Raw genomic sequence first — 139562 nt, forward strand, 5'->3', positions numbered from 1 at the left:
AAAAAAAAAATGTACGGGTAGCAAGTGGACCTAACTGCTTCCCCTCAAACTACTACCAGTTCATCCAGGAGAAGCCGTTGCTGTTCCTGTCTGATTCGAGAGGCATCCTTGTCACGAACTAAACTCACGCAGGTTTCAAAACAACACATCTTCCCAGCCCGCAGCCCTTGATCAGACTCTTCATCACCTGAGAGCCGGCGGCATCGGCACCCCTGGGGCAGGAGGCGGTGAAAAGCCCAGCGCCCACCCCGGCTCTGCAGTGCGCCTGGCGGTACCCACCTCAGTGGGAGAAGCACTGAGGACCAGGCCCTCCCCTACCCCGAGATGCCACCTGCAGAGATGGGGGCGGGGTCTCGTGGGGTGTCACTCACTGCCTCCATCTCCGTCTCCATCTCGCTGTGTCTGGTCGGCAGTGTTGATCATAGATTTTGTAGGAAGATGATACACAGGTGCTGGGGTGGGAAGCCACAGTATTGCTCCCTCCCTGGGAGCCCCCAGCGCTCTGCTGGGAGAGGAGAAGCTCGGGGCACACACAGCTGGGGTGCAGAGACACTGGCTGTTCTGGGGGCCTTGAGGCCGACAGGTGGGCCCAGTTGCTTCTGGGAGGCTGATGCCTGCTGCTCTCGGGGCAAGGTGGGGAGGGCTTGCTGCAGAGACGGGAACCTAATCTGAGACTGCCCACTTGCTTGCTTGCCGGCTGCAAGGGGAGCCGGCTTCCAAATGTGATGCCTCAGCCTGGTTTCAAAGAGGGGGCCTCTGGGCCAGGTTCCAGGCCTGCGTGGGCAGCAAGACTATGCCACACCAGGGAAGTGGGGGTATGGAACTCCAGGATGCCACCACAGGGTTCCAGTAGACCGGGGATTCTCCAATAGATGGCCGGGGCAGGGGGCAGGCATGCAACGCAGCGCTTCAAATAGCACTCGAGATGTCTGCACTGGGTCCAAACCACTCTGCTTCCCATCCACTTCATCCACTTCCTGTTAACACACACCCTGGGAGCCAGCAGCAGGTGGCTCCATGCTTGGATCCCTGCCACCCACATGGGAGACCCAGGTTGAGTTTCCAGCTCTTGGCCCAGCTGCTGCAAACAGATGAGGAGTAAACCAGTAGCTGAACATGGCCCTCTGTCTCTTGGCCTTTCAAATAAAATGAAAGTAAGTTTTTTTATATATTAAAGATTTATTTATTTTACTTGAAAGGCAGAGTTATGGGGAGGTTCAGTCCCCAAAGCTGGGCTTTCTGAAGCCAGGAGCCAGGAGCTTCTTCTGGGTCTCCCACCTGGGCACAGGGGCCCAAGGACTTGGGTCATCTTCCACTGTTTTCCTAGGCGCATTAGAAGAGAGCTGGATCAGAGTGGAGGTGCCGGGACTTGAACCGGAGCCCATATGGGATGCCGGCGCAGCAAGTGGCAGCTTTACCTGCTAGAGCACAGCTCTGGCACCAAGTTAAAATTAAAGTACAGATTGGCTGGTTCCTCCTGTGGCAATCTGGCTGGCAGGGGGAATGGGAGGTTGGACCTGAGACCTGGGCATGACAGATGCCCCTGTGACCCCCTCCCAGCCAAGAGCGAGCCCTGACCACCGGCTCCACCCCCGGTTTGAGGGAACACTGGCTGGGCTGGTTGCGAGGGACTCTGAGGTCGTGAGTGCCAAGCCCTCCTGGACTTGATGACCCCGCCTTTGGTCCCCTCCCTCCCTGGTGACTCAGAGGAGCTTTCTTGCTCCCTACCATTTCTGGGGCCCCGCCCTGGGTGACAGGGGTCACAGCAAGGCTACCACACCTACTTTCTTAGGCAGGCTTTGTCTTCCGGGCTCGGGGCAAGGTCACCTGGACCAGCAAGACTGGAGGTGGGCGGCAGCCCCCTGCGGACCCCCTGGGAGGGCACGTGCCAGCCGACCGCGGAGGCTTCCAGAAACCGGGCAGACGCAGCTGACGGAGTTTGCTAGAAAGAGTTTTCCTGGGGCTGGGGCGGGCCCGCGCTCCGAACACGTGCGTGAGTCACTGGGAGAAAATACTTCTGCAAAGCTTTTATTTCCTGCCGGTGTCCGAAGGTGGCCAGGGAGGCGGCGCCTCCAGCCTCTCAGGGCGGGCTGGCGGGCGGGCAGGGGCAAGCCGCACCCCGGCCGCCTCGGCAGCCTGGGCCCCGCCGCCCGCGCCCGCGGCCTGGGCCCGGCGGCCAGCTGGGGGCGCCTGCGGTCGCTCCCGCCCGCTCACCCACCCACCCACCCACCCGCAGCGCCGGGCCCGCCCGCGGACACTCGGGCGGCGGCGGCGGCGGAGCGGAGCGGAGCCGCAAGGCAGGTGAGAGCGCTCGGGCCGCGGTTGGGGGCGCAGGGGCCGGAGACCCGCGACTCGGGCCCGCGCCCGCGCGGGGCGAGTGTGAGCTCCGGGCGCCTCCAGCCGGTCCCCTTTCTCGATCCCGAGGCGTGGGAGTGAGGGGATGAGGGGTCGCGGGCCTGTGCGGGACTGCCCGGGGAAGCCCCCCCAGCGTGTGTGTGCCAGCTGCTGCTGAGGCTTGGTTGGGTCTTCTCCGATGCCCGCTCGCTTGGCTCCCAAGCCTGCTGCCTTCCCGCAGGAAGAGGCTCCGTGGACAGTGCCCCAACCCCACTTCCCTGATGGCAAGACTGAGACTGGAGTGATGCGCAGGGCCCCGGGTGCCCTGGCGCTGTCCCCCTCGGGGCTCCTGGGTATGCTTGCTGACCGAGGATGGCAGAGTCGCCCTGCTGGCTCTGTCCCGCTGGTCAGGGCCCAGCTACAATCTCTGTGAATACAGCACCAGGGAGAGAGGCTGGGTGAGGGCCTGGATGAGCCCCAGCAGGGGTGAGGTGGTGACAGGCGGTAAACCCCAACCCTCCCCACAGGAAGGGGAGGGCACAGGTGCCCGCGACCCTGATGGGCAGAACCCTGCTGGAGCCTGTCACGCGTGATGTGGGCTCTTCTCCCTCCTCTTGTCCATCCCGGGTCTCCTCTCTCAAAAGCTCAGGACTCGGAGTGAAAGCTGAGGGTGAGCCCCTGGCGCTTTGCTGCGCAGGGCATTGGAGGCCGTGGTCTCGGGGCCTGTGGTGAGGGACTCTGGACTCCGCTGTGGCTTTCAGAGGTGGGCCAGGTGCCCTTGTGGGAGAGGGGCTTGCTTGGGGGAGGGATGAGAACCCAGGTCTGGCGAGCAGGGTCCAGGTGCAGACCGAAGTGCTGTGCGCAGGATTTGTACTGGCCATGGTGCCCGCGCACTGGTGAGAGGGGCTGCCCACCCCCCGGCGGGTTCTAGAGGAGGGTGGGGAGAAGGGGAAGGCGAGGAAGTCCTCCAGTCCACAGCCGCTGCCCCTCCCTTGTTTCATTCGAGGTGAATTAGGCTGGGCTGGGAGCAGTGGCCCCTTTTACAGGTGGGGGAAGCTGAGACCCTCACAAACCTCACCAAGTTAGGCCAGGAGCTGGAAGTGGGGCCGGTCTTGCCGTGCGCTCAGATGTGGTTCTGGGGGGGGGTCCGTTTGAGTACAGGTCAGGCCCTGTGTGCCCATGCAGGCAGAGCTCAGAGGTTCTCTTAAGTTCCCCACCAAGGGCAAAACCCTTCAGCTCCCCGCCCACCCCACTCCTACCCCTCAGCTGACCCTGTGCTCTGGACCCCCCCCCCCACCTGCTCATTAGCTGGTGCAGGTACTGTGCATGGGGACACGTGGCTGGGTTGGCTCCTGGCTGAATCGGTGGGCCTGCCTGTGTCTGGGCAGGAGGCAGAGAGCTGAGTTCTGAGCCCCTTGGCCAGGGGTGGGGACAGGGTGGCCACACTTTGGCCCCGGACGCTCACCCAGCAGGCAGGCCGAGCCAAGCCGTGCATCATGCGTGGATGCCGGGGCAAGGCCCTGTGTGTGTGCGCGCGTGTGTGTGGGGGGATCTTTGGGGTTGCTTTGTCCGCAGGTCATTTTCTTTTATTCATGCTTTCCGTAGTCTCAGGGTTATCTGTGATGAGGAAGAAGCAGGACACTTTTCGTGTCTGTCTGGGCTGGTGCATTTCCAGAGCGGTTCCCCTGCCTCAGACTTGGAGTTGGTTTGCAGGTGAGCGCTGGAAGCTGCTGCAGACTTTTCAGCCCCCTGGGGGTCCAGGGACGCGGCCCCAGGATTCCGTCTCACGGCCCGGACAGAACGGGTGGGAGGCAGCAAAGGCCCAGTGGGGGGCCTGTCCCTGTCCCCTGGGCGTCTGCTGGCGTCTGTGGCTCAGGCCATTGGGCAGCTGTCTGATGAGCCCTCCCTGGAGGGAACCAGGCATGCTGGTGGCCCCTCTCGGCCCTGAGCCGCCGTCCCCTCCCCAAATTTGGGAGTCAAAGGCAGTGATTTTCTTTCTTTTTTTTTTTTTTTATAAAGATTTATTTATTTCAAAGAGTTACACAGAGAGAGAAGAAGAGGCAAAGAGAGAGAGAGAGAGAGAGAGAGAGGTCTTCCATCCATTGGTTCACTCCCCAGATGGCCACAACAGCCGGAGCTGCGCCGATCCGAAGCCAGGAGCCAGGCTGTCCCACATGGGTGCAGGGTCCCAAGGACTTGGGCCATCTTCTACTGCTTCCCCAGGCCATAGCAGAGAGCTAGATCCGAAGTGGAGCAGCCGGGTCTCGAACTGGCACCCATATGGGATGCCAGCACACAGGTGGCGGCTTTAACCCGCTATGCCACAGCGCCAGCCCCAGGAAGTGATTTTCTAGGGTGATGTTGCCAGTCCTGGGTTAGAATTGTAGGGCGGGAGTTCTGGGCCCTGTGGGGAGTGGACACTGCACCCACATCCCTGTGGGCTGGGCCCCGGGCAGTGACCCGAGGACCCTTGCCGAGGAGGCTGAGTTCGTGTGGTCCGCCTGCAGGCGGCAGGCCCTGCCGTGGCTCCCTTGGGTGCTGTCTGCTCTGTGCTGTAGGAACTTGCAGCTCCCGGCCTCCCAGCCTCGCTCCAGCTCTTCTTCCTGGCGCCTTCTCTCCAGCGCAGTCGCATCCTGTGGCTGCGACAGAGCGCACATCCCTCCTGGTGCCAGGAGCCCCCTCCAGCCTGGTCGGGCTCTGTGGCAGGGCTGTGGTCTGGGGACCCTGAGGACTTCCGGCTGTGCCTCTGGGGCTCCACCTTCCTCTGCCTTTTGGATGGACGTGGGCACTTGGGCCTGGGTGTTGCTATAAAAGGAGAGAAACGCGGGCCCAGTCCTCCAGACCTGAGCGCATTCTTTACCTGGAAATGTCTCGGTGCGGCCCCACGGGGGTGGGGGTGGGCATTCAGCCAGGGCCATGGCCAGGTGCAGGGAGCTGGTGACAGGAAGCCGAGTGTGTGCACAGGAGGCTACTCCTTCAGTTCATGGCCACCTGCCCGGCGAGGTGGCCTGAGCAGCCATCTAGCTGTTTGCAGAGGGAGCTGCTGCTGTGTTCTGTTAGAGACAACAAAGGCTATTTGCTAACTCTTAGGTCCGGAGGACCAGAGCCAGGCTCTTGAGGCTGGAGCCCCTGGGCCCGAGGCCCAGCTGAGAGTCTAGGTGAGCACTTTCGCCTCTCATAGGCTCAGTTGCCCATATGTAAAATGGGGACGATAAGAGAACCCCCCTCAGAGGTTAGGGGAGACCAAAGAGATGTGACAAATGCAGTGTGTGAGCCCAGGCTGCAAAGAAGGGTGCAGAGGGCATCATTGGGACAGCTGCGAAGGCTGTGGGTTCTGTGGCACATGAGCGTGCAGAGAGCAGCCCTCGGTCGTGGGAACCATGCACCATTTAGGAATAAAGCAACAGTCACTCTCAAAAGAAGCCAGTACATCTGGGGGCACCTGGAAGAGTTGGTGGGAGTGGAATGAAGATGTTGGTGCGGTTTGGCCTTGGTGGGTTTTGTGTAGGTGCACAGTCTTTTCTTTCCTGCTTGCCTCTGCTTCTCCGGGGTTCAGGGTTGGGGGGACCTCGCTACCTTCCTGGAGGGCGGTGGGAGGGATCTGGCTGCGGCTGGTCAGCCGTGAGCAGGCTGAGCTCTGCACGCTTGTGGCTCTGGTGCGGGCTCCCCAGCAGCAGGTGCAGGTCAGTGGGAGGGTTGAGCACAGGCGGGGAAGGGGTATGCCTGTTTGTGGGGAGGGCAGTGGTGGGGCCGGCGTTGCTTGCATGACCTTGTCAGTGGGCCCTGAGGTCCCTCTGACAGAGGAGGAAGCAGGCTCAGTGCAGGTGTCGGGGGAGCTCACTGGAGAGTTTAGTGTGTGAATACTGGGGAAACTAAGGCCCAGGGTCCCCCAAATGGGCAGCCGCAATGTCTGGTTGGAAGCCAGCGTTCCTGCTTCTTGGACTGAAGCTACGAGCTGCAATCCCAGGAGGAGGAGAAAGTCAGCTCATTTCTCATGTTTAAATGGCTCTGATTTTTATAAAATGTATTTGAGACAGAGGCAGAGAGAGAGAGAGAGAGAGAGAGGCAGACAGAAGGTACAGGTGGAAGGGAGAGACGGACAGAGGCAGACACACGGAAACATAGAGGCAGACACCAAGATGAAGAGACTGGGAGAGAGCTCCTATCCGCTGGTTCAGTCCCCACATGCCTGCGACAGCCTGGCGGAAGCTGGCGCTGGGAACTCCCTCCAGGTCTCTCCTGTTGGTGCCAGCCGCTGCCTCTCAGGGTGTGCATTAGCAGGAGCTGGAGTCGGGACTCGAACCCAGGCACTCTAATGTGGGATGCAGCCATCTTAACTGCTAGGCTTCAAGGAACTTTAACTTTTAATTAAAGGAATAATGCACATTTAATTATTGAAAAATCATAAAATATAAGCAAGAAGTGGGAGAAACCTTAGAACCTGTTGTCTTTGCAGTAACTCCTTCCAGCTGACTTTGTAACCAATACTAAGAAAGCGAACTTGAGGTGCACGGTGCTCCCCACGGTCCTCTGCCGACAGCCCTATGCCTGCGGGGCTGTGTGTGTGCTGAGTTAGGCGGGGGAAGAGGCCATGTCTCTGATCCACCCCCTGGGCTGGATTCAGGCTGTTTCTGAGGGCTCTACTGAGCGGCTGGCGGCTGTGCCCTTGTTCGTGGATTCCCTTTTTTTCAGAGTGAAACGGGTCTGTTCTTCAACCTGGTGGCGTCTGCAGGTAGGGTGCGGCAGCGCCATGTCTTGGGACGTGGATGTCCCCAGCGCCAAGGGCCTCCTGTTCCCCAGGTCAACTCCTTTGTGGAGGATGAGACAGGGAGCAGTTCCCAGGAGAGCGCTAAGATGCTGCCCATAGGCTGCTGTGGAAGCCTGGGGGGGGGGGGGACGGCTGGGTGGTCTCGGGGAGCTGGCACCTGTGGCCTCCTGCGCTTCCTCCCGGAGGGCTCAGGGAGGCTGTGGGGAGGGCTGCACCTGTCCCTGTTTCTCTCTCCCATAGTAGGGAGTGGGGTCACGTCCCTGGCTCTAAGATGTGGCCGAGTCACTTTGCTTTGATGTCCCCGTGGTCCTCCGCTGTGGGAAGGAGCTAAACTCGATCCCTCATTGTGTAACTCAAGGGAGAGCAGGGGCCCCAAGCTCAGGTGACGACAGCGTTTCCACATTTCCGGCCGGAAAGATGAAAGAAGGTGGAACAGCGTGCCTGCCCCTCAGCCAACCCTGGCCAAGCTCAGCCCCTCCCGACATGGGATCACGTCATCTGTCAAAATTGCCGTCCACAGCGCGGAACCATAAGGATTCTCTTACAAGCACACGGGTACCAAACGGCTGTTAGAACTAACCTACGAACACAGAACAGCTGCAGGGTGCCGGCCAGACGCGCAAAGGCGGCAGTGTTTCTGTGCCATTCACTTTCCAGAAACAAAACCAAGAAAACTGTCCTGTGTAGTGTAGCATCAAGAACAGCAAAATGCTTAGGAGTAAACAGTGCAAGGAAGGATTTGTACGCAGAAAACTAGGACGAGTTAATGAGACGCTGGAGACAGAAAGAAGTGGAAAGTGTTCGCAGATCGGAAGGATTAATCGTTAAAGTGATGGGCAGAGTCAATGCGGTGCCCATCAAAATTCCAAGGACCTGTTTTCACGGAAATGGAAAATGATTCTAAAATTCTTGTGACACTAAGACTCCCAGTGCCCAAAGCAGTTTTGAACAAAGCTGGAGATGTTACATTATCTGATTCCAAACTATATTACAAAGCTGTAGTAATTACGACAGCATGGCACCGGCATAAAGATAAACACATTGGGGGCCGGCGCCGTGGCTCACTTGGTTAATCCTCCACCTGCGGTGCTGGCATCCCATATGGGCACCAGTTCTGGTCTCGGTTACTCCTCTTCCAGTCCAGCTCTCTGCTGTGGCTCGGGAGTGCAATGGAGGATGGCCCAAGTGCTTGGGCCCTGCACCCGAATGGGAGACCAAGAGGAAGCACCTGGCTCCTGGCTTTGGATTAGCGCAGCACCAGCCATAGCGGCTATTTGTGGGGTGAACCAATGGAAGGAAGACCTTTCTCTCTGTCTTTCTCTCACCTCTCAAATAAAAAAAAAAAAGATAAACACATTGGCTAGTGGAGCAAAATGGAAAGCCTAGGCGTGAACCCATGCGCTTATGGTCAATTGGCATTTAACAGTGGCACTAAAAGCAAAGGGCGAAGGAAGTTTCTTCAATAGAGGGATTTGAGAAGACTGGATGTCCACATTCAGAAGAAGAACACTGAACCCTTATTTCAAACCATATGCAGAAATCAACTCAAAATGTATTAAAGACTTAATGTGAGGCTTGAACTTATACAACTACTAGGAGAAAACTTACATAACGTTGGTCTGGGCGGGGCTGGCATGGCATAGCAGGTGGGGCTGCTGCTTCCGATGTCATCGGCCTATACTGGGGAGCTCCGGTTCAAGTCCTGGCTGCTCCACTTCCAGTCTAGTTCTTTGATAATGCACCTGGGAAAGCAATGGATGATGACCCAAATACTCAGGCTCCTGCCACCCACGTGGGAGACCCGGATGGAGTTCCAGGCTCCTGGTCTGGGCCCAGGACTAGCCTCAGCCATTGTGGTCATTTGGAGAGTGAACGGCAGATGGAAACTTTCTCTCTTTCTCTTTCACCTTTCAAATAAAGAAAGAAAAATCTTAAAACAAGGGGCCAGTGCTATGGCGTAGTGGGTAAGGCCACTGCATGTAGTGCCGGCATCCCATGTGTGCACTAGTTCAGGTCCTGGCTGCTCCACTTCCAATCCAGCTCTCTGCTGTGGCCTGGGAAAGCAGTAGAAGATGGCCCAAGTCGGTGGGCTCCTGACCTGCATGGGAGACCCAGAGGAGGCTCCTGGCTTCGGATCAGCGTAGCTCCAGCTGTTGCAGCTATTTGGGGAATGAACCAGATGGAAGGCTTCTCTCTCTCTCTGCTTCTCTGTAACTCTGCCTTTCAACTAAATAAAAAAATTTTCAAAACAAAACATTGGCTTGGGCAATTTTTTTTATTTGATCTGAGGAGCTCAGGCAACAAAAGCAAAAATAGACAAATAAGGTTATATCAAATCAAAAAGTTTCTTTACAACAAAGGAAAGAACAGAGTGAAGAGGCAGCAAAATATTTGCAAGCCAGATATTTGACTAAAGTTTATTATTGGAGGTATATAAGGAACCCAACTCAATAGCAAGAAAACAAATATCCTGAATTAAAAAAATGGTCAATGACCTTAACTAGATACATTTTAGAAGGCATACAGATGGCCAGGAGATATATTTTTTAAAAAAATGTGGCATAGGTAAAGAAACTGCCTGCAGTGCCAGCATTGCATGTGGGTGCTGGTTCATGTCCCTGCTGCTCCACTTCTGATCCTGTCCCCTGCCAACATGCCTGGGAAGGCAGTGGAAGATGGCCCAACTTCTTGGGCCCCTGCCACCTATGTAGGAGACTCAGATGAAACTCCTGGTGCCAGCCTGGTCCTGTCATGGCTGTTGCAGCCATCTGGAGTGTGAACCCATGGATGGAAGATCTCTCTCTTTCTCTCTGTAACTCTTTCAAATCAAATAAATCCTTTTTTATTTTAAAAATATTTTTAAATATTTATTTATTTTTATTTGAAAGTCACAGTTACCTGGAGAGAGGAGAGGCAGAGAGAGAGAGAGGTCTTCCATCTGCTGGTTCACTCCCCAATTGGTTGCTATGACCAGAGCTGTGCCGATCCGAAGCCAGGAGCCAGGTGCTTCTCCTGGTCTCCCATTGGGTGCAGGGACCCAAGGGCTTGGGCCATCCTCCACTGCTTTCCCAGACCATAGCAGAGAGCTGTATGGAAAGTGGAGCAGCGGGGACTTGAACCAGTGCGCCCACATGGGATGCCAGCACTGCAGGCAGCTTTACCCACTACACCACAGCTTTGAAAGGCATAGTTACAGAGAGAGAAGGAAAGAAAGAGGGATCTTTTATCTGGTGGTTCACTCCCCAAATGGCCACAGTGACTAGGGCTGGGCCAAGCTGAAGCCAGGAACAAGGAGCTTCATCCAGGTCCCCCACATGGGTGCAGGGGCCCACACACTTGGGCCATCTTCTGCTGCTTTCCCAGGTGCATTAGCAGAGAACAGGATTGGAGCTGGAGCAACTAGGACTCAAACTGGCACTGCAGGCGACGGCTTAACCTGTGGTGTCACAGAGCCAGCCGCCTGCTATTCAGCTCCCTGCCAATGTGCCTGGGAAAGCAGCAGGTGATGGCCCAAGAACTTGAATCCCTGCCACCCAGGTGGGAGACCCCGATGGAGTTCCTGGCTCATGGCTTCAGCCTAGCCCAACCCCAACTCCCTAGCCATTTGGGGAGTGATCCAGCAGATGGAAGCTCTCTCTGTCTCTTTGTCACTCTGCCTTTCAGAAAAGTGAAACATAAAAGATAAAAAATATTAGCCAGGATGTGTAGGAAAAGGAAGTCTTGTTCACTGTTAGTGGAAATAGACATTGGACTATAGTGTGATCAGCAAGCCCACTCCTGGGTATTTATCCAAAGGAGCTGAAATTGCTGTGTTGGAGAGCTGGCTTCGTGCCATGGCCATTGCAGCACTGTTCCCAATAGCCAAGTGTCCGCCGCCACGCGAGTGGGTGAAGAGAGCGCAGTGGATAGCCTCAAAGGATGGAATTCTGTCCCTCTCGAAAACACGCGTGCGCCTGGAGGACACTCTTAGGTAAAATGAGCCAGGCACAGGGAAGAGTGCTGCGAGAGGTCCCTTGTGGGTGGAAACGGAAACAGTTGCACTCAGAAGCAGAGGTGGAGATTAGCAGAGGTCCATGTGGGGTAACGGAGGTGCTGGTCAAAGGTGTGAACTTTCCATTAGTGAGGGGAACACTTTTTTATAGTGTGGTCACTATAGTTAACAGTGCATGTTCTGACTGGCAGCGTGGCTCAATAGGCTAATCCTCCACCTGTGGCGCCGGCACCCCAGGTTCTAGTCCTGGTGGGGGCGCCGGATTCTGTCCCGGTTGCTCCTCCTCCAGTCCAGCTCTCTGCTGTGGCCCGGGAAGGCAGTGGAGGATGGCCCAAGCGCTTGGGCCCTACACCCACATGGGAGATCAGGAGGAAGCACCTGGCTCCTGGCTTCAGATCAGCGCAGTGCACTGGCCGTAGCAGCCATTTGGAGGGTGCACCAATGAAAGGAAGACCTTTCTCTCTGTCTCTCTCTCTCACTGTCTAACTCTGTCTGTCAAAAAACAAAACAAAACAAAATGCATGTTTCAAAATTGTTAAATTTCAAATGTCCTCATCACAAAAAAGTCCTTAAGATGTTGGAAATGTTAATTGGCTTGATGTAAACCAGATTATATGTATCATAACATCACGTTGTACCTCATTAATTATGCAATCACAATCGGTTGATTTATATATTAAAACAGTCAAATATATAATATCTGAAAACCAGCAATAATTCCTTAAGATCATAAGTATCCAGTGTTCAGATTTCCAATGCTTTGACAAGCATCGACAATATATACTTATTACTTTTTGTATTATTTTCTTGTTATTTGAAAGAGACAGAGCTCTTCCATCAGCTGGTTCACTCCCCAAATGCCAGCCATATCCAGGGCTGGGCCAGGCTGAAGCCAGGAGCCAGGAATTCAACCAAGGTCTCCCACGTGAGTGGCAGACATCCGAGTACTTGGGCCATCACCTGTTGCCTTGCAGGGTGTGGATTAGCAGGAAGCTGGGACTGGGAGTGGCGCCAGGACTCGAATCGGGCACCCCAATATGGGATGAGGCATTCCCAGCAATGTCCCAGCTGTCACGCCAGATGTCTGCCTGCTATTTGACTTTTTTAGAATCAGGCTCCCAGTGAGGTCCACACGATGAGGCAGCCTGTGTTTCGGCAGGGTTTCCCACGTGGGACTGACACGTGTTCTGTGCCTCTTCCAGTGGTTTTGTTACAGCTGGGTTCCCTCACCTGTCAGAGCCTCCTGTGATGTCTCAAGTGCTCCTGACCCCTGAGTGCTGTAAATTGTTACTGTTTCCAGAGGCCGGATCTCATCTGGTATTGTCGGTTTCATACAGCATGTGGAGGTGGTGCAAACCCTTTGTGGAAGGCTTGCATGGTCTGCTCGAGTCTCCTTTAGTGACACTGGCAGCTGATGTGTGATGGCTTTTATATATATATATATATATGTATACATATATACACATATATATATTTTGACAGGTAGAGTGGCTAGTGAGAGAGAGAGAGACAGGGAGAAAGGTCTTCCTTTCTGCTGTTGGTTCACCCTCCAATGGCCGCCATGGCCGGCGCATTTCGCTGATCCAAAGCCAGGAGGCAGGTGCTTCTCCTGGTCTCCCATGCGGGTGCAGGGCCCAAGCACTTGGACCATCCTCCACTGCCTTCCCGGTCACAGCAGAGAGCTGGCCTGGAAGAGGGGCAACTGGGACAGAATCCGGCACCCCAACCGGGACTAGAACCCGGGTTGCCGGCGCCACAGGCGGAGGATTAGCCTAGTGAGCCGTGGTGCCAGCCTGACTTTAAAATATTTTTAAGGATCACAAAAACTTTCAACTTTCACCTAGTTACAGGCACTGCTGATTTTGGCTGTGAGTGGAGAATTCCCAATCTTGTACTTGCCCTTTTTTTTTTTCCCATTGTAACTTCTTTCTCTCCTACTTTTTTTTTTTTTTTTTAGTATTATTACTTTTTATTTTATTGAGAGGCAATGAGAGAGACAGATAGTTCCCATCTGCTGGTTACTTCCCAAATGCCCACAACAACCAGTCTGCGCTGGGGTCAAAGCCAGAAGCTGGGAACTCAGTTCAGGTCTCCCGTGTGGGAGGCAGGAACCCAGGGACTTGAGCCATCATCGTTACCGCCTGCGGTCCGCATTGACAGGAAGCAGAGGTTGGGAGGTGGAGCCCGGTGCGGAACCCAGGTGGGACACAGACATTCTCACCGGGAGGCCCTGTGCCCGCTCTGCTGTTGTCTTCTATGTGGGGATTATGTTTTCATAGTGAAGAGTTGCAGACACAAACAAAAATGCAAATGTTAAATTACAAGTGGGCTAAACTCTTATCCCCTGGTAAAAACTCTTTAAGAATTGGAATGTATTCTTGTTTTTTTTTTTTTTCAAATGCAAAAAAACCACATAGGCACCCGTGTAACATAATCAGACCACAGAAAGCTCCCCCTGCCCCCCCCACTTTTAAGATTTATTTATTGGGGCCGGCGCTGTAATGTAGCAGGTAAAGACACTGCTTGCAGTGCTGGCATCCCATATGGACACCGGTTTGAGTCCCAACTGCTCCACTTCCCATCCAGCTCTCTGCTGTGGCCTGGGAAAGCAGTAGAAGATGGCCCAAGTCCTTGGGCCCCTGCACCCGCATGGGAGACCCGGAAGAAGCTCCTGGTTCCTGGTTTTGGTTTGGCCCAGCTCCAGCCGTTGCAGCCAATTGGGGAATGAACCATCGGATGGAGGACCTCTCTTTCTCTGCCTCTGCCTCTCTGTAACTCTGCCTTTCAAATAAATAAGTAAATCTTCAAAAAAAAGTTTTATTTATTTATCTGAAAGAGTTGCAGCATGAAGGAAAGACAGAGAAACCAAGAGAGACAGACAGATCTTCTAACTGCTCGTTTCACTTCCCAGATGGGAGCAATGGCCAGATCAAAGCCAGGAACTAGGAACTTCTTCCTGTCTCCCACATGGGTACAGGGGCCCAAGTAATTGCTATCTTCTGCTGCTTTTCCCAGACACATTAGCAGGGAGCTGGATAGGAAGTGGAGCAGCCGGGACTCGAACCGGTGCCCACATGGGATGCTTATGTTGCAGGTGGCAGCTTTACCTCCTACACCACAGTGCCTGGCCCAGGGCTCCCATTCCTGGGTGGTTCTGTGAGCTGCTCTTCTCAGCTCTGCCTTAGCCCCCTTCCCAGGGCCTGTCGGGAGGGGCGTGATCTTCCTCCCTGCCCTTCCCGGTCGGTCGTACTGGGCCGGGTGTGGGGAAGGACGGGCGGCTGCTGGTGTGGCCCAGCTGCCAAGTTTTTCAAAGGAAATCAGGCCTTTTGGTTGCCAGGGCAGTTGCTTTCACATCTGTTCTTTGAGGATTCACTGCTGTTACTCAACACCGTGTGGCCTCAGCCGCCCTTCCCTTCTCCTAAGCTCTGACCTCCAGGGCTGGCAAGGACTAGGGCCCAGGGCGGGGTGGGGGTGGGGAGGTCGTGACAGCCGGCCCCCTGCCCTCGGGCGGGCTGCACCACCCCCATGCCCTAGGCCCACCTGTGCTTGTCCTGCCACTGGAGCTGGGCTAAGCAGCAGCTATTTTGACGTCCACATGGGAGGGGCGATGGCTCTGGGGCTTGCCCCGGTGACCCCTCGGGACCACAGCTGGTCAGGGCTCAAAAGGCCCCGCTGGCTTCTGACGGGTAGGTGGCTGCAAGGCCTCAGTCGGCTCCTCTGGAAGCCACACTTCCAGCCCATGAAATGCAGGCAGAACCCGGGCGTTCCTTCAACTGCCAGCCTGGCGAGGCAAAGGATCCCCAACACGGCCCTGAGCCCGCAGCTGGGGAGAGCCGAGGGCGCAGCCGGAGGAGCTGAGTCGATGCGTTGGAATGCTCCCCAGCCTGCCTGTGACAAATCCATCTGGGGACGGCTGAGTGACAGAACCACAAGGCTGTGCCCGCCCCTGGCCAGGGCTGGGCTCTGTTGTCTTGGGCTGGGGAGCCGGCGAGGGGCTCACACTGTGTTGTGTTTCTGTCCTGTGTTCTCCAGGGCAGCATCTGCCTGGCAGCAATAGCACAAGGGCCACCGAGTGCCCAGTGCAGGGAAGAGGGGGTCTTGGCTCTCAGCAAGGCGGGTCTGACGGAAGAGAAGCTGGGACCCTGCTGGCACCCGAGCAGGCAGGTGCGCACGAGAGAGTGTGAGTCTGGGGAGCCCTACTGCAAGCAAAGGGAAGGGGAAGACAAGGAGACCTAATGACAGCCATAATCCCAGGGGGAGATTTTGTGTGCATTCAGGTATGGCTGGATCCAGGGGCTCATCCGGGATCATGAAGACTCTGCTTCTGTCTTGGCTTCATTTTTTGGCAAGTTCTCCTGCCTGGTGATCGTATTCAGGATCTATTACCCCACAATTTCCCTAGGCTGGGAATTTAGGGTTCTGGTTTAGTCTCTGAAGTTATAGTCACTAAAGGCTGGGCTGGGCTGAGGCTTTGCTCCCTAGCTGGAGGCTTGCTCGTGTGGGTGGAAGGTTGGTGCTGGCTCTTGGCAGGAGGTTGAGTTCCTCACCCCCCAGAGGGAGGGATCCAAGAGGGAGCTGGGGACCGCAGCGAGGCCTTCACGCCCTCAGAGGCCTTGTGTGGTTTCAGAAGCGTTTTAATGACCACTCTGGCGTGGGAGGGGCTTTCAGCGTGGGAACACCAGGAGGCAGGGGTCAAAAGTGGCACAGCCCTGGCCCGGTGACAGGAGGGCGCCTTTCCCAGACTCCCAGTGGCCCGGTCTGAGTCACGTGCCCACTCTGCCGTGAACACGGCCCAGGTTCCCTGGGGAAACGGGGCTGTTACCCATGGTGCGAATGGCGGTTGCAGTGGAGAGGAGGGCCAGTTATGTTTCTGTCTCGTGGGAGGCCTGTGGTGCTGTGGCCCAGCGGAGAGAGCAGCAGTGGGTGCAGTGTTGTGGTGGAATGGGGGGGGGGGCAGGGGGCAGCATTTGGATCCTTCCAGGAGGCAGCAGATGCCGCAGCGGGAAGGTGGGGTCAAGGAGGGGAAGGGAGGGTGGGTTGGGCCAGAGGAGGAGACAGGCCTTGACCTAGGAGGCCCAGGCAAGCTGTGGCACGCGGGCATGGAGGACAGCCGGGATGCAGGCTTTGGGGCTAAGAAGGTGCCTTCAGCCTGGGCTCCCTAGCCTGCCAGCTGTAATTAAGCCCTTACTGTATGCATCACACAGGTACCTATTAGCCGCCGCCGCCTCCCAGACAGCTGTGCGGTGTTGTTCTGACCACAGTCGGCCGCCTTGAGCTCCCGGCTCCCGTGGGCTGGGCTGGGCTGGGTTTCTCTGTGGAGCCCTCATGCCCCGGTACCCCTAGAGAGCTGGGAGTGAGTGGCCCACGGCTCAGATCCTGTCTCTGCCGGGCTCCTCTGCAGTTTGGTGAGATCCCGGTTTAGGGGAGGGGGGAGGGGTTGTTTTCTCTTCTTATACCCACTCCGCCCCTGCCCTCCCCCCATCCCCACCTGGGTTTGAATCCTACTGGGGGCCATGGGCTTCTTCCTGTGGGGGAGGGGCCACGCTCTTCGCTCAGCACTCGGTGCTACTTGTCCCTTGGCCAGCAGACAGCGCCGTCTGCCTTGTGTTTGCTGCATTTTGTTCCTTCCTTTGCGCTGTTTCACGGCCTCGGCTTGGGCCCCCTCCCCAGCGAGGCCCTGGTCCTTCCCAAGGCCGGACATCCCCGCTCTTCCTTGGGTGAGCAGGTCCTGGCCTCGGAAGTGGCACAGTGGGTGGCTGGTTCCAAGACACCCCTGGGTCTGTGCACTAGTGGGGGGGGAGTTGCTGAGTGGTGCAGGACGCAGTTGGGGCCATGCTGTGAGGTCTGGCCGCTTGAACAAGCAGAAGCAGTGTGCCCCGCGGGATGCCATGAGGCTGCCCTCCTCGGGTGGAGTTTGCTCACCAGCCTTGGGAGTGCCGGGCGTGAGGGGAGATCGGGCAAGGGCACCTACCGTGGGAGCCTAGTGGGACCAGGGGCACCGCATCTCTGAGAGCCCTTTATTTATTTTTATTTTAAGATTAATTTTAAGGCCGGCGCCGCGGCTCACTAGGCTAATCCTCCGCCTAGCGGCGCCGGCACACCGGGTTCTAGTCCCGGTTGGGGCGCTGGATTCTGTCCCGGTTGCCCCTCTTCCAGGCCAGCCCTCTGCTGTGGCCAGAGAGTGCAGTGGAGGATGGCCCAAGTGCTTGGGCCCTGCACCCCATGGGAGACCAGGAAAAGCACCTGGCTCCTGGCTCCTGCCATTGGATCAGCGCGGTGCGCTGGCTGCAGCGCGCCGGCCGCGGCGGCCATTGGAGGGTGAACCAACGGCAAAAGAAGACCTTTCTCTCTGTCTCTCTCTCTCTCACTGTCCACTCTGCCTGTCAAAAAAAAAAAAAAAAAAAAAAGATTAATTTTAGGGGCCAGTGTTGTGGTGCAGCAGGTTAAGCTGCCACCTGAGATGCCAGTGTTACTAATGAGTGCCAGTTTGTGGCCTGGCTTCTCTACCTCCCATCTGGCTCCCAGCTTATGCACCTGGGAGGCAGTGGAAGATGGCCCGAGTGCTTGGGCCCCTGCACCCACGTGGGAGACCCAGAAGAAGCTCCTGGCTTCAGCCTGGCCCAGCCTAGGCTGTTGTGGCCATTTGGGAAGTGAACCAATAGATAGAAGACCTTTCTCTCTCTCTCTCTCTCTCTCTCTCTCTCTCTCTCACCCTTTCTCTCTTTCTGTAACTCTGCCTTTCAAATAAATTAAAATTTTAAAAAATTTATTTAAAAGGCAGAGTTAGAGAAAGAGATTGGTCTTCCAGCTGCTGGTTCACTCCCCAAATGGCTGCATTGGCCAGGGTTGGGCCAGGCTGAAGCCAGGAGCCAGGAGCTTTTTCCAGGTCTCCCACATGGGTGCAGGGGCCCAAGGACTTGAACCATCTCCCGCTGCCCCCCAAGTGCATTAGCAGGGAGCTGGGTGGGCAGCAAAGCAGCTGGGACTCCAGCCAGCGCTCCAACAGGAAATGCGGGTGTCAGGTGGCAGCTTAGCTTCCTGTACCCGACGCCGGTCCCCAAGGAAGGCTTTGTACTGAGTTCCCGGGAGGGCCGGCTGTTGAGCTGCTATGATCATGGGCTGTGCAGTCAGGCGGACCTGAGTTTGAATCCCAGCGCTGCCTTTTCCCGGCTGACCTTGGGCTGGGATGTGGCCCCCGGCGCCTTGGGTCCCTCCTCTGGAGCAGGGGAGTCGTGGCGGGAGTTCCGGGAGTCGGTGCCCGTTGTCTGGGCATGCACCTGGCTGTGGTGCACACAGGTCCTGCCCCTGCGCCTCACTGGGTGGGCTCTCAGGTGCCTGTGGCTTGGGCTGGGGTGCAGCAGGAGAGTCTGAGCACTATGTCCTCCAAGGCCACAGCTGGAAGGAGGCCTGGGGCGGACAGGAGGCCTTGCTGGGTGGGACAGCAGCTTTTGTCATCGCGTGGTGGGTTTGTCTTCCAATGCCCCTGCTGGCAAGGCTGGGCCCCTCAGCTCACACTGAGAGCAGAGAGCGATCCTCGGGCTGCCATGGTGCCCCCTCCAGCCACCTGCCGTGCTGCAGCTGAGGCCTCTGGGAGTTATCAAGCAGGCAGGTGCCTCCTGACTCCGCCATCTCAAGGACTCCCAGCCCACCTGGACTTTCCCTATCCCCCCCTGGCCTCCCCTGTGGCCCTGCTCCTCTGCTCACCGCTGTACCTGTTGCACGCCCAGCTCCCTTCAAGGGTTGGCACCCAGGTATCACTGTGCATGCTGGTTCAAGTCAGGCCGTTGTATTTCCCAGGTGACTGAGCACCCAGCGCCCTGTCCTCTTGGATAAACCTGTCAAGAAATGGACGTGTAATGTACACACAGTCGGGTGCACGACCTTCAATGCGCAGAGCTGTGAGTTGCACTTGTGCACACACGAGTGTAGCCAGGTGGGATGTTTGCACCTCAGGGCAGGCGTTGTACTGCAGGGGGTTAGGCCACTGCGTGGGAAGCCCCCACCCCATCTCAGAGTGCTGGTTTGGGGAGTCCTAGCTCCTCTGCTTCCAATCCAGCTTCCTGCCAGTGTGCCTGGGAGTGCCTGGGAGGCAGCAGGTGCGCTGTGCCTGCCCCCAGTGTGGGAGACCTGGATGGAGTTCCAAGCTCCTGGCTCTGGCCCAGCCCAGCCCCGGCTGGTGTGGACATTTGGGGAGTGAGCCAGCAGATGGAGGATCTCTCTGACTCCCTATCTCTCCGCCACTCTGCCTTTCAAATAAATAACTATTAGGAGGAATAGAGAGAACCTTCTGGCTCCCCAGAGAGTCCCTTGTGCCCCTTCTCCATCTGCAGCTTCGCCAGGGACAACCCCCGCCCGGCTCTGAGCCGCGGCAGCTTCGCTCCGTCCCTCTTGAAACTTCGCGTCTGTGGATGCACACGAGGTGCTCTCCTACGTGTGCTTCATGCCTGGGGTGTGCATCAGGCATCTGTTCCTCTATTGCGGAGAAAGTTTCCATCGTGGGAGTCGGTGCACGCTTGCTTGTCCTGCCTGGCTGGGCTCTCGGGTGACTTCCTGTTTGACTGCGTGAGGACCCAGGTCTGTCTTGGTCGTCGGTGCCTGGATGGTCCCTGGGTCACTGCGTTCTTTTGGGTGCAGTCCGGGGTTAGCTTTGGGCCGGCCTGCCCGTTATCCTCCCTGGCTGTGCCAGTCTGTACGGTTCCTCCCGGCTGGAGTTGCTCCATGGCCCTGTGGACACTTGGTGGCCTCGGTTGGATTTCGGCCCTTCTGGTGGAGGAGTGCAAACTCCGTGCGGGTTTGTCGATGATTTCTCCGTGTGCCTACTGATCGTTCTTGGTATCCTGTTTCTCCAACGACCTGTTTAAGTCCTTTGCCCATCTTTAGTTGGGCCATTTCTTTGCCATGTTGGTTTGTGGGAGATTTTCTTCCATCCTGGGGCGGGGTCTCTTGTCAGTCCTGTGCATGGTGAGTATCTCCCCTAAGAATGTCTGTTCCTTCTCTGCTTGGAATGCCCAGGCCCAGGGGGTGTGTGCTTGAAGTGGGGGGAGGGGTGGGTGCTGTGCCCACGGCCAGGCTCCTGTGGGTTCTGGAACAGCCCAGAGCCCTGTGCACCTGCAGGGCTTTTCGGTCACCCGCTGGCCCCCGGCACAGGGCCTGGCGCAGAGGCAGCCCCATTTGGCCACATGCACGGGATGCCCGCCCTGGATGAGATGGCCATCCTCAGTACCCTCTCCAGGGAATTCTCTGCAGAGGACAGACCTGGTACAGACAGTCCCATCGCAGGGGTGCTATGGAGGGGACCGGGGAGGGCCTGGAGGGAGGCAGAGCTCCCAGGCTCGTTGGAGTGTCGAGATGTAAAGAAAATGAGCTTGGGACCCTGCCATGTGTGCTAGGGAGTGGGCCTTCCTAGTCTGCTGCTCGCCACTGGGCTTCCCCGACCCCAGTGGGGAAACTGAGGCTGGCAGAGCAGAATGGGAGCTGGGGTTTGATTCTTAGCCTCATGGTACCTGGGGCTGCTGGGGTTCTGCAGGGGCTCCAGCTGTTGGGGAGAAGACCCATGGCTGGGCCCGGGTCTCGTCCCCTGCCCTGCCCCTAGTGCAAGGCACGTGTGGAGTGCAGAGATGGGAGGCTCACCTGGATGACCTGTGGTGTCCCAGGCTCTCCAGGACCCTTCTTGGAGGTGGATAGGGCCACCTCCCTGCACAGACGGGGAAACTGAGGTCCAGGCGGGGCCGACTGTGACGGCCGAGCCAGGATGAGGCTCGGTGCCAAGCTACTGGTCTAATAGCTCGTTAAGACCGCGTCGACTCCCTGCATGGAACACACGACTTGCAGCTTCTAATGAAGGCTCTTGGTGCTTGTATTATTTTTTTTTTCAAAATTGTTCCAGTTTCAAGCTTCAAATTTCCATGAAGTCATTGGAGCCGGGAACCTGGCGGCTCCCCTCACTGCTGCAGAGGGCTGCGCTGCGGCTGGGAGGGCTCCCCGCCCCCGCCCGCACCCCGCTAGGCGCCCAGCTGAGGCCCCCGTGCTGCCACCACCGCCGCCGGAGCAGGAAGTGGCAGGTCCCCTATGTGACTCACTCGCAGTAGGTAGCTGGGGACGGAGCCTTCCCATGTGTGAGTCTGGACGCCATCCGAGGAAGCCCAGGCGTGAGCCAGACCACCTCCCTGCTGGTGGGGACCCCGGCCCGGCTGCAGAGGGGCCCCGGGACGACCAGGTAAAGCGGGCGTGGTGCTGGGGTGTCATCAGCCTGGGCGGCAGGCCGTGCAGCCCCAGGCAGACGGAGGCGGGCTCGGCCTGCGGGCCTGGCTGCGAGAGGACCGGGCAGGCTGGCCCGGGGAGGCCGTCTCCTGGAAGCTGGACAGACACAGCTCGTCACTGGCTCCCGGCCTGCTAAGGAAATGCTCTGTGAGCAACGTGCTGCGGGCTGGGCCCCTCCACTCGGAGTTCTGTGCGCCGCAGACTCTCAGACGTCCGTATGTCGTCTCAAGGTGGTGATTTTGTATTGTATTTTTTCCTTTTAAGATTTATGTATTTATTTGAAAGTCAGAGTTACAGAGAAGAGGGAGAGGGAGAGAGAGAGAGAGAGGGAGGAGAGATCTTCCATCCACTATTTCACTCCCCAGGGTGAAGCCAGGAACCAGGAGCTTCTTCCAGATCTCCCATGCAGGTGCAGGGGTCCAAGCACTTGGGCCATCTTCCACTGTGTTCCCAGGCCATAGCTGGGAGTTGGATCGGAAGTGGAGCAGCCGGGACTTGAACCGGCACCCATATGGGATGCTGGCGCTGGAGGTGGCGGCTTTTCCCGCCATGCCACAGCGCTGGTCCCATGATTTTGGATTTACAAGTGTGCTTCTTTTTTCTCAAAGAAAGTAAAAATTGGCGAGGGAAGGGCAGCTCAGCTTATTTTATGAAGCCAAATAACAAGTAACAGACAAAAAGCTCTCAAAGCGGCCGGTGGCTGAGACAGAGCCAGGATGGCCCCCGAGGGGAGCTCTTTGTTTTGTGGCTGTGGAATGGGCTTTCCCAGCTGCCCGTGTGCTCATCGCAACACTCGGTCCCGGGGAGCAGCTGCCTCTCGGTGCCAGCACGCTGGTTCAGGGCCAGGGAGGCAGAGGCTTGAAGGTGGCTGAACGTGTCTGTTTGGGACAAAAATGTCCATGAGGAGAATGCTGAGTCTGCGAGGTCATGAACGTGTGACAGGCTCGGACATGAAGAAGACGCCCAGGCGAGCAGATCTAGAGGAAGTCCCAAGAGACCGGCAGGAAGTGCTGCGTCTGGGACCTGCAGCCTGGGGTTGGTGCCTCCCCACCCCCCACCCCCACAGAGCCCTGGGGTTTCCTGTGGCTCCTGGTGCTGGGGCAGGGCAGGCTCTCCTTTGCTCCAGACCCCGTGGCCCTCAGAAAGGAAAGGGTTAGGTGGCTGGAGGCCCAGTCGCCAGGGGTGTTTTATGGAAAAGCAGGAGCCATGGGCAGCTGGGCTTGGGGTAGCAGGGCATATCTGGGAGGGGTTTGCTTGGGGGTTCTGGGGGATGGGTTTGTAGGCAGGGAGAGGTAGAATGGGGCAGGGGTGAGCCCTCTGTAGAGGCCAAAGGTGCTTCTCAGAAGGGCTGACCTGATGGCCCCTTCACAGTCTGTAGCTATTGGTTTACCCCCTACCCCGTCCTCCCCACAACCCCCACTTTATGGGAGGAGGGCAGAGACCCCCAGGACCCACTCATGTGCTCTTCAGGTGTGGTCAGCTGGAGCCCTGCCAGGATGCTGGGCCTCACCTGGGCAGGGCAACCCTGAGGAGGGGGCTCTGGGTGGTGCTCCCCGCTGCGGGAGGGTGGGGTCAGACCAAGCTTTGGTGGCTGGGTCAGGGAGCTGCGCCGTGTGCCCTGCGCGGGCTTGGGGGGTGGATTTCCCATGCCTCGCCATTCCACGTTACCAGGGAGTCTGCACGTGTGGCTGAGTGGTCCATCGCCCGGCACTGGGCTTCCCCTTGTCAGCTCGGCCTGGAGGAGGTGGACGTGGGGCTCGCCCACGCTGCAGCCGTTGCAGCCTTTGCCACGCTGTTGCGATGCTGTGTCTGGCTGCAGAGGGTCCTGGAGCCTCTGGGGGAGCAGGCAGCATGTGATCCAGGCTCCCAGCACACGGCCTTCCATGAGGTCGGGTCTCAGGGGTGGGAGGGAGAGGAACTTTGAGGCCGGGATCTGGGGGTCCATGGGCATCAGCAGCCTGAGAAGCCAGGGGCTTTGGAGGCCGGGGGCTGTGGTGCCTGCCTCTGCACACAGCAGGGCAGAGCTCGAGTCTGTCAGTCTGGGTTCGAGCCCCACTCTGCCCCCTCCCAGCTGCTGGTGTGCAGTGGTCAGCTGGTTGAGAGGATTAAGCAGTGATGGCTGTCCAGCACCGGACGCAAGGTGCTGCTACCCCAGTGGAAGTGTTTGTATAACTGGGGTCACAAGGTTCCCCCCTGCCTTGGGTGGGAGCCCAGATGCCCCTGGGGGAAGCAGAGAGGCGAGCTTGGGTGGAGCCGGGCTGAGGGACATCCTTTAGGTTAGCCTCTTGACCCGTCTCTCAGTTTTCCTATCTGTGAAATGGGGCAGATGGCAGTGCTCGGGGAGATTAGTAAGAGAGTAACAGGCGTGGAACATGTCCCTGAAGCATTGGAGACGCGGGAGCTCTGGCTGACAGGTGTGGGTGGGGGAATTCCTCCAGCCACCCCTTCTGTCCAGTGCCCCCCCAGAAGGGTGGCACATTGCCCCAGGCTAGCCCTGGGCATCCGGCTCGACCTGCCCCTGCCCACGGATTTCACAACCAGCACGTCATGGCTAGGCCATTGCCCAACCCTGGGCACAGACCTGCTGGGCTGCTGCAGCCCCACTCCCTGGCAGCCCTTCTCCAGGGGGCTGGTGGGGGGGGGGTGCCGAGCCTTGGACCGGGCTCACTTCTCTCAGGTGGCCCTGCTCCCCTGGACACCTGGGATCTTGCTCTCCTGCCACCACCTGCCGTCCTCCGTGACTGTGTCACAGGCATTGGCGGAGCCCCCCACTTGGGATAAAGCCGTTGTGCAGCTGGGGTGGGGCCGGCTGACCCTGGACCCCCAGAGTGGAGGCCAGGGCCCCAGGTTTTTCTGACACAGCCCTTGGGCCGGTTTCTCCTTGCCTGGTCAGGTGTCAATGTTTCTGGCTTCTGCGGCCTTCCTGGCCCTGGCCCTTTTTCCGGTTGCAGTCCCACCTCTGGTCCCCCTCCTGCCCCTCTCCCAACTCCATGCCTTGTATCCCTCAGGGAGGCGCCTCCTTTGGGAGACCTGGAGCTCTGGGGTTAGGGGTATGCTGGGTCCTTTCGGCTGGCCACGTCCCTCCCTGAGCTCCCTCCAGAGGGTCCCTTCGTCTCCCACTGTCGCAGCCAGGCCCCCTACTGGGCCTGGGGGACACAAGGAGCCAACTGAGGTCTTTATTGCGGGACCCCCACTCTCAGCCATGACTCCTGCCCCCCGGGTCCCACCTCTCTTCTCGCCTCCTCCTACATGCTGGGACTGGAGGCAGAAGGAATGACCATGACCATGGACACAGGAGGAGCTCATGGCCACGTGGGGTGTAGTGCCCGGGCTTGGCTTTGGGAAGCCTGAGGCCCCAGCGGAGGTGCATGTGTGGGTGGTGCCACCTCCTGCCTGCTGTGGTCACTGCATGCAGAGCCCAGATGGGGGCCTCCTTGTCTTCCCCCCCTGCAGGGGAATTCGCCTGCCCAGCCACCCTCTCTGAGTGGCTCCGTCGTAGCAGCCCAGGCCCGCTGACTTAAAGATCCATGGTTCCTAGAATTGCTGGCGTTGCTGGGAGAGGCACGGGTGGGGAAACTTGTCCAGGGAGCTCCCAGCCTCAGGCTGGCCTGGGTTTTCCTGGGTGGAGCTGTGTTGGGGGTGCTGACCCCTCCCTGTCTGCGTGCCTTCTACTGGGTCTCCCCCAGGGGGAAGGGTATGGATTTGGGGCCTGTCCTTTGGGCTGGTCCTGGCCCTTCCTGCTGTTCTCTAGGGGACCCTGGGGGCTATTCCTCTTCCCATTTTGTTCTCCCCACTCTGCAGTGGGCTGGCCGGGCTGGCGGGCCCTACCTCCTGCCTGTCCTGCTCCCGGCCTCCCACACTTGCCTCCCCAGGCCCATCTGCTGGAAGAGGAGGAGGAGGAGTCCTTTGAAGTGGAAGGGAGATGCCTGGGCTAATGGGGAAGTGGCCATCTTTGAAATGCGCAGACTCCCTGGAGCCACCGCCCTGGCCCCTGGGGAGGGGGTACAGGGATGGGGGGCGGGGCCAGCACTTTTGCACCCCTAGTCGCCAGGCCAGTGTGGGCAGGACAGTGAGGGTAGAGAGGAGATGGCAGGAAGTGGCCCCGAGTGCCAGGGTTGTAGTGTGTCCCAGGAGGTCTCAGAGCCGTCTCAGGCTGCCCTCCCTCGTGATGGGAGCCAGCTGGGAGGACCCTAGGTGGTGGCCCTCACTGTGTGCCAGCCGGCCGGCCTCTGGGTGAAGTCCCTGAGACAGCGAGGAAACAGGCCCGGAGAGCTTGTGGCCATGCCTGGATGCACACCCCATGTTTGGTCTCAGAGCGGCGCTGTGGAGCCCTCGCCTCGCCTGCTTCTCGCCTGCTTCGTCCGCTGTCCGCCTGGGGCTGCACCTTGGCCTGCCCTGGCATTTCTTCTCAGCCTTTCGCTCCTTTACTGTGCGTGCCTTCCTGCCCCCAGCATGTGCTCTGCGCACCCCCACCCCATCCGCCTTGCTGGCTGTGGCGTCAGCACCTCGCCCTGTGTTGATGCAGGGCAGGAGCCCAGTGAGTGCTTGCGGGGTGAGGGCCCAGGGAATGCCAAGCTGGGGTCTGCCTCCCCTTGCCACGTGTGGTTTGGGGGTTTATGAGGTTTCGGAGACATGAGGTCATTGCACTGCTAGCACAGGCCCGGGGGTGGGGGGGGGAGAGGGGAGGGAGGTTTTGATGTTGGCCTGTTTATTAATAACTTTCCATATTAATAACCTTGTGGGTTCTTGCCACATATTCAGAGACTTCTGAATGCTGGCTCAAATAGACCAGGCAACATGGTACGTTTCTACGGTTTCTATTCAGTGAGAGGAATACACAGGAGAGTGAGGGCTTTATTTAGGGGAGAGAGGTCTAGAAGCTACGTCTGGTCCGTACCAGGCAGAGAGCAGGCCAGGAGCGAGCCACGTGGAGCAAGCACACAGGCAGGAAATCCGAGAGCAGGCGGCCTGCAGGCCACGCCCATGGGGCCTTTTATTTACTCCCAAATGGGGCGTGGCTATGTAGTCTGACGGGCAGGTGGGCGTACAGGTGGGATCAGGTAGGGGCGTGGTCTCCCAGCTCACAAATCTAATCAAATCTATCCTCTCTGCCTGCCTCCATCAGTCTCATCCCAGTTGCTCAGGTGAGAAGCTGTCTTTAGAGGCAGGTGACTGCCTGACCTCATGCAGGTGGGGTGGGGGTGCCGCCATGGGGGCCCTGCCCCTGCAGGCTAGTTCCATACTAGATGTCTTTTTCTTTTTTTTTTTTTTTCAGGCAGAGTGGATAGTGAGAGAGACAGAGAGAAAGGTCTTCCTTTGCCATTGGTTCACCCTCCAATGGCCGCCGTGGCCGGTGCGCTGTAGCTGGTGCACCGTGCTGATCCGAAGGCAGGAGCTTCTCCTGGTCTCCCATGGGGTGCAGGGCCCAAGCACTTGGGCCATCCTCCACTGCACTCCCGGGCCACAGCAGAGAGCTGGCTTGGAAGAGGGGCAACCGGGACAGAATCTGGTGCCCCGACCGGGATTAGAACCTGGGGTGCTGGTGCCGCTAGGCAGAGGATTAGCCTATTGAGCCATGGCGCCGGCCTTCATACTGGCTGTCTTAGTGTGCAGAGGAAGGGGTTTGCATGGACCCTGCGTGCCCAACAGGGCGGGCGCAGATGGCTCAGCCTTGGAGGGGCCCAGGTGACATGGCCAGTGCATCCCTGGGAAGTGCAGGTGCCAGGGAAGCTAAGGCAGGCAGGGAGGCCTGATTGGGAAGGAATTAGGCAGCCTTCCTGGGGGAGGTGGCGGGGGAGGCTGGCTCTGAAGGGTGGGCAGGAGCTGCCCGGCAGAGGCCGTGTGTCTAGGTTGCCAGAGTCTGGCAATGAAAGGGTGGGGCTCGTTTGGGGAAGCGAAATAAGTCAGAGCACGCAGCAGTCAAGAAGGCTCTGGAGAAGTTTTTTTGGCTGGGGGTGAGCAAGGACTGGGTTGGGTATTTCGGGGTCCTGGACAGCTGTGGGGGCCCTGGTGGGCTACCCCACGGGGAGGCCTGGGCTCGGGACTGCAGGGGTTGCTGTGCGCTGCTACCTCCCCTGCGCAGCCTGGGGCTGGAAGGTGGGAGTTTGTGTGAGCCCCCGAGTGGGTGCAGTTCTGGAAGGCAGAAGGGGGAGGCCGGGCGGTCTTGCCCCCAACCCTCCGAGCACAGGGCCTCTTCCAGGCTCTCAGCTGGCTGCACGAGGCAGCGCCTTGCCCCTCACATGTCCCCTTGGCCTTGACCAGGGTCTCAGCCCCATGGGTTAGGCCTGGGCACTCTGGCTGCTGGGCCGGGCGGTGGCTTCGGGCCTGTTGGGATGGGGATGGGCCAGGCAGAGAGGACCCCGGCCTCCCGGGATGGGCTACTGGGCTCTGCGTGGTAGCTGCCTCTCCCCCTGGCCTCTCTGTTGGTCTGAGTGGGAAGGGACCTCGGAGACCCTGGGAGGAGTGAGGCCCAGAGGGGGGGAAGCGCTGTGGTCACACGGTGGTGAGAGGTGGCGCCGGGACTGTCCACCGTGTTCTCCCTATACTGCCTTGCGTGTGCCGGGGCTGGGGGGGGGGGGCATCTGGGCAGGTGCATGGGAGTGGCAGGAAGCCAACAGGAAGATGCCCTGGGGGCTCTCTGCCTGCTGACTCTCCCCCAGGCTGGTTTCTTCCCAGCTGGCCCGAAGACTGCCAGAGACTGCTCTCTCTGGTGTCTCCTCACCTCTGCCTGGTCCCCACCTGCTGTCAGCTCCCCCAGGCGCTCAGAGAAGGGGAGGAGAGAGGCTTCCGTGGGCCCCAGCTCCTAGGGGCTTTCGGAGACTCCAAAGGCAGCGCCTGCTCAAGGAGGTTCACTAGGGATTCTAGGGAAGAAGAGTCCGTGAACCAGAAAGGTGGGGACAGTTTTGCTGTGTTAATTCAGTGAGTCTGTTTGCTGCAGGACTTGTCAGAACCTTTGCTAGGAACACAGGGCATCTTGAAAGAGGGAAGGGAGACTGTCGAACCCAGCTCCACTTGTGAGCAGGCACTGCTGTGGGGGTGGGGATGGGGGTGGGGCGTGCCTCAGCAGTTGCAGGTACAGGGTTATGAGAGCCTGGGCCTTAGGTAGGGCGGGCCTGGCTTCAAATCCCAGCTGCATGTTTTCTTGGCCTGTGGGCTTTGGACAAATGGGCTAGGGTCCCACCGTCGGTTCCCCTGGACTCTCCCACACTCAGCTGTGGGGAGTCAGCCTGGGGGGTCCTTGTCCGGCGCCTCCCCGTGCTCTGCAGGCTGTCAGAGGCGGGAGGCCAGCCTGGGTGGTGCTCCGCCCTCTGTCTCTTTGCCACAGAGCACACGTCCAGGGCTGGATGTTATTCTTTCTCTTCCTGACTGCAGCCTGGGAGGTTTGCAGCAAGGATCTGGTGCTACCTAGGATGCCACCAGGTGGTCCCTGGGACCCAGACCAACATCCCCTCCCTCTGGCCTGACTCGGGCTGAGAGCCACTCCTTCAAGGCCCTGCACAGAGAGGTCAGCCTGTGTTGCTGCTCATGGTCCTGAGCACTGACCGCTGTTCCCTCCAGCCCCACAGGCCAGGCCATTTCCCTGCAGTGCTGTTGGGCTGTTGGCAGGGTTGGGGGTGGGGGAAGGAGCAGATTGCAGGCCTGTTCATCTCCGCACCCCACCCCGCCCTTCCTGCCGGCTTTGTAGTAGGTGTTGTGTGCCACACGTAGGCTCAGCTCTCTGCCCGTGTGGCCGCCGTGTAATTCTCAGAGCCCTGTGTGGCGCCTGCCCTGCCAAAAGAGGAAACCGAGGCACAGGGGAGGTCAGGCGGCTTGGCCCTGATGGACCTGGGATTTCCGTCGTTCTGCGCAGACTGTGCTTGGTCATGCACACGCAGTGAGCGTAGGAATAGAAAGTGAAAGTGAGACATGCACCTCATCCACGCTGTCAACGCAAGGCTGCGTTTCTGTCTCGGGCCGGCATCGCTGTACCCTGTGGGCTTTTAAGGGAGCCACCCGGCTCCCTGGGTTCCAAGCTGCCCCTTGCTTTTGGCAGCTGCACGGTGTCCCCTCGTTCGTTCTGTGTCCTGGCCTCTGAGGGCGCCACTCATCACCTCTTTCTGTACTTAGGCGTCGCGGGGTGGTGATGAGTGACCCCTTGCAGGTGCGGTCTCCCGTGGGGGAGAGCGGATCAGATGGGGCAGGTCCCAGGCACGTGTGCACCTTGGTGGCTTCGCTCGTGCTGAGCCGCTCTAACAGGGCGCATTCCTGCCCGCGGGAGCCCGAGTGCCCGGTTCCAGCCGAGTGCCTGGTTCCAGCCCAGGCTGACGGAATGCTATGTTCCTTCCCGGTCACGCAGGCAAACGTGGTATCCCACGGCGGCTGTAATTTGTATTTGTCTCATTGCCTGCGAGGTCAGCTTCTTTCCAAATGTCTAAGAGCCACTTGGAGTGTCTTTTCTATAAATGTTTTTTTTTTTTTAAAGGTTTATTTATTTATTTGAAAGGCAGAGTGACAAAGTGAGAGGGAGAGTCGGGGAGGGAGATCTTCCATCTGCTTGTTTACTCCCCAAATGCCTGCAACAGCCCAGGCTGGGCCAGGCCAAAGCCAGAAGCCTGGAACTCCACCCAGCTCTCCCATGTGGCTGGCAGGGACCCACGCACTTGGGCCGTCTCTGTAGTCTCGCAGGTGTGTTAGCAGGGAGCTGGATCAGAAGCCAGGTCCAGGAGCTGGACCCAGTGCTGTGACGTGGGTCTGGGCATCTTCACTCCTGGCCCTGTTTTTCTTTTGGATGTGTAAGGGCTCTTTACATGTCTGGAAAGACTCTCCCTGTGAGGAGTGGAAATTGTGATTCTCTGGGCTGTCTTTTGGCTTTTGGTGACGTCTTCATAGTTTTTACCGTCTAGTCATTTTCGATCTGTCACGTGATTCATTTGTCAGTCTTGTCTTTATGGTTTTTGGATTTCGGTCAGGTCAGGAAGGCCTTGTCTAACCAGAGTTAAGTGAGATTCCCTTGAAGTTTCTCGCTCTCTGGAAATCGTCCTTGTATAGGTTTTGGCTCCAGCTTGTTCGCTCTCTTCTAGGCTGTGCTGTTTTAAATTTTTTTTTTATAGAGGGAGGTCTTCTATCTGCTGGTTCATTCCCCAAAATGCCTGGTATGCCCAGGGGTGGGCCTAGCTGAAGCCAGGATCCTAGAACTCTATCTGGGTCTCCCGTGTGGGTGGTAGGAACTCCAACACTTTCTCCATCACCTGCTGCCTCCCAGGGTGCACGTCAGCAGGAAGCCAGAAGTGGAAGTGGAGGCAGGACGGGAACCCAGCTGCCTGGGTCTGGGACGTGAGCATCCAAGCAGCATCGGGACCGCTGTGCCAATGCCTGCCTCAGCCGCTGCCTATAAACAGGCTGCGAGCAGTGCAGGAGGTAGACTCACCAACAACCTTCCTTCTGCCAGGGCGGGGGTGGCTCGAGGGCCTGTGAGGCGTCTCCTGTCTCACCTCACATCACCAGTGCACCTGTCGTCTGCGGGTGTGACGTCACAGGCAGGACCCGCCCTGCAGGGGTCCCTGGGGGCCAGCAGGACCCGCCCTTCTGTTCCTCCTCAAGGAGGAAAGGCTCAGGGATCTGTTTCCTGTGGGCGTGGGAGCGCTGCCATGCTAAGGGGAACCTGGTGAGGAGGTGATGTGGCCGCTGAGTGAAATGAACCGCTGATTGTGGAATCTCAGGCCCGAGTGGAGAGGCAATGCCGATGTTTTCTCCATAGGGAGCCTGGTTGATTGGTTTGTTTTTAATCAGCGCCCTGGGCTCAGCCCCGGCATGCACCCGGTGGGCGGGGCGCTGAGGTTTCTCCCTCCTGGGCCTTTTGCCTGGAGCCTGGCACACGGGAGGGGCTAATGCGTGTCTGTTGCGAGTGCTCGTGTGAAGCCCTCGGGGGATGGATGAATGGATGGATGAGTTCCCTGGCAGTTGTCTGGAGAGGGGCCCATGTTGTGGTACAGCGGGTTCGGCTGCTACTTGCAGCCCACACTGAAGTGCTGGTTCGAGTCCCAGATGCTCCACTTCCTATCCAGCTCCCTGCTAATGCGCCTGGGAAAGCAGCAAAGGTGGCCCAAATACTTGGACCCCTACCACCCACGTGGGAGACCCGGATGGAGTTCCAGACCCCTGGCTTGGGCCCGGCCATTCTCGGTCATTTAGGGAGTGAACCAGTGGATAGAGGATCTCTGTGTCATTCGACCTTTCAAATAAATCTCTCTTTTTAGAGAAAGAACTGGCAGGTGACCGAGCAAACCTGGTGCGTGTTAGCAGGAAGCTGGGTGGGAAGTGGAAAGTGGAGACTTGATCCAGGCCCTGGCTATAGGAGGCGGGGGTCGCAGGTGGCATGGCCTACGCTGGGGGTTTGCTTTAAAGGAGAGACCCGCCCTGCCCACCAGCTGATGCTGGGCCACAGCAATGAAGTGGACGGCAGGCTTCAGGCACGGAGGCTACCAGACTGGGCCCTCAGGGCCAGGTGACAGCAGCGGGCCCCATCCTTGTGTGGAGTGATTCTGCCTCCACCCCAGCTCTGGCACCACCACCCCTTTGCAAGAGGGGAAAGTGAGGCCCCGGTCATGCCAGGGGCTTGCTCAGCGTCACAGAACTGGAGGCAGAACTGGGATTGGACTCAAAGACCAGCAGGCAGCCTGTGGCATCTGGGGCGGGGCTGAATCAGCCTGGGAGATCCCAGGGGCCTGAGAGCCGGAGTAGCGCTGGCTGGGGCTTGCGCCTTCGGGAACTTCAGCTTTTGTTTTGTTTTGTTCATTTTATTTGAAAGATGGAGTTAGAGAAAAGGAGAGAGAGAGGTCTTCCATCCATTGGTTCACTCCCCAGATGACCAAAACGTCCAGGGCTGGGCCAGGCCGAAGGCAGGAGCCAGGAGCTTTATCCAGGTCTCCTATGTGGGTGCTGGGGCCCAGAAGCTTGCGCCATCCTCTGCTGCTTTCCCAGGCACATTAGCAGGGAGCTGGGATGGAAATAGAGCAGCTGGGGCTCGGACCTGGGCTGGTGCCCATAAAGGATGCAGGCATCGCCGGTCGCGGCTTAACCCACGGCTGCACGGTGCTGGCCCGGGGAGCCACAGCTTTCACCCTGCCTGGGGTTTATTTGTCTTTTTTGAGTTTTTAATATGTTTTTTATTTATTTGAGAGTCAGACAGACAGACAGACAGCAAGAGTTCCCAGCCACTGGTTTACTCCCCCAGATGATGCCTGCAACAACCAGGCTGAGCCAGGAACTGGGACCTCAATCCAGGTCTTCATGTGGGTGGCAGGGACCCCCCTACTTGAGCCATCGCCGCTGCCTCCCAGAGTCCACATTAGCAGGGAGCTGGAGTCAGGAGCTGCTCTAGGGATCAAACCCAGGCACTGGGATGTGACGTGGGCTGGCTGCTTCCCGGGGCCTTTCCTGCTAGGTTCTGTGCTGCGCGCCTTTGCCTGAGGCTCTGTCGGCTGACGTCAGGAGCTCCTGGGTGGGGGCTGTGATCCTGCAGGGCTTCCGCAGCCCCCGCTTGCTATTTGGGCTTCTTTGCCACCTTCTCAGCCCCCTTGAGCAGCCAGGGCATCCCGGAGTGTGAGGCTGGGGCAGCGGCATTGGTAGGGAGCCCGGGTCTCCCCTTGCCTGGCGTACCTGGGGGCCGTGTGCTGCGGGCACTTCCCGCCCCGCCCCCTTCACCCTCCCCCTCTGCCCCACAGCCTCCCTCCCTGCTCACCAGCTCGGGCTGGGCTGTGTGCTGGCTTCCCTGCCCTGGCGTCTGGCTCAGCACCGCATCGCCCGGGCCGGCTACGGACACAGACACGGACACACGGCACGGAGGTTTGGTGAGGCAGTGTGCGCGGGCGCTGGGGGTGTGCCTGGGAGAGAAGGCCCTGGGCAGGAGGTCAGTGCTGTGAGCAGAAGCCCAGCAAGGCCTGGGGACAGGGAGGGGACGAGGAGGGCGATGGGGCCTCGAATGCCCGCAAAACCGAGACAAGAATGTCGTGGTCCCCTGAGACTTCCCCCAGCACCCTTTGGGCCGTGTGCTGGGCAGAGGGACTCTAGTGTCGTTTAAGGAAGCAGAGGGGCTCCTAGGACCACGTGCTGAGGAGACGGCAACCCCACACGTCCTGTCCCAGGAGTGGAGCCCCACTGTCTCGGGGCCAGACTGGGCGTATGGGCGTTTGCCGCGTGGTTGCCTCTCCTCTCTGCAGGCCTGCCCGGCCCTCCTTGATGCTCCCAGCACCCCACTTCTGCTTTCTGAGGCCATGGGAGCCCCAGGGCCTGCCGGGGCTCGGCCAGAGGAAGCTGGGCTGGGGTTCTTGCCAGCACCGCGTGCATGAGGAAGTGGTGCCTGTGTGCCCCTGTGAAAGCTGGGGGTGGCCTAGAGCTCACCCTCCCTGGGACCAGCAGGGCCCCCCGGAGAAGCCTGCCCTGAGGGCCCCTGAGGGCTCCACCCCGAGCTGAACCATGGAGTCCTAGCCTCCTACTAACAGCAGCCCGCATGGCTCTGCAGCCTGGGCCCAGATGGTCAGGGCTTGGGAGAGGAGCCACAGTTCTGTTCAGTCACAAGGAAAGGAGAAGAGGGTGTGTAGGGTGTAGTTCAGAGAGCTTCCTGGAGGAGGTGGCCCTGCTGGATCTCCCTGGCCTGACGTTGCTCAGCAAGGGAGAGGGGAGGTCCCCAGTGGGGTCTGCTTGGCCTCCTGTGCCCCTGGCTGAAGCTCTGGCCATGGTCTAGTGGCAGGGCAGGCTGGGGAGTGCGGGCATTTTGAAGTTTGAGGGACTGTGGACATCGGGATGTTGGTGGTCCCCAGGTGGCCTGTGCTCAGCTCCCAGCTCTCTGATTTAGAAGCTGTGTGACCGGGGCAAGTGACGGAAGCTCCCTGTGCCTCAGATGCCGAATCAGTGAACTGGGAGGAGCAGTCAGATCCACAGGGCAGGCGTGCAGATCTGAGGAAGTCACAGAGCCCGGCACACAGAAAGAGCCTGGGAGATTTTGCTTACGGCTGTATCACGAGCCCTGGGGCTGGGGACCGCTCAGAGCCACAAGGTGGCCTGGGTGTGGAGAAGTTGATTCCCCCGACGTCTGTGTGCACCTGGCTTCCCTAGACCCCTTCCAGAGGGAGAAGAGTCCTTGGAGGCCCACGGGCGGGGTACGGGGAGCGCCCCTTCTTGTGCTTCCCTGCAGGGGCCTGGGCCGCAGGGACAGCAGTTAACTGGGAGGGGATAGGGATGTCCCCTCCCTGGCCCAGCTCCTTCCAGAGAAGGTCCTAGCTAGCCAGGGCAGGAAGTGTCTGCAGAACCTATTCTCAGCTCTCTGGGGAGTGGGACCCCCCCCCACCGGCTCTGGTCCCACGGGGCTTAGGCGTCCGCTGGATCAGGGTGCTGATGTCCACCTTGGGACTGGTGGTTGCAAATGACAAACTGAGACTGGCTTCAGGGAGTGACTGTCCCGTGTGATTGGCATACCTGGTGTTTGCTTGAGCTTCAGGTGCAGCTGGCTCCAGGCTTGGGCTGTTGTGACAACAGCCTCTGTCTCCTTCCAGCTCTCCATGTCGGCTTCCTTTCCAGGTGGGCTGTCTCCTTGTTGCAGCTCGGGTGTGTGCTGGCAGCTCTGGGCCCCGGACAAAATAGCACCTCTTTCTTTCCCTGGGTCAGTAAAAGTCTCAAGAGGATGCTCACTGGGGTGGTTTTGGTCATGGGGGCTTCTTGGCCATATCTGGGTTGTGTGGCCCCTGAGCCAGGGGACTGACATGGTGGGGGTCAGGGGAGGGCGGGTGTTACTCAGCAGAAGCAAGAAGCACCCTGCCCCAGCTGGGCTGTGGTGGGGGCCTCTCTCAGGGGCTGGGTCTCCAGGGTAGACGGGGGGTGTGTGGATGCCAGGGAGGGACCCAGCGGGTCACGTGTCTCCAGGTGAAGGGGCAGATTCCTGCTCTTGGTGGGAAGTGTGGACAGGACTATAGGGGTGGGGGTGGGGCGGGAGGCAGGGCTTGGCTCCATACAAGGTGTAGGGGCTAGTGGTGGAGGGGATGCTTTGCAAAGTAATGGGCTCCCCATCACTGAGTTTTGCAAGCTGAGGCTTCAGGGTCATTTGCTGGGGACGTGGCATCCAGGGCTTCCAAAGGCCCCTCTTGGTTGCCTGCAGGGTCAGTGACTGGGCCTCTGGGCCTGGCCCCCTTCCCCCTGGGGCAGGGGTGGCTCCCAGGTGGGAGGGGCCTGGTGGTGGGTCCCAGGGCCACCTTTCCAGGAGTGATCAGCCCCCCCCCCAACTTTGCTGCACAAGGCACGGCTTGTTCAGGAGCTGGCCAAGGTCCTTGGATGGGCCAAGGTCCCTGCGCCCAGGGCTGTCCATTGTCCACCTCCTTTCCCTCCGGCTGTTGCCCGGGGAAGTGGCCTAATTAGATCCCTGAGAGCCGTGTTTACCAGGCCTGGGTTCCCACGGGGCCTTGGGAACCTCTCCATGCCGGGGAGGGCAGGGCGGCATCTGCGCGCAGAGAGTGGCCTGGGCTCAGTGTGTGTGTTTGGCCCAGTGTGCAGGCTCCCATGTCGGGGCCACAGGGGGTGCGCGGGGCGTGGAGCAGCTGTGGGGCGTTGTCCCAGGCTTTGCGGTTAAGCAGCACAGGTGTTTGGCAGCAGGGCAGAGGGGCAGGCATTTGCTATTGGTGTGCTTGTGTCATCTGTGCCGTCCCCAAGGGTGTCAGAGGGAAGCCTGGGCCATGGGTTTGAATCTCAGCCCTCCTAGCAGCCGGCTCCTGCCATGTGATCCTTGCCCCTCTGGGCTCAGTTCTGCGACCCTAAACTGGGTGGGCAGCTCCGCCTTTGCAGGCTCTGAAGACGAGCAGGGGGATGTGTGTACCGATGCGCGGTGGGACAGGAGTCGCTGCTGTCCTTACTGCAAAGCACTGCTTTTCAAATAGTTTTGGGGCTGGCACCTTGGTGTGGTGGGTGACGCTGCTGTCTCTGGCACTGGCATCCCTGTGGCTGCCGGTTTGGGTCCCGGCTGTTCCACTTCTGATCCAGCTCTCTGCTGGTGCACCTGGAAGGGCAGTGGAAGACGGCCCAGGTGCTTGGGCCCCTGCTGCCCACGAGGGAGACCAGGAAGAGGTTTCTGGCTTCACCTGGCACAGCCCTGGCCGTTGTAGCCATTTGGGGAGTGAACCAGTGGATGGGAGATTCTCTGTCTCTCACTGTCTCTCTCTCTCTCTGCCTTTCAAAATAAGTAAATAAATCTTTTTTTTAATAAATATTTTAAATTAAAAAAATATTTTTATTTGACAGGTAGAGTTACAGAGAGTGAGAGGGAGAGACAGAGAGAAAGATCTTCCTTCCGTTGGTTCACCCTCCAAATGACTGCTATGGCTGGCGCTGCGCTGATCCAAAGCCAGGAGCCAGGTGCTTCTCCTGGTCTCCCATGGGGTGCAGGGCCCAAGCACTTGGGCCATCCTCCACTGCACTCCCGGGCCACAGCAGAGAGCTGGCCTGGAAGAGGGGCAACCGGGACAGAACCCGGCGCCCATATGGGATGCCGGCGCTGCATGCGGAGGATTAACCAAGTGAGCCACGGCGCCGGCCCCAAAACAAAATTTTTTTTTAAAAAAGATTTTTTAAAGATTCCTGAACCAGAAGAAGAAATCAAGCCAAAATTGAAGAAGAACAAAGAAAATGGAGACCCAGTCCAGGGGGTCCCTCCACATCCGATGACTCAAGACGGCCGAGGATAAAGAAAAGCACCTATCTCAGTGATGAGGAAGAGCTCAGTGACTGAAATGGCATTTACTGTGTAAATATCCCTGAGATAGAAAAGCCCGGGAGCGTACAGTTCAGCTGAGGGCCATGGTTACTTTTAGAATTTGAGATAAAAACACTTAATACCAAACAGTTTTTTACTAGAAAGTAGTTCATAGGAAATTTAAAAATAAATGGAAAGTATGATGTTTCTCTCTTGCCTTAGCACAGTACAGTTTGAGCATCCCTAATCTGAACTGCTGAACACTGCACAGTCTGAAGCCTTGTCATTGCCAACACAGTGTCTCAAGCAGGGCATCGTGACAGTGTTACACACCCTGTGTCCTGCTGCCTTCAGGCTCTGTACATAAAGCTTAACAAAACCTAAGTGAAGTTCATATTTAGGCTTGGTCCCTTCCCATCCCTGTGGTATCTCATTATGCTTGTGCGACTACTAGAAAATTCAGAAAAACCCAGAAAACAAAATACTTCTGGCCCCAAGTGTTTCAAATAAGAGATACACAACCTATACTAAAAATCAGAACTTGCTACTACTAATATGAAAAGAGCTAATGTTAATAAAAAATAAGAAAGTATTATATAAAAAAAAGATTTATTTTATTATTTGAAAGGCAGAGTGACAGAGAGGAGGGGCAAGACCGAGACTCTTCCATTCACTGGTTCACTCTCCAAATGGCCACAATGGCTGGGGCTGTGACAGGCTGCAGCCAGGAGCCTGGAACTCCATCTGGGTCTCCCATGTGGGTTCAGGGGCCCAAACACTTGAGCCATCCTCTGCTGCCTTCCCAAGTGCATTAGGGAGCTGGACCAGAATTGGAGTGGCTGCGATTGAACCAGGCTTGGTTTTTGGCTCATCATCCTGGAGGTTCTCAGTCTAAGATCAGAGGCCCCATTGGCTGGGCCTATGGTAGTGGTGGTCTTGCCAGCACAGTCCCGCAGTGGCACTGGGCGTCACATGGCAAGACTGGAGTGCGTGTGTCTGGGTCTCCCGCAGAGCCACCAGGATCCGACGGTGGGCCCCCCAATGACGTGATGCCAAGTAATCACCCCCAAGGACCCCACCTCTAAGCACCAAAGCTGGATCATGTTCCCACCCCTCAATACTGAACTCCCAGTGTTCCAAGGAAAAACAGTCAAACCCTGGCGGCTGCACGTGGTTGGCAGATTGCAAACCGGGGTCTGCTTTGTCTCCACAGCGCTGAGGCCTCACGGGCCTGCTCAGCCCAGCCGGGCGCACCGGACTACACCAGCGGCCCAGTGAGCGGAATACCAACCCACATCGCCCATGGAGCTGCAGGCCGCAGAGGCCCCCGCCCGGCCCCACTCGCCAGCCCCGGTGAGGCCAGAGGCCTAGGCCCGGGCCCACGGAGGAGGGTGGGGGCTGCCAGATGCCCCCCAGGCCGGGGCTGGTCCTGAGGGTGCCCAGGGCCAAGGATGCCGGCCAAGGGGCGCTACTTCCTCAACGAGGGCGAGGAGGGCCCGGACCAGGCGGCGCTCTATGAGAAGTACCGGCTCACCAGCCAGCACGGGCCGCTGCTGCTCACCCTGCTGGTGGCCGCCACCGCCGCCTGCTGCGCCCTCATCGCCATCGCCTTCAGCCATGGGGTGAGTCCCTGCGCCACGGGCGCAGCTGTGTACTGGGGAGGCTGGGGCTAGCTGCGGCGTCTCTCCGCACCTGGAGCACTTGTGGGCTGGCCAGAGATGGCAGTTGCCTTTGGATTTTCAATGCTGAAGTCCGGGGGTGGATGTAGATGACTTTGGCCAAAAACTTCTCCTCGCTTTTCTCCACGATGAAACTGAATTTTCCCAAAGACCTGATCAGGGACCCCTGTGTACCCCACTTCCCTTGGGTCCCCTGGCAGGGCAGGCGTCTGTGGGCCTCAGAAGTCTTCTGCATGACAGTTGGAAAATCAGAGAGACAGATCCTGTGTCGACTGGCTCACTCCCCAGATGCTCACCATAACCAGTCCAAAGCCGGGAGCTGGGAGCTCCATGCATATCTCCCACTCGGGTGGCAAAGGCCCAGAAACTCGAGCTGTCATGGCTGGCTCCTGGGGGACTGTGCCGCCAGGAAGCTGGGAGAGGGAGAGGAGCCGAGACTCAAACCCAGGCTCTGCGGTATAGGAAGAGGGCATCCCAAGTGTTGTCATAGCTGCTGTGCGAGACGTCCGCTCCTCAGAATCCTCCTTAACCCAGCCCTGAGCTGATGGCATCGCTGTCCTGGGCGCTTGCCCTGCTGCAGCCGCTGTGTGGGTGCAGCCATCAAACGCTTGCCCTGGGACTAGCACAGCTGCAGGACTGCATGCTTCACTTTCCTTTTAAACTTAGCTCGTTTTTATTTGAAAGGCAGAATGGCAGAGAGAGAGAGAGAGAGAGAGAGAGAGAGAATCTTCTGTCTGCTGGCCCGTCCCCCAAATGCCTGCAACAATGGGACTGGGCCAGGTTCCAGCCAGGAGCCTGGAACGTCATCCCGGTCCCCCACGTGGGTGGCGGGGCCCCGAGTACTTGGACCAGCCCCTGCTGCCTCCCAGGGTGTGCTTTAGCAGGGCGCTGGATTGGCGGCAGAGGCAGCACGGTAACCCGGCACTGAGAGGGGAAGCGGGTGCCCCAAGCTGCAGCTTAAGCACTGCACCAATGCCCAGCCTCTCATTTTCTTTCTAATTAATGTCGAGAGTTCTAGAAGAAAACCTCGGAGACCACAGGGTGCTGCTATGTGTAGGGTGGCTGGTTACCCAGTGGGCACTCTGTCAGTGCTGCTTGGATCTCTGTGTGTGTGTGTGTGTGTGTACCATGGGACACCGGAGCTGGGGGTGAACAGGGGCACGCAGAGCCTGCTTGGGCCCCGCCAGCCGTGCAGGTCCTGGCTGGTGCCGCCGCTCCCCTCCTGGGCGCACTGCTGTGTCCTCGCTCCAGCTTCCTGCTGGGGGGCGTGGACGCCTTTTCTCCTCAGTGCCCGCCCACACCCAATGGTGTCCTCTGCTGCCGGTGGCCTTCCATGGCTTTGCCTGTGAGGGAGCTGGGCAGCCTGTTCCCAGAGCATCAGGGGGGCCTGGAGGGGGGCTGGGCTGGGATGTGGGGATGCTGAGGCCCCTGAGTGGCCCCTCCCTCCCGGAGATGGCGGTGCAGGTGAGGGCCTGGAGGTAAGAGGGAAGCCAGTGTTTGATGTGGACATTGTCCGTATTGTAGAGGGTGGGCCAATATAGGTGGGCTTTCTGGAGGAGGTGGCGCCCTGCCGGGAACCATGGAGGCATTTCTGCGCCTGTCTATCCCCCCAGGACCCCTCTCAGCACCAGGCTGTGCTGGCCACGGCGTTCCTGGCGCTCGCCGTGTTTGTGGCTGTCTACGTGCTGGTGTACGTTGAGTGCCTTGTTCGGCGCTGGCTCAGGGCGGTGGCGCTGCTCACTTGGGCCTGCCTGCTGACGCTGGGCTATGTGCTGGTGTTCGACTCGTGGACGAAGCAGGCCTGTGCGTGGGAGCAGGTAACAGGGTGGGGGACCCCGCATGCCTGGGGGCTGCGGCCAGCCGCCCCGCCTTGGGCATCAGGTCCTTGTAGCCGGGGCTGTGGCTCTGGGTCCTGGGGTGGGCTCTGTGCTGACAGGGCTGCAGTAGACCTACTGTCCCCAGGCCACGGGAGCCCATACTGTTCAACCTCCAGGTTCCCCCACCCCAGCAGGGAGGAAGTGGGAGAGAGAGAGAGAGAGAGAGAGAGAGACAACCCTTTCTGCACAAGCTCATGCCCCAGGCCTGAGTGATGCTGGCCTGGCCCGCGGTGGTCCCCTCTGAGCCGGGCACCTGGGCCGTGGGACTGCTCCCGTGGCAGGGGTGGGGTGAGGAAGGCTGCGGGTTGGGGGGTGGGGCCCTCTCTCAGGAGGGTGGCTGCAGAGCAGGTGGGGCGAGCGGCTAGGAGCTCCGACCGTGGATAGGTGGGCCTCCCCTGCTGCCGGCCCTTCCCGGTGCTCTGCTGGTGAACCGCGATCCTGCGGACGGAGCCCCCTCGTTCTGACGCTTGTCTGTTGCTGAACTCAGCGCAGCACGCGTGGGAGGTGTGGGGGCCGTGGGGAGGACCGAGGTCCCGCCCCTCCGTCGGTTCAGGCTCTCGGGCCCTGCCCCCAGGTGCCCTTCTTCTTGTTCATCATCTTCGTGGTGTACACGCTGCTGCCCTTCAGCACGCAGGGAGCCGTGGCCGTGGGGGTCGTCTCCACCGCCTCCCACCTGTTGGTGATCGGCGCCGTGATGGGGGTCTTCACCACGCCCAGCGCCCAGGTGGGGCTACAGGTGAGGGGCGGTTCTTGGGTGCTGGGGCGGGACCAGGCTGAGGCCTGCTCTCTGGGGAGGGGCTTGTGTTTGGGCTGAGCGGCCTGTCAGTGAGCTCGGAGCTGCTGGCTCGCACAGGGTCCCAAGGCCAGGCTTTCTCTGCTGCTTGGATGTTGCCCCCCCCCACCCCTCCCAGACAGATGGGGCCCTGTCCTGCCCATCTTGCCTTTGCTGGCCTCCGGTCCCCCTGCAGGCACAGCCCTTCCCTCCCAGGCCAGCGCCCAGTGTCGGGGGACAACCTGGTCCGAGGTCCCGCTTTCTCCCTGGGATCCCCATCCGGGCAGGGCAGGGCCGTATTCCGGGCCCCCTGTCTGTGTTGAGTGGGCACTCAGAGGTGTGTGTTCCTCCTCCAGGCCCAAGGGTCCCTTCCAGGGCAGGGCTACACTTCCAGGCAGCCGGGCGGTGGCAGTGCATTCTGGGACTGCCCTGTGCGCACCCCTCAGGCCCTGGGCTGTGTGAGGGGCCGCCTCGCTCCCCTGCTCACTGGCGGCCCAGCCTTCTGGCCGGCACAGGTGCCCAGCAGGTGCAGCAAGGGCTGGCAGAGGCTCCTGAGGAGAAGACTGGCCCCTGGCTGGGCCTCGGTTTCCAGGCCTGAGCGGGTTGGGTCAGGGGATGATGGGCGGGGAGCGTCACCAGTCCCCACCACAGGAATGCTGAGCCCCCACCCTGGCACCCACAGCTGCTGGCCAATGCTGTCATCTTCCTGTGCGGCAACTTCACGGGTGCCTTCCACAAGCACCAGCTGCAGGACGCCTCCCGCGACCTCTTCACCTACACGGTCAAGTGCATCCAGATCCGCCGGAAGCTGCGCATTGAGAAGCGTCAGCAGGTGAGGACCCGGCCCCGCCCAGCCCCCCACCCCAGACACCTGCCAAGCAGGGTGCATGTGTGTGTGTGTGTGCGCGCACGCCCGTGGGAGCGTGCATGTCTCTTGCGCACACAGGGCCAGACCCTGGGCTGCTGGGGCCGCGGGAGGCTGTGTGGCCAGGGAGATGGGGGCGTGGCGGGCAGAGCAGGAAGCGCGCTGAGCCCGCCGCTCCGCTGCCCGCGCCAGGAGAACCTGCTGCTGTCTGTGCTGCCGGCGCACATCTCCATGGGCATGAAGCTGGCCATCATCGAGCGGCTCAAGGAGCACGGGGACCGCCGCTACCTGCCCGACAACAACTTCCACAGCCTCTACGTCAAGCGGCACCGGAACGTCAGGTGGGTGCCCGCCGCGCGCCCCTCTCCGGGCCTCAGTGTCCCCAGGGCTCGTAGCGTCAGATCAGGGTTAAGTGAGGACGCAACTGGGCGTAGCTCTGTTGAGAGAAGCAGCCTTGCAGATGGCCTTCAAGGGGCACGGGCCCCCCGAAAGGAGGTAGAGCCCCCAGGCCTGACAGCTGTCCTTGGGCTGCCGGCTCTCCCCGGAACCCTCCAGCCCGAGTTCAGTGTCTGTGTGGGCGCTGCCTGCTCCCGGGGCCTCCTGGCTGGCTGGGCTGTGGACCAGTCCAGGGGCTCGCGGACTCGGGATCTGCTTCAGACCACAGCTCTTGGCTTCCCAGCCCATCTTGGCCTCCAGACGGGGACCGGGTGTGAGGGTTGAGCAGGTCCCCGAGCCTTGCGCTGAAGAGGGGATCCAGGTACCGGAGAGGAGGCAGCAGCTCGGAGCTGCCCGTGGGAGCCCTGGCATGGTCCACAGTGATGGGGCGCGGGCGGGGAGAGTGGTCTTGGGGCCCCCAAAGGGCGTGGGAGTTTGCTTCATTTTGCTTCATTGTGGCGTCTCTGGAGCTTTAATTTGCCATCAAGGCTGGGAGCATCTGTGCCGGCCCAGACTGGGGCCCTGGTGCTCCTGCTGCTGGGCCTTCCTGGTCCTGGCTCTGACGGCCCCTCCCCCGGCCCCGCCCCCAGCATCCTCTACGCGGACATCGTGGGCTTCACGCGCCTGGCCAGCGACTGCTCCCCCAAGGAGCTGGTGGTGGTGCTCAACGAGCTTTTCGGCAAGTTTGACCAGATCGCCAAGGTGAGCCCTGCCCTACTGCGCCCCCGGGGGGCGCTGGGACCCAGGGCTGGACGGCCGTGTCCCAGCAGCAAACACTTGTGGGCAGCGGGTGGCAGCCACGATCCTGTCTCCGCAGAGTGAGACCCGGCCTCGTCCACAGGGTGCTTTGCACGGGCTCCCAGGGGCCTCGTGTGCACATTAACATTTGGAAAACCTAAACAGGAGACCTGAGCAGGAAAGGGACAGGCATTCGGGGCTGGGGGGGGGGGGCGGGGGGGCGGGGCAGCACGCACAGAACGGCAGCTCCGCGTGTGCATGGAACTGAGTTTGAGGGGCCTGTGCCCAAGGTTGGATGTGCAAGGACGGGGGTGCCGAGGGGCAGAGCGGGCCTTGTCCCCAGGGCGCTGAAGAGCGTGGCAGGTCCCAGGCAGGGAGGGGCGTCTGGCAGGGTGGTTACTTTACCGATGGTCCCTGCTGAGGGCCGATCCCTTGAGTTCATGTAGGGCCTCCGGCTCACCCTCAAGTTGCTCACTTGAGGTGCTGGGTGCTAGGGAGCACCTAGGCCAGCCTCGGGTGGCCAGGGCAGGCTTCCTGGGGGTGGTGGCTGCTAAGCAGAGGCCCAAGTGTAAGTGTGAAGGCAGCGGCTTTCCTGGCTGCACAGCACATTTGAGCCACGTGAAAAGCTGCCCGGTGCCCGCATCCCGTGAGCGTGTGTAGCCTTTCACCCAGGTGCAGAGGATCAGAGGCCCAGGGCTCCCGGGGAGGCGAGTCTGGCCCCACGCCGGGAAGTCTTCATGATCAGAGCCACTCGGCCCTGGGGTGGACTCCCCATTACAGGGGATGAGCTCCCCACTGCAGGAGGCAACCAAATTGCTGTAGGACAATGCTGGCCAGGGACGCTCTGGAGAGCCGCCCCATCTTGGACGTTGGGGACCAAGCGACCCAGAGGGCTTTTCTAGCCTGGAGCCTTCTTCCAGGAGCTGTGTGACTTAGCCCCAGAGACTGGGCTGTAGGAGGCGGGGGTCTGGGGCCACAGCTGGCCTCCCCCTGCTGTGAAGCCTGAGGACCTGCCCTTGCCCTCGTGGTCACAGCCTTCTCTACCGGCAGGCCCAGGAGGCTTGGCCCCATTGCACAGGTGGGAAAAGAGAGGCTGTTGTAGGTGCCAGCTTCCCAGATCTGGGCAGAGACAGGTGGGGCTGGTCCCTCCTCCTCATGGTCAGGGCCTTCCCTCTCAGAGGTGTCCCTGTAGCACAGAGACCTGTCATTTTGGGGGAGCAGCTGCCTGGGGAGTGTGGCTGGGGCTGGGGGCAGCACCGTGGCTGTGCTGGTGTCCAGGCTGCCCCCGGGGCCCCTGTCTGCAGGGAGCTCCCAGGGCGGGGCTTAGTGCCGGCCAGCAGGTGCAGGGCGACCTCCGGGCAGGGCTGCTGCTGGGTCCAGGGAAGTGATGCTGGACGTGACCCCCAGCCAGGCCCCACAGGCTCCGGGGGAGGGAGCTGCAGACAGAGGCTGTTCCTGAGCGCTGGGCCCAGGGGGGCGGCCTACCTCAGTCCCCACCCCCACCCCCAGAAGTCAGCGGCATCCATCCATTGAGGGGGGTCTGCCGGCCGTCAGCTGAGCGGGGCGGGAGCAGAGGGCAGAGGCTGATGTCTGGCAGGTGGCTCCTTGCCGTCCCCCAACACCTCCCCTGCAGGCCCTTGCTGGAACCTCAGACAGCCCTCTGGGGCCCCGTTCCTCTGTGGGAGTTTTCCCAAGACCCCTGCCTCTGCCCCCTCGGACTCTTCCCCTCTGCTCTCCCAGCCCTGGCAGTGTAGCTGTCTCTTGGGTAACCTCGACACCTGCTGCCTCTGTCCTTGTCTCCCTGAGCTCGGGCTGCTGGGCTCTGTGTCCCAAGCACCTTTCCTGCCTCAGGACCTTTGCATGTGCTGGCAGTGCTGTTTCTGCACATACTGAAAAGGCTCTCGGTTCCCGTGGGTCTCTGGCCACACAGGCCGCTCCTGTGCCCTGTTTTCCTGCCTCGCCCTGCCGCCGTTGTGCAGCCCGTAGACTTTATCATCTAGCTTAGGGTCCCGCCCTCCCATCAGCCTGTGTGTGCCATGGTTGCGTGGAGTTTTGTTTGCCTCTCTGTGCTAATGCCCCGTCCAGGGCCAGGTACTCGAAGACGCTCAAACACAAATTACAAGAAGGTCTCCGTCCCCAGAGGCCCCAGGGATCCTGGCTTTCAGCCCTGCTGCGTGGCTCCCAGGTCCCCGTCCTCTCACCGGGCATCGCAGGAGACAGCCCTGAGCAGCCAAGAGCCCGACTCACCTGAGTGTGTGGGGGGGAGTTGGCTGTGGGTGTGAGTGACCCCAGCCCTGCACTGACCCCGCTGGCCTCCCCTCCCCCCCCCCACCCCCGGCAGGCCAACGAGTGCATGCGGATCAAGATCCTGGGTGACTGCTACTACTGCGTGTCGGGCTTGCCTGTGTCCCTGCCTACCCACGCCCGGAACTGTGTGAAGATGGGGCTGGACATGTGCGAGGCCATTAAGTAGGTGCAAGACAGGCCTGGCTCTGGGTCCTGCTTCCCAGGGCGTGGCGGGTGGGGAATGCTCTGCTCCCATCCTGCGGATGAGAACACTGAGGCTGGGGTGCGGGAGTGGCTTGCCCGGGCACTCAGCCTGCGACTCCAAGCCCCAGCCGCGTGCCGGGTGGCGTGGGGACGGTCTGCGGGCTCTGTTCCTTCCAAGGACTGAAGGTTTCGGGGCAGACAGCAGGAGGACCTGCAGACTGGGGTCCTGTCCGAGCCTGTGAGGACGCTGGAGTCAGGACTGACCCCAGGCGCAGGGAGATGCCAGCCGGGCTCCTTCCATGGAGGAGGAACTCGCGTGGGTGTGTTCCGCAGGTGGAAAGCAGTGGCTACACTGACCAGTGTCTGGGGCGGAATAGGGCGCAGCCGCTATGCCTGAAGCTTGCCCCTCCCGGGGTAAATCCGAGCCCCACACCTCCCCAAGGTGACAGAGGCCAGGGGACCAGGTCCCCTCTTGCCTCTGCCCTGCCTGGGTGGCCTCGGGCAGCTCCGTGCCTGATGGCACAAGGACATGCTACAGGTTCCCTCTGGCCTCCCTGGCGTTGGCCCCGGCTGGCTTGCTTCGCGCTTGCCCTGCCAGTAGACACACGGGGCCGACCACTTCCCTGTCTCTTGCCCACTTGTTCGAGGGACTCAGAGGCCCTGCCTCTGTTTGGGGGAGCCTGCACTCTAGGAGGCTCTAACTTGGGGTTCCTGTTTCCTAGGGTTGCCCCCATGTTCCTCGTGTGTGTGGGACTTTGGGGGTTGCCTGGGCCCTGTGACCCCAGCAGCTGGGCTGCCAGGCAGGGACCCCCGGAGATGGAGTTAAACAGTGGGGATCGTCTCCCCTCCTCCCTGCCCTGCCTGAGCGCTCTGGGCTGGCCGCATCTGCGTGTACACCCCCGGGGGAGCGGGGTGCTCAGCCCCTTCCAAGGTTGGGCAGCCTGCTCCCCGGCTGGCTGGGGTGACCGGGCTGCTGTGCCCCAGGCAGGTGCGGGAGGCCACGGGCGTGGACATCAGCATGCGTGTGGGCATACACTCGGGGAACGTGCTGTGTGGCGTCATCGGGCTGCGCAAGTGGCAGTACGACGTGTGGTCCCACGACGTGTCGCTGGCCAACAGGATGGAGGCGGCTGGAGTCCCCGGGTGAGCCCTCAGCTGGCCACAGGGGAGATCAGGGGCCCATCGGGGGGCTCAGGGGAACTGGGTCAGTCACTGAGCCTGGCCCTGCTTGGCACCCCTGGGTGGGCACTGGCCCTCTTGGGAGCCGCCCTCCCCGCCCCCCTCCAGCCTTCCTGACTCAGGTCTCCCGCAGCCGGGTGCACATCACAGAGGCGACGCTGAGCCACCTGGACAAGGCGTACGAGGTGGAGGACGGGCACGGGCAGCAGCGTGACCCCTACCTGAAGGAGATGAACATCCGCACCTACCTGGTCATTGACCCCCGGGTACGCGGGCTCAGGTGCAGCGCCGTGGGGGGCCCACCCCACCGCCCTGGAATAGGGCCCCTGTAGAAGGCTGATGGTTTCCCCTTCCAGGCAGGTGGGAGGTGGGGAAGGGGTGAGCTCATGAGCATCCTTGCACCTGTCCCAGGCACCAGCTAGCCTGCACTACGCAGTGTGGGTGACAGATGGAGCGTCCTGACCTGGGGGCTTGTTCCCCCCAGGCTCACTCATCACCCCACTCCTCTTGGCCTGTGATAGAAAGGAGACCCCCTGGGGCTCGGGCCGCTCTGCCTTGGTCAAGCCCCGGGGCTGGGAGGCTGTTCTGGGCTCCAGGGCCAGGTCGGGGTCTGCCGGGTGGGGGCGGGGTGGGCGGCGCGCCCTGGCCCGACTGCTGCCTGCCCTGCGCCTGTACAGACTGCAGACGGCCGGCGGGTGAATCAGCCTTGGGGCTGGCACAAGAATGTCGGCCTCGGCAGCCCTGGCCAGCTCTCCCAGCCTGACCGCCAGGCTTCCAGAGCGCCGGGGTGGGGGACAGCCCTGAGCCACTGCAGCGTCTGCTTTCCTCCCACGGCCCCCTGCAGACCCTGCCCCCGCTCCCAGGGCCCGTCCCCTCTCCCTGCCGACTGCACCATCCACGCCGAGCTGGCATCTGGGAAAACCCGCCTGGGTTCCCCGCTGTGCTAGAATAAGATGCACCCCTCCTCCTACACCCCTCCTCTGGGCCCTGCCCACCCCTCCAGCCGCTGTCCCACTCCCCTGTCCCACCCCTGCCCCTGCCCTTCCAGACTCTGCCACTGGGGACCCTGTTTCTGTACTCCCTTTGGAGTTCCCTGTACTCTGGAACCCCGGTGCCTCGAGCGCTCCTGTTTATCACCCCTGTCCCCTGGTCACTGCCCCCTCTCCTGCCTGGCCTGGAGCCCGTGCCCAGGTGGCTTTCGAATAAACGAAGCAGAGTCCCTAAGCTGAACGGCCGCCGTGCAGCGGCCACAGCTGCGAAACCACCCCCGCACGGCTGCCGAGGCTCAAGGCCAGCTCCAGGATGCCCGGCAGACTGGAATTTCAGCTCAGCACTGAGGAATGCGTTAGCCTGAGCGAGCGAGCCTCCGGCGGCATTTAATTGGGCAGCCTTCGTTGTCTCCTGCAGCCCTGCCTTCCTCGGTTAATTTCATTCATCCCAGTAGTTGCACATTCAAAAGCTGTGCAGGGCCTGTCATACAGGGTTTCTCCTGTGGCCTTGTCCCCCAGCCATCACAGCCCCTGGTGGGGACTAGAGGGGTGACAGCCTTGTATTCCTGCCATGGAGCTTTGTGAGTGCGCGCCCGTGTGTGTGTGTGTGTGTGTGTGTGTGTTAAAGATTTATTTGACAGTGAGAGAGAGAGAAATTTTCCATCTGTTAGCTTACTCCCCAAATGGTCACAGCAGCCAGGGCTGAGCCAGGCCAAAGCCAGGAGCCAGGAACTCCATCAGGATCTCCCACGCAGGTGGCAGGGGCCCAAGTATCTGGGCCGTCTTCCATTGGATCGGAAGCGGAGCAGCCGGGACGTGAACTGGCGCTCTGCTGCGGAATGCCGTTCTTACAGCCGGCAGCCTAACCCGCTGCGCCACAGCGCCCGCCCCTGCCATGGAGATTTCGTGCAATCTGTGGATGGGCTTGCAAGAAGCCGGCCCGCCCTCCTCGCCCAGGCATTGACACCCAGGGGTGGTGGGGCCGCTCGTCTTACGTTCGCACTGTTCTCCCGGGGACGCAGCTGCCGCCTGCACACACGGGGCGTTTCCAGCTTTGGCTTCTGCATGCCCCGGCCTTCATTCATTCATTCATTCACATTATTCTCTGTGTGTGTGTGTGTGTGTGTGTATGGCGGCTGGTAGCTGTCGGCTGCTTGGAGGTGCAGGTGTCCCGAGTGGGCGTGTCTTCAGCGTACGTTGCCTTTGACTTTTGGGGAGCAGGGGGATATCTTGCTTCCCGTGCTGTGTAAGGCATGGTTGCCGACAGGGTGGGGGCGAGACAGGGATGTAGCCCAGCCCGCAGCCCCCAGCCCTGACACGGGGCCCCAGGACGCTCACCGAGGGTGAATCCCATGTGGTTCCCTTGGGCCAGGCAGGCAGCTGAGACTAAGGTCTAAAGGGAGGTGGGAGTTTCCAGGAAGGCTGCCCTTGGTGGTGCTGGTGTCTGCAGGGGTGGGGGCAGGGAGGCCAGGCTGGGGGGGACGGGGAGTAGGGGAATGTGTGCAATGTTGGGGGTGGGTAGGGGGACTTAGCTGACCGGAGACGGCTTGTTTGTCTCTGCTGGCCTCGGAGGTCTTTCTCTCCCCTGTTTTTCACTCCTGTCCGGCTTGGCCATGCTGATGGCACGCTCTGTGACACTAGTAGGGAGGCAGGGCCTGATTTGAAGCCTGGCTGAGCCCCTGGCATGGAGCTGGGCTGCGGTGGGCAAGGGGCAGGTGACGAGCCTGTGCCAAGGTTTGAGGGCCATGTGAGTGGAACTCCCTGGTACACAGCTCCTCTGCTGAGAGATCCCCCCGGGGTTGGGCTCCTGCCTCCCGGCCACTCCCACAGCCAGGAAGGGGCATGTGGCTGCCACATGGGGGTGGGTGGGGCTGGATGCCTGTGGCTTCCCAGGGTGCCTCCAGGCAGCCTGGAAGGTCCAGAGGCGCCCTAGGCTGGGGACCACAGCCACTGCTTTCCTGCGAGGTGCAGCAGGCCCGGGGCCTGGGTGCACGGCTGTGGCCGCCAGCCTCTCTCTGGCCTGTGGGAGGGGACAGGCCACCACACTGGGCTCCACCAGTTGGCCCCAAGGGCACTGCACTCCAGGGGGACGCCGGGCCCAGAAGGATTTCTGCACGCTTTGCCCCCATCAGGCCAGGCGCTCAGCAGTGGACAGGGTTGAGCGGGCGGTGGCACAGGCCTGTGTCTGTTCTTCCCGCAGAGCCAGCAGCCGCCCCCACCCAGCCAACAGCTGCCCAGGCCCCGGGGGGACGCGGCCCTGAAGATGCGGGCGTCCGTGCGCATGACCCGCTACTTGGAGTCCTGGGGGGCGGCGCGGCCCTTCGCACACCTCAACCACCGCGAGAGCGTGAGCAGCGGCGAGACCCCCGTCCCCAGTGGCCGGAGGCCCAAGGTAGCTGGGGCCCTCCCTCCGAGCTGCACTCTGCCCGGCTGTAAAATGGCTACAGTTGGCCAGCAGAGGCGCGTGGACAGCGCTCCGGCGGGGGTGGGCCTACCCCTGTCCCCTGCCTTCCCAAGGCCGAGGTCAGCTTCAGTGTAGGCTGCCTGAGGCCTGGACAGTCCCCGACACCTTGCCCCGGGAGTCCTGCACATGACGAGCCCTGGGCAGTGATGGATGTCGGGGCCCAGCGTGCAGGGGGGTGACTCCCCTCTCTTCTCCCTTCCCAGGCCATTCCCCTACGGCGCCACCGGACCCCTGACAGGTATGTGTGCTGCCCCCTCCTGGCCCAACCCATAACTGGCCGCTCCTCAAGGCCCAGCCCAGTGGACCCTGCGGGTCTCTTGGTCCTGGCTCTTCTGGGATGGCCCTGATGGAGCACCTGTAGGGTCCCCACCCTGTGGTGTGCTCGCCATGGCAACCCAGTGGGCGTAGCCAGGAACTGGGGCCTCGGCTTCTTGCTGGGCAACGCTGGGCCTCAGGAGGCTCCGCCTGCCCCTTCATCTTCTCTGGGAGATGGGACGTGGGGACCCAGGGTGACGCAGGCAGGGCTCTGATTCCAGGAGCGCATCCCCCAGGGGGCGGGCGGAGGACGACTCCTATGATGACGAGATGCTGTCAGCCATCGAGGGGCTCAGCTCCACCAGGTGAGGCCCCCTGTACCTCTGCCTGCTCCCACCCACTCTGTAGTGGGGCCCTCTCAGCAGCAGGCCCGCCCCACTCCCTCTGCCGCCCAGCCCTTCCCCCAGACAGCCTCCCAGGGGGCGGCAGCCCCTCCCCCCGTCCCCCTCTTACCCTGCCTGCCCCCTCCCTGTCTCCCCCCCACCCCAGGCCCTGCTGCTCCAAGTCTGACGACTTCTACACCTTTGGGTCCATCTTCCTGGAGAAGGACTTTGAACGAGAGGTGAGGGCCCCTGGGCTGGGGCCGGGGCTGGGGTCCGGGGAGTGTGTGCTGCCAGGGCTGGGCCGGGGCTGACGGCACTGGCCTGGAGGAGCACCCAGCCCCTGCCTCCGCCTCTGTCCTCGGAGGGCCCCGCCAGGGTGGCTGCAGCCACGGCACACTCTTTGTGCCAGGACCGAACAGAGCGCCCCCTGGGCCCGGCAGCGAGCATAGTTCTAGAACCTCGCTGTCGCTGTCGGCCAAGGGGGCTGCTGCTGCCCACTTTACAGCCAGAACCTGTGGGGTCCTGGCCCTCTGTGCTTATGTTCTGGGATGGAGAGGAGGAGCCCTCCCCTTCACGGGGCTCCTGGGCTCTCACCTCCAAGAGGGCCCTCGTGGCTGTGATCATCAGGGGGCCCCCTGCTGGCCCAGGCCCAGCCTCACTCATGGTTTGGGGTGAGGCCAGCCCACCCCTCCCTGGCAGCAGCGCTGGGAGCCCAGATGTGGCTCTCGCTTGTGACCCAGGGCAGTGCGTGTTTCAGGGACCTTGGAAGGAAGTGACAAGTGGGTGGGGCCTCCGACAGGAAGTGCCCAGTGGGAAGGACTGAAGTTGGTCCACGTGGCATTCCCAGGGGGGCTTGAGTCGGGGCAGGGCCTGCAGGGGCCGCCCCTCACTGTTGCTCTCGCCCGCAGTACCGCCTGGCGCCCGTGCCCCGTGCCCGCTACGACTTTGCCTGCGCTGGCCTCATCTTTGTCTGCATCCTGCTCGTCCACCTCCTGGTGATGCCCAGGTCGGTGGTGTGGGGAGGGTGGTCCAGCCCTCTGGGGCCTGGGCTGCGTGATGGGGCTGGGAGGAGTTCAGGATCCGGGGTCTTGGGGGGCCAACGCGCATCTACAGTCGGATGAGCGCCTCACCACTCCCTCCTGCCTCTCTTGCCTTCTAAGGCCCCTGTTACCCAGTGGCCCCCTGGGCGTTCCAGTTTGCAAACCATAGCCCAGCCCCTGCACTCCCTCTTCTGCTGCTGAGAACCCCGCCTCTGGCTCTGCCCGCTGTTGGTGGGGCACGGGGGCAGGGGCTGAGGTTGGCCACTTGGAGGTTTCTGGAAGGGCTGGGCCGACACTGTGGTCTTGGATGCTCACCTAAGCTTCGGTCCCACGTGCGAGTCTGGGATGCTGGTGGTGTTGCTCACTTAGTTGCTTGGCCCAAAACGGTGACATGATGTTGACCTTGATCTTGCGTTCTGGGCAGGCCTGGGGGAAGGTGGGCCACAGGTGTGCAGAATAGCAGCGGGGTTGGGAGGGACCATGATGGTACCTGGGCAGTTGGTCCCCCAGAACTTGGGTTTCCCTCCTCTGTAGGACGGTGGCCCTGGGTGTGTCCTTTGGGCTGGTGGCCTGCGTGCTGGCGCTGGTGCTAGGCCTGTGCTTTGCCACAGAACTCTTGGTGAGTCGGGAGGCTGCTGTCCCCATGGCCCCTGCAGCCCTAGATGGGGACTTGCCCACCGCGGGTGGTAGCAGGTGCTCCGGCGGGGTGCCTGCCCCTCCAGCCTCCATCAGCCTTAGCTGAAAGCTCTGAGGCTTCTCCTGAGGGTCCTGCCCCCCACCCCCAGGCCTGCTGGAGGCACCCCTTCTTGTCCCTCCTGCTGGCTCCAAGTAACTCCACCCATTCCTCCATAGAGGGGCTGCCTGGCCCCCGGGACGCGCCGGGCCATCTCGGAGCGGGTGGAGACGCAGCCCCTGCTGAGGCTGACCCTGGCCGTGCTCACCATCGGCAGCCTGCTCACCGTGGCCGTCATCAACCTGGTGGGTTCTGGCTGGGCAGGGCAGACCGGGCTGGAGCCCTGGCACCTGTCTGGGTGGAGGAGCCCATCCTTGCCCTGGGAGCCTTCTAGAATCTGACAGTGGCAAGCGTCAGCCGTGCCTGGCTCGAAGCTCCATGGGTGGCCCTGGAATCTGGCTGTGGTGGGAAGCCGGGCCTGGCCATGAACCTTCGTGCCTCCCACTGCTCTCAGCCCCTGGGGCAACCTCATGGGGACCTGTCTCTCCTCTGCAGCCCCTGATGCCTCTCCCAGCCTCGGGGCTGCCTGGTGGCAACGAGACGAGCCCAGGGACCTTGAGCGGCAAGGATGCGACCCTGTGTGCGGTCCTCCCGGTGAGTGTGGCCCTGTGCGGCTGCACCAGTGGGTGTCTCCTGTCACTTCCTCCATGGCAGTGCTTGTTGTCATCATCTCATTGTTGAGGAAGCTTGGCTCCCAGCACGTAACGGATGTGCTGCATGGGTGGTAGAGCCGGGCCACAGGCAGCTGACAGCAGGAACCTCTGTCCACGCCTGGTGTGGTCGTGGGTAGGCAGCTGGGATCTCTGAGCTGGCCTCTGACAGGTACAAGTTTAGCCGGGGGGGGGGGGGTTTGGCCAAAGGGGCAGTGGGAAAACAGGCTGAGGCATGACGGGGCGGGGGAGGGAGAACTGGGGCAGCCACAGCACAATCGGGGAGAGGGAGAGGAATGCAGGCAGACCCCCTAGTAGGGGCAGGCTCACAGGACCTGGGGAGTGGCTGTTCCCACATGCACCTCGCCACACACGTGTTTTTATTTGCTGCGTTTCCTTCCCTTTAAATGAACTCACTTGCTGAGATTAGAAATTGCATCGCATCACAGCACAGCACTGGGTGGGAACTTGCACACCCTGAGGCCGCTCTCGGCCAGCTAGGGGCAGCGAGGCGTGTAGAGGCTGCAGCTGGGGGCCGGGAAAGCATGCTGGGATGGTGTCGGCGTGGGGGGTGCAGCTCCCTCCTCAATGCCCTTCCTCCCCCCCAGTATTACACCTGCACTTGCATCCTGGGCTTCGTGGCTTGCTCGGTCTTCCTGCGGATGAGCCTGGAGCTGAAGTTGGTGCTGCTGACAGTGGCCCTGGTGGCCTACCTGCTGCTCTTCAACCTCTCCCCCTGCTGGCAGTGGGACTGCTGCGGCTCGGGCCTGGGCAACCTCACCACGGGCAATGGCACCCTCAGGTAGGCGCCACGCGGCTCTCTGTGCGGCTTCTGCCTGTTTTGGTGCCCATTCCAACTAGGTTGCATTTGCATTCGTGATCCTGTTTGATCCGGACAGCCCAGGCTTCTGGCATCAGGGCCAATGCAGCCGGCTTGTTTTTAGGCTCTGAGAAAGGATGCTGGTTCTGGACCAGGGATGGACAAGGAGGGATGTGGGTTCTAACTCGGTCTGCCTCCCTGAACAGAAAGGGTTGGGGTGTGTGCCGCCAGGACTCTGGACTGAGCAGAGGAGCCTGGCTCCCCTGATGTAAAAGGCTGGGGGCTCGGGGATCCAGGGCTCCCTACACCTGCCAAGTCCTATGCCAGTCTCTGAGTGTCTGGCTCACGGCTCGCTCTGCGCTGCCCTCAGACCCTGGTCAGGGTGTGCTCCTGTCACTCAGCGAGGCCTTCCCACCCACAGCCAGCACATGCGGGTGTGGGGGCTGCGGGTGACTCCTGTCTCCCTACACACCCAGCAGCACCCCCACCTGTTCCTGGAGAGATCTGAATACCATGATCAACTTCTACCTGGTCCTGTTTTACGGCACCCTGGTCATGCTCTCCAGACAGGTACACGCTCGCACCCCGGCTCAGCCCTGCCTGCCTTCTCCTCTTCTACTTCGAGGGAAAACTGGAGCGGGGTGGGGGTAGCTCGGATGCGGACAGCAGAATCCTACAGAGAAAGCTCGGGTCCCTGGGCCGGGGCGCCAGGTCCACAGCCCGGCCTCCCCAGGACGTGTCTCAGGCTGGCTGGAGATGGGTGCCTCCTGTGGGCACAGCTCCGCCAGGGCTGTGGCCGCGCCATTCCGGCCCTTTGCATGGGCGTGCTGCCCCCTGCAGATCGACTACTACTGCCGCCTGGACTGTCTGTGGAAGAAGAAGTTCAAGAAGGAGCACGAGGAGTTTGAAACCATGGAGAACGTGAACCGCCTGCTCCTGGAGAACGTGCTGCCAGCCCACGTGGCCGCCCACTTCATTGGGGACAAACTCAACGAGGTGTGGCGGGGAGACCGAGGGACGTGTGGGTGTGGGGCTGCCGCATGCGCCGAGTCCTTAGGGCTCAGCCTCACCCGTGTCCAGGAGGCCCCGTGTGGTATCAGCTGTGAGGACACAGGCTTGGATTCAGACCTGGATGTGCAGGCTCAGCCGAGCCCAAGTCCAGCCTGAGCCTAATGACACCACCTGGCCCCAGCACTCCCGAGGGCCAGGTCTTAACACCCTTGCCAATGCCCCATGTGGCCCTCCCCTCCCCCGAGAGCTGGGCCGCCTGCCTCCCTGGAGTGGCCACAGGACCCCCATGTGCTCCGTGCCCTGTGCAGGACTGGTACCATCAGTCCTACGACTGCGTCTGCGTCATGTTCGCCTCCGTGCCGGACTTCAAGGTGTTCTACACCGAGTGCGACGTCAACAAGGAGGGGCTGGAGTGTCTGCGGCTGCTCAACGAGATCATCGCCGACTTCGATGAGGTGCGGCGGGAGGGCGGGGCGGGGCCAGGCAGCCTGCGTTCTGCCAGTAGAAGGTACAGGTAGCTCCTGGCTGCCCTGTTTGATCCTACCAAACATCACCGCCGTCTCCGTAATGCGCAGCCTGCTAAGTAACTACCTGGTCCGGGTACGGTGGTTTGAGCTCCAGCTAAGGCCGTGACTCAGCCACTGCGGGGGAATCGTCCGGCCTGTACTCTGCTGGAGACCCGTGTCCTGCCTGCATACCTGCACGGGAAGGAGGAGGGAGGCAGCAGTGCCTGGGGGCCCTGTCCTTGGGGTTCTTTTTAAAAATTTTTTAAAAAATATTTATTTGAAAGTCAGTTACACAGAGAGGAGAGGCAGAGAGAGAGAGAGAGAGAGAGAGAGAGAGAGATGTCTTCCATCTGATGGTTCATTCCCCAGTTGGCCACAATGGCTGGAGTTGTGCTGATCCGAAGCCAGGAGCTTCTTCCAGGTCTCCCACACGGGTGCAGGGGCCCAAGGACTTGGGCCATCCTCCACTGCTTTCCCAGCCGTAGCAGAGAGCTGGATCAGAAAAGGAGCAGCCGGGACTAGAACCGGCACCCATATGGGATGCTGGCGCTTTAGGCCAGGGCGTTAACCTGCTGCGCCACAGCGCCGGCCCTTGGGGGTTCTTAGCTGGAACTGGGGTGGAAAGGGCCGGCAGGAGCCCGATCAGAGAAAATGGGGAAGCGAGTTTCCTGGCATCTGGGCCGGACCCACCTGGTCTGCAGCTGTGGTGGCAGCAGCTCGGCGCTGTGGCCCTGCCTTACTCTGTTGCTCTTTGTCCCCAGCTGCTGCTGAAGCCCAAGTTCAGCGGCGTGGAGAAGATCAAGACTATCGGCAGCACGTACATGGCGGCTGCGGGGCTCAGCGTCACCCCAGGGCACGAGAACCAGGTACGGACCCCTGACTGCTGCCGCGGCCCTAGCGCTGGCCAGCTCAGGGTGCCGCGGGGAGCCGAGGCTGACAGCCCGGGGCCGTGTCCCGCAGGACCTGGAGCGGCAGCACACCCACATCGGCGTCATGGTGGAGTTCAGCATGGCCCTGATGAGCAAGCTGGATGGCATCAACCGGCACTCCTTCAACTCCTTCCGCCTGCGAGTCGGTGAGGGCGGCGCAGGCGCACTGCTGTCCGTGGGCAGGCTGGGCTCTGCCAGCCACCGTGCAGCGTCAGGGAACTGCTGTCGGGCCTGGCGGGTCCATCACTCTGAACCTTTCACATCTAAGTAAACACAAGCTTTCCCACAGAACACAGAAACCCCAGGCTGTCAGTGGTAACCTCACAGCCCACTCTGAACAAAGCCCTCTTGTTCAGCCTCACTAGTCACTGCTAGCTGAAAGCCCAAGGCTGTTGAACCTCTGATAAAAAGGGAATTAGCAGATACCACATCGGGTCCTGCGAAGTCCGAGAAAGGTCGCCAAGGACGGCCGTCCTGGCTTCCCAAACACCATCCTCCATGGCATGCCGGGAGGCATCTTGGGCGCTTCTTGACTGCCTCTGTGGCTTTGCCGCTGGGACCGGCCAACTGAACACATTACCTTTTCCAGGCATAAACCACGGGCCGGTGATTGCTGGAGTGATTGGGGCTCGGAAACCTCAGTACGACATCTGGGGAAACACAGTCAATGTTGCCAGCCGAATGGAGAGCACCGGAGAACTCGGCAAAATCCAGGTAAACCCCAGGGAAGCTCGTGCCCGGGGGGTAAGGAGTGGCAGAGGTGAGGGCTCCCCGCCAGCAGCCGTGCGCCCGGCCGCCTCGGCGTCCCTCCACTCCTGAGGACTGCTGGCCTTCCCTTTCAGGTGACAGAAGAGACCTGCACCATCCTCCAGGCACTGGGCTACTCCTGCGAATGCCGGGGACTGATCAACGTCAAAGGCAAAGGCGAACTGAGGACTTACTTTGTCTGTACAGACACTGCCAAGTGTCAAGGGCTGGGGCTCAACTGAGGGCTCTGGTGGGTTCAGAACGTGCTGGGGGCCAGTTTCCTGCCCTCAGCCCCTTGCCAGTCACACAGCATCGCCACCTCTGGCAGACGGCTGTGCGCGGCTTCCTTGGATTTGCACTACAGGATTCCTCAGACCCGGGCACGAGGTGCTGGCTCGAAGCGCCACTGAGCTGGAACACGGCGACAGCCAGGGCCTCAGTGCTGTTGGTCTGCAGTGGTCCCCGCGTCAGCTAGAAAAGGACCACGGGCAGGCCAGCTGCTGTCCTCGTGACTCTGAGAGCCTGTGGGCATGCCCAGGACAGACGGGTGTTTCCCAGGGAGGAGGAGGGCTAAGGCAGGGTGGTCCTTTCCCTAGTGCGACAGCTATGCTGTTCCCTGCCGATCACAAAGGCCTACCGGCAGAGGGCGTTGAGAAAGGGTCTCAAAACCCCCCTGCATCTGACTCTGTGGTCCTTGCTGTCTCTGGCACGTGGCTGTTTGAAAGGGATACATTAACAGGGTTTCTATTCCTTTTCTAAGACTTAGATGCTCAACAAAGCCTCTCGCCTCCAGCCCATCCGTGGTCTTCGCAGGCACTGACACTTGAGGGCTGCTGTCCAGCGGCGGCTTAGAGCTCAGGCCTGTGGTAGGGACGGAGCGCTGAGGAATGTGGCTCACAGCGCGCCAGCAGGCAGGGCAAGACTCCTGGCTCCGACTCGGGCAACTCTGCAGCAGCTGGCGGGGTCGGGAGTCAGGGCCAGAGTCGGTGAGCTGACGGTCTAGAAGGCAAGGTGCAGCCCTTAACCGACCCTGACTGCTCACGTGTTTCTGAGCTCTCCTCAGCAGTCTTCAACTACGTCTTCCTTTTACGGGGAAGGAACGAAGCCTGTACACGCAGAGAACTCGGACTTCCTCCTCCCCTCCCTTGGGCTTCACCGCTCACCCCGAAGAGCTCTGGCACTTGTGGGATCTCCTTAGCATTGACAGGGGGCGGAGCTGCCTACACACGGGGAGCCAGCCCTCGCACCCTGAAGGAGCGCTCCTGCTAGAACTCAGTCTCACTCCCAGAGCAGGGATTCTCAGCCAGAAGTCATCCAGGCGCCGGGCAGCCCAGGGGCAGCTCTCAGAGCTGCATGTAACTGGCACCGGTATGAACACATTCAAAGAGCCTGTTGATAGAGGTGTTTTAGGGCCAAAATGGCAGTAAGAGAAACAACCTTACTTCAGCTGTCTTACGTGTTGACTTTTCACATAAAGGGCTGGTTTTGGGCAAGTCCTGTACTGAAACCTGTTCTTGAAAGTAGCGGGGCCTCCTGGGGTCGGAAGGTCCTGCTGCTGCCGCTGGCAGTGCCGGGCCTCTCTGAGGCTGAGCCTGCACTTCTGCTCCTGCACAGCAATCCCAACTGAGAGTTTGCGATAACCGGCGACCACCCTGGATTTTTCTCTATTTCCAATCAAAGCGTCTGCTCAGACAGGAGGGTTTACATGTTTAGGGCACAGGTGCACGCTGTACTTTTTCTAACAGTGACCTCCCTGTGGATCAAGGACTGGCTTCAAATTCCTACTAAGGCAGCCTGACTGCGAACGTAACCGCTGAAGTCTTCTGGTTTACTTGTTAAGCAGATTTCCTAACAGATACTCACCCAGTGTTTACTCAGTGTACATAACAGGGCGATGTACAGAAATATGCTTTGAGAAGGTGCATGCAAATAACTAGGGTTTATCCTGCACTTGGAATATTTATAAATCTAACATTTATTTCAAAATGTTGTTACATTTTTATGAAGCGCCAGTGTTTATAGCTGCCTTTTAAAGATTAAATTAGCAATTTAGAAAACTGTGTCCTAAGGGGTTTTAACATTTGACTACTGATCTTCAGGAACTTAATTTATTTGGGTAGATCTAAAATTGAAAAATCAGTCATGACCCGAACCATATTTTAGAAAGTAAAGTTGCACTCTTAAAATAGACTTGACAAAAACATTTGAACTGGTATTTTGATTCTTTTCATATACTGTTTTAAGTAGGTTTTAAAAAGATCAGGTCATCTCTAGCTCTGTTGAGAGAATCCAACCTTCCTTCACCCTACTGGTAGCTAAGTATTAACTCTGAAAGTCCAGACGATGACAATTAGCATGCCTCCGGCCTGGTGCTGGCTGAAGTGGCTCAGCCATGCACAGAATGAGGCTCATCCATTTTGACTTTTGCCTGCTTCAACAGACGCTACACTGAACCGGACATGGCAAAGCCAGCCCTCACTCACCTCAGCCCAGGGACTGCTGACAGGAGGGGATCCCAGCTCGCGGTCTCCCCTTCAATCCCTCTAGGGATTAAAGCGCTCAGGTACTGGCCTTTGCTTTTCAGGTCAAAAGAACAGATGGCTGAGGGTCACTGATCTGTCAAACTTTCCTTTAAGGTCAATAATTCCCTGATGTATTCAAAGATGATTTAATTTATCTTACTTGGCTTCCCTGTGCTATAGTTTCAAATAACACTCTGAAACATAGAAAAAAAAACAAAAAGAATCCCAGATGTGTTACAGTGCTGTGAAACTCCAACTATGTTTTTTTTTTTTTTGTTTTGTTTTGTTTTGGGGGGAGGAAGGACGGGGGAGGCCTCTAGCTTCCCTACATAAGGATACCATTCTCATCAGGTGCCTAGGGGTCAAGACTACTACTAAATTCTAAAATGATCTGAGGGGCCAGAGGTGTGCAGTCTATTAAGCTGATGCCTATAATGTCAGCATCCCCTATCAGAGTGTTGGTTTGACTCACATCTGCTCTGCTTCCAATCAAGCTCCCTGTTAATGCACATAGGAGGGCAGTGGAGCATGGTCCAAACACTTGTGCCATTGCCATTCATGGCTGAGACCTGGATAAAGTTCCAGACTCCTGGCTTCACCCTGGCCCAGCCTTGGCCGTTGTGGCCATTTGGGGAATGAATCAGCAGATGGAAGACCGTCCCCTCTTCCCTAATCCTGTCGCTCTGCCTTTCAAATAAATAAATTTACAAGTAAAATGACCTGGATTCTGTTTTCATGGTGTAACCACAGGAAGTTCTCCTGGGAAGGGGCTATTTGTAAAAGGCTTCTCAGTTAGGGTTCTGTCTGGGACACAGGAGGAAGACGCATTAGCACAATGCTCCAGGTACGGCAGCAGCCATGTTCCTTCCTCTAAGGACAAGCCAAGTTCAAAGTCATCCAGATGAGAGCTGACAAGCTCGGCACTATTCAGTTACAATTTCTCTAAAGGGGAGTAGGGCAAATACACGAACAAGGATTTTAATTATTTTGGAGACTTGATTCTTGCTGTTTGTTTCCTGAGCTGCTCATTTCACCAGCGGGGGAGGTCAAGGTGTAACTTAGCTGACAGCACGGCACTGCTCCGAGTCCCAGGTTTAACTTTATTACCTAACAGAAGTCCAACCTCTGGAACACTAAAGTTAACTGTTCCAAAGTTTAATTAAAAACACAATTTACAAATATTTAATATCTTCTGAAAAGCATTTCCAAGTTCAGAATGGAAAAAATATGTACATAATATATAATCAAATACCAGTTAGCTTCAAATCCCATCAGGCCCACACTCGGCAACATCAGCCTTTGGAGGTTCTTCCAAATCTGAAAGGAAAAGGCACCGTTTCATTCAGCATTCCCTCCCCCTGAACTGAAAAAGGGCAGCGACGATAAAGCTAGAAAACAGCTGGCACAGCCCTGCTTTGCTACATTCAATGTAAGAGCAGGTGCATCATCTGGTTGTTATTATTACTACAGCTTTTTCAGCAAATGTGTAAAGTCTTTAGACAAGATGGAAAGAAAATTGAAGGCCGCTTTACATCTTACGGACACAGAGGGCAGCTGTGTGGCACAGCAGTGAAGCCCCTGCTTCCCGTGGAGAGAGCCGAGGCTAAGTCCTGGCTCCACTCCTGACCCAGCTTCCTGCTAATGCACACCAGGAGAGGCAGCAGGTGATGCCCAAGCCCCTGGGTCCTTGCCACCTGTGTGGGAAACCGGCTCCAGCCTGCTCCAGCCTGGGCTGTGCTGAGTATGTAGGGAGTATGTCTGAATGAGAGCTCCAATTGAAAAAAAAAAAAAAAAAAAAAAAAAAATCAAAGTCCCCAAATGTTATCTGAGGGCAGAGGACATCTATTCACGACAGCCTCCCGCCCTCCCCGGGAAACAGGCTGTGTACCTTCTGTTAAATCCACAAGGCCGTCCTCGACGACGGGGGCAGGAATGGAAATCCCCATTGCTTTTCGAACTCCGTATGTGCTTACAATATCACCTGGAGTTACCTGTTGTGCAAGTTCTTTAAGATTATTGGTCACCTGTTCAGCTACAAAGAAAAAAATAAAAATGGTCTGAGGTATTAACAGAAAATGGCTCCAACTCTAGGAAAATTTTTAAAAACACAAAGTAGAGTGAATTGATAAATGCAAACAAGAAACTCACTACAGATTTTCCCTCACGCTCCCACTCCTGCGCTCCCTCAGGTGGGGGTGGGGCAACATACCGAGATGCATCTCCCTATACGAGGGACCCAGAAGACAGATCATGTTGGGAGGGGGTCTGGTGCTGAGGCGCTCATTCTGGGCTTCCTGCAGCTCCCTGAGCAATTTGGTAGTCTCATCAAGTTTCCTCTGGAACACTTCAGCTTCTAGGTGGAAGAAAGAGAACACGCTCAAGAAGCCGTGGACACAACTTCTGTTGACCTCGTGTGGTAGAGCGAGTCCTACTCTCAAAGGAGTTGCTACTTCCTGTTAGAATCTGCTTTCTGTTCATTTCAGTCAGTCAGCCAAGATGTTCTTGTGGTGCGTGGCTACGTTAGTCTGTGCTGCTGTGACAATAAGCCCGCCGCCTGTGTTAGAGCTTCCACCAACACCGTGGAGGCACTCACCTTCCGAGTCAAAGACTTCAACTGGAGCGCCAAAGCTCGTGACGGCTTTCAGTGCTGTGAGCCTGTCCTGAGAGCTGGGGTCCAAACGCCCTGCTGGTTCTATCTCTGTAATCTGTTTCAGAAGAAAAAGAGGATTTGGCTTGCTCACTGACATCAGCAAGATGGGTGTGTGTACAGGCCACCTTATTCTACCTGAGTACTAAGGAGGCATAATTCTGAGACCTACAAATACTGTCTTCCCAGAACACTTCTAAGAGGCTACTATTTCTGGGGCCAGCATTGTAGCGTAGTGGGTAGAGCTGCTGCCTGCGACACCAGAATCCTGTATGCGTGCTGGTTTATGTCCTGGCTGCTCCACTTCCAATCCAGCTCCCTGCTAATGGCTTGGGAAAAGCAGTGGAAGATGGCCCAAGTACTGACCCTGCCACCTACACAGGAAACCCGGAAGAAGCTCCTGGCGTTGGCTTGGCCCAGTCCTGGCCATTATGGCCATCTGGGAAGTGAACCAGCAGATCAAAGATCTCTGTCTCTCTTTGTAGCTCTTTCAAATAATAAAAAGGGCTAATTCCGTAGTTTGGAAAAAAAAAATGTATATATAAATCCATACTCTCTGAACTATAATGTATTTTAGACGATTTCCATCGTTTGTTTCACACCGCAACCATTCTGAAGTAACCAACAGCCTTCTTACTGCCTGAACAGTGAGGCGTTTTTGGCAATTACAACGCAGGCGTGTACGAGACTGGAAGGCCCGCAGGTCAGCATACCCGGTCACACAGGCCTGTAACACAGCACCACGCTGCCAAGTCTCCTTCAGGTCCCCAACCAGGCTGGCAGCACCGCAGGGAAGCAACAAGCCTGGAGAGGGCAGAGTTCTGTATCTGGAACTGTAAGCCTCCCAAGTCCCCTCAGCCTCAGCGATGCTTTTGAGGAACGGTGAACCAGATACTGAAGTAACCCGAGTAAACGGTTCCATTTATACTATGGTCTTGCACTGCCAGCCCAATCCGAACACCTGGTTTCTCCACTTCCACTCATGTACAGGCTACAAGTATACGGTAGAGGAAAACTGACGAACTGTGCAACTTGGTGCCAGCACGTATTTATGCTCTGCCACCTCAGTGGGCGCCTCACAAGCCCCCATTTATTTGAAAGAGTCCCAGAAAGAGAGAGAGAGAGATCTTCCATTTGCTAGTTCATTCCCCCAGATGGCTGCAGGGTTAGGGCTGGGCCAGACAGAAGCCAGGAGGCAGGCGCTTCCTCCGGCTCCCATGTGGGTGGCCCCAGACATCACCAAGGAGCTGGATTGCAAGGAGAGCAGCCAGGACACAAACTGGTGCCCACATGGGGTGCTGGCGTTGGTGTCGCAGGCAGCTTTCCCTGCTGCGCTGCAATGCTGGCCCGCCTTTCATTTTTCCCCAACTTCTTGTCCCTTCTCCAATGTCTTTCCCTCTTGCCCCCACTATGATCACAAACTTGCCTGGCTCCTCCTCCTCTGGTGTAAATCCCACTGATAGACTGCAAAATGAGGTCGGGTGGGATTTTTCTCCCCCTCAGTTACAGGGCTGAAGTCTCCCCGTCCTCACCAGCCAGTTTCTCCCGCTTCTGTATGTGATTCTCTGAAGCCTCTCTTTCGCACCACCACGTTATGGGACCTGTTCCTCTTGCTTCCAACAGCTACTGCCCTCTGACCTACTGGGTCTTGCCCAGGCTAATGACCGAAATGAAATTCTCCCTGCACACCAGGAATTGTCAGATGCCCACTGCGGGCTGCAGGCCTGTACCTCCACTGTCCCTGGTCCCAGTCACCTCATCTACAACCAAGTGTTAACTTCCTTCCTCATCAAACATGGGGTCTTCTTCCTGTACTTCCACATGAGACAATGCTACTACCCCCACCCCTCACCTGCCAGGTCATGTCACTTCTGGTGCAGCGAGTCCTGCAGCTTCTCACAGCGCCTTTTCTTCTCCCTATGTTCTCACAGCACCCTACCTTCCAGGATAAAAGCCTGACTTTGCACTGTGCGAGACTGCTCTCATGCACGCAGCCACCTCACCAGCCTGTCTCTCCCCAGGGACCTCTCAGGTCACTCATTCTGAGCTCCCGCATGGTTCTGCCCATTTCAGACGCCCGTCCCTGTCTGCTGGGAGTGGCCTTGTCACCCTCCCGGCCCAGGTCACTCGGCATCCCCTCTGCACAGATCTTAGCTGCTGAGGGCAGTGAGTGCCCCCAGCCTAGGCCCACGGCCGCTACATTCACACGCACAGTGGCTGCTCCGGCTCTCTACTGCAATAGCTGCTACTGAGTCCCCTGCAGGCAGAGGTATGTTCTTTGCTCTCAGATGAGTCTCAATGAATGAGTATTTTTATCCTGAAACAAAGCTTTATCGTTTAGGACTTTTAGCTTATTCTCAATTTGACTACTACTTGTAAAGAATAAAACAGCTACCTCTATTTCTTTCGCTGTGTCAAGGGTCCTAGGCTGGCTCTCATCTTCAGGTGATGACTGTGAGGATAAAGAAAAACAATCTTTTAATGAAAAAATACATGCAAAGGCAAACATTAAGGAAAACAGAAAACTCAACGAATTTCACTGCAAGAGAAAGAAGTACTAAGAATAGAAACCTCAGGACTACAACTTTTTAAAGCAAAATGAATTAAACATAATTATTAACATTCTGAAGTATTTTGTGAGTTGAGATACATCTATGCCTGATCAAAAAGCTACACTTTAAACAAGCATCAGTATCTCAATCAGTGGAGTCTGCTTTCAAAAGCAAGTAAATCTCTGACGAGGAGAAGACAGGAAGGAACCCAAGGGACGTCTTCAATTACCAGAGATCACAGCAGATGATTATGCACAGAGAACGTGAACGCCTCCCAGTCCCACTCTTAGAGATAATGCACATGTAAACAAGAGACAAATGTGTCACGGACAGCAAACAGAAACAGTAAGGCTGGACTGCGATTTATTTACCCAACTGTCAATTTCTACAAATTATAATTACATTACATATTAACTCTTTTTTCCTAGGATAAATTCTGAAAAGAGGAACCGCTGGATTGAAGGGCAGAGAAATCTTGCATTTTGAAACATGTCAGATTCACCAAACGAAAACTATCTGAGTTATTCATTCAGACTAACCAACAGGAAGGATAGAGTATAAATTAGAAGTTTCTTTTTAATTAATTTATTTGAAAGACATATGGCAGAAGGGGAGAGAGAGAGAGATGTTCCATTTGCTGGTTTACTTCTCACATCCTCCCAAAAGCCAGGGCTGGGCCAGGAGCCCAGAAATCCATCCTGGTCTCCCACATGGGTGGCAGACGCTCAAGCACTCGGGTCATTATCTGCTGCCTTCCCAGGTGTATTAGCAGGAATGCTGGATCAGAAGCAGAGGAGCCAGGACTCAAATCAGTGTGAACTTTACTATTTTTTCAGGCTGTGGGAAGAAAGTTCAAGTGCTAGGATTTTATGGCGGTCATCTGGAACTTTAGTTCTGCCGCCAGGACACCCACGGAGCAACAGCTCCCCGTGCAGCTGTGGACAGGGGACCTCCCAGACACAGGGCTCCTCTTGCTATGGTGATATGGACGTTCTGGAGAACAACTCCCCCTGCGCCAGGAGGGACATTTTCTGTTTCTAATCTTTGAGTCCAACTCAAGATACAACTACCAAGACTCTCTCCAAGTGCACTAGAGGTAGTTAACAAGTGCTAATGGAAGACGGCAATAAGGAAGCTGTTCACTTCTAACTGAGGTTCCCACCACTGCACTCTCACCTCATAATAAGGAAAAGGGCATCCCCTATCATGTCAGCCAACTTAGTTTCAAGCCAGTGAGCAAGCACTTCCTTTTTTGTCAGGGTACGTGGCACCCTGGTTCTTGAGTTGTAAACTCCACTTCTGAATCTCACATTCCCTAGATTAGGAGCTAATGACCAGGCTCTGGCCCGTGGATCCTGGCAGCTGAGTTACTCCTTTCTGTTTACTGTCCTGCACCCATGGCCTCCCCAGCGCTGGGCTGCCTTTGCAGGGGAACGGATTCAGCTGCCACACTGGTTAATCCCATGGTTTCACAACACTGAGTGACTAACACTTGAGGGCGGCAATAAATTACCATGTTTCTTTAGCGGCATTCTTACCGTCTCCAACTCCTGCAAGGTCCTGGAGTGCCCTCCTTTGGTTAAAACATCCAGTAAACTATCTGCCATCACGTACGGATAATCTTGGCATGTGGCCAAGAACTCATGGATGCTGAAAGAGAGTTGGAGAAGTCACTTCCATATAAATCATCTCCACTGGCTTAATCTTCCTATTGCAGCCATTACCCTTAGATGCCTTAGCTAATATGCCATGATGTAAAAATCTTCTGTCTAGAAAAAACCCTTTATTTACATACTAACGTTAAGTTTAGCATGATGAGAGAATTAAACAGTATCAAGAAAACAGTGAAGATGAAACTTGCTGGGAACCCTACAGAGGGAACTGAAGCCTCACTGGTGAGGGCCTGGAGCGCAGGCCTTCGGGATCCTTGCTCGGCACTTCACCATTCACTTCAGACTTTCAGATACATTGAAAGTTCTCAATGTCCTACCTCCAGTTGGACTCAGACCCTCTGCGTAACTCCATCTGGATGTCTAACAGGTATTTCAAGCTTAAAATACCTAAAACTGGAGTGGGCATTTGGCTCAGTGGTTAAGACACGGCTTGGGACATCTGTATGCCATATGGGAGTGCCTGGGTTCGAGTCCCAACTCTGCTTGCAAACCCAGCTTGCTAATGCACAGCCCAGGAGGGAGGTGATGGTTCAGGTACTTGGGTCCCTGCCACTCACATGGGCAACCCCTATGGAATTCCAGGCTCCTGGCTTTGGCCTGGCATAGCCCCGGCTATTGTGGACAATTGGGAGTGAACCAAAAGATGGAAGATCTTTGTCTGCCTTTCAAATAAAGTAAATTTTAAACATTTAAAATATCCAAAACTGACTGATGGATCTCCACTCAAAGGCAATATTCCAAAGTCTTGCCTTCTCCATAAATAACAACCACATCCTTCTGGCTCAGCCTGCAAACACCAGAGTCACCCTTGACCTCTCTCTCACACCCACTTTAATGGGTAAGAGCAATGCTACCGGCAGACTACTGACTACTTTCCAACACACTGCCACTCTTGTCTGTTCTGTTCCTCCATTCAAAAAAATTTTTTTTTTATTTGTATATGTGGTTCAACTTATTTGAAAAGCAAAGACATAGAGACAGAAATCTTCTATCTGCTGGTTTATTCCCCAAACACTCCAAATAGTCAGGACTGAGCCAGGAACTCATTCTGGGTCTCCCACATGGGTAGCAGGGACTCAACTACTTGAGCTACAGCCTGCCTCCTCCCTGGGTGCCCAACAGCAGGAAGCTGGAGTTGGAAGCAGAGCCAGGACCTGAACACAAACACTGTGGTAGGGGATGCAGCTGTCCCACGTGGTGGCCAAACCACGTAACAAACGGCACGCCCCTCAACCCCACAGGTCCACTGTGTCCTCCTGCAGTCTATTCTTAACACAGCAGCAATAGATCCTTTTAAAATATAAGCCAGACATGGGTGCCTGTACTGTCTAACAACAGAACTCCACCCTTACGAAGCTTCACTCCCACTGATTACCTCTCTGAAACACGCTCCTTTTCACTCCTGCTCCTGTGGTTCTTCTTGCTGTTCCTCGGGTCCAGCAGTCTGTGCACAGCTATTTCACTGCAAGGCTGGGTTCCTCCCCACCTTCAGTTTCTGCTCAGCCGTCACCAGCAGATTTCCCTGCCCGGCCTCTCCCGCGGCTTTCCCTTCCTCCAAGCACTTAGCACCATCTGACAAGAGGCGCAGTCTGCCAATTTCTCTATGGAACCCCCAGCAGCTACAAGAACGCCTGCCACACAGTGGGCACACAGTACCTACTTGTGGAAGGTACAGATGACTAGTCCAGAATTTGTCTAAACTGGTGAGATCTAAAGGATATAAATGAGTTGATCTGAAACCACAGTCAGTTTCTGATTTAGGGACTCCTGCCTTGTAACAACTCCACCGCCAGAGCAAAGCCTTGGGGAATCTGTTCATATTCGCCCCTTTGTCAGAAAATTAGGAGACTGGTCAATGATCCATAATGAAAGCTAACAAGACGCCACGGCCAAGGAGGAGTAACACAGGCTCAATGCCCCTCCCTGAGCCAGAGCCATGTGAATCAGGATGGCAGCTCATTATGTTGATGGGATGCAAAGCTCTGTAACCTACCACAGAAACACCTAAAAATGGACTGCTGAGAGTGACTGCAATGCTCTGTCAGGTATGTGATGGTTCAGCCAGGCTTGTTGTGGGTTGCCTTAGGAACCCACTGTGTCCTTCACTTCCTGTCTTGTGGGAAATGCATTGTGGGTTTCCAAATAGGTCAAGTTTGCAACACAACTCATTGACACACAACACTGTTATAGTAGAGCAGATGGCACATCAACATTTTAAAGTAACAAACTCCTCAATGTGAATCAGCTGAGGTACACAGCATCTTCAAAAACATTTTTTGTAACAATTAAAATGCTACGAATGCCAAGTTTTCTCTTTAAAATATTTAGTTTTCATTACACGATGATAACTATGTGCCAATTAATAAAAGGTACTGAAAACACTTTCTACCATCTGGAAGGCCATCCCCAAGTTACCTCTGCACACTGTGAGACACAGGGTGCGATGAATATTGATTAGCTAGCTTGTAACTCACCTGAAATCACTTGGGAGATCAGGGTCTTCCCCGTATGTCGAATAGATTAAGTCAGAGTCGTCCTTGCTGATGTTTGCAAATGTGGAGTCATAATGCGGTGCATAAGAACTGTAGGGTCCATAATTCAAGTACAACACTGTTGGAAAAATTAAACACTGCAATGCTATTCTTTAACCTACATGTCAATCTATCCACTTGTTTCACCAGGTTACTTCCTTCTAACTTGACTGCTTTGACAGATATTCAAGATAGTATTTTCTCCCAAACAGACTTCTGTAAAGTTGCAATTAAAGTTGCTACAAAGGGAAGCGGGAAAAAGAACAAAATTTATTTTGAATACTAATACTCGACTTCCCACTTTCTTCTGAAGTTAATGAAACACCTAAGTGATGTTGTAAAAACATCATCAGGCGAGCTAATGAATAAAGCAATGAGTGGTGATTACAACTCCTTTCCCTAACTTAAGACAGGAAAGAGAAACCACAATACTGTGAGCTGGAGCCTCACCTGGAGTTACTTTGTTCCTTTTATCCTCTTTGAAGCCCTGCAAGGTATTCACTCCCGACTGAAGTCTTCCCGTTGTCATTCCCAATCTTACCGGGCAGTAGCCTGGTTCTAAAACAGAAAACCGAGCACACTGAAGGAAGCATATGTAGTAATGACCTATAGGGCACTTTGTTGAATGCTTTCCTGTGTATTCATGTCAGCTACAAGACTGTGAAGGTTGGATAGCCCTTAGAAAGTCCATTTATTTATGTATTTATGCATCTATCTATCTATGAGACAGACTGCCCCCATCCGATGGCTGCAATGGCTGGGGCTGGCTCACGACTGGAGACGGAACCAGGAGCCCCACTACTTGAGCCATCATTGCTGCCTCCCACGATCTGCAATAGCGAGACACTGAAGCCAACAGCTGGAGCCAAGAATCAAACTCCGGTTCTCTGATGGCGGATGTGGGTTACATACCTACCTAAGAAAGAAAATCAGAGCTCATAAAGGAATGTAGCCAAGACCAAAACCTGGGACTCTCATTATAGCTTACTGCTTTCTGGAATGCTTTACAACCATGTTAAATTTCACTAAGGGGCCGGCGCTGTGATGCTGGCACCCCATGTGGTTGCTGATTCAAGTCCCGGCTGCTCCACTTCCCATCCAGCTCTCTGCTATGGCCTGGGAAAGTAGTAGAGGATGGTCTAAGTCCTTGGATTGCTGCACTCAAGTGGGAGACCTGGAAGAAGCTCCTGGCTCCAGCCTTTGGATCGGTGCAGCTCTGGCCATTGTGCGACTCTGCCTTTTAAATGAGTTACATGATGCAGGTTAAGCTGCTGCTTGTGACACTAACCAAGTTCAAGACCTAGCTACTCTGCTTCTGATCCAGCTCCCTGCTAATGTGCTAGGGAGGGCGGCAGCAGCAGATGATCCAAGTGCTCAGGCCCTGGACACCCACGCGGGAGACCAGGATGCAATTTCTGGCTTCTGGCTTCAGCCCGGCCCTGTCCAAATTATTGGGGTCATTTAGGGCAAGTGAACCAGCAGATGGAAAATCTCTCCCTGCCCCCTGCCATGCTCTGCCTTTCAAATAAATAAATCTTAAAAAGAAAGAAAGAAAGAGAGAAGAGAACTCACGATGCTCGAAGGATAAATTACTACCTACGAAATGCATACTTGTAGTGCAATGGAGGACAGCCTTTAAACATGTGATCTGGGGCTGGTATTATGGTGTAGTGGGTAACGCTGCTGCTGCCTACAATGCCGGCATTCCATGTGGGTGCTGGTTCGAGTCCCAGCTGCTCCACTTCCAATCCAGCTCCCTGCTAATGCTCCTGGAACAGTAGCACAGGATGGCTTAAATCCTTGGGCCCCAGTACCCATGTGAGAGGCCTGGAAGAAGCTCCTGGCTTTGGCCTGGCTCAGCCCTAGCAGTTGCAGCCATCTGGGGAGTGAAACTGCAGATGGAAGATCTGTCTCTCTGTTTCTATGTCTTTAACTCTGCCTTTCAAGTAAAGAAGTATTTTTTTTTTTAAATGTGATCTCTATAAACCAGGAATGAATCCCTGTAATGAAACCGGGAATATGGGACAAGAACAGGAACAAGAGGTGGGCACCTATGAGAATGGAAAAAGCTGAACCAGGCCAAATCCTGCACTATGCAACAGGAAGAACTCTCTCTGGAGGAAGACCCTTGGCTTCTGCAAATCCACATCGTGCAACAGAGGCTGCTGCCAAGGTGACGTGCGAGGAAAGTGCTGCCGGGTGCCTCACACGCCTAAAGCAGACCTCTCCTTGGAGAACAGTCCAGAATTTGATTTCCTAACAGGTATGGGTAGTTTTACCACGAGGCTGAAGCTGAGAAGATGAACAGGGGTATCTTGCTCCTTAAACAAGTGAAGTGGCCATTGAGGAAGCTGTTGTGCCCATGAAGAGTGCAGTCGGCTTTGCTTGCCTTTGATATGCCTGCTGGAGCTGGAAACCCAGGAAACCACACCCAGAGCTGAGAGCGGACACATGGCCAAGAAAGAAGCAGGTCTTAAAGAGTCACCTAAATCAAGTCAGCTGCATCTCCTACCACCATATTTTCAACACAGCTGTAATACAAAGGTAATATGCTCAATCCTGAGGCTGTTACTTTGACCTATGTATGATCATATATAATTCTACTATGAAAAGTTCACAGAAAGTAAAAGATGAACTTTGTTTTCAAAATGCAACACTGGTTCCTCACGCTCCATCAGTGTCCTCCTGCAGAGGGCTTAATGGGCTCGCCCTGTCTTCAAATGCACCAAATGGCTTGCACTTTAACGTTCTGTCATGCTTGTCTCTGCCATTCTTTCTCTCCCACTAACCTTTCTGGATCACCGAAATATCATCTTCAAACAGTAGGTAGGTGCCCTGTGCTATGTACAATGACAGGGGTGCTTCTCCTGGGCACTTAGGCCTGACACAGACAGTCCTGAGCAATGCTCATACCAAGGCAACTCCTGAGCTGATGACCCCTCCCCCACTATATAAGCAACTCTACCTTTGACAGCACCTAGGCCAGAGCAAGTGATATTGAAATTCTGTAGTTACTCATTTTTGTATAACCAATTATCTCTTTTCATAACAATATAAAAAGGGGTATTACATGAATAAACAATCTCAGATTAGCTTATCATGATTTTCCCCTCCAATGAAGGGCAAAAAGTTCCTACTCTTACATTAATTTTCAAAATATTTCTTACACTATTGCCACTAAAACACCATCCGAGAAAACAAAAATCTGAGTGAGGTTCTGTAAGATTCCCAACCTTTATAAACTTTTTACTAACCACAGTGCCAAACATTTCATTAAGTTCAAGTACTCCGTTACTAAGGTGCTATGCGGCACGTTCATGAATTCTATTCACCAAAACAAAAAAAGTAAGCGATATGAGGATATGAAACCCCTCTAGAAATAACCAAGCAGATATACCAGTCTCTCAAAACCAGGGCTGAATCCTGTGGTTCTGCTACTGGTGAGTAAATGGCCTTTGAGTTTATAGAAAACTCAATCTTCAGTGCCTCTCTCAGGACGACGGAAGTCAGGCTAGCTGTTACCTTGAAATACAGCTGCTTCACGGATAGTAACACAGATGGGCTTGATGACCTTCAGGCCTGCTAAATGCTGTTGCTGTCCACTACCCACAGCACCAAGTTCATGCACATTCTCACTGTGGACCTACCTCCTACAATGGGATCCACAGGATGGAGAAGCCCCAGTGTAGTTGTTCCATCTGGTTTCCTTCTTTCAAATTCACACTGCAATGATCCAAAGTATTCAAAAGAGATAAACAGGCCTCTACATCCCAATTCTACCTATACTCACACCTATGTCATTTTAAATCAAACTAAATCACATGAAAATGCTGATTTTTCACATGTGTTTCCACAGACAGGTGCTGATGGGCTACAGAAATGGAGATTAGGGAAACCACAGAATTGTAGAGTTGTGTGGGTCCTGAAGTCCACCTCGTTCTACCCTGACTGTCCGAAAAGGAGCCTACTATCGGACCAGGGAAGGGAAATGACTTGCGCAAAGTCATGTACAAATCCACCTGGTTTTCAAGTCTTAAAACTAACATTGCTGGGCCCAGTGATGTGGTACAGCAGGTTAAAGCCCCGTTCTGCAGTGCTGACATCTCATGTGTCCCAGCTGCTCCACTTCCAATCTAGCTCTCTGCTACAGCCTGGGAAAGCAGTGGGAGATACGCAAGTACTTGGGCCCCTGAACCCAAGTGGGAGACCTGGAAGAAGCTCCAGGCTCCTGGCTTTGGATCAGCCCATCTCTGGCCGTTGCAGCCCTCTTGGGAGTGAACCAGTGGATGGAAGACCTCTCTCCCTCTCTGCCTTTCAAATAAGTAAATAAATCTTAAAACAAAACAAAACAAAACAAACCCAACATGCTAAACAATTTCAAAAGACCACAACATGAATGTTTCTCGCAAACTTAAAAAAAAGTAGTTCACTTTCCAATTTTGCAACAAACTGTCACACACACACACACACACACACACACACAAACCACCCAAACCCAAAAACCTAGTGGTAGAGGATAAAACGGGTCATGCTCTCTAACGGCAGACATGTTACCAATTTTGCCTGAGTGATGCCGTGCTCCACGACAGGTGTGGATGAAAGCACAGAACAACCTGAAGGGCAAGGTTCAGGTGGACAGGAGAGAACAGAAAAGCTCGGTCACCTGACTGTTCACCAGCCGCCTGGTCAGCTTTCCTCCAGACTCCTTAACGATGCGGTCAATCTGCTCCTGCTCCCTTTCTAAATTACTGCTTTTAAATTTATCTTCAAGTACATCTTTATCTTTCCTGAAAATACACATTAATACTAAGTGAAAAAAAAAAAAAAGCAAATAATATGAAAACATTAAAAGGAATTCCAAGTATAAATACAACCAAAGCGGAGACAACTGTATTATCATCCCAATTAGAATTTTGCTCCTTAATGATCTGGTAAGGGCCCCCCAAAATGCTCAAACAATAAGAAAAACCTAGTATGTTGGCTATTTAACTCTTTCTTTGTCCAGTGTTACCCATCTAATGGTTTTCTAGGTTCATCCACAAAAATGAATTCTACCTTAAATATTACCTTGAATGGGGAGGAGTATACAATTTGCTTCTTTAAAGTTTAGCTTTTAAAACTAAAATTTAAAATAGACACTTGCCGGCGCCGTGGCTCAATAGGCTAATCCTCCACCTTGCGGCGCCGGCACACCGGGTTCTAGTCCCGGTTGGGGCGCTGGATTCTGTCCCGGCTGCCCCTCTTCCAGGCCAGCTCTCTGCTATGGCCAGGGAGTGCAGTGGAGGATGGCCCAGGTGCTTGGGCCCTGCACCCCATGGGAGACCAGGAAAAGCACCTGGATCCTGGCTCCTGCCATCGGATCAGCGCGGTGCGCCGGCTGCAGCGGCGGCCATTGGAGGGTGAACCAACGGCAAAGGAAGACCTTTCTCTCCCTGTCTCTCTCTCTCACTGTCCACTCTGCCTGTCAAAAAAAAAAAAAAAATTAAAATAGACACTTAAAAATGCGTAAATCTCAAAAGCAGAACAAAGAACCTGTCACAGGTATTAGGTTCTCTGCAACATGAGAAGAAATCCAAACTGGTAACTACAACCTTTCCCCGAAGTGGACGGTGAGGTGCTGGGCCATCGGAGCTGGCTGTCAGTGGTCTGAGCAGGTGCACCTGACTGCCGTCCAGCCACGCTGGCCACTGCCTGCGTGGTCCAGACATTCATTACTGCTCCTTCCAGCTGACGTCTAGTGGAAACCATGCACATCTCCGATAGCCCATCTACGTAGGGAGCAGCTCTAACAGTGCTTACGCTGCTGAACTCCTCCTTTATGGAATGAGGGAACGAATACACATTTTTTTCTTAAACAAATAGTTCTATTTAAATAAACTCACTGAAAATAGGAGTCCCTAAAAACAATTTACTAGTTTTAAAAGTACTTTGGGAAGAATCCACATTTCCATCTGTTTTCTGAGCCATGTGTGGACAACCACACAGAGAACTGTCTCAGAAAAGGGCATCCCGTCAGCACATGGACTTGCCTGACAGGAGGCCACCGCCAGTGACTGAGGACAGTCTTCCCAAGTTAGCCCCGAAACACGACTTCCCCCCTTTCCAGTTTGGAAAGACAGTTTAACCCTTAGTATTCCAAAGAGTCTTTACTTTTTATTGTCCTTATTGGGACTTCTGAAGGCTTGTGCTTCGGCCTCTCCAGAGTCTTCCCTCTCTCGCGGCCAGCAGCTGCTGTCCTCCCCGCTCTGTGCCGTTTCAGTCCTATCTTTCTGCTTTCGAGTTTTTTGCAAGTCTGCCATGAAGTCTATACTTTGCTTCAGGCTCTGAATCCTTTCCTAAAAATATTCAAAAACAGTCTTATTGTATGCCTGCCATTCACTTTTAAAGTAATGCATTTTTCTCAGTAAGTTTGCACTTGTCATTAACAAGGGAAAAAAAAACAATTAAAAGCAATTATACCAACAAAGTATTCTATTTAAGAACCAGGACATTAAAAATCTATCCCCTCAATTCAGAGAACTTAATTTTCAACAGGAGACAGCTTTACAACTTTACTGCACAAGAGTTAAGGGAAGAGAAAGTATGAATTAACTATCCTTGGAGGTACTGAATTTGAATTTAGAAAGTGAAATTTAGTTTACTAGGACACTGAGATTTTTCCATTTATAAGACCTGCTGAAACTTAAGAACTCACTGGGGGTATGAAGACAAGGCACCTTTACATTGTGGAACCGTAGGATCACTCAGGACTGACAACATGATGCCTGGAGAATCAACACTCACCAGCACAGCTCCTCTCTCCAAGTGCACAATGTTTCTACTAACTAAGAAGTCGTTTCTGTTTTGAGAAACAAGCTTACTTTTCCACTGCAATGACATGCAGTGTGGCTAAGGGCTTGAGGTCTCAAGGTAGTTTTAAAAAGAGAAATCTGCTCCTCCTAGAGACAAGCTGACACTGGGTAAAATATGAAGTGCAGGCTGCACGGCCACGGCAGGGCAGACTCTGTGGATTAATAGACACTAAGACCTGGGGAGGGCCAGAGGTCATTTAACAACAGTGCAGCCCAGAAACGCTCTGTGACTCACCCTCATGCCACAGAACTGGTGACTAAAACCAGACCTCTTGTCACTCATGACAGGCCTTTTCTCACTGCACTATATTCTATTAGTAGTACAGATGGATCCTCAGAACACAGATCCTGCTATTTCTTTTTCTTTTTAAGTTATTTATTTTATTTGATTTGCAAGGAAGGGGAGACGGTCACTCCCCAAATGCCTACAACAGCTGGGACTGGGCCCATACCCAATCAGGAAGCTGGGAACTCAATCTCTGTCTCTCACATGGCTGGTAGGGATGCTACCTCCCAGGATGGACCTTAGGAAGAAGCTGAGTTGGAAGTGGAGGCAGGATCTGACCCACACACTCTGACACAAGATGCAGGCATCTTAACCACTGGGCACACACCTGCCCTTCTGTTACTTTTACTGGGCTTTTAAAGTAATCTTAAAACTATTTTCCTTTTTCCTATCCTTTAAAAGAAATTTATTTATTTGAAAGTCAGAATTACAAACAGAGATCCTCCATCCATTGGCTCACTCCCCAGATGGCTGCATAGGTCAGGGTTGGGCCAGGCTAAAGTCAGGAGCCAGGAGCTTCACCCAGGTCTCCCATGTGGGTGACAGGGACCTCAGTACTCTGGCTATCTTCTGCTGCTTTCCCAGGCCATTGGCCGGGAGATCGATTGGAAGTAGAGTAGCTGGGACATGAACTAGTGCCCATATGGGATACTGGCATTGCAGGTGGTGGCTTTATCTGCTATACCACACTGCTGGCCCAAAACTATTACATCACTGTAATCAAATAAAGGTATATGTAGAGGAGAAAACAAAAACCTTGTTAACATCCAGAGGGGAACAGTGCTAATAAGTTTATCATTCCAATATTTTTCTAGGCACTACATATTTAACAAACGGCTCTCCGTTATGGTCTGGGAAAGCAGTGAAAGATGGCCCAAGTCCTTCAGCCCCTGTACCCACATGGGAGACCCAGAGGAAGCTCCTGGTTTCAGATTGGCATAGCTCTGGCCAATTGCAGCCATTTGGGGAGTCAACCAGTGGATGGAAGGTCTCTCTCTCTGTAACTCTTGCCTTTCAAATAAATAAATCTTTTAACAAATTATTTTCCAGTTGATTATAATAGAACTTTCCCCTCTATTATCATTAAATACCTTAAAAACTTAATCCTGTGCAAGCATCATGACTGAATTAACAATCTATGACTGTATATTTAGATTTCCAAGTTTCCGCTGTTACAAAGTCCCATAAACATCGCTGTAAATAAACCTCTCCAGGAATCTTTTCTCTCTTTAGGATAAATCCTTAGAAGCAGAAATACTAGGTCAAAGGGATCAAGTATTTTTAAGGCTTTTGATACCTATTGCCAAACTGCCTTCCAGAAAAGCTGTGTCAATTTAAATTAGTGTTTGAATATTTCTCTGAATTGTTGCCAAACTGAACAGTATCATTATCATTACTAAAATAAAGGCAATCTGATTTTTTAGAAGCATCTTGTACTGTACCACAAACTTTGAAAACATTAGTGAGTTTAATTCTGTAATTGGCCATGGGTCATTCGTGTTTCTCCTTGAATATGTCACTTAGGTCTTATTAGTCATCTCTTTATCCTTACTACCTAAAATAAGGGTCCACACATAGCAGATACTCAGTAACTGTTGCTCTATGAATGGTCTTAGATCACAAAATTCTCTCCGAACCGTTTATTTCCATTTCGGAATTTTATTAAGCAGAATCCACGTTAAGAATACCCTGTGGTTTTAACACAACACAAAATTAAAATAATTCAATTACAGAAATGTTCTAAACTTAGAAATAAGTCACAAGAGTTAGGTTTAATTTTACTTTAAAAACATTTTTGTTTGTGATTGCTTTTGCTAACTGTCTCCAATCAGCATGCTGCTTACTGACCCTTGATTTTACACTCTTAAATGACTAAAAGGGCCATTCTCTGTCACTAATATAGCTAACATTTACTAAGGGCCTAACTGTGTGTGTACCAGACAGAACTCCATAAGGTAAGTACTATTCTTATCCCTATTTTAGGTTGAGAAAGGCTGAGAAAAGCTGCATGGCCTAAGGTCACGGTGGCTTCCAAAAGGCAGAGCCAGGTCTTGAACCTTGATTGGTCAGATTCCAAAGCCACTAGGCTACAAACAGTACTGTTTGTACGACTTCGTATTATAATCAGCACTCTGAAGTATTTACTGAGGAGATCAAAGGGTTCTTCTCAGCTGTTCCTTCTTTATAAAAATAACACATCTAATAAGAGCTGCTACTTAGGTGAAACTGAAAAAAAATGATGAATGGACACTCTAATATTTTCTGTGAACATTCAAAACCAGTAATCTTGGAAAAGATACCATTCAGGGGAAGGATGTGTTGTGCTCTCTTGGGAGCACTGCTTTTAGCAGAATTAACGCAGAAGGTCTAAATTTAAACATTTTAAAATCACTGTTGTGAGGATTCCTCCCATCTGGGGTGGAGAGAACAATCAACAGGAAGCTATAGCACAGGATGGGTAGGGCTCCTACCTCAACAGGAAGAGAGCTAAAAAAAAAAGATGACAACAGAGAGAGGGAAAGTAGAGAAGAAAGCTCATTTTCTGTGCTTCCAACCAGCCCACCCCCAGTGACTGAAATCTTTTGCATGTTATTAACTACAGTAAAGAAGGTAAAAGTAGTGGCAAATCAAAGTTGATTAAAAAATCAAACTTTCTCCCTCAAAATGCAATGTACATATTTGGGAGTATGGCATTTGCTGAATGCAATTTTAGTTCAAATAAAACAAGCATTTCCAGGTTTTTAACCCTAGAATATGGCTTGATTCTAGATTCTCATAGTCTTCCTACAAAGAGTAGAAAAATTTTATATTCCTCCTTCCTCTGCACATTTGGCTTTAAAACGGTAACTAGCTTATACTAGTCTCCCAAGGCTTCAGGAAAGGGAGGGAACGGATGCTGTCTAAATATTAGGAGTGCAAGAATAATCATCAATCCAAATGCTTTTCCTTCTCTAGGTAAATGGATCCAAGAATCTCTCAGCACCAAGCACATCTTTAAACAGAAAACTGTAATACGGCTGAGCAGCACAGCGACTGGAAACCACATGCAGCTGTGCACAACTCACTTACCTTCCTCCAACTCCCTTCAGTCTGAGCCCAAACTCTATTCTATTCCCACTCCCTCTACCTGTCCTACACTTACTCACTTTTTTCTTTATAAAATCCCTCTTCTATGTTGTTGTTCCTTTTCAGTTTCCTCCTTATTCTAACTCTTATCTATATAATCAGAACATTGAAGCTAAAAATATCTTGGAGATGTAAATTAAACCCTCTTTTTTTATAGACAAGAACATGGAGGCCCAGGGTGGCTAACGACTTGCCCAGGGTCCACAAGGTAGTACAAGTGAACTAAGCTAGAACCCAGTCTTGTGACTGCCTGCCTGTCACGGTGCCAGGATCACCCTGAGTTAGCTTCCCTAAAGCAGTCTCTGAGGTTCCCCTTACTGAAAACTCCGACAACGCGTCCTGCGAGTTCTGCTCATCGCCACTTTCCCTTCAAGGCTGCTGCCCCAGGACAACACTCGAGCAGTTTTCTGCCCCCATCTACGGTAGTTCCACAGCTCTCTCACGGAGCTCCACGGCGATGCGCCTGAGCCTCTGCACAGCCTCTCCAAGAAATGCTCACTCCGCACCGATCTTCAGCCACACGGAAGAGTCTGCTCTTGTGGAAAGGCAGCTGTCAGATTATTTGAAATTATTTGTCATTTGTACATTATGTTCCTTTTCCTTTCTATCAGAAAGTGTACTAAAATTTACTCAGAAGCACAGCACTGACCAGGGTGTTTTATTTCATCATGACACAGAAACAGGGAAACAGAGGGCTCTTCTAAATGGTCTTACAATTCATTCAGTCACACTCTGGAATTTAGGTTTATTTTTTTCACAGCAAAATAATGCTGCCCTTCACAAAACTAAGTCTATCCAGTGAGTATCAATTTAAGAGCCTTGACAGAATTAATCCTGTGTGAATGTCAATATTGATTTGTATTGATTCCAAATGATAATCTTCCTGTTTTAATTTTCTTCTCTTTATTAATTTCTCATTTAATATTTTCTACTTTAATATGGTCTGCTAACAAAATCAGTATCACACTTGGATCGGTATCACTATGACCAACAACCATGAGGATATGGATTACATGATAATTGTTATTTATGACAGAGTTTTAATAAATTTACCTGGCTAAGAATTTTCATCCCTGAGTGTAAGAGCTTCTTTGCAGCTTTATAATAAATGGTCTCTGGTTTGTTGTAAATCATGGCGTTAGTACACATCAGTTTGAAGTTATCCTGCAGAGAGAAGAGGAAAAACGCACTGAAACAAAACAAAGTCCCCACAGTCTGTTTTGAAGCCATACGGGTCCCCCAGATTCTTTTTCAAAAAAACAACACCCTTATTATTTAAGGTTTATTAAACACTAACAGCAAATTGACAAGTTTTAAGACTTACCAATAAAATACTGCTAAATTTACTTAACTAAGCTACATTCTTTTTTTTTTTTTTTAAATAAATAGTGTTTACTATAAATATAGAGTAAAGCTAAAGTGGAATCCAAAGTTCACACCAAATGTATAAAGACTTGAGAACTACATGGGTGTCTGATTTGTAATTCAGGTTAAAAAATTTCATTAACATTGACTATAGATTAAGTGATTTAAATAACAGAAAGCTTTTCATAGTTTGAGACTATGCTGCCTGAAGTTAACTATGCTACATTCTTTGCCAAACTCTTAATCATTTTATAGCACATGTGCATAAACTTTATATGCCAGAATGAAATTTTTAAATAGAATTCTTCAGTATAATCTCACTGTAACACAAAAAGAAAATATTCCTCCTGTCTCTTACTTAATAATGTCAGCTGAGTAGTTCATGTAAAAATTTTTTTTTTAAAATATTTGTTTCAAAGTCAGAGTTACAAAGACAGAGGGAGAGAGAACTTTCACCTGTTGGTTCATTCCCTAGATGGCCTCAACAGCCTAGGCTGGGCCAGGCCAAAGCCAGGAGCCAGGAGCTTCTTCTGGGTCTCCCACTTGGGTGGCAGAGGTCCAAGCACTTGGGCCTTCCCTCATTGCTTTCCCAGGTCATTAGCAGGGAGCTGGATCATAAGTAGAGCAGCCAGGACACGAACTGGTGCCCATAAGGGATAAAGGTGTTGGAGGCAGTGGCTGAACCTGCTGTGCCACAATGCCAGCGCCTACTCTTAATTATAAAACATCTTTAGTTTCCATTTAGACATTAAATATTTTATTTCAGATGCTGACTGAACCCTGGGAATAGTGTTAAATTAACATCTTCTGCCAAATTCAAAATAGCTGAGCAAAAATGTTAAAACACACTAATTTTCTCTTCAGGGTTTGGATGCTATCAAAATTTACAGAAGGTTACAAAATCATGTCACTATGAAATTAACCATATAACTTCAAGGAGTTAAACATATAACTGGAGCAGATAAATTATCAAAACTATATTTTTTGGCTTAAACGTCAATGTATGTGTACATGTGCTGGAGCACTTCAACTGACTGCACTTTTTGATGGTTAAGTAAATTTCGTATCTATGAATGAGAGAGATACGGCAAAGCTTAGTAGGTTAAAATAGTAAGAACTAAAGAAAAACAGAGGGGCTGGCGGTATAGTGTGCAAGTTAAGCAGCCCCCTGTGATGACAGCAACCCACATGAGCCCTGGTTGCTCCATTTCCAATCTAATTCCCTGCTAATGCCCCTGGGTAAAGTAGCAGAAGAAGGCCCAGGTACCTGGGCCCCTGACACCCATGCAGGGGACCTGGATGGAGTGCCAGGCTCTTGGCTTTGGCCTGGCCCTGCCCTGGCTGCTGCAGCCATTTGGGGAGGGAACCAGCAGATGGAAGATCTCTTTCTCTAACTCCGCCTTCCAAGTAAGTAAATAATTTTTTCTTTTGAAGATTTATTTGAAAGGTAGAGTTACAGACAGAGGAGGCGAGACAGAGATCTTCCATCCACTGGTTCATTCCCCAAATGGCTACAAAAGCCAGAGCTGAGCCAGGCCAAAGCTAGGAGTTTGAAGCTTCTTCCGGGTCTCCCACATGGGTGCAGGGGTCTAAGCACTTGGGCTATCTTCCGTTGCTTTTCCAAGCACATTACCAGGGAGCTGGATTGGGAGTGGAGCAGCCAGTCTTGAACCAGCACCCTTATGGGATGCTGGGCAACACAGGCAGAAGCTTAACCTGCTACACAATGCTGGCCCCATAAATAAATTAATAAAATAAAATAAAATAAAATAGGAAAAACATGTGCCCTAACAAACTCCTACAAATCCAAGACAAAACCCATCAAATTCTACTATTTAGTAGTGATAAGTACTTAAAACATAAGCAGGATTAAAAAAAGGTAAACTGAGCTCTACTTAAGAGTATGTGAGAAGAAATTCAAGAGCCATAGTAAAACAATCATCATGTACCTAAAGTAGTAATTATGAAATGTATGAAGTTTGTAACTATAAAGCTATATAGTTCTGCATACATTCCTATGGACTTACTTCTAAAGGTACAGTTTAAAAATTTGCCACAGGATGTCAAATCCCCATAAGCAAGGTAGTAAAAAAAAAAAAAAAGCATTTTAAGTGTTAATGTGATCACAGGGAATTAAATGTTAAAATGATCATATAGGCAGGATTAATCATTAAAGCGATCATACAAAAAGGATTAAGTGTTTGGCAATAATAATAAAATTAAAAAGGCATGAACACTCCAACATGGGAAGCAGTCCATACAGCAGACTCATAGAAAGACAATTGCTTAAAGTAACACTCTGACCAATTTTAGCCCTTAAGGCATTCTGGTCTAGCCAAAAGGCCTACAAGAGCATATCAGGCATGCAAAGCCAAACCACTGTGGCAAAGAATCCTAAATGCAGGACCTCTGTGGGTGAGACCCCAAGGGAAAGAAGTGGTCATCAAAAGGTGTACTTTTCTTCGAATGGAGGAGAGAACTTCCAGTTTGCTTATGGCTTTGTCTAAATATTGAAAGACTCGGTGGATTCAAAAGGCTTACATAGCCTAGGCAACTCAGGTCAAGAGGCTTGGGTGATCACTGACGTCATACATAAGAGTGTTAATTGTTAAATTAACAATAGGAGTTACTGTGCAATAACTTCCCATGGAGGACCTCTGTCCTCAAAGAGTTGTATTATGAGAGTTAACAGTAAAACTTGTTCTCAAAGATCTACCTTGTATTAGTATATTAAGTGTGGATATTCTTATGTCTCATAAGTTTTAGATAAGTCTAAGTGCCCATTTCCATTGCCTGTTTCCTTAGGTGCTTCTTCAATTAATGATAAAACTTGTCCTCAAAGAAAAAAAGTATATTATCGCAAAAATTAAAAGAAAAATAAGAAAAGAAGCAGAAGGAAGGGTGGGAACAAGAGAGGGAAGAAGATAAAACTTAACCTAAAAGCCATCATAATGTATCTAATGTTACAGTTGAGAATTTTTTTTCATCATCTTTCTGTAGTCTTGGTTTGTGTTGATTTCAGAGGTACTTGTTTTATCTTCCAAAGAGAAGGAACCATATTTGAAACTTGCTTTACACTAAATCAACCAAATATAACTGATTTTGGTAATATTTTATCTCCAGTTTTTCCACATAAACATGTTAGTGCTCATCTGACCTAAGGGTTAGACCCTAATTGGTGGGAACAAGAGGGAAGGGGTGGGAAATGGGGGAAACCTGGAAGAAGCTCCTGGCTTTAGACTGGCTCAGCTCTGGCTGTCACAGCCACTTGGGGAGTGAACCAGTGGATTGAAGACCCCCTAGCTCTTTGTAACTCTGCCTTTCGAATAAATAAATCTTTAGAAAAAAAATTAATTTATATGAAAGACCGAGCTCCCATCTGCTGCTTCACTTCCCAATGTCCAGACAGCTAGGGCTGGACCAGGCTGAAGCCAGGAGCCAGGAACCCATTCTCATTCTCCCATATGGATGGCAGGGATCAAACTACTTGAGTCTACACCTGCTGCCTTCCAGGGTACACATTACCAGGAAGGTAGAACTGGGACGGAGCTACTAGGATGGGAACGCAGGCACTGCAGTAGAGAAGGAGGAGATCCCAAGTGGTGTCTTAACTGCCCTGCCATACACATGCCCCCAGAGAACACGAACTCCTTTTTTTTCTCTCTCTCTCTCTCTTTTTTTTTTTTTACAGGCAGAGTGGACAGTGAGAGAGAGAGACAGAGAGAAAGGTCTTCCATTGCCGTTGGTTCACCCTCCAATGGCCGCTGCGGCCGGCGCACCGCGCTGATCCAGGTGCTTCTCCTGGTCTCCCATGGGGTGCAGGGCCCAATCACTTGGGCCATCCTCCACTGCCCTCCCGGGCCACAGCAGAGAGCTGGACTGGAAGAGGGGCAACCGGGACAGAATCCGGCGCCCCAACCAGGACTAGAACTCAGGGTGCCGGCGCTGCAGGCGGAGGATTAGCCTGGTGAACCGCGGCACCGGCTATTTTCTCTTGGTGACCAATTAGGGTCTAACCCTTAGGTCAGATAAGCACTAACATGTTTACGTGGAAAAACTGGAGATAAAATATTACCAAAATCAGTTACATTTGGTTGATTTAGTGTAAAGCAAGTTTCAAATATGGTTCCTTCTCTTTGGAAGATAAAACAAATACCTCTGAAATCAACACAAACCAAGACTACAGAAAGATGATGAAAAAAAATTCTCAACTGTAACATTAGATACATTATTATTTTGATGGCTTATAGGTTAAATTTTATCTTCTTAAAGTTGAAGAAAATATTCTTAATACCAGGAAGCAACTCACTTATCAAACTTAAAACTCTAAGTAAACCTTTAGTATTTCTGGACAAGACAATTTATTCTCCATTTGAGAAGTTATGTATACCTTATATGTCTAGAAATGGAAAAATAAACTTTCAATTTTCATTAAAATATCAATTTTACTTGCATTGATCTGAAGTTAAAATAAACCATTTTTTCATTTTTAAACTTGAGAAAAATATATTGTAATCAAGGAAAGTATAAATAGAAGATAGTAATGGGCTCATTTCTTCTTATTTGTATAACTAAGCTCATAAAGTCTTCTAAGAAAGAAAAGACAAATATTTTACAAATTAAAATAAACGAATCTTAGTAAAATAAAAGATCAGAAAGATTCTGAATATAAAGTATGCAAATTTCATGTATAAGATCTAAGAGTCTAACTCTCAATTTAATAAAAAAGATGTTATTTTGTATCATAGCTCTCTGTACTTTCCCAATCAAAACATAAACACAATTACCTTCAGTTCTTCTATGGACTGGTAGTCATTGTTCTTGATCTTTTCTTTCATGGTACTAAAATCCATGGGGTGTTTAATGATCATGGAGTAGCCAGGAGCAATAAAATCAGTCACAGGAAATGAAAAGAAAGCACTTGGGTCTTTTCTGCGAAGACACGCAAAAGGCAATGTTGTATTTTATTTCCACTACAAACACATCTACAGAAGCCACAGGAAACTTCACAGGTACAAAGAATTTGTAGTATGTTTTTCATGGAAAATTGAAGAAGTGAATTTTGAAAACTAGTAACTATTTTTTTTAATTTTTATTTTTTTTGACAGGCAGTTAGACAGTGAGAGAGAGAGAGACAGAGAGAAAGGTCTTCCTTCCGTTGGTTCACCCCCAAAATGGCCACTACGGCCGCGCACTGTGCCATCCGAAGCCAGGAGCCAGGTGCTTCCTCCTGGTCTCCCATGTGGGTGCAGGGCCCAAGCACTTGGGCCATCTTCCACTGCCTTCCCGGGCCACAGCAGAGAGCTGGACTGGAAGAGGAGCCACCGGGACAGAATCTGGAACCCCAACTAGGACTAGAACCTGGGGTACCAGCGCTGCAGGTGGAGGATCAGCATGGTGAGCCACGGTGCCTGCCTTGTAGTCGCTATGGGTAACAACAGTATTCATCTCCGGATAACCTCTTGGAAATACCTTTCAGAGCAAATACCTTGAAAATTGGTCATTTTAACACACAGTCCACCTAACTTTGACCAAAAATGGAATCACCAAACTTGATTTGTGGCATTTTTTAAAAATCAGGCTTTAGCTGAGTCTCAATGATGAACAATTCTATAATTGCTCAGAATAATAAAAAACTCTGGTTCTGGGGCCAGTACTGTGGCACAGTGGGTTAAACCACAGCCAGTAGGCACTGGTTCAAATTCTTGCTGTTCTACTTTCAATAAATCTCCCTGCTAACGTGCCTGGGAAAAGCAGTGGAGAACAGCCCAAGTGCTTGGGCCTCTGTACCTACATGGGAGAGCAAGCAGCAGCTCCTGGCTTCAGCCTGGCCCAGCACTAGTTGTTGAGGCCACTGGGGAGTGAACCAGTGGATGGAAGATTTCTCTTTCTCTGTAAATCTCCTTTCCAAATAAACCTAATAAAAATAAAGAGTGCTTCTGTATTCTAATTTCCAAGATGTTCTGAATAATGCTATGGTCCCTGGACTAAGAGATACCTTTTTTCCCCCCAGGTTTACTTATTTATTTGAAAGGCAAAGTTAGAGGGAACTGAGAGATAGAGAAGGATCTTCCATCCACTGGTTCACTCCCCACATGGCTGCAATGGCTGGAGCTAAGCTGGTCCAAAGCTAGGAGCCAGGAGCTTCATTCAAGCCTCCCATGTGGGTGCAGCACCCAAGTACTTGGGCCACTTCTTGCTGCTTTCCCAGGTACATTAGCAGGGAGCTGGCCCCAAAAGAACTTTCTTAAGGAGACTTCATTAACCTACATTGTGGGCTTATGTTACAAGATATAAAAAGTAAAAAGCAGGAGCCAGTGCTGTGGTAAAGTAGGTTAAGCCTCTGCCTGGGGTGTAGGCATCCCATATAGGTGTCAGTTTGAGTCTCGGCTTCTCCACTCCCATTCCAGCTCTCTGCTAATGGCCTGGAAACGCAGTGGAGATGGCCCAAGTGCTTGGGGCCCTACACCCATGTTGGAGACGTGAAGAAGCTCCTGGCTCCTGGGTTCAGATTGGCCCAGCTCTGGCCATTGCGGCCATTTGAGGAGTGAACCAGTGGATGGAAGACCTCTCTCTGTCTCTCCCTCTGTCTGTAACTCTGGCTCTTAAATAAACAAACAAATCTTCAAAAAAAAAAACAAAAAACAAAAAACGTAGCCAAAACACATTTTTTAGGCATACCTTCTAGATGGGATAGAATATGCAACATTTACCTGTTACCTCCCTCAGGAGAAGTACTGAATAATTTATTCCAGCATAAGACAAGCAATGTGTTTTCTCAACTACTTTATAATTCTAAAAAAAAATCAGACCAGTACCTTTTGTCCTTAACTGCAAAGGTGAATACAGATTACCCCACAGGTTTTACTGCAAAAAATTATTTATGATGCATTCCAGACCGACAAAGTACAGCACAGTGAGGAGAAAAAAAAGTCCATCATCAGGATGCATTCCCTTTAACTATGAAAGCTACACAAATAAGTATCTCTGAGCTGAAAATTCAAATTTGTAGTGGAGAGATGTTAAAATAAATACTACAGTGGGGGCCAGCATGTGGTACAGAGGGTTAAGCTGCTGCATACAATGCCACCATCCCACATTGCAGTGCTGGTTTGAGTCCTGACTGCTCTGCTTCCAGTCTAGTTCCTGTGAACCTGCCTGGGAAGGCAGTGGAGCATGGCCCAAATACTTGGTTCCCCTCCCAACACTCATATGACAGACCTGGATGGAGTTCCTGGCTCTGGCCTCGCTCTGGCCACTGTGGCCATTTGGAGAGTAAACTAGCATAAGGAAGATCTCTGTCAATCTGCCTTTCCAAGAAATAAAATGTATCTTTAAAAAGATATTGTAATAAAGACTGCTATACTTTTCCCTTTTAAGAACTTGTGGCTGGCCTTGTGATGCAGTATATGAAGCTGCTGCCTGTACCACTGTCATCCCACCTGGGCACTGGCTGGTTTGAGTCCTGGCTGCTTCATTTTCGACCCAGCTCCCTGCTAACAGCCTAGGAAAAGCAGCAGAGACGGCCCAGGTATTTGGGCCCCTGCCACCCATATGGGAGATCAGAATGAAGCTCCTGGTTTCTGGCTTTGGCCTGGCTGAGTGCTGGCCATTGCTACCATCTGGACCGTGACCAGCAGATGAAGACCTTTTCTTTCTCTCTGTAACTCTTTCAAACAAACAAATAAATAAGTAAAAATAAAAAACAAAAAACTCTGCCTCCTTTAAAAGAACCAGTTAGGTAAATTTTGATTTAGATTGCAAAATATGGCTTAATTACACGGTTAAGATTCTACACATTTATCAAATGTTAGAAAAACATTACCTCTGCAATTGTCTCATCAGTTGATTCAAAGCTTCTTGAAGTGGTGTCTGTTCTACTTCTAAAGCAAAGAAGAAAGTAAAAGGGTATTTTTAAAAGGAAGATTCTGAGTTCTTATTTAGCTTTTCGTTATGAATTCTATGCCTTCATTTTAAAAACATGAAAGTTGAGAGTGTCAATTCAAAACTGAGGCTAATTTAAAGCTCTTAGGTAGTGAGAAAAAAAAAATCTTAGAAAACAAGTCAGTTACAAAGCTTTAAAACTTAGGCTGTCCAGTCTCTGCTTCCTTGTTCTGGACAGTTAATTCAGGGGACTATTACCTTCCTGCTTGGCTAAGGAACTTGCAAGAGGCTTCTCAGGAGGGAGGTCTAATCTCACAGGGGTGTGGCACTGGAGGTCTTTTTCTGCCTCATTCTCCACACGGTCTCGATCTCGCTTCTTTTTATCCTCCTAAATGTATCAGAGAGAGATAATTTAGAAATATTTAGAATCATTATCTTTAAATACACAATCAAATGTAAGGCACTACTGAAAACAGATTCTTAATTAGTGAAATTTTAATGTATTTTACTGCCATCTACTGGAAAATGAGAAAATGACATGTTCATAAAGAGGAAAAAAAGTACTTTTCTATGCCAGAAATAACCAATTAGAAAACTATTATTATTCACATAAGCAATATAACATATCTAGAAATGCAGCTAATAAAATATGCCCAAGACTTCTGAAAAAAAATTATGGAACATTATTAAAAGCCATAGCAAAAGACATAAATAAAAGATATACCATGTTCATGAACTGAGACAGCTAATTCTCTCTTTTTTTTAAAGATGTATTTACTTATTTGAAAGGCAGAGCTACAGAGAAGCAGAGGCAGAGAGAGTGAGGTCTTCCAGCCGTTGGTTCACTCCCCAGATGGCTGCAACGGAGCCAATCCAAAGCCAAGAGCTGCTTCTGGGTCTCCTATATGGGTGCAGAGACTTGGGCCATCTTCTACTGCTTTCCCAGGCCAAAGCAGAGAGCTGGATCAGAAGTGTAGCACCCAAGACTCAAACCAGTACCCATTTGGGATGTTGGCACTGCAGGCAGTGGCTTTACTGCTATGCCACAGTGCTGGCCCCCAGCTAATTTTCTTTAATCAACAAATTCAGTGAAACAATCCCTCAAAATTGTAAACAAGATTTTCCACGAAATTCATGGAAATGCCAAATGTACAATTTACCCTGAAGAATGAATGATCAAGAACATAACAGTTTAGAAAAAGGTCACAGAAGATATCGCAGATATTAAGAGTTTATATAAAGTGGGATGGGCACTGTAGCTCAGTAGGTACAGCTGCCGCCTGTAGTGCCAGCATCCCATATAAATGCCAGTTTGAGACCTGGCTGTTCCACTTCTGATCCAGCTCTCTGCTATGGCCTAGGAAAGCAGTAGAAGATGGCCCAAGTGCTTGGGCCCCTGCACCCATGTAGGAGACCAAGATGGAGTTTCTGGCCCCTGGCTTCAGATCAGCCCAGGTTTGGCAGTTGCAGCCATTTGAAGAGTGAATTAATGGATTGAAGACCTATCTCTCTGCCTCTCTGTAACTCTACCTTTCAAAAAAAATAAATCTTAAAAAAAAATTCCTAACTTGTCATTAAAAAGGAATTTATAGTGATAATAAAACAGATAAATCAGAGGACAGATCAGAGAGCTCAGAAACAGACCCATGTATTTCTTTAGAAAACTGTTAGTATATCATAAAGATGGCATCACAAATCAGTGACAGAGAGTGGTGCTGGGAGACAATAAAGAAAAATAAACTTAGGTCCCAACCGCCTATCATATGTGAAAGTAACATCCAGATTCAGACTTAAACGTATAAAGTTAAGATTCTTTAAGATCCATGGATAGGGAAAGATTTTCTTAAATAGGATACAAAAAGAATACATCTTTAAGGAAAAATTCAATAAATCTGACATTAAATTTATTAAGTTTGGTATCTCAACAAACCCATGATCCAATAAAAAAATCTAGCTACAGACTGATATAAAGCAGTTAAAATACAAACAACTCAAAGTATTAACAAAGATTACATAAAAAACATCTATAAATCCATGTAAAAAGGCAAGGAACCACCCCCTCCCCCAACTCACACACACCTGGGTAAAGGATAGCACAAGCAACTCACAAAAGATACCTGAAGTGTCAAGAAACATGAAAACTAGTTCAAGCTCCTTAAAAGATGGGGAACTACGCATTTAAAAAACCAGAGGGCATTTCATGTCTCTAACAAAAATTAAAAGGTCCGAAAATATCAAGTGATTTTTTTTTTAATGATTTAGTTATTTCTTTGAGAGGTAGTTACAGAGGGAGAGACTGAGAGAAGTCTTCCATCCACAGATTCACTCTCCCAATGGCCAAAACGGCTGGAGCTGGGCCGATCCGAAGCCAGGAGCTTCTTCCAGGTCTCCCACGCAGGTTCAGAGGCCCAAGGACTCGGGACATCTTCTACCGCTTTTCCAGACTGTAGCAGAGAGCTCGATCGGAAATGGAGACTTAAACCGGCGCCTATGTGGGATGCTGGCGCCACAGGTGGAGGCTTAGCCCACACAGGACCGGCCCCGAAAATATAAAGTTTTGATAAAAATGAAGAGAAATGGGGCTCTTAAACCTTATAGATTGTTGAGTAAATTGAGAAATTATAATTATATAAATAAATAATTCCTACAGGAGCTCAGAGATAGGTGGGAGTATAAGATACAAAAGGATAACTGAACTTCATGGCCTTGTAAATCCTAACAGAAGTATGAGGAAACTGTTCCAGGAGGTTTAGGATATCTGGTGGGGTGGGGAGTGGGAGAGAGGACCCCTAGAGACTGACTCTTTCTTCTGAAATGTGGACTGGACAGCTGAAAGTCAGTATGTATCCTGCCTTCCCCAACGTGAGAAGAACTAGGACCTTGTGCCAGTGCCACAGCCTACAACAGGAGTTGGCAAACCTTTCTATAAATGACCAGAGAATGAATTGTTTGGTTTTTTGGTTCATAAGGTGTGTCACAACTACTAACCTCTTGTTGCAGATGAAAGCAGTCATAGACAATACATAAAGGAGGGGCTGGTGCTGTGGCATAGTGGGTAAAGCTGTCGCGCCTGCAGTTCCGGCATCCCATATGGGCACCAATTTGAGTTCCAGGTGCTCCATTTCTGATCCAGCTCCCTGCTGTGGCCTGGGAAAGCAGCAGAAGATGGCCCAAGTCCTTGGGCACCTACACCCATGTGGGAGACTGGAAGAAGCTCCTGATCAGCACAGCTCCGGACGCTGTGGCCAACTGGGGAATGAACCAGTGGATGGAAGACCTCTCTCTCTCTACCTCTCCTTCTCTATGTAACTCTTTCAAGTAAATAAATAAATCTTAAAAAAAAAAATACATAAAGGAATGGATGTGGCTGTTTTCCAATAAAATCTTTACAAAACCAGAGGATGCTGGCCACAACCTGCTGGTCTGACCTCAGTCCAGCTTGATCCTCCTAACACCATGTGGCCTCAGGCAGTGCCTTAATTCTCACCTAACCTCTTCACGATCTGCAGGACGAAGATCTATCTCCCAGAGTCAGTCACTAGATAGTCAACTAAGGTCATGAAACATAAGAGTCAAAAAAAAGTCCTAAAGGAAGTTAGAGTCTCCAGACTACCCCTGTCTAGTAACTGCACCTAGTCAGCCTGGTCTAAAGTAATCACTTTACTACCAAGCACAGCAAAGAATATAGCCTTTTGGGATAGGGAGTCTGTAGAGTACACAGAAACATCTCCCTGGACATTGCAGCAAATGGAGTGGAAATGTCAGAGCACGTTACTGCCACTCTGGGAACTGACGCCCAGCTTTCAGAGCATCAACATGAAACCTTGAACAAGCTGCCTCCAGTTTTTAACCAGTTTCTCAGGAATACAAGATGCTCTGATCTCTACAGATCTTCTCCACATAAAATTGATTTCAACCTTATGACTTTTATATAATTTATTTACCTTTATCATATGAGCCTGGTACAATGTCCTGCCGGAGAATAAGTATCTGGTAAATAGTTAGTGAATGAAGAAATAACCTGTGTACAGGGGAAGCAATGGTACCCAAATGCCTCATCAGTCCTTCCTTTTCGCAAACATCTTCTGTGATTAAGAGGACTACCTCTTTCCCACACAGCAGCCCTGAAGTGACACCGGCCACTCCCAGGATCTCAGGCTGGACACGGTACCAGGCGTCCCACACTCAAGAGCCATACTACATTCCTTTTGACCTCAGCCCTGCCCTGGCCAATGTGGGTTTTGGGAGTGAACCAGTAAACATTAGCTTGCACTATCTCTTTTTGAAATAGATATATAAGAACAGTTTTCCTTAACCTCTGCTTTATTAATAGTACCATGTATATGCTAACACTTTAAAAAATTTTTTTAAAATGACTACCTTTCTCATTTTACTCTGATAATTTCCCAAGCAATAAGATAAGCCTAACTATTTTCAGCATGTAAACTGATGTTGAACTGCAAAGCTGTTAATATGTAATTTGGGCTACAGCTGTGCTTTTTACAAGAACATATGAGTTTTAAGAAAGGAATGTAGATCTCTAACCTGAGCTTTTTCCGTGAAAAGCATCCTAAGTAGATCTCCTTACACAGTCTCCACTCTCTCCAATATTTATGAGATACTGATTAATAGTATGGAGGTATAACTTACATCATTTTTCCACTAGGAAAGTTTCTGACCCCCTATGTATGTATTCAAGTTCAAACTCCCAACTGACATCTCAACTGCCTTTTAGATCTTATCCTTTATTCCCCTTCATGTATTCTGTGCTTAGTTTTATACACAACTTCACACCTAACCATCCTCATGCTATTCTCATGTTAATCCTCTACCTAGTTAGTGCATGAATTTCCTTATCCCCAGATCTACACAGGGATACAGCATTCTATTCAGGGATGTGCTCCAAAGTCAGCACATAAATGAAAACTGGGTTGTCAGATCACCTTTGAAAATATAAATACATGAAGTAGCCCATAAAGAAAAACACTCATGGTTTTATACCTATGACCTTTAATAGTAAACTGTACACATAAACTGTATAACAGGAAAAGAATATTTCCACTTACTATTATTCTATTACTATTATAGTCATACTACTAATACTTATTACTGTTTCCCTTATTGTATCCTGATTTTTAGAAAAAATTTACTTGAGGGGCTGGCACCGTGGCGCAGCAGGTTAAAGCCCTGGCCTGAAGCACCAGTATCCCATATGGGCACCGGTTCTAGTCCTGGCTGCTCCTCTTCCGACCCAGCTCTCTGCTATGGCCTGGGAAAGCAGTAGAGGATGGCCCAAGTCCTTGGGCCCCTGCACTCGCATGGGGGACCCAGAAGAAGCTCCTGGCTCCTGGTTTCGGATTGGCACAGCCCTGGCCGTTGCGGCCATCTGGGGAGTGAACAGCAGATGCAAGACCTCTTTCTCTGTCTCTACCTCTCTCTATAACTCTTTCAAATAAATAAATAAATCTTTACCAAAAAAAAGAAAAAGAAAAAGAAAAAATGTACTTCAAAAGGCAGAGTTAGAGAGAGACAGAGAGATGGATTTTACATCTGCCAGTTCACTCCCTAAATGGCTGCCATGGCCAGGACTGTGCCAGGCCGAAACCAGCAATGTGGAATACCACCTGGTCTTCCATGAGGACAGGAGTAAGACAGTGCAAGTACTATCTTTTGCTACTTTCCCAGACACATTACATTAACAGGGAGCTGGTTCAGAAGTGGAGCAGCTGGGATGCCAACCGGCTCTCACAAACAATATCAGCTGCAGGTGGTGAGCAGCTTTACCCTCTGTGTCACAACTCTGGCCCTAACCTGATTTCCAAGGCCAACTCAATCAAACATTTCCTGAGCAAAGTCTTCTGTGACTGCCCAGCCCTATGTAATCTCAGCAGCTTCAGAGCTAGAATGCTGCCTCTGGGCAGAGATGTTCTTCATTAACAACTCTTTACTTTACTGAAGATGTTTTAAGGGCAGAGTGAGATTTCCTGTTTTAGCACTGACAGCTTCATTTTTCTTACCTATAAAAAAGCTAACAGGATCTGGATATACATCCAAAAGAATTTAAAGCAGGGCTGTGACTAAATTATGTTCACAGAAGCATTATTCACAACAGCCAAAGGTGGAGGCAGATCAAATGTCCACTGACCAATGAAAAGATAAACAAAAGGTGGCAGGTCCATACAATATATTGGTCCATACAATATTATTCAGCCTTAAAAAGGAAATTCTGACACAAACCACAACATACATAAATTTTGAGGACATGCTAAGTGAAGTCAGCAAGTTACCAAAAAAACTGCTGAGTCCATAATTATGCAAAGTAATCAAATTCATATAAACAGAAAGTAGGGTGTTGGTTGCTAGGGGCTGGGCAAGAGAGGGGAAATGGGGAATTGAATGTATATGAGTAAGTTCTAGATACTGGTTGCACAACAATGCAAATATACTTAAAATTATTGAATTGTACACTAAAAATGGCTAAGATAGTTAATTTTATGCTGTGCATATTTTATAATTAAAAAATTATAATACTGGTGGATGTTGTGGGACAACAAGGCTAAGCCTCTGCCTGCAATACTGGCATCCTATATGGGTGCCATTTGGAGTCTCGGATGCTACACTTCCAATTTAGCACCCAACTAATGCACCTGGGAAAGCAGCAGAAGGTGGCCCAAGTCCTTGGGCCTCTGTACCCATGCAGAAGATCTGGAGGAGGCTCCTGGCTTCAGCCTGGCACAGCCATGGCCATTTGGGGAGTGAACCAGTGGATGGAAGATCTCTGTCCTTTGCTCTCTCTGTAGCTCTATCTTTCAAATAAGTAAAATAAATCTTAAAAAACAAAACACCTTAATATCAATCTCATAGGATTATGGTTAAGGAATAAAGTAACATATGTAAAACACTCAGCAAAGAACCTAGAATGTAACATGTGCTTAATGATTAACAGTTGTTATTTGTAAAATGTTATGTGTGGCTTTCTTGTAATCACCATTGAATATACGTATGGTTGTTCATTTAAAATGACTGGGGTGGGTGCTGTGGCGCAGGGTGCTGAGGCACTACTTGGGTCACCTACATCCTGTATCAGAGTGCCTGGGATTGAGTATTGCCTCTGCTTCAGATCCAGTTTCCTGCTAATGTACCTGCCAGGCAGCAGATGCTGGACCAAGTGCTTGGGTTCTTGCCTCCCATATGGGAGACCCAGAGGCAATTCCTAGCTTTTGGCTTTCAGTCCTGGCTTCTGTGGGCATTTGGGAAGTAAACCAGCAGATGGAAGGGCTCTCCCTCTGTCTCCTCTAGCTCTGTCACTCTGCCTTTCAGATAAAAAAGAACACTTCTGTGATTATTTTAATAAATCGTTTACCAACTTAACAGCCTACACAGATTTTCGTCCATTGCATCTTAGTTTTACTTAACTGTCTTTTTGTGTATATATTACTAGATCTAACAGTCTGAGCATTTTTTCAAGATCTGATATTTTAGTTTTTCTTTTTTTTAAAAAAGACTTCTTTCTTTCTTTTCGAAAGGCAGTTACAGAGAGGCAGAGGCAGAAAGAGAGGTCTTCCATCCACTGGTTCATTCTCCAAATGGCTGCAATGGCCAGAGCTGGGATGATCCAAAGCCTGGAGCTTCTTCTGGGTCTCCTATGTGGATGCAGGGGTCCAAGGACTTCTACTGCTTTCCCAATTTATAACAGAGGGTTGGACTAGAAGTGGAGCAGCTGAGACTCAAACCAGTGCCTCTTTGGGGTGCTGGCACTGCAGGCGGCAGCTTTACCTACTATGCTATAGCACCAGCCCCTACTTTACTTTTTTTTTTTTTTTTTTACATTTATTTATTTATTTGAAAGGCAGAGTTACACAGAGATAGGAGAGGCAGAGAGAGAGAAAGAGGTCTTCCACCCGATGGTTCACTCCCCAATTGGCTGCAACGGCCGGAACTGTGCCAATCCGAAGCCAGGAGCCAGGAGCCTCTTCCGGGTCTCCCCTGCGGGTGCAGGGGCCCAAGGACTTGGGCCATCTTTCACTGCTTTCCCAGGCCATAGCAGAGAACTGGATTGGAAGTGGAGCAGCCAGGTCTCGAACTGGCGCTCATACAGGATGCTGTCACTTCAGGCCAGGGTGTTAACCTGCTGCACCACAGCGCCGGCCCCCCATTTTACTTTTTATACAACAGGATAAGTGACTTGAAAAATGCAAGGTTTACGGTTAGCATTGTGGTGCAGTGGGTTAAGCCACCGTCAGTGAGGCCAGCATTCCACGAGGGAACACCAATTTCGTCCTGGCTGTTCCACTTCTGATCCAGATCCTTGCTAATGCACCTGGGAAGGTGGTGAAAGATGCCACCTATGTTCCCCAGGAAAGCGTTTCTGGCTCCTGGCTTGGGCCTGGCCAATAGCTGACTATTGTGAACATTTAGGGAGTGAACCAGTGGACTGACGATCTGCCTCTGCTTTTTGGTAATGCTAATACAAATTCTTTGTCAACTGCTCAGCATCCAAATGGCTGAAAACAAAATTCAACACATTTTCATAAGGGTGGTATCTAGGATATGGTCTGGTTAAACCAAGGCGTGTTACATCCTTAACACTTTTGTTAACATCAAATATCACTCAGGGTTAAGAACTACTGAGTCTACCTGTTGGGCTTTCAAAAACTAATATGGTCAGGGCTTTTCTACTCAAAAGAAAATCCCCTGGGACCAGCACCATGGCCAAGTAGGTTAATCCTCCGCCTGCGGCGCTGGCATCCCATATGGGCGCTGGTTCTAGTCCCAGCTGCTCCTCTTCCAATCCAGCTCTCTGCTATGGCCTGGGAAAGCAGTAGAAGATGGCCCCATTGCTTGGGCCCCTGCACCCGTGTGGGAGACCCAGAAGAAGCTCCTGGCTTCGGATCGGTGCGGCTCTGGCCACTGCAGCCAGTTGGAGAGTGAACCGACGGAAAGAAGACCTCTTTCTGTCTCTCCCTCTCACTGTCTGTAACTCTACCTCTCAAATAAATAAAAAAATCCCCTAACCAAGACACTTCTGAAACATCATAATGCTTTGTGTTACATGTGCCTGCTTTCCCAAAACCTTATTAAGTAACTGATTTCCTATCAGCTGAATACAATGCTGTACCTCTTTCCCCACTTAAAAGAATTTCCAAGCTACCCAAGTAACTAGGGTAGTCAACGTGATTAAGCTCTGGCTAATGAAATACAAGCAGGAGTTATGCACGCCTTTTAGGAAAACACTTTAAAGGAAAAGGGCATCCTTTATCCTTCTCTTATGCCCTGCCTCTATTCTGCTGCGTGGACCTGAGAGTCCACTCATCAGAGCCAACTTACTCCAGGCCCAGTGATGTCACACTCTCGACTTCTTCCAAGAAGAGACCACAAGCAATTTCTGTTCCTGAAACTCCCTGGAGATCCAGAACACAGCTCCGAGAGGCAGCTCTTTCTGAAGGTTCCCTCCTCCGCCATGATGAGCACAAAGAACCATCTCCCCATACCTGGTCTGGCAAGAAAAGGCCCTAACAGCCACTGCAGAACCAATGGCACCCTCAGAAAACCCAGAAACATCCTACGTTCTGCAGCCTATGGGCCCTGGGCAACTTCCCTTCTCTGAGGTTTTCCTTAAGCTGTTGTAAAATGGAAACCCTCATCTAGCTGTCCTACTCTGCAGGGCGTTATGGCCAGAGGAGACTGGATGCAAACACACCTCACTCTGCAATTCCATCGACATAGAAAGAGGGCTAATGATGAGTGCTGCAGTCAAGAAAGGGCAGAGTGGCTGGAGCAGAGAGGAAACTCCCAGACATCGACCTTGACGACATCCTTATAAAAGTACAACACTGTGTGTACAATGAGGCCCCTTCAGCAGTATTTTAAACACTCAAAAGTGGTATCCTGAGTGGTACTGTGGTGTAGTGGGTTAAGCCACCACCTGTGATGCTGGCATCCTATATAGGCACCAGCTGGAGTCTGGCTGTTCCACTTTTTTTTTTTAAAAGATTTATTTATTTATTTGAAAGTCAGAGTTACACCCAGAGAGAAGGAGAGACCGAGAGAGAAACAAATCCTCCATCTGCTGGTTCACTCCCCAACCGGCCACAATCGCCGGAGCTGCGCCAATCCGAAACCAGGTGCCAGGAGCTTCTTTTGGGTCTCCCATGTGGGTGCAGGGGCCCAAGGACTTGAGCCCATCTTCTGCTTTCCCGGACACAGCAGAGAGCTGGATTGGAAGTAGAGCAGCTGGGACTTGAACTGGCACCCATATGGGATGCTGGCACTGCAGGTGGCAGCTTTACCCACTATGTTACAGAGCTGGCCCTTATTCCGTTTCTGATCCAGCACCCTGCTAAAGCACCTGGGAAAGCGGAAGAAGATAGCCCAAGTGCTTGGGCCCCTGCACCCATGTGCACGACCTGGAAGAAGCCACTGGTTTCAGGCTGGCACAGCCCTGGGTGTTCCAGCTACTTGAGGAGTGAACCAGCAGATGAAGACCTCTGTCTCTCCCTCCCTCTCACTCTGTCAAATAAATAAATCTTTTTTAAAAAAGTAGTATTAGTGGCTGGTGCTGTGGCTTAGTGGACTGAGTCTCCGCCAGTGGCACCAGAATCCCATATGGGTGCCGGTTCTGATCCTGGCTGCTCCTTTTCCGAGCTGTCTGGCTCCTGGCTTTGGATTGGCCCAATTCTGGCTTTTGCGGTCATTAGGGGAGTGAGCCAGCAAATGGAATACCTTTCTTTGTCTCTCCCTCTAACTCTACCTCTCAAATAAATAAAATCTAAAAAAAAAACAACCCACTAGTATTAAATAAAATACAGTGCATCCATATAACAAAATACCATGTAGTCAATAAAAAGAATGAGATAACAAGAAATGAATAACATTAGTACAGCAGTGTGTCATGGTGGTGACTGCCAGTACTAAAACCAAAGTGGGGGCCAGCACCGTGGCATAGAAGGTTAAGCCTCCACTTGCAGTGTCGGCATTGCATGTGGGCGTGGGTTCAAGTCCTAGCTGCTCCACTTCTGATCAAGCTCCCAGCTAATGGGCCTGGGAAAACCCAAAGTCCTTGGGTCCCTACACCTACCCCAAGGGAGACACAGAAAAAGTTTCTGGCTCTTACTTTTGGCTTGGCCTAGCCCCAGGCCATTTGGGGAGTGAACCAGTGGACAGAATATCAGTCTCTCTCTCTGCCTCTCCTCTGTAACTCTGATTTTCAAATAAATTAATAAATAAAAAATGAAAACAAAAAATCAGAAGTGTTTTAAAGTGGTTACTTCAACTTCTATTTAAAGATGCATTGGGGAAAAAAATAAACCATAAAAAAAGATAATAAAAATATGCAAATACAACAGGGCAAGCAGAAGAGACAGGGTGTAAAGATGTCAGTACACTCGTGAGGTAGGAGGAGTCTGCAGAACAGAGAAAACAAGATACCTCCTGCGGGCAAAGTAGTCAACTGAGGGGAGTCCAAACTCCAGAACACTGGAGAAGCTCAGAGCTCAGAGACATAGGATTCAGCCACAAGTCAAAAGTGGGGAGACCAGAAATACTGGCAGCCCGGAGGGGAGCATTTTTCTCTGGAGAAACTGAAAAGCCCAGAGGAAGCATCTTGTAGCTCCAGATATTTGGGGCACTCCCCACAATATGATCAGGTCCCTACTAGTCTATGGTAAAGTTCACTAGCTGAGAACTTTTGTCTGTACACAAATAGGCTTTACCAAAAAAAAAAAAAAACAAACAAAAAAAAAGAGAGAGAGAGAGATTTATTTGAAAGGGACAGTGACACAGAGTAGAGAGACACAGAAAGATCCTCCACATCCCGGTTTATTCCCCAAATGCCCACAATAGCCAGGCCCTGGGTGAAGCCAAGAACACCATCAGGGTCTCTCAAGTGGGTGGCTAAGACTCAAGCAATTGAACCACCATCTGCTGCTCCCCAGGTGCATTAGCAGGGAGCTGGGTCGGAAGGGGAGCAGCTGGGACTCAAACCAGCACTCCAAAACAGGGTCATGGGCACCCAAGCATTGTGCCACACACAATGCTGGCCCTAACAGGCTTTTTTATGCTGCATGTTTAAACACAATCAGACTACAGAAACTAGATAGATACCCAGAGGATGCTTTTAACATAAAAGACCAAAAAACTGAAGAACTCAGGGGAGACAGAGACAATGCAAGGAACAATAAAAACAACTTCAGAGAAAAAAAGGAAAAATACTTGTATTAGTAACCACAAAAAAAGAAAATAAGATATCACATCTGAAAACAAGAATGTTATTAAAAAAAAGTGAGAGCCCAAAAAAGAATTATTGGAAATTCAAAATATAACATCTGAAATAAAGGGAGGTCATTTGGCACAAAGTGTGGCTGCTTGGGGCACCCATATCTCTTATCCATGTGTCTGGTTCAAGTCCTGGCTACCTGCTTGTGGTCCAGCCTCCTGCTGGTACACACCCTGGGTGACGGTCCCTGCCACACCACGTGCGAGACCTTCACTGAGTTTCAGGTTCCTGGCTTCAGCTCGGCCCAGTGTTTGATGTTGTGGGCGTTTGGGGGTTGAACCAACTCAAAGAAGATCTCTGTTTCTCTCTCTGCTGTTCAAATAATAGAAAACATAAAAAAACTGGAAGATAAACCCAGGAGTCCAACATCTAAATGGCAGGGGCTCAAACAGAGAAAATGCAAAAAATGAATTACAGAAACACTTCAAGAAAATATCTCGAAATTGAAGGCTCAAGTATTCATTGTGAAACAAATTTTTCAAAAGAGTTAGCAATGGTCATACATGGAGAGCTAAGAATGAGAATGACAATGAGGAATTGGTGTTATGGTGCAGTGCATTAAGCCTCAACTTGAGATACCTGTATCCCATATCAAGGTGCCTGGTTTGACTCAGCTTCCTGCTAATGAGCCCGGGAGGCAGCTAATGACGACTCAAGTAACTAGGTTCCTTCCATCCTTGCGTGAGACCCAGGTAAAGTCCCACTTTGTCACTCTGCCTTTCAAATCAACAAATAAATCTTATCTTTTAAAATTATTATTATTATTTTTTAAACCAGGGTTAGAGACAAAGAGAGATACTCCATTCACTAGTTCACTATTCAAATGACTGCAAAAGCCAGGGCTGGAGCCAGGCTGAAGCCAGGAACCTAGAGTTCCATCAGGTCTCCCAAGTGTGTGCAGGGACCCAAGCACTTGGGCCATCTTCCTCTGCTTTCTAGGCACATTAGCAGGGAGCTGGATCAAAGTGGGGCAGCCAGGACATGAACCAGCACTTATAGAGCATGATGGCATCACAGGCAGTGCTTAACCTGCTGTGCCACAATGCCAGCCCCAATAAATAAATCTCCAAGGGGGCGCTGTTTGCCAGCACGGTGGTGCAGTGGATTATGCCATTGCTTCTGGTGCCAGTCGAGTCCTGGCTACTCAGCTTTTATTTATTTATTTTTGACAGGCAGCTACTCAGCTTTTAACCCAGCTTCCTGATGGTGCAGAAAATGGCCCAAGTACTTGTGCCCCTGCTTCTCATGTGGGAGACCAGGATGGAGGCACTGGCTCCTGGCTTTGGCTGGATCTAGCTGTTGTATCCATCTGGAGAGTGGGATCAGCGGTCAGAGGCTATCATGGTGTGTCACTCTGCCTTTCAAATAAGTAAATTTTACAAGAAAGGGGGTGTGGGCTAGGGAGGGAATGGCACTAGGCTTCTCAACAGCAAATTTGGAAGCCAGAAGACAATACAGCAATGCCTACAAAATTCTGTAAGGAAATAATCTTCAATCTGAAATTCCACTCAGTCACACCATCAACCTGTGTGAGTCTGTGAAGAGCAGAATAAACATTTTCAAACATATAAGAGCTCAACATATCTACCTTTCATTTAAATTTTTTTTTTAATTTATTTGACAGAGTTAGTGAGAGAGAGAGAAAGAGACAAAGGTCTTCCTTCCGTTGATTCACACCCCAAATGGCCGCTACGGCCGCAGCTACGCCGATCCGAAGCCAGGAGCCAGGCCTCCTGGTCTCCTATGCGAGTGCAGGGCCCAAGCACTTGGGCCATCCTCCACTGCACTCCCGGGCCACAGCAGAGAGCTGGACTGGAAGAGGAGCAACCGGGATCAGAACCTGGCGCCCATATGGGATGCCGGTACCGCAGGCGGAGGATTAACCAAGTGAGCCACAGCACCAGCCCCCAAATCTACCTTTCATGTTTTGTTAGGAAATCTCTCGAGTTGAGAATCAACCAGAACAAGAGACTAAATCTAGAGGGAGGAAGACCTAAGATCCAGGAAGCAGGCAAGAGTCTCAGAGGTCTGGGCAGCAACTGACGCAGCTTGAGGAGCCGCAGGGCTACCTGACGCGTGTTTCAGAAAAGGATGTGCCTGATCTCTGGAAAACTCAACTCTGATGGGTTTCAGAAAGCTGCTAAGGGTTTCACAAGAATCAGTAAGTGATAACGAAACAAATGAAAGCAATTAACTAACAGTATTTGTATACTGTTTCTACTCAACAATAATTTTAAAAACCCAATGAATGTAGACTTAACCAGTAACTGTGATGCACCTATGCTTAGGAAGGGAGAAGGGGAGACTGGAGCCAGGAAGATGTACATGAACACTAATTCCCATCTACTGTTGTTAGCAAAAGACGTCAGTCGAGGAGCCGGCACTGTGGCGCAGCGGGTTAACGCCCCGTCTAAAGCGCCGGCATCCCATATGGGCGCTGGTTCGAGTCCCCGCTGCTCCACTTCCGATCCAGCTCTCTGCTATGGCCTGGGAAAGCAGTAGAAGATGGCCCAGGTCCTTGGGCCTCTGCACCCACGTGGGAGACCAGAAGCTCCTGGTTCCTGGCTTCAGATCAGCGCAGCTCCTGCCGTTACGGCCAATTGAGGAGACCAGCAGATGGAAGACTCTCTCTCTCTGTCTCTCCTCTCTTTGTGTAACTCTTTCAAATTAAAAAAAAAAAAAAAAAGGTAATTTTACCAGAACTGGTTACTTCTGGAGAGGACCATATGAGAGACTACAGGGAGAAAAAATGTTTGGTGTTCACTTCTGTACCCCTTGGAGTCTAAACGACAGTTTGGACATACATGACTTTCACGATTTAAGAGAGAACGCACAACAGACCTGTCTGCTGCCTCAGTCTAACTAAAGGCAAGAAAAACGGAGAAGAGATTTCAGGAATGCCAGAGAGGAAACACGCAAGACTGAGGAACTCAGCAGTGTGTCTAATCACAAGGAAACTCGTGCTGCACACAGAAGCCAAGGTATACAAGCAGCCTATGGATTTTACAGTCACTCACCAAAGGCTCTGCGAGGGCGGCCGCCTGGCGATCCCCCGGGGCGCACACCTAACTACTACCTTGCCCAGCTGGCCAGCCAAGACCCCAGCCGCTCCTTCCCACTCAATCTATTCCAGGCCTCCGCCGGTTTCCGCTGTTCCCTTCGACACCACACACGGGACCAGAGAGACCCCACCGAGGCCCCCGCCCCACGCCGCCGCCAGCCCCTTACCTTGACCCGCCTGCGTTTGCTGCCCTTCTCCTCCCCGGGACCCTGCTTCTCCCCCTTCTTCCTCTTCTTCCGCTTCCTGTCCTTGTGCTTGTCGTGGTCATTCTTGTCTTCGAAGAGGCTGGAGTCGTGGCCCGAGCTGCCCGTGGAGAGCTCGGTGACTTCGTTCCCGCCCACTTTGAGGACCAGCTTCAAGGGCTTCTCGACATACTCTGAAACGAGACGGCCAGCGCCCGCATGAAGGGGGACCCCGCCGCGCGCGGCCAGCGCCCCCGCCCCCACCACAAGCACCTGTTGAATGACGGATCCTGGCCGCCGCGGCGCCCCCCGCCCCGAACGCTCCCGGGCCTCTCGGGGCCGGCCCACGCCTCGCCGCCAGACGCCCGCCCACAGCCAGGGGGGACCCAGGTTCGAACGCCGCGACCACCGCCGCCCGGGGTCTGCGCGGACCCGGGCCGGCCGCGCCCCCTTCGCGGGTCGCGGCCTGCCGGGGCAGGGGCGGCCCCACGGCCCGCCTCGGGCGCTCGAGGGTCCATTCCGAAGGACGAAAACCCCGCGGAGCCGCCGCCCGCCGCCGCTGCCCACTCCTCACCCTCGTAGAGGTGTTTGTCCGACTTGTGCTTCTTGTGCTTCTTGCCCATGTCCGACCGGGCCCCGGTGCCCGCCCCCCGCGCCAGGCCCAGGCCGTGCGGCGCCGCTTCCGGTCCGGGCCAGGCGAGCGGAGGGCGGGAGCGGGGCCCGCGAGACCCCGCGCCGCGAGGCAGGGGGACGGCGCGCGCCGCGCGGCGCGAGGCCCCTCACGAGAAGAAGGCGCGCGAGACGCGGCCGGAGCCCGAGAGCGGCGGCGGGGCAGCCAGCGGCCGGCGCAGAGGCGGGAGAGAGGGCCCGCCGCGCGCGCGGGGTGACGGCGGCTACGCGTAGCGGCCCCTGGCGGCCGGAGGTGGCGCTACAGCCCTTGGAGGAGGGGCCGGGCTAGAGGCAGCGCCGGAGGCGGGGCCGGGTCGGGGGCGGGGCCGGGCCGGAGGCGGGGGCGGGGCGGGGCGAGGGCCCTCGCTATGCATAGTTTTCTCGAGTTTCTGGCCTGCCTCTCCCTTCTCTGTCTCTCCTCCGCATCTTCCTTCCCTTTTCTCAGGTTTCTTTCTTCCCTTCTTCCTTCCTTCCGGTCCTTCTCTGCCCTCCTTTCCTCCTCCTCTCCAACCTCCCTTCTCCTCTTTTTTTACGTTTCCTCCTTCAGGGAGTCCTCCCTGCTTTCCCTTGCACTCTAATTCTTCCCTTTAACAATGCTCATTGCACTCAATATGTCTGCCAGATCTAGCAAACCCAGGACAATGGTGCCTGCAGGATTCTATTTTTTTTTTAAGAGTTATTTAGTTGTTTGAAAGAGAGAGGGAGGGAGAGAGAGAGAGACCTTCCAGCTGCTGGTTCACTCCCCCGGATGGCTGCAACAGCTGAGACTGGGCCTAGCTGACATCAGGAGCCTGGAACCCTATCCAAGTCCCCAAGCACTTGGGCTATCATCCACTGCCTTCCCAGGTGCATTAGCAGGAAGCTGGGTCAGAAATGGAGCAGCTGGAACTTGAACTGGCACCCATATAGTTGAAGTTGTTGCAGGCAGGGGCTTAGCCTGCTGCACCCCAAGCTGGCCCCAGAATTTAATTTTTTTTAAATATTTATTTGGAAGGCAGAAATAGAGAGAGAAGGAGAGCGAGATCTTCCACCTGCTGGTTCACTCCCCAAATGGCCGCAACGTCCAGTAGCTTCATCTGGGTCTCCTATGTGGGTGCAGGGACCCAAGGACTTGGATCATCTTCTGCTGCTTTCCCAGGTGCATTACCAGGGAGCTGGATCAGAAGTGGAGCAGCGGGGACTCGAACCAGCGCCCATATGGGATGCTGGCACTGCAGGTGGAGGCTTAACCTATTGCACCACACCCCAGGATTCTAATCTTTTTTTTTTTTTTTTTTTTTTGACAGGCAGAGTGGACAGTGAGAGAGAGAGAGACAGAGAGAAAGGTCTTCCTTTTTGCCGTTGGTTCACCCTCCAATGGCCGCCGCGGCCGGCGCGCTGCGGCCGGCGCACTGCGCTGATCCGATGGCAGGAGCCAGGAGCCAGGTGCTTTTCCTGGTCTCCCATGGGGTGCAGGGCCCAAGCACCTGGGCCATCCTCCACTGCACTCCCTGGCCACAGCAGAGGGCTGGCCTGGAAGAGGGGCAACCGAGACAGAATCCGGAGCCCTGACCGGGACTAGAACCCGGTGTGCCGGCGCCGCTAGGCGGAGGATTAGCCTAGTGAGCCGCGGCGCCGGCCCCAGGATTCTAATCTTAAACAAAGACAAAATCTTAATGCACTGGGTCTGGCGTGGTGGCAGAGTGAGTTAAGCCGCTGCCTGTGATGCCAACATCCCATGTGGGCACAGTTTGAGTTCTGCTTCTTCGCTTCTGATCCCGCTCCCTGCTAATTCACCTGGAAGAGCAGCTGAAGATAGCCCAAGTACTTGGGCCCCAGCACGCACATGGGAGGCCCAGATGAGCCTCTTGGCTTCGGCCGGGCCCAGATGTGGCTACTGCAGCCATCTGGGGACTGAACTAGTGGATTGAAGATCTCTGTCTCTCCCTCTTTCTGTAGATCTGATTTTCAAAATAATTAAGTAAATCTTAAAAAAAAAAAAAAACTAACACGCACATCAAAATTTTTTCAAACAATGGAGAGAAACATAAAATACTCCCCCTCAGTCCTGTAGATAAACACGAGTTAACCAGTTCCTGTGAGTCCAGCCACAGCCTTTTCTTCCACAGGTCAACATTTAAGTGCACAATGGAATCTGTCAGTCATTTACACTTTAGTAAGAGTTTGGACCCATGGCTCACCACTCCCAGGAAGATGTGTAGCCTTATCTTGAACTCCAGTGGTGAGATGGGAGGTATATATTTTAGGACTCTACTGTTGACAAACGAGTGATAGGAACCCACTCTGAATTATGCCAAGTAATATGGAGGGATTTATTGGTTCACGTGTCCAGAAAGGGCGGGAGTAAAGCTTGCCTGGGAGAAGGTGGGGACCAAGGGTTTGATGCTGGGATGCTCTGTCTCGTCTTTGCTTGCCTCTGTGTCTGTTGGGATCCACCCCCAACACTCCCTCCCACGGACTGGAAGCAGGGTCTCTTCTGTACAGGGTCCTGACCAATTGGAACAAGGGTCTCTTCTCGATCACCTTTAGGGGCTGGGAGATTGATCCACCCCCAGGGCCCTGAGGAGTGGGGTGTGTGATGGTGGCCGTCCTGCCGCCCCTCTGGTCAGCCGCGGAGGAGGAGGGGCCTCTCACGATCCGTGTCTGTTTCCTCCCTGTAATAATCCTCTCCGGCATCTTGAAGTCGAGGCGGGGAGGGAGGAGGGCTTGTGTTGGGTAAGGAACGTCTCTTCCTTTGAAATCTGGCCACCAAGGCCCCTAAGTAGGGGGCTGAACTTGGTTCAGCTTTTCAGCAGTTGGCTGGAACTTTGTGCTTTAGGCACCCCCGTGCCAGCTCCCAGTGTGGGTCCAGCCTCCGCCACGGCATGCCTCACTTCAACCAGTTTCCTCTCTGTTCCCATTGCCCTGTGTGCTCCCTGAGGACAGGTCTGGTCTCAGTGTCTTGGAACCCACAACAACTGGTATATTGGCTGCTGTTCACTGGATGCCCCTCCAAGTTAGCCGAACCTCTCCTGGCCTCCTCTTTAACCACCATATCCCCCTCCCTTCTTCACAAAGGAAGCCAGGTCTTGGCAGCACCCTCACTTGCATGTTTAGAATGGTGTTAAAACGAACTCCAGAGGAGGATGCAGACATTGGCATTCGCATATTTGTGCAGTACAGAAGATCAGAGGAGGATTGAAGGAGTGGAAAGCTGGGGCCAGCGCCGTGGTGTGGTGGGTAAAGCTGCCGCCTGCAGCGCCGGCATCCCAAATGGGTACCAGTTTGTATCCTGGCTGCTGCACTTCCCATCCAGTTCTCTGCTATGGCCTGGGAAAGCAATGGAAGATGGCCCAAGTCCTTGGGACCTTACTGTCGCGTGGGAGACCCAGAGGAAGCTCCTGGCTCCAGGCTTTGGATTGGTGCAGCTCCGGCCATTGCAGCCAACTGGGCAGTGAACCAGCAGATGGAAGACCTCTCCCTCTCTCTGCCTCTCCTTCTCTCTCTCTGTAACTCTGACTTTCAAATAAATAAATAAATAAATCTTTAAAAAAAAAGAGTGGAAATCGTTTCTCTTGGGAGTTTTTAGATCTGGGGTCGGTGGTGGTGGGGTCCTGGGAGCTACATGAACAGAGAACTCGAGGAATGACTACTTGATGGAGTTCTGGTTTGGTGACACCTGGGCAGGGGGTGATTCCAACTTGGGCAGTGAGACGTGGTCTTGGCTGCAGCAGCAGCAAATTGCTCTGCAGAAAGAGATGGAGGCTTTTCTGCTCCTGCCAACTCACAGCCTGCAGAGGAGGAGACAGGGGGATGTCAGGGCGAGGACCAGGCTGGCTCAGGACTTCCTAAGTCCTACCTGGTGCCTTCCTCTGTCTGTGGGCCCCGGTTACTTTCCTTGCAGCCTGCTCTGCTCCACCGTGGAGGCAGAGGCACAATGGTTGCCTTCTCTTCCCAGAGTGCACTGGCCTGACACGGGTTGCTCCAGATTCCCAGGACCCGGCTTTCCAAGCTTTAGGGATGAGTGAGTGGCTTAGTGCTGCTGAGCGCCTGCTCTGCACCTGCCCCAGCCGGGATGCTTGCTCACGGGCCTCCCTGCTGCACCGCTGGGAGGACGACGTGGAGCTGGAGTTCAGTAAGGGCTGCTACCCAGCTGGTTGTTGGGGGTCAGCCTTGGGACCCTGGCCAGGAAAATCGTGCAGCTCTGGGGGTGGGGCAGAACTGGCTTCACACCTACCAGCTCCGTGACCTTGGACATATCATCCTGCAAGGGTTCCCCTGCCATGAGCCTCATGGGGCCTGTGCAGTGATCAGATGGTGATAAAGAGGAAGGAGAAGATGCAGAGTGTTACAGTAAGTGTCCAATAAATCTGCCCGCTAACAATGATTTTTACCTATTTGTGATTTTTTTAAAGGATTTACTTATTTGGAAGAGTGACAGGGGTTGAGGGGAGGAGAGATGTTCTGTCCACTAGTTCACTCCTCAAATACTTGCTACAGCCAGGGATGAGGCAGACCAAAGCCAGGAACCAGGAGCCAGGAACTCCATCCGGGTCTCCCACATGGGTGGCAGAGACCCAAGTACTTGGGCCATCCTCTGCTGCCTTGCAGGGTACTCCCTAGCAGGGAGCTGGATCAGAAGCAGTGATGAGACTTGATCCCAGGTTGTTCTGATGTGGATCCAAATGATAGCGGCTTAACCCGCTGCCCCTGAGTGTGATCCTTTAAAAGTCCAATTGAGATAATGTCCCTCCTGCACTCCAAGCTGCTGCTTCCTGGTCCCCACCTCACTCAGAGCCAAAGTCCAGTCTGAGCCTCCGTTGTCTCTCCAGGCCTCCAGTCACCATGGCCCAGCCGCACTGGCCTCATCCCTTGCTTCTGACGCACCAGGGTCACCTCTGCCCAGGAGCCTTGCCCTCTGCGCTTGCCTGTGCGGGAGCACTCTCCCCTGGCTCCTGGCATGGCCCCTGCCCTCAACTCATCCTGGTCTGCACTGTGAGCCCTCAGAGAAGTTTCCAGATGAGCAATGCACAGCACTGCCCCCTCGGCCCCTGTGCTGCCAGGGTTTGTCTCCTTCACGGCCGTGGACATGATGTTACCCATCCGTCTCCCTGGCCAGCCTCACAGCACCCGAGGGCAAGGACAGGTCTGTCTGCCTCCCAGCCATGCCTCCTGCACCTTGCAGAGCCAGGCTCTGCCCAAGACCTCAAGAGATATGTGCTGGATGAGCCAACCAATCATTGCTACTGCATTGTGATAATGGTTCTCCCCTCCTCCCTCCCCTGGGGTCCTTCTAGGTGGGGACGGGAGGTGACCTGTGGCCTCTGGGAGAGGCTGTGGAGGACGAGAGGCACCGAAGAAGACTGGCCACTGGGGGGTGTGGCATCCCAGGAAATCTCTGCTCAGCTCAGCTCTGAGAGGACCCTGTGCAGGGCTGGGCTCTCTGTTGAAGCATTGCCGTCTAGGGGGCCTGAGGCTGGGGCAGGTTCCAGCCCTTAATGAGACCCACGCTCTGCTGCAGGCCTGGTGACCCCAAGGACAGGGTGCTCTGGGACACAGCTGCTGTCCTGGCCATCTGACTCTGACACTGGCAGAGGGCATGGCTACCCTTGGTTGGGGTGGGTGAGGGTGAGCACTACTCAGCAGCCTGGTTCTGGGAGACCCACTGGTGACCCTTTAATAGGTACCCTGAAGAGAGATGCTGTTCCAAGCCCACTCGTGATCCTGACACCTCAAGAGCCCATAACATCAGGGTCCTCCGGCAGCTGCCCCAGTTTGGCTGTACGGGCAGATCTGGGCCTTCCTAGTGCCAGCCTCCTGGTGCTGCTGTGGAGGGGCCGAGGCTGGTCCAGCGGTCAGCCCTTCGGGGATGCGGTGGCGTGGGGAGACTCTGCTGTGACAGGCTGTCGGCAGTGCGGCTTCCTGGGCCGCGCATGGTCAGTGACGGAGCAGCCTCAGCCTCTGAGTGAGCCTGAGAGGTGGCAGGTGGCAGCCGTTCACTTGGGGATCTCAGAGCAGCTTGTGGGAGGGCAGCGGGCCCCGGCCAGCCACAGTGCCCATGGCCGCCAACCCCAGACACCATTTGGACTCGTGTCCTGGCCTTGATCAACCTGGAAACCTCAATCAAACAAGAAAGGGGCAACAAAAGGGCCTCTCCATCCCCTTAGTGCCCTTCCTTGCTTTTGGCCTGCATCTAGTTTTTGATGAGCACATACTATGTGCAGGGCGCTGGAACACAGTGGGGAGACACAGGCACGATTCTGTTTACAGACCGGTGATGAGCAGGCTGGTGAACCACACTGGCGCTGCTGGACTGGGCTCCCATGCAGCCTGGAGCCCAGGCCCACCTCCTCAAGGAAGCCACACTTGATCTGGAGGATGAGTCTCAAGTTGCACCCTTAGAAGAGGGACCTGCCCCACGGACGGGCTGGGCACAGCAGGCAGGACAAGACTGGAGGGGGTGAGAGTCGCAGGCGAGGGGAGGAAGCAAGGGTGTGGCTCAAGGTGATGGTGACTCGTGAGGGCAGATGTGGAAGATAAACTGTACCTGGGGTGGTCCCACCTTGAGGGAAGGGGCGGGGAGGCTGACAGGTGCTCGCTGACCCTCTGTCTCTGTCCAATGACAGTTTCACTTTTCAGATATGTGTGTGTCTTAGGTTTTCCTTGATTCTGTTATTCAGTTTGAAACTTATTTACTGCATAAAACAATGTATGTTCAGTACAGATAGACATAAGGAAGAAATTTCATTTTTATTTTTTATTCATTTTAAAGATTTGTTTATTTATTTAAAAGGCAGAGATACAGAGAGAGAAGGGGGAGAGAGAGAGAGAGAGAGAGAGAGAGAGAGAGAGAGAGAAAGAATCTTTCATCTGCTGGTTCACTCCCCAAATTGCTGCAATGGCTGGAACTGGGCTGATCAAAAGCCAGGAGCCAGGAGCTTCCTCTGGGTCTCACATGTGGGTGCAGGGACCGAAGCATTTGGGCCATCTTCCACTGTTTTCCCAGGTGCATCACCAGGGAGCCGGATTGGAATTGGAGAAGCTGGGACTCGAACCAGCACCCATCTGGGATGCCAGCACTGCAGGTAGAGGGTTAACCTCCTACACCACAGGGCCAGCCCCCAGAAATTTTATTTTTAAAAATATTTATTTATTTCCATTTTATTTGACAGACAGATCTTCCATCACTTCTCAAAGGTCCACCATAGCCAAAGCTGGGCCAGACTGAAACTAGGAGCTCCGTCCAGGTCTCCTATGTGGGTGGCAGGTACCCAACTGCTTGAGCCATCATCTGCTGCCTCCCAGAAAGTATGTTAACAGGAAGTGGATGAAAAATGGAGGAACTAGAACTCAAACCAGCTACTCTGATAGGGCATGTGGGTGTCTTAACTGCTGCACCAATTGCCCACGCTCCATAAGAAAGAAATTTTCCATTGCTCATAACCCCACCATGTTCTGCAACATTTCGCTATCTATATGTCACTCCAGATAGTTTCCACTTTGCTCTTCAAATTAGGGATTCCCTGCCTCGGGAGAGACACTCAGTATGCTCTCTTATTGCATATTTTAGAGTCTTGGTACTCAAAGTGAGGTCTGTGGGCCAGGACCTGTGAGCTTGGTGGAAATAATCAAGGGCACTGCCTCAGAACTGTGGAATCAGGGGCTGGCGCTGTGGCGTAGCCAGTGAAGTTGCCGCGTGCAGTGCTGGCATCCCATGTGGATGCTGGTTCGAATCCTGACTTCTTTACTTCCCATCCAGATTTCTGCTATGGCCTGGGAAAGCAGTCGAAGATGGCCCAGGTCCTTGGGCCCCTGCACCCATGTGGGAGGCCCGGAAGAAGCTCCTGGCTCCTGGCTTTGGATCGGTGCAGCTCCAGCCATTGCTGCCATTTGGGGAGTGAACGAGCAGATGGAAGACCTCTCTCTCTGCCTCTGCCTCTACCTCTCTGTAACTGCCTTTCAAATAAATAAATAAATAAGTCTTTAAAAAAATCGTGGAATCAGAATTTACATTTTTGACAAGAGCCCTGGGTGAACCATAAATATCTAATAACGTTTGATACATTGGGGCCTATGTTGTGGAGCAGAGGGTTAACAGAGATGTAAGCCACCGTCTGCAGTGTTGGCATCCCATATGGGCACCAATTTGAGACCCAGCTGCTTCCTATCCAGCTCCTTGCTGATGGTCCAAGTGCTTGGGCCCCTGTACCCACATGGGAGACCTGGGTGGAGTTTCAGTCTCTTGGCTTTGACCTGGCCTAACTTTAGCCTTGTGGTCATTTGGGGAACGAACCAGTGGATGAAAGATCCCTCTCTCTCTTTCTGTCTCTCTCTCTCTCTGTAACTCTGCTTTTTAAATAAATAAATAAACCTTTAAAAAAAAGTTTGAAAAGCACCATTCTGGAAAATTGGCTTAGACACAGGCTATTTTCTTGGACGAGAAAAAGGAAAGCTCTCTATCGCTAGAACAAAGGGACACTTTTGACAAAGCCAAATTCAAACATGGAACAGATCTGAGGGATTTTTCATTTGCTCCTGTTATTTAAAAAGTATTTTAAACTATTTTTAAAAATCCCCACTCATGCAAATGTATTATATAATCAGATTTTATAGCTTAGAAGCAAACAATATGTTTACATTTGGGACTTTATTGATCATAAAAAGTAAATGTTAAAGCTTTTAAAAGATAAAGTACCTTTGTACTAACAAGGCACTGCTTTTATTTTTTATAGGAGTTCTGCTTAAGACTTCACTGGAGGGGCTGGCATTGTAGCACAGCAGGTTAAGCTGCTGCCTGTGATGCCACAGAGTCCCAGTTCCTCCGCTTCCAATCCAGCTTCCTGCCGATGTGCCTGGGAAAGCAGTGGAGGACGGCTCCAGTCCTTGAGCCCCTGCACTCATGTGAGAGACTTGGGGGAAGCTCCTGGCTCCTGGTTTCAGCCTGGCCCAGTCCTGGCCATTGAGGCCATTTGGGGAGTGAACCAGTGGATGGAAGATACCTCTCTCTCTCTCTCTGTCTCTCTCTCTCTCTCTTGCTCTGTCTTTCAAATAATTAAAATAACTAATTTTTTAAAAAGACTTCATTTGAGTCAAGGAGTTGCTAAACATCTTTGAAAACCATGGAATGATCTGACCTCCAGGGGCCCTTCCACAGCTCTGAGTCAGAGAGCTGAAGCACAATTATGATCAGATGTTTTTATTCTTGGAATATCCATCTTTCAGCAGACTATAAAAGCCACACGCACATCAGAGCCAGAATAATGGTCTGGAAGTCATGGTACCTTTTTTTTTTTAAGATTTACTTTATTAATTTGAAAGACAGAGTTACAGAGAGAGAGAGAGAGGGAAATTTTCTATTTGCTGGTTCACTCCCCAAATAGCCAAATAGCCACAAAGGCCACTGCTGGGCCATGCTGAAGCCAGAAGCCAGGAGCTTCTTCCAGGTCTCCCACACAGGTGCAGGGGCCCAAGCACTTGGGCCATCCTCCACTGCAGGCACATCATCAGGCAGCTGGAGCAGAAGTGGAGCACCAGGACTCAAACCGGCACCCATATGGGATGCTGGTGCTGCCGGCTGTGGCTTAACCCGCTGTGCCGCAGCGCCGGCCCCAGGGTGCCTGGTTCCTGTCCTTTGCACTGTTTGTTCTCCATGTGACAGTCAGGTACTCACTCCTGGTGTGGCTCTATCCAGGAGTTCAAATGATGTCATGTGATGCAGGCTTTCTCTGTCCCCCTTATCAGACAGGCTGTCTCAGTAAAGGCGGGCTGACATCCTCGTAAGTCCCAGTCCAGAGAACAGAGTGCTTCTTCCCCCAGCGGCCCAGCCAAAGTCACGGGGTTAATTTGATTGGACTGAACTAGGCCACGTGCCCATCCAGACGCAGTCAGAAGGCGGCGAGGTGATGGTCACGGTGGTGGGAAGTTCAGGGACAAGCCAAACCCAGATCAGAGCTTGGGTGTGAGGCTAGCGCCCCGAAATCACACAGCCCAAGTTGGGATCCTCAAGAGAAATTAGAGTATTGTTGTCACGAGATTGGAGAATCGGGGCTGAGTGGACAAAGCAACCACGCAGAAACAGAACAAAACGGTTCTGACACCGAGTTTCTCCGGCTGCCTTGAGGGCAGTGGTTTTGAAGGGTCCAGGGGCAGGAGATGCGCACAGCCAGGGCCACTTTCTGTTCCGAGGCTCTAGCCCAGTGTCAGCAGGAGCCGACCGGCAGAGGCGCCACTGGGCACTCCGCATCTAGCCAGCTCAACGCGTGCCACGCAGCCTTGCCTCGCGTCCCGGAAGTAGCAGGCAGAGAGGGTAGGGTCTCTCCTTGTAATCCGGTTCCGACGGGCTTGGTGGACACTGGCCTGCCCACCGAGATGCACGTGTGCTCCTTTGCCCCCGGGAAAGCCTGCAGGGAGGTGATGTCTGCCTCACTCTGTGTTGCGATCTCGATTTTCCCAGCCTGTGGGGGTCAGCCTCAAAGTTGCTGATATGTCAGCCCCACGAGAGGATGGGTGAGGCTCAGCCGGATCACTTTACACCAAATTTTACATCATTGAGCTATTGGCATTGGGGACTGCTGATGGTTGGTGTCCTTGTGGTCTAGCGTTCTGGAATGTTCTGAGGAGCGGGCATCTCCGTCTAGGTTTGGAAGCAGACAGAAAAACAAGTGTCCCCTTCGTGGAGAAGGGGAATGCAGCCTTCTCCCTCCTTCCTGCCTGCTCAACTTTCACTGTGGTAAAAAGTCCTTCAGAGTCTTCATAGATGCCCCGATTCGGAATAACTAGTCCGTCATATGTGTGTTCTCTTCCTCCCCCTCCTACCTCCTCCTCCTCCTCCTTCTAAGATTTTTGGTTTATTTGAAAGGCAGAGTGACAGAGAGGCAGAGAAGTCTTCCATCTGACAGTTCACTTCACAAATGGCAGCACTGGGCGGGGCTGGGCCAGGCTAAAGCCAGGAGCCAGGAACTCCATCCTGGTCTTCCCCATGGGTGGCAAGAACTCAAGTACGTGGGCCATCATCTGCTTCCCAGGTGCATTAGCAGGGAGCTGGATCCAAAGCAGAGCAGCCAGGGTGACATGGGATGCTAGGATGACAAGTGTCGGCTTGACCTGTGGCACTGCAACACCGGCCCTCACCTGTGCATTTGTGCACAGGTAGCAGCAACGTACACCATGAGACTTGAGCTTCCAAGCTATAGCAAAGCCCAAAGCTCTTTCTTCCATCCACGTGTTGGGGGCCTACGTTCCATCACAAGAGAGCTAGGGCAGGTTCTAAGAATCGTCTTCCCAGCTGTAGCCCTTCTGGAAGGGATACCACCTGAGCCGAGCCCGGCCATCTCCTGCAGCACTGCGGAGAGTGGAGACGCAGTGACGTCTCTTCAGTCCCCCAGGCTCTCACTTCAACAGATGTTCACTGAGCACACAGGAATACTGTGAGGGTCTTGGGGGGCGGTCCTCAGATAAGCAGAAGACGCAGCCCCTGAACTCAGGAGGCTCAGAGGACACAGCTTAGTAACGACTGTATGACCTTGGACCTCCCACTTCTTCAAAGACTCAGTTTCCCCATCTATAAAATGGGGGCAGTAAAGGTAACAACCTCACCAGGGGAAAATTGGATGAATTGATGCACACAAAGTGCTTCAGACAGGGCCTGGCTCAATGAGGGCTGGCAGTAAGTGTTATTATCAGTTATGCCTAGGCAGGGACAGGAGTCCTCTGTAGCTAGCCATCTCCTCCTGTGTGCCATGTGGCTAGGTGAGGCTGTCCTCTGCTGATGTTATGCCGAGTGACTGTGTGGTCTTGGGACCCGCCTGTTGGGCCCTGCTCAGCTTACCGCTCCAATGCTGGCCTCTTGCTTGCCTTGCTGTTTCCCAGGCCCTGCTCCTCTGTTGGGTTCCCAAGGTTCCTCTTCTTGGGCAACAGGGTTCTCAGGCTGCTCAGAGCTAAGGCACCAGCTGGCAGGTGGGCAGAAAGGGGCCTGGGAATACCGGATGGTTTTGCTCACTCAGCCCCAGCTTTCCTTTCCATCTGAGACCGGCATCCCGACTTCTAACTGCAGAGCCGCCTCTCCCAACAGGACCCAAGCCCACCAATGAGAAAGAAGCTCACAGCTACCAGGGCCAGTGATTGGTTCAGAGGCAAGCACGTGACTCAAGCCCACCAATGAGAGTGTCACGGTTGCCAGTGCTGGGTTCAGGAGTGGGCATGTGACTGTGGTCTGGCCAGTGAGGCGACCGCAGCCCCTGGCTTGGTGATCGGTACAGAAGCGGGCACGCGACTGAGACTTGAGCTAGTTGCGAGGTTTCCCTGAAAAGCCTTTTCCTGGAGTTGCTAAGCTAGTGGCATGTCAGCCTGGGGCGCTCGGGACTTGAGCAGAGGGGCTGCCGGACATGAAACCAACAGCGGAGAAAGCAGACGCCAGAGCGACCCACTGTCCTGGGGATGGTGCTCAAGTCCCTGGATCCAAACGAGCTCGAAGTTCATTAACTTCTTGCTTTTCAGTCCAGGGGTCAATCAGTCCTCCTGGTGCGTTTCAGCAACTTTGAATTGGATTTCTGTCACTCAGAAGCAAAAGGACCTAGGCTTACTCATGTAGTACACAGGTGCATGAACTACACACACACACGTCACTCGTTCCTCCATCCGGTGTTTGTTGAGCACTGTCTGTTCCCAGAGCAGCTTCCACCTCAGGAGTTCCAGGAACGGGGGGTCTCTGCAGGACCAGTAGGTGATTTCCTGGGTCCATTGCAACTTGAAAATGGGGGGCCCTTTGTTCAAAATGATTATGAATTTACTCAGGCAAGTGTGCATCCCTGGATAGCCATGTGTGTCACTCACTCACAGTCAGCCCTGGCTCCCAGCTGGGGTGCTCTGAGGCACATGTGGGAGGAAGCCAGCACATAAATTATTGTCAAACAGGTCTAATTTAGGATCTTCTGAGGGCCTGGCTCCTTGAAAAATAGACGCTTGGGCAGTGCTCCTGGTTTGAGAAGTGCTCCCCATGGCAGGAGCTGGGAGGCGGGCGACTGGTCCCAAAGGAAGACTTTGCTTGGAAAGACTTTTCTTTGCTTGGAAGGGAAGACAGTTCCTGGGAACAGAAATATTCCAGGCCTGGGCTGTGGGTGGATGTGAGCAGAGGGAGGTGGGGCTGACTGGGCCCCTGGCTTTGACCTGGGGGATAAGAACAGGTAGGAGGAGACCATATTTGATAGAAAGAAGGGCCAAGAGTGAAAGAAGTTTGCCAGGAGACTTGGCGGTATCTGGGTTCTTTGTTTCAGCTACTTCGATTCCAATTCAACTGCCTGTTAGTGTGCCTGGAAAACCAGCAGAAGATGGCCCAAGTAATTAGACTCCTGTCACCCACGCGGGAGACCTGGATGGAGCTCTAGGCTCCCGGCTTGGGTCTGGCCCACTCCCTGGCTGTTGGGGACATTTAGGAAGTGTATGTTTCTTCCTTTCTCTCTGTCACTTTGCCTTCCAAATAAGTAAAATAAATCCTAAATTTTTTTTCAAGTTAATACATTTTTGAGAGAGAGAGGAAGGGAGAGAGAGAGAGAAATATATATATATCTTCCATCCACTGGTTCATTCCCCAGATGGCCCCAACAGCCAGGGAGTTGGCCAGACTACTCCCAACCACTGGTCAACTCCTCACATGACTGCAACTACCCAGGGCTGGGCTGGGACTGGAGCCAGAAGCTGGGGACCCAATGTGAGTTTCCCATGTGAACAGCAGGAACTCAACCACGAGAGTGTGTTACCACTGCTCCCCAGGGTGGACACCAGCAGGAGGCCAGATTCAACAGTGGAGCCAGGACTCACTGACCCCAGGTATTCCAAAGCAGGACGTGAGTGTCTCCAGTTGCTTCCTAACCACTAGGCCAAACACCTCCACCCTACGTCCTGTTTTTGAGAGCTGCTCCAGTAAAGTCTTGCTCATTTTGAGGTGGCACAGAAGGAACACACCTTCCCTCCCTCTCATTCTCTCCATCCTCCTACCCTCTGACCCACCTTCTGTGACTAATTAGCATATCACATCCCTCTGGCCTGCGTGATTGGTCAAGGAATGAACACAGGACCCAATCAGAACTTTGAGGTGCAACGGGATTACTGCTGGGTGTAGCAGCCGCTGTGTGTCTTCTGCCCACAGCTCCTGGGTAGCTGCTAGTTCCATGCTCACAGGTGCAGCAGGTGAGTGAGAGGGCGTCGAGGGCACCAGGTAGCGAGGGATAGCAGAGGAGGTTCGTTGGGCACACATTTAAGGAGTCCTAGCTGCAGCCCTGAGGCAGCCCTCAACCAGTGGCTGGGAGGTGACAGACAGACACCCCAATTCCCTCTGAGGGACAGGATCTACTGTCTCTCACAGCTCCCCAGTGGAATCAGGCTCAGGATGCACCCAGATAATAAACTATTGGCCTAATTCCCTTGTTGGGCTCATGTTCCTAAACATACCAGAGTTTCCTGTGCTCCATTCCCAAAGAAGCCACTTGTATGCAAACCCTTGTCTGCTTCCAGGGGAACCCGCGTGGAGTCACCGAGAGCCCTCCCATTGCCTGAGGTTAGGGGCCATGCAGAGCTCGGGGCCAGCAGACCTCTTGCCAGCTGTGACCGATGAATCCTCCCAGAATGGAGCCAACATGGGGAGAGCAGAACTGGGAGATGGCTGGTGCTGTGACCTTGGGGATGTTTTGCCACTGGGATCACACACCACGGTCAGCCACTTGATGGAATTCCCCATTAGATCTCTGTGTGTGCTGTAATGTTTTTGCCTACAACTGCCATCTCCTGTCTCGTCTCCCTTCTGCAAGTTCTACTGTCTGCACTCTGCAGGTCTCAGCCTCTGAGCCCCGCTCCAGATGAGTATCAGGGAAATTGTTCTGACGTGGTAGGGCCTCAGAAAAAGCACGAAGCAGCAAGCGAATGTTGGGATGGCAGGAGGCGGGGTGTGTGTGTCTGAGTTTGTGCTTTGCAGCAGGACTCACGGGGACAGCCCTGTCCATTGGGAACTCACGAGCAAACCCGAAACACAGACCCCCTCCTTCTCTCCCTGGGTCCTCTAGCCCTGAGTTATAGGGACCTATCTCCTGCTGGTCTCACTTCTCTGTCTGCACCTCTCTCCCTCCTTCTTCTCCTTCTATTTGGCCCGGTGTGATCATCAATCCACACCACCTGACCCCAGTTCAGGGTCGCCACAGAGTCCGATAGGCTTTGCTCAACTGCCAATAGGTGAGCTTCCCTTGGGCCAAGTCCTACTCCTTTTGCAATCAGCTGTGGCTTTGGTGCTGGGGGTGTGGCCTTGGCCCAGGAAGTCAATGAAACACCCTCAGCAGCTCCACCCACTACAGAGGAGGCTCTTAGGGTATCAGAGCTTCCTGGCAATATCTGGGAGGGATGATAGCAATGATAATAAGAGTCAATAGGCTGGTGCCGCGGCTCACTAGGCTAATCCTCCGCCTGCGGCGCCAGCACACCGAGTTCTAGTCCCGGTCGGGGCGCCAGATTCTGTCCCGGTTGCCCCTCTTCCAGTCCAGCTCTCTGCTGTGGCCCGGGAAGGCAGTGGAGGATGGCCCAAGTGCTTGGGCTCTGCACCCCATGGGAGACCAGGAGAAGCACCTGGCTCCTGCCTTCGGATCAGCACGGTGTGCCGGCCGCAGCGCGCCAGCCGTGGCGGCCATTGGAGGGTGAACCAACGGCAAAGGAAGACCTTTCTCTCTGTCTCTCTCTCTCTCACTGTCCACTCTGCCTGTCAAAAAAAAAAAAAAAAAAAAAAAGAGTAAAAGGAAAAAAAAGAGTCAATAGTTGTTACAGAGCGCTTACTTTAAATCAGCTCAGTATATGTACTTGCTTGTGTATTTAGTATTTTTTTTTACTTTTTTTATTTTTTGACAGGCAGAGTGGACAGTGAGAGAGAGAGAGAGAGAGAGAGAGAGAGAGAGGTCTTCTTTTGCCGTTGGTTCACCCTCCAATGGCTGCCGCGGCTGGCGTGCTGCGGCCGGCGCACCGCGCTGATCCAAAGCCAGGAGCCAGGTACTTCTGCTGGTCTCCCATGGGGTGCAGGGCCCAAGCACTTGGGCCATTCTCCACTGCACTCCCTGGCCACAGCAGAGAGCTGGCCTGGAAGAGGGGCAACCGGGACAGAATCCGGCACCCCGTCCGGGACTAGAACCCGGTGTGCTGGCGCCGCAGGTGGAGGATTAGCCTAGTGAGCCGCGGCACCGGCATGTATTTAGTATTAAGTTTTTATTCTGTTTGAGGAAGGGAGAGAGAGATTGAGGGCACTGTTCATCCTCTGGCTCACTCCCTACAAGCCTGGGAGCTGGGAACTCAATCCTGGTCTCCTACATGGGTGGCAGGGACCCAGATACTTGAGCCGTCACCTGCTGCCTCCCGAGTGCTCATTAACAGGAAGCTGGAATCAGAAGCAGAGCTGGGATTCAAACCCAGACACTCCAATATGGGACGCAGGTGTCCAAAGCAGCATCTCAACCACCACCATACGCCCACCTCATACCACTTTAAATTCTCGCAGCAACCCTGTGTGACGGGTGTGATTGTTAGCATCTCCAGAGTACAGACAGGAACACTCAGCAAAGTCGATTCGCTCACCTGAGGTGAGTCTGGGGTGGAAACCCAGGCAGTGCGCCTCTGGTGTCTGTCTACTGCTCCTGTTCCCAGGTTACCTTCAGGGGTAGGCACAACCCAGCGTAGCCCTGACGGTGACGGTGAGACAAACCAGGTGACGTGAACGTCCCGCGCGGGCAGGGTGTCGGCTGGAAGAGTCCCCGCCTGGCCCGCCCCTCTTGGCCATCCTTATTCTCGCCCCGGCCTCCCCCACTCCCCCACCACCGCAGCCACTTGGTGCCTTCCTCTGCCTTTCCCGGGCGACACAGCCGCAGCTGGAGGCAGCCCCTGGGAACCACCACGCGGCTTTATGATGTGCAGATGGCGTTTCCGCCGAGCCCCTCGCTTTTCATGTCGGTGGCCTCCGGGAGCCGTGCCAGCCCAGATGTCCCTGATCGTGAGAAAGCCTCCCCTGGCAGGGCTGGCACGAGATGCCAGTCACGGGGGCCTGGGGCCAGCTCTGGCTTGGATTGCCGGGGGAGAGGACTTGGCTGGATGCTCGCGAGGCGGAGGATTCTGTGTCATTTGTGTCCAGCCCCGTGGATTAGGACGTCTGCAGAGCCGGGGCGATTGCCTTTGAGCACACAGGCACCCAGACGGAGCCATGGCACAGCTAGCTTTTCCGAGGGGACCTGGATTCCTGTCTTCCGTTCCGTGTGTGTTGTCGTCTCTGACTCAAGCTATCCATGATCACAGACTGCCTCCCCATCATCCTCGTGGGTGACGGACCAGGCCAAGACTGGGAGCCCTGTGTCCCTGTTATCAGGAACACAGGGCTCTGCTCTTTGCCATCAGACTGGGAGTTGCACAAACCAGGAGAACGTGACTCTTCCATCTGATTAGGAGGTTTCGAGTTGGAGAAGCATGTGTCTGTGTCTGCCACTAGGCTGGGGTGTCTCTTCCTCTTCCAGGGATGAAGTGAACCAGGAACTCCCTGAAAGTGATGATGATGGCTCCTCTTCCTCTCACCCTGCCCCCCTCCCCCGCAGTGTTCAGACAGGCTCTGCCCTCCGGGGACTCCCAGTGCTGGACAGAGGCCCGAACTTAGGGGGTAGGTGACTCAGCCTGGACCTCAGAAGACCTCTTAGCCAACAGTGGGGACAGCGTCAGCCAGAGCAGGTGCTGGAGACACGTGGGGGAGGGGGACCAACTGTGAGAGCCAGAGGCCCCCAGGCAGTGTGTCTGTGGACTGCTGGGTGACCCAGCTCCTGGCTCAGGGCTTGGTCCTCGGATTAATGAATGAATGAATGAATGAGCGAGTGATTCAGTGAGTGAGTGAGTGAGTCTGTGGTTCCTGTCTTTGAGAAGCGCACTCCCTACCGAGGTTCCCTTCCCTTGGATATCTCTCTATTAAGTGTAATTGTCAGCTCTTCCACGTACAGGCCTGGAGGAGGGTCTGTTCTCTCTACCTTACAGACGGGGGAATGGGCGATTGGAGAGGCAAGGTGACCGTCCAAGGCCTCACGGCTGATGAGTACAGCCCTGACCTTTGAACTGGGGTCCTTCGACTTCCAGACTGATGACCTCTTCCCAGAAAGAGTGCTGCCCCAGCACAGAGGTGGGTGGAGGGACATGTGAGCCAGGGGAGAGTGAAGGCCTCATAGACGGAGCGATGGTGGAGATGTTTTTTTTTCTTTTTAAAAGATTTATTTATTTATTTGAAAGGCAGAGTTACAGAGAGGCAGAGGCAGAGAGAGAGAGAGAAAGAGAGACAGAGGTCTTCCATCTGATGGTTCACTCCCCAGATGGCTGCAACAGCTGGAGATGCACCGACTTGAAGCCAGGAACCAGGAGCTTCTTCTGGGTCTCCCACACGGGTGCAGGGGCCCAAGGACTCGGGCCATCTTCTACTGCTTTCCAAGGCCATAGCAGAGAGCTGGATTGGAAGAGGAGCAGCCAAGACTAGAGCCGGCACCCATATGGAATGCCGGCGCTGTAGGCATTACCCTGGAGATGGGTGTTGAAGGATGAGTAGGAGCTTCCAAGACTAGGACTGTGGAGGCAGTGTCAGGAAACAGCCTGCACGGGATGATCCCTCCAGGGGTTGGTGCGCCCTGCTGCAGCCCTGTCTCTCTGCTCAGCTGGACTTCCTGTCTGTCTCTCAGGGAAGCCTAGTAGCGTGCGGGCACATCCCTAGATGGCAGGAAATCTTTGTTGTGAGCCTCCTTCTCTGACTCTGGGCCAGCTGTGCTCCGGGAGGAAGGAAGGGCGGGGTTGGGGAGCAGCTGTGATGAGAAATTTCCTCTTGGGTCTTCTGGGACCAAAGGGGGCTGGGACCCTGGGCCTGCTTGTGGCCAGAAGGAGATGCAGTGTGGGTCAGTTGTCTCCAAGGTCCATGACCAGGAGCCCTCTCTCCCTGGTTTAAATTCATTTCATTTTACAAGTATTCTTTGGAGCAAGAGATACAGAGAAGACAGAGGGAGTGCCCTCATCCTTTGGTTCACTCCCTAAATGCCTGTCTGTAATGGCTGAGGCTAACCCAGGCCAAAGGTGGGTGCCAGGAACTCCATCCGGGTCTCCTACACATCTGCCTGGTGTAGGAGGCAGATGGCAACTTGTTCCACTGCCCAGGAGGGGAGCATCCTTTAGGTCTTTCCCGGGCCTGGTGTCTGAGGACAAGCAGGAGGGCATTTCTCTGGCCAGGAGCACAGGGTAGGTCTTCAGTGGCTTCTTGGTGGTTCGTCCATCAGTGGTCAGATTTTGCGAATTTTGCTGTACCTGGTGGAGTGAGTGCCGTTGAACTCTTATGGAGCTCATCCAGGTCTGGTTAGAAGCCCAGGTTCAAGGAGGTTGGCAGGAAGGAGCAAGGCCCTTCTGGCCGTGGCATTTAACTTACAGCACCAGCCTGCAGGTCCGGCCCTGAAGCCCAGTGTGTCAGTTCACAGCACAGCAGCTGTGCCGCACTGAGCCAGAGCACCGAGGGACCACCTGCCCTGCTCCCTGTTGGTCCCACGCAACCCCTTCAGGAATATTCATGGAACCCCACTTCTCTCAGCACTTGCTGTCTCTGGTCTCCCCGACCTGTGAATATTTCCCCTCGGGCAACTGAGGCCCCAAGAGGGCGTGTTTGGTCTGTGGCCACACAGCAGTGGCCGTGCGGGGGGTGCTGTCTCCCAGATTCCTGGGCGTGAGCTCAGGGCGACACGGTCTATTCAGTGTGGTCCTGGCTCTGACACCGCCTCCTCCAGGCCTCCCAGCCAGGGCCAGGGGGAGAGCACCTGTGAGCCAAGGCACTGGGCTCCAGGCACCGCCCCCAGCTGGATAAGAGAAAGTCTGCCCTGTCGGGTAGTCCCTGTCCTTTGGCAGGAGGGCCAGCCGAAGCCCAGCTCCGGGGCCCGCGGGCGTCTGGCAGGGCGTTGACACGGAGCACTGGGTCAGAGCTACCCTGGGCAGGTTCAGGGGTCAGTCTGTTGGGGGAGACCCTCCCTTGAGCCCGGCAGCCAGCCTTCTGCCCAGGCCTCGCCCAGCTGGGAGCCGGGAGCCGGGAGCGAGCGGCGAGTTCTGATACCGAAGCTGCCAGGGCGTTACTAAGCGGCTGTCGGTTGCAATCAAGGCAGCAGCCTTTCATCTCGGCCCCTCCCCTCCTGCTCAGGCCAGCCTCGCAGCAGCTTCCTGCCCTGACTCTGCTCGGTGTCAGGAGCCGCTGGAGAGGTGGGACCCGAGGAGGGGGCTGGGATGGGGGGGGTGAGGAGCAGGCCTTGCTGGAACGCCCCCCCCCCCCCCGCGCTGGCCCCCGTGGCTGACTTTCCCAGGGCCCACCTCCAGCAGCCTTGAGTCCATCCCTCGGCCCCCGGCGCGCCCTGGCCCCTCTCCGAGCCTCGGCCTGGAAGGCTGCATCCACTCCAGTCAGGCCCGCCCGCGATTACCTAGGTGTTCTGGGGACTTCTGAGGGCCTCGCATGAAAGATAACGCCCAAATCAACAAATCTGCCGTTGCGGCTTTGAAGAGAGTGTTTCAATCACTTTATTTTGTCTTTATGTCAGGTTTGCCAGATGGCTTGGGTCTTTCTGAGGTCCAGTACCGAGGGGGTGCAGAGAGAGCTGGTACAGCTTCAAAGCTCCTTTTTAATCTTTAGCAACATCACAGCGGCTGGGAAACTGCCTCGGCTCCCTCAAGTCTCTCCCACAAAAGAGGCGCGGCCCGGGCTCTAATGAAAGCCAGATAAAGGGATGGCTGGAATCAGAAACAGAGGGAAAAGAGCAGTCGCTCGTCTTTCTTGTAGCTGTTTCAAAAGAAATTCTAAGACAAATTATGGCTTTGGGTGTTTTTCTGAAAGGACTGAAGCAGGGAGCGGAGCCGGGGGAGGATGCTTTGACCCCTCAACACCCTTCCCCTCGCATGAAAGGCAGAGGAGACTGAAAAAAAGGCCGAAATACAACAATAAACTTGGCGCGTGTGCGCGTGCGGATGAAAGCGCGCTGGCATAATTACGGCGAGGGCGGCCGGGCCGGCCGGGCGCCTTTACCTTGCCGCCAGCGCTATTAATGATGAGGCTCCCTCTTTTTCTTCTCTGGAAGGGGTGCCTTTGGCTTGCGGGGGGCAGGGTGGGGCAGTGGCTGTGCCCTGTGTGGCTCCCTCCCCGAAGGGCCCAAGCACCCTCGTCTGCGGCACTGGCCGCCCTCCCTTGGGGCGGCGGGGTTGGGGGGGCCCTCAAGGTTTCAAGGCCTGGTGTGTTGGGCACCCGGGAGGGAACTTCTGCCGGGCAATGCCAGCTCCGCTTGCTCTCCTGCAGAGGAGTCAATGCTCCTGGCTGGGGAGTGAGAGGGCTGGGCAGTGCCGCCAGTCCTGAGCTGCCTGTGCTGTCCTGAGCTCCCACAGTCGACTGAAACTCCAGGCCTGGTCTGTGCTGCTGGGATCTCAAGTGCACAGCGCTTCTCACCTCCCGCCTCACCTCGGTCATCTCTGTTTGCACAGATGTGTGGTCGGTTACTTGGCAAGCCCTTGAGGGAGTTGACAGCTATGGTTTGATAGGCAGGTGGGCAGGTGCACCGTGGTGGAGGAGGAGGGGGGGGAGGGAGGAGCTTTTAGAAGAGGGGCGGGTGGGCAGTGGGGGCTTCCAGGGGGAGGAGCAGGTGCACTGTGTGTGTGTGTGTGTGTGTGTGTGTGTGCGCACACGGGGGAGGGGGGAGGAGCGGGAATGCAGAATAGCATCCCTGTGGGGGACCACTAGTTTGAAGGCTTTGAAGACCAACAAAACTGTAGTACTGTGGAGTGCCAGCCCTGGAAGGGCCCATTGCTGCAGAGCTGGCAAACTGAGGCCCTGGGAGTCATACAGCTAGTGAGGGACGGGGTCAGGCCTCAAGTCCTTGTCCCACTGGAAAAGTCTGATATGCTAAGAGGAGGGGGTCGTGGGGTCAGGAGAGAGTTCCCACGCCGAGGAGAGGTGGCCAGGCTCTGGCCAGCTCCCCGCCTGCTGTCCCTTAGCCTTGGCATCCTGAGCATCCGGCCCATTCTTCAGGGTGGGGTCTGGCGGGCATCTGTCCTGGAAAAAATCGCTTCTGGGGACTAAATCCCCTGCTGTAGGACAGCAAAGAAAGGTAACCAACCGCTCAACTTTTACCTGTCTTTTTTTTTTTTTTTTTAAGATTTGTTTATTTATTGGAAAGACAGAGTAACAGATGGGGGAGGAGTAAAAGTTATCTTCCATTCACTGGTTCACTTCCCAAATGCCCACAACAGCCAGAGCTGGTCCAGGCAGAAGTCAGGAGACTGGAACTCCTTCTGGGTCTCCCACATGGGTGGCAGGGGCTCAAACACTTGGGCCATCTCCCACTGCCTTCCCAGGTGCATTAGCAGGGAGCAGCCTGGACTTGAACCCGTGCTCTGATACAGGATGCGAGTGCGGCAAGCAGCGACCCAGCCCACGGAGTCACAACGCCGGCCCCTATTTGTGTGCTGGGAAAAGGCTTCCCATCCCCCTTCTCGTCCTGACTCCAGAGAGGAGTTGGATGTGCTGACGGTCTCTGGGTCTCCATCTCTGTCTCTCTCTGCCTTGGCTCTCTCTCCTGTGAGTGTCTCCCTTTCACTCTCTGGCCCATCCTTACCCCTCTCCAGGGATATTCTGGCTGGTGGCTCCGCATTCTGTTCCAGGCACTGGGGCCTTGGTGGCTTCCTGTCTCCCATAGCTTCCCAGTGCTTCTGGGGCCTCCTCTCGCTGCTGCACCTGCTGAGTGAGGGGCTGGGGCTGCTGAGAGGTGGAGACCCTAGGGGTGCTGGGGGCTCAAGGCTAGCTTGGTGAGGTGGTGAGCGTTAGGGCATCCTATGACCCCACGTCCTCGTGGTCAGAGAGCAGAGCTGGGGAAGGAGGAGCCACTTGCCAGGCCTGTGGGCTACATTAGTGAAGGACAGTCTGGGCCTAGCAGAGGCTCTGACCGTGTGGACGCAGATTTCTCCTGCCCTCCTGCAGGCACAGTGCACACTGAACATCACCAAGCTCTCCTCGTAGAGGCAGTGGGCAGTGGGGAGGCACAGGATCTGGGACCTGGCTCCTGGGATTTGAATCCTGGCTCCGTCTCTTCTTAGCTGGGGGACGCTGGGCAAGGGGCTTACCCCTTTTGTACCACTGTCTACTCTGTAAAATGAGCCCAATGATTAAACTTACCTCCAACAGTTGTCACTAGGAATAAATGAGTTAATAATGCCAAGTGCTTAGGAGAGTGCCTGCCCACAGGTGCTCAACATATGTGAGCAGTCCCCGCTGGTGTCGCTAGCTGAAGCTCTTCAACCACCGTGGCTGGCAGCAGCGAGGGGGCTGATCCACCACCTGACTCACGGCTTCACGCTTGGGCATTGTGAGGCTGGGGGGGGGTGAATGCTCTCTTTTTCCTCTCTTTTCTTGTTTCTGGGCAGTCCCTCTTTCCCTGGATGGGATGGGGACATGGACATCTGACACAGGCCTGGCTGATCTGATTGGCCCGGGGAAGGTCAGCTGACCCAGGCCAGCCCAGGGTCCGCCCCAGAATTTTGCTGCCAGAAGTGTCAGGGGAGACGTCTTGCATCCTCCGAGATCCTGAGCTGTGAGGCTGCCGGAGGCTGGAGTCATGGAAGCCGCCTTCCCAGGCTGCATGAAGGAAGTGGTCACCACTAGGAGGAAATACGACCATCGTGTCAAGAAAAGCAGAAGGGGGCTGGCCGCTGTGCTGTAGTGGGTAAAGCCATATGGGCACTGGTTCAAGTCCAGGCTACTCTACTTCTGATCCAGCTCTCTGCTATGGCCTAGGGAAGCAGTAGAAGATGGCCCAAGTCCTTGGGCCCCTGCACCCACGTGGGAGACCCAGAAGAAGCTCCTGGCTCCTGGCTTCAGTTTGGTGCAGCTCTGGCTGTTGTGGCCATCTGGGGAGTGAACCAGTGGATGGAAGACCTCTCTCTCTCTCTCTCTCTCTCTCTGCTGTCTCTGCCTCTCCTTCGCTCTCTGTGTAACTCTGACTTTCAAATAAATAAATAAATCTTTTAAAAAAAAAAGAGAAGCAGAAGAGGGGTTGCTGCTGTGGCACAGCAGGTTAAACTGCTGCCTACAACACCAGCATCCCATATGAGCACCAGTTCGAGTCCCAGCTGCTCCATTTCCAATCTAGCTCCCTGCTAATGCTCCTGGGAAAGCAGTGGAAGATGGCCCAAGGGCTTGGGGCCCCTGCACCTATGTGGGAGACCTGAATGAAACTCTTGGCTTCAGTCTGGCCCAGCCCTGGCTGGTGCAGCCACTTGGGGAGTGAACCAGTAGATGGAAGATCTCTCTCTCTATGTAACTCTGCCTTGCCAATAAATGAATACATCTTAAAAACAAAAAGAAAAGCAGAAGTAAGTTTTGTAGGGTGGGAGAAAGAGAAGTACCACGTTCTGAATCCATGGCCACGACACCTGTTCTATGTATATTTGTGACTGGACCCCTTCCTTTTACACTGAAAGAGACTCAGATTGGGTTTCTTGCAATTCAGAGTCCTAATGAATTTGGAGGCTGGAGTGGAGCTCAGAGTCTCTCTCTATTTTTTCCCTCCCTCCCACTCTCCCTCCCTTCCTTTCTTCCTTTCTTGCAGGCAGAGTGGACAGTGAGAGAGAGAGACAGAGAGAAAGGTCTTCCTTTTCCGTTGGTTCATCCCCCAATGGCCGCTGCGGCCAGCGCACCGCGCTGATCCGAAGCCAGGAGCCAGGTGCTTCTCTTGGTTTCCCATGCAGGTGCAGGGCCCAAGCACTTGGGCCATCCTCCACTGCCTTCCTGGGTCACAGCAGAGAGCTGGACTGGAAGAGGGGCAACCGGGACAGAATCCGGCACCCCGACCGGAACTAGCACCCGGTGTGCTGGTGCCACAGGCGGAGGATTAGCCTAGTGAGCCGTGGCACTGGCCTCAGAGTCTCTTTCAATGATGAACTGAACCCTGAGAGAGATGAGGGCCAGGTGGCAAAGGTTGAGAGAGGCAGGAGAAGAGCTGGAGAAGTGGAGTTGCTGTGGCTTTGCGGATTAGGAATGAGTCCTTCTGGGGGCGGTGACCACTGAGCTGAGCTTCGAGAACAGGAGACAGGAGTCTGGGAGCTTCCAGGGGGAAGGGCACAGCGTGAGTAAAGGCTCAGAGCAGAGAAAGACAAGACTTACTGGAAGAATGGCAGCTGCAACGTTGGCCGAGCGTGCGAAGGAAAGCTGAAGGTGATGAGGCTGCAGAGTTGTGTTGGGGTCAATCATTCAGTTGCTCGAGGGAGGGCACAGAGATCGCCAGGTGGGGATGATTGGAAAGCCTTCTTGGCAGGACAGGCTGGGGGCTAAGGGGAGCGAGGCCCCAGCATGTGCGAGGCATGGGTTCTGGCATCGACTGCATCTGGATTCTCATTTGGCTCGAGCATGAAACTTCTGAATTTCAGTTTCTCAGACCTTGGATTTGATGCGTTGGACCACAGGGAAACAGTGGAGTGTGTGTGTGTGTGTTTAACTTGAGAGATTCAGAGCTATGCAGAGGGTGGTTAAGATGGGGAGGACAGGGGCCAGTGCTGTGCCACAACAGGTTAAGCCACCACCTGCAGTGCTGGCATTCCATGTGGGTATTGGTTCGATTCCCAGCTTCTCCAGTTTCAATCCAGCTCCCTGCTAATGCACCTGGGAAAGCAGCAGAAAATGGCCCAAGTGCCTGGACCCCTGCATCCACATGGGAGACCTGAAAGAAGCTCCTGGCTTCGGCCTGGCCCCGCCCTGGCTGTTGTGGCCCTCTGGGGAGTGAATCAATGGATGGAAGACTTCTCTCTCTTTGTCTCCCCCTTTCTCTCTCTGTAAGTCTGCCTTGAAAATAAATAAAAAATAAATCTTAAAAATCAAATAAAAAAAAAGATGGCGAGGACAAAGGCAGGGGGATGGTTACAGGTGAAAAATAATGGTGGTCTCAGACTTGGGCGATGGGCCAGAATAGACACGCTCTCATAGGAATTTGTCGTGCTTAGTCCAGCATCCACTCTTGCTTCTTCTGCTAAGAACTTGCTCATTTTCCTTTGGGAAACCACTCCTCCCTGCAAACCGAGTCCACGTGGTCGAGTGGGACTGAGCCCACACCCAGACCCAGAGCACAGCGTGGGACCATGGTGTAAGCTAACCCATGCATCCATCCGCAGCAGCTGCTTCCAAGATGGCCGTGTGTCCCAATCTCAGTCAGGCCCAGCACTTTCTTCTGATGAGTTAGGGCAAGGGTGTTCTATTTCCAGTGGGTGACAGGGAGTGAGCCTGCTTGGAGCTTCTGTGCCCTTGTTACAGTTTGGATAAGAGTTTGGAGGTCCCTCCCTAGGTCACAAGGTCTTATGTTCGGGGCTGATTAGTGGATGAAGGGTGGTGACTTGATCTGATTGTGGCAGCTAGGAGGCCAGCCCAGTGGGAGGTCTTTAGGTTGTGAAGGGCAAGCCCTTAGAGGGTGGCTCTCTCGCAAGAAGGTTTGTGGTTTATGCTGGGTTCAGCCTGGTTTCCCCCTGTTTCCTGGCTTGCCAAGTAATTGTCCCTCCACACCTGCTCTGCCATCACCAGCCTCCATCAGATGCCAGACTGAGCGGCTGGCCCATCTTGTGCTGTGAGTCTCTGGTCCACGAGCTGAAAGAAACCTCCTTCCCTCCTAAGCAGTTCCTCTCGTGTGTCTTAGTTGTGCCAATGAAAAGCTGACTACTACCACTCCCGCTTGGCAGAATGGAGTGGCCCGGTTGAAAACAGAGATGAGAAGTGAGACCCAGTCCTGAAGCTGTCGTTGGAACCCTCGAGTCAGACACAACTGTGGATATTTCTGGAACCTGAGACAAGGAATTTGAGTTGAGTTTCCCATAATCTGCCAACAAGAGTCTTGAGGCCATGACAGCTGCCTGACGAGCCCTGTGAGAGCGCCGGGGTGCTCAGAGGAAAGGGAGGGACAAAGGAGAGAGGGGTGGTCTCCGTCCCTGAGAGGCAGGTGGTACAGCTCGCAGGGCCTCGGCCTAAGGGAGAAGCTGCCATTTTTGTGGGGAGATGCAGACGCTACCAGTATCCAGCACACAGCAAGAACCCGAGGGGCCAGACCCTTATTCCACTGTGGGAGAGAGGAGCAAGAGACCCTGTTGTCTTTGAGGACTTGGCCGTCGGCTCAGCCTATCCTGGGCCAAAGCTGTTTGAGTCGGTGGAGCGTGGGCGGGGCTGGGGCCGGGCCCTGACTCTGAGACTGGTGATTGATTGACTATCCGTCAACAAGCATTCCAGCACTTGCTTAGCAGCTTACTGCTTTCTGCATTATCTGGGCAATGATATCTTCCAGAAGCTTCGTCCCTCAAGGGCAGTTCACAAAGTGGGGAAAGCAGGGATCGGGCAGGCTCAAGACCAGAGCTCAGGCCCTGGCTCTGCTCTGCCCTGTCTTGGTGAGCTGGGCTCAATCACTTACCCGCTTGAATGGGGGACTCAGCTCACCAGGTGGAGAAAATCTGAGAAGCTTCTCGGCAGAAGGATGTGCTGGGGGCTTCGGTGAGTGAGGCCCTCGTGCTGGGTGAGTCAGGGCTCTGGCACCAGCTGGATCTGGGTGCTCATCTGGCTCAGTGCTTGACCTGTCTGTGCCTCAACTTGTTCACCTGCGGAGTGGGCTCAATGATATCTACTCTGAAGGTTGTTGGGACAGCTTTTCTATAAGGTGCCTGACACATAGCTGGAGTTCCAAAAACGGTCGCCTTGTCACTATTAATATTTTTAAATGATTTGTTAAGATTCCTCAAGTCACAGAGGCATGGAGGAGCAGGGATATATATCAGTCTTTTTCCAGTGGTACATAAAGACGGCCCAATCAAACTGACTTTAGAAGAAACAAAAGGCAATTATTGGCTTACAGTAGAGGCAAGTCAGGGGTATTAATGGATTTCAGGCACAGCTAGACCTAGGGGCTCAGAGATATTGCCTATCTCTCCATCTTTTGGCTCTGTCTGCCATAGTATAAATTCTATTTCAGGGGTATTCTGGATCCAATTGTAAAGCATTCAGGAATTTTGGGCACCAGTTGTTAGCTCATTGGTAGCATGAAATCAGCCACGATGAGGGTATTTAGATCACGGAAACTGGAAAATGCTACAAATCAGGTCTGTTTTTCTCTTTTTGTGGAAAGAGAACTAGCTTACCAGCACATGACTGCTCCATTCTCCTCAAGTCTCCCTCGCAGGGGGAAGAGGCAGCCGACAGACACGGGCTGACATCTCACTGTCCGTACTACCCCAAGTGGAAAGCGAGTACCTCTTCTAGTGAATGCCTTGAAAAGCCCAGGGTCACATGGGGCCGGCGCTGTAGTGTAGTGGTTTAGCACACTGGCCTGAAGTGCCGGCATCCCATATGGGCACCGGTTCTAGTCCCGTCTGCCCCTCTTCCAATCCATCTCTCTGCTATGGCCTGGGATAGCAGAAGATGGCCCAAGTCCTTGGGCCCCTGCACCCACATAGAGGACTCAGAGGAGGCTCCTGGCTCCTGGCTTCAGATCGGCGCAGCTTTGGTCGTTGCGGCCATCTAGGGAGTGAACCAGCAGATGGAAGACCTCTCTTTCTGTTTCTACCTCTCTGTGTAGCTCTTTCAAATAAATAAAATATTAAAAAAAAAAAAAGAAAAATAGCTCAGGGTCACAAAGTGACCAGGGCTGCGGCCCATTGGCCTGGCGTGGGTCACGGGCCCGTGTGTGAAATAGCATCTGAGGCCAGGGTGCCAGGGCACGGGACGTCCTGAGGAGTACGTTTCTCCTCTGGAGCTGTGGGGTAGGGTCAGCGCCACCTGAACCCTGGACGGAGAGTGGGTGAGAATAGCCGCCTTCGCTGTAACAACCCACCATGGACGCGCTAGCCTACAACAGGAAACACTGTTGGCTGCTACCTTGGGGTGGGGGGGGTGGGGGGGCTGGGGCCTTGCTCCAGCTCCTTCACCTGGGCATGCAGCTGGGACACAGCTGCTCTTCTCTCTCCTGCTCCTCCTGGGATCAGCTGACCAGCCAGAATGTTCTCACAGGGACAGTGACAGCCAAGTCCCAAGCAGCATCTGGGAACTCAGCACCCGCTGAGGTCAGCCAGGGCACTGTGGCTAGCAGAGGAACAACGGTGCATGGTGGGCATGAGTGATAGGTGTTCACAGGGGGTGATAGGGAGGCAGGGGGACTGCCACGTGGCTGTGACCGGGGTGCATGTGCACCAGGGGTAGGTGTGGGGGAGGCCAGCAGGAGAGACGGCTCGAAGTGTAAGAGGAGCTGAAGCCTGGGTGCTGGGCCCCACCTTTGTGAGCTGGGGGATTCTTTGTCTCCAGACCCAGGGGAGCTGCTTTTTATCCCTCCTTTGATGCAAAAACAAGTTATGTGAGCAAGGAAGAGAGAGAGAAATATCTTCTACTGTTGTCTACTCCCCAAATGCCTGCAAAAGTGAGGGCTGGGCTAGGTAGAACCAGGAGCTGGGAACTCCATCTGGGTCTCGAGGGAGGAGGGCAGAGACTCAAGTACTGGAGCCATCACCGCTGCCTCCCGGGATGCACGTTAGCAGGAAGCTGGATTGGAAGCAGAGGCGGGATGCTCTGCCTTGCAAAGAAAAAAAAGTAAGTAAGTAAACAAATGAACAAATCTGTCTTTTAAAAAAAGAAACCCGCCGTGACTTTTTGTGTTGTGTCCCAGGCCACGGCACGTGTCTGGGTCTCGTACTCTGATATGGGATATGGACACCCCAGATGGCATCTTAACAGCTACTCCAGTTAACTGATGCCCACCCTGGCCAGGGAGCTGTCTTAACTTTTGTTTCCCCAGGAGCAGACCCCGAGCAAGCTAACATGAGTGCCAGCTAATCTGCTTGGGAAGTGAAACACTTGAGAAGGGAGTAGGAGGCGGGGCCACGGTGCAGCGGAAACCGGCTCCCCAGAACACACCCCCTCACGTGCAGCGTCTGCACATTTCCACGGTGTGCGTGTTCCCACCGCCCGTGGATTTCAAGCTGCCAGCCTGGCGCAGCTGAGAGGTTGGGAAGAGCTACTTGAGTGTGAGTCCACTTTTGGGAGCTACAGCTGAGTACCTGAGGCGGCTTCGTAAAGAAGAGAGGTTTGTTTAGCTCAGTCTTTGAAGTGCATAGTCAAAGACCAGCTGGCCTCGGCTGTTCAGCCCCTGGTGAGGGCCTGCGCTGGGTGGCGGCACAGTGGTGGCAAGGGTTGTGGAAGACGGCGCACGGCCAGGCAGGAAGTCAGGGAGGTTCAGGGGTCCAGCTTGCTGTGCTTTGTTTTTGTTTTGTAAAGATTTATTTATGGAGCCTTTGCTGTGGCAGAACTGGTGAAGCCGTTGCCTGCAGTGCCAACATCCCGTATGGGCGGTGGTTCGGGTCCTGGCTGCTCCACTTCCGATTCAGCTCTCTGCTATGGTCCGGGAAAGCAGCGGAAGATGGCCCAAGTCCTTGGGCCCCTGCACCTACGTGGGAGACCTGGAAGAAGCTCCTGGCTTCTGGCTTTGGATTGGCCTAGCTCCAGCCATTGGGGCCTTTTGGGGAGTGAACCAGAGGATGGAAGACCCTCTCTTTCTCTCTGCCTCTGCCTCTCTGTAATTGCCTGTCAAATAAATAAATTAATAAATAAATCTATTAAAAAAGATTTATTTACTTGAAAAGCAGAATGACAGAAAGAGAGGGAGTCAGAGAGAGAGGAGAGAGAGAGAGAGAAAAATCTTCCATTTGCTGGTTCACTCCCCAAATGCCTGAAATAACCAGGGCTATGCCAGGACCAAGCCAGAAGCCTGGAACTCCCTCGGGATCTCCTGCAAATCCTTGCGAGTCTTCCATGTGGGTGGAGGGACCCAAGTACTTAAGCCATCATCTGCTGCCTCCCATGCACATTAGCAGGGAGCTGGATCGGAGATTGGGGATCCATCTCCAGTGCTCTGATAGGGGATGCAGGTGCACCCAGCGGAGGTGGCTCAAACCACAGCTGTGCCGCAGTGCCCGCCCCCAGGCTTGGTCATTGAATAACAACTTATTCTCACTAGAACTCCAGGAAGTCAGCATTAATGCCTCCCAAGGGTGGTACCCCAACAACTTAATTAATTACCTCCCCTTTGGCCCTACTTCTTTTTTTTTTAAGATTTATTTATTTATTTGAAAGTCAGAGCTACACAGAGGGAGGAGAGGCAGAGAAAGAGAGAGAGAGAGAAAGAGAGAGAGAGAGAAGGTCTTCCATCCTCTGGTTCACTCCCCAAAAGGCCCCAATGGCTGGAGCTAGGCCAATCCAAAGCCAGAAGCCAGGAGCTTCTTCCAGGTCTCCCACATGGGTGCAGAGGCCCAAGGACTTGGGCCATCTTCTACTGCTATCCCAGGCCATAGCAGAGAGCTGGATCGGAAGTGGAGCAGCCGGGACTCGAACCAGCGCCCATATGGGATGTTGGCACTGCAGGCGGCAGCTTTACCCGCTATACCACAGTGCTGGCCCCTTCTTCTTCTTCTTCTTCTTCTTTTTTTTTTTTTTTTTAGATTTATTTTATTTATTTGAAAGGTGGAGTTACAGAGAGGCAGAGGCAGAGGCAGAGATAGAGGTCTTTCGTCCGCTGGTTCACTCCGCAATTGGCCACAATGGCTGGAGTGGCGCTGATCCAAAGCCCGGAGCTTCCCCTGGGTCTCCCACGTGGGTGCAGGGGCCCAAGGACTTGGGCCATCTTCTACTGCTTTCCTAGGGAATAGCAGAGAGCTGGATTCAAAGTGGAGCAGCCAGGACTAGATCCGGTGACCATATGGGATGCTGGCACTACAGGCGGCGACTTTACTGGCTACGCCAAAGCGCTGGCCCTGGACCTACTTCTTAAAGGCCCCACCACCTCATCAGCACCATAGGGGCACAGGAACCTTGTGGGGACAAACCACATTCAAGGCCTGGCCCATGGAATCAGCTCTCAGGAGCTGCTCCCAGCCAGCTCCACATGCTACTGGGAGTGAGACAGGAGAGGAAGCCCGCCATAAAGCATGCCTACCCGGGCTGCGTCCCCCGGGGCAGCCAGAGCGGAGTCCCATGGGGAGTGCTGGGGCAGGACGTGGGGTGTGGACTCTGTACCGCGCCATCCCAGGGCCGGGCACCCGGTGACCTCCCTGGCAGCTCCCCACCTGTCAGGGCCAGCACTTGGCTCTAGTTGCCAGAGAGAGACACAGGGCCTGGAGGTTGCAAGTTGGGGCAGGAAATGGTTGGGTCTGCCAGGGGCCCTGCGGGAGCTGCCAGCGCCGAAGCCTCCCTGCCGAGTTGTCCACTGCTGCCTTCCTGGGCTCCTCCTGAGCTTCCAGGCCCCGAATGCCCCAGCACCTTATCCCTTCGCTGAGAAGAAACCCTCCTCGCTCAAAGAAGACATGAAGTGAAGCGAGCAGCTCTGACATTTTCCATGGGAACAGGTGATGGTCTCTGGATTTGAAGGTGTTTCTCTGGAATGTTTGCAGATTTCGCAATTTTCTGGTCTTCCATGTGCTCTTGTAAGGGTGGGAATGAGAGTCGTATTTATGTTTAATTTCTTACTTTTTCTTCTTTATTTACTTGAACAGCAAAGCATCAGAGAGTGAGGGAGAAAGAGACATCTCCCATCTGATGGTTCACTCCCCAGTGACTACAATAGCAGGGTTGGGCCAGGCTGAAGTCAGGAATCTAGAGTTTGTTCCAGGTCTCCCACATGGGTGCAGGGGCCCAAGCACTTGGGCCACCTTCTGCTGCTTTCCCAGGCCATAGCAGAGAGCTGGATCAGAAGTGGAGCAGCTGGGACACAAACTGCCGCCCATATGGGATGCTGGTGCTACAGATGGAGGCTTAAACTACTATGTCAGAGCACCAGCCTCCAGAAATAAATTTCTAAGGAGTCTGGAGAAAATGTTCTTTTGAAAATGAAATAGTGGGCCGGTGCTGTGGCATAGCAGGTAAAGTTGCTGCCTGCAGTGCCGGCATCCTATATGGGTGCCAGTTTGTGTCCCGGCTGCTCCACTTCTGATCCAGCTCCCTGCTATGGCCTGGAAAAACAGAAGATGGTCCAAGCCCCTGGGCCCCTGCATCTGCATGGGAGATCTGGGAGAAGCTCCTGGCTTTAGATCAGTGCAGCTCTGCCTTTGTGGTCATCTAGGGAGTGAACCAGTGAATGGAAGACCTCTCTCTCTCTCTCTGTCTGTCTCTTTCTCTGCCTCTCTGTCACTCTGCCTTTCAAATAAATAAATAACTCTTTAAAAAAATGAAGTAACGCAAATCCACTCATTTTTTAAAAACACACTAGCTTGAGTGATTCGGTGCATGGAGCAGGCCGCTTAGGTGCCCTGCCCCAAAGCCTCTGTCTTTGTACTACGAAGAACTGCAACTCCGGACTCATTCTGGGGGCTGGGATGCAGGACAATGACCAAGCATGCACAAGACAGGTCCGCAGTGGCAGGGAGCAGGAGCAGCCTTTTCAGATGCCCATCGCAAGTGGTGGATAACCCCTCCTCCCCCGCTCTCCTCTGGTGGGATGCCTCTGAGGGCCGTCCCAAGGTCAGGCTGGGCTTGAGCCCCCTTTACCCACAGCAGTAACTTGCCCTTCAACCCACCCTGAACCTGCTGCCTTCTCCTCCCAGCTCACTCGCCCACTGCACCATGGCTGTTTTTTGGGACCACCTCCTTGTCTCTGGAAACTTCAGGGCCACTTGCAATGGCTTAAATGTGCCTGCCTACACCTCACGTGGTGGACACGACCATCAGCTTCTCATCACTGTAACATCTGAGAGAAGCCGCTCAGGAAGGAAGGGGGTTTCTTGTGGCTCAGCATTTTGGAGGTTCACCATCCAAGACTGGGTGACCTGGTGGTCTCAGGTCTTGATAAGGGTGGTGGATGGCAGAACATGGACAGAGGCAAGATCCCATGGTGAGCCAGGAAGCTGATAGACTGGGAGCAGGCCCACCCATGTGGGCTTCCCTTATAAATCCTCCATGATTTGCTCCTGGGGCTGCACCCTACCGACCTAGTCCCATTCAATGACTTCCCAAAGACCCTGAGTTCAGATGCCATAATTTTATCCCATCTCCACCTTTAATCTATTAGCCATTAACCTAAGACTTTGGCAACCAAGCCCTTAACAGGTGGACTTTTGGGGGGACAACCCAACTGATTTCCACATGGCAGCAGGACCTGAGTCCCCACTTGCATATGGTAATGGCACCTGGAGGCGGGGTCGTGAGGATTAGAGGATATCAGGGGCTTTACAAGAAGAGATGCCCGAGCCAGCGGCCTCGCTCTGCCTCGCTGTGGGACGCTCTCCGCTGTGCTAG

The 139562-nt window shown here is 53.8% G+C and overlaps 2 protein-coding genes across 7 annotated transcripts; one reads left to right on the forward strand and one right to left on the reverse strand.

Moving 5' to 3' along the window:
* Positions 1–2167: 2167 nt before the first annotated feature.
* Positions 2168–60865, forward strand: ADCY7 (adenylate cyclase 7). 6 transcript variants are annotated; one of them, XM_089319097.1, is made up of 26 exons: positions 2168–2301; positions 38279–38687; positions 40358–40547; positions 41196–41357; positions 42076–42225; positions 42451–42599; positions 43284–43395; positions 45773–45900; positions 46906–47064; positions 47234–47366; positions 50290–50481; positions 50757–50791; positions 51090–51173; positions 51358–51430; positions 52100–52197; positions 52766–52850; positions 53084–53209; positions 53460–53558; positions 54223–54416; positions 54911–55004; positions 55275–55430; positions 55754–55900; positions 56713–56817; positions 56912–57026; positions 57470–57594; positions 57723–60865. In XM_089319097.1, the coding sequence occupies exons 3-26, from the start codon at positions 40512–40514 to the stop codon at positions 57867–57869; spliced, it is 2904 nt and encodes a 967-aa protein (XP_089175223.1). In that variant the 5' UTR covers positions 2168–2301; positions 38279–38687; positions 40358–40511; the 3' UTR covers positions 57870–60865. The 6 variants fall into 6 exon arrangements, with proteins under 6 accessions (XP_089175223.1, XP_051689873.3, XP_008273270.3 ...); XM_051833913.3 differs by lacking the exon at positions 2168–2301 and adding an exon at positions 15062–15257 and having other exon boundaries at positions 40358–40561; XM_008275048.5 differs by lacking the exon at positions 2168–2301 and adding an exon at positions 21168–21309 and having other exon boundaries at positions 40358–40561.
* A 364-nt stretch (positions 60866–61229) lies between these two features.
* On the reverse strand, positions 61230–105445 carry BRD7 (bromodomain containing 7). Its single transcript, XM_002721347.6, has 17 exons — positions 105156–105445; positions 104567–104775; positions 89323–89452; positions 89006–89063; positions 85968–86112; positions 80869–80979; positions 75703–75887; positions 74216–74339; positions 73200–73275; positions 70003–70110; positions 69496–69631; positions 66887–66998; positions 65192–65248; positions 62743–62854; positions 62359–62502; positions 62038–62181; positions 61230–61466 (listed from the first exon to the last, which is right to left on the reverse strand). The coding sequence occupies exons 1-17, from the start codon at positions 105202–105204 to the stop codon at positions 61411–61413; spliced, it is 1956 nt and encodes a 651-aa protein (XP_002721393.3). The 5' UTR covers positions 105205–105445; the 3' UTR covers positions 61230–61410.
* Positions 105446–139562: the final 34117 nt, after the last annotated feature.

This window comes from Oryctolagus cuniculus, chromosome 18 (genome assembly GCF_051225735.1).
Source record: "Oryctolagus cuniculus isolate XC-2025 breed Fujian yellow rabbit chromosome 18, ASM5122573v1, whole genome shotgun sequence".
Taxonomy (NCBI): Eukaryota; Metazoa; Chordata; class Mammalia; order Lagomorpha; family Leporidae; genus Oryctolagus; species Oryctolagus cuniculus.

Coding starts and splice junctions, on each gene's coding strand:
- BRD7 (XM_002721347.6), bottom strand. CDS start 105,204: ATGGGCAAGAAGCACAAGAAGCACAAGTCGGACAAACACCTCTACGAG. Junction 70,111..73,199: donor TGTGGATCCCATTGTAGGAG/GTAGGTCCACAG, acceptor TTTCTGTTTTAG/AACCAGGCTACTGCCCGGTA. Junction 66,999..69,495: donor GATCTCCCAAGTGATTTCAG/GTGAGTTACAAG, acceptor ACTCTCTTTCAG/CATCCATGAGTTCTTGGCCA.
- ADCY7 (XM_051833913.3), top strand. CDS start 38,517: ATGCCGGCCAAGGGGCGCTACTTCCTCAACGAGGGCGAGGAGGGCCCG. Junction 40,562..41,195: donor AGGCCTGTGCGTGGGAGCAG/GTAACAGGGTGG, acceptor CCCTGCCCCCAG/GTGCCCTTCTTCTTGTTCAT. Junction 45,901..46,905: donor GACATGTGCGAGGCCATTAA/GTAGGTGCAAGA, acceptor GCTGTGCCCCAG/GCAGGTGCGGGAGGCCACGG.